Source organism: Malania oleifera, chromosome 9, assembly GCF_029873635.1.
Source record: "Malania oleifera isolate guangnan ecotype guangnan chromosome 9, ASM2987363v1, whole genome shotgun sequence".
Classification (NCBI taxonomy): domain Eukaryota; kingdom Viridiplantae; phylum Streptophyta; class Magnoliopsida; order Santalales; family Ximeniaceae; genus Malania; species Malania oleifera.
Window position 1 is genome coordinate 42,146,630 of NC_080425.1, and position 144,179 is coordinate 42,290,808.

The window sequence follows — 144,179 nt, forward strand, 5'->3', positions numbered from 1 at the left end:
TTACTCGTATATTTGTTATCATAAAAAAAGGGGAGATTGTTGACTTTATGAGTTCAATCTTGTTTTAATAATGACAAATCACTTGGTATTTCACCTGTGCATTGAGATTTTGAACAGGATCATAACTTAGCATGCACAGAGGGTAAATATGCTATGGAAGCCACGAGGAACACAAAGTACATACCACTTGCCTCAATCCATGGAAGTAGAAAAACAAAAGGATAAAGACAATCCAGATTTTCAATTGTATTTTGCAAATTAGGTTCGATTGTATTTGCATAACTCATAAGATATGATGCGAAACTCAAAAATGACATATAACACCTTAGGATGCTTGTTTTTCATGACATATTAATATGCATTTGACCTAAGATGGATTTGGCTGGAAATTAGGGCACTCGTCGACTAGTCCTCTGACCTCGTCGATGAATGCATAAAGGCCACTCGTTGACTAATACTTAGTCTCGTCAATGAGAAAATACTGAGACTATATAAATCTCAGACAGCCCAATCGTTGACGAATCCCCTGGTCTCGATATTTTCTCGACGACAAGACTAAGCATTAGTTGACGAGTGGCCTTCATGCATTTGTTGACGAGGTTATGGGACTAGTTGATGAGTGGCCTTCATGCATTTGTTTGATGTAGAAAAATGCACATCAATACGGATATATAAAGAATAATAGCATTTGGAAAATCCTATTTTTGTGTTTTTCATTCCAAAAATAATTTTAACCTTTTTGAAATAATTTTTGACCTTATAAAAATATTTTTCAAGTATTTTAAAAGATATCTAGGTCCAAGTAATTAACCTAAGAGCTTCATGCATCCATATTGAAATTGTTTGAAGTACTTCCATAAACACTTCTTAAAACTTTGACATTCTAAGCACTAAGTCTTCATGCTTATCTTTCTTTGACTCCATCTTGTCTTCAAGCTTTCATATACTTTAAGCTTCATCAAATTTTTCTATCTTTGAATCCAAGCTTTTTTTTTTTTAAAATTTTCTTTGGTTTCATCATGGGTCAAGCATAATCTCCATGTGAGCTTCTTTACAAACACTTGAGCTTGATCTCTTTATGAAAGCTTTTGAGCTCTGAAACATATCTTAACAAAACATGTTAAGTTCCTTTAGTTTGTTATTATCAAAACAAGATTTGTAAGCCTTGTTAGGCCAACAATTTCAACTAACAATCAATGGATCGATCAACTACTAAGAATGATCATCTCTCTTCCTGGAATTTCCCTGGGCTTAGCGTGTGTAACAAAGCCTTATAAAATAGAGTTCTTTTTTTTTTTTCCTTTTTCGGTTTTTTTATATAAAAATATTTAATAAAGGTTTGGTGGAAACTTTATTTCCCACTTTAATGCGAAATAAAAATCGTTGGATGGTCCAATGATTTTTAAGCAAAAGACACTGGACTATCAAATGAGTTTTAAATAAGGAGGGCTGCTCATTGGTTGATGCGTGGCAACCAAAACTCACTGGATGATCCAGCGTCTTTTGCTTAAAAATCGCTATACCATCCAGCAAGTTTTGTCTGGGAAAGTTAGGCCCCATTTGACGCGTGGCAACAAAAATCGCTGGATCATCTAGCTCGTTTTGCTCTAGTTTTTGAAGTCTTCCTCCTCCATTTTTCTTGTGAAATTCTAGAGCAACGGGCCAAAGATAAAGGACGACTAATCGGCCAGACGATTGGGCGCTATAGCAGGTAACCATTGCAACCTATTGAAGAGGGGAACCATTATGAGACAAGGGAGGAACCAAACATTGGGAAGGAAGGTATTATATAAAGGGGAGATGAGGTATGTTTCGTTTTGCTTAAGCTTAAACTCTGATATTATTTCGTTAAGATTCATTAGTTTGATTCAAAAATTGTGTTAGTTTGTGGTATAAACTAGTATTTGATACATTTAATTTGGTTGTATTAAACCAAATTTTGTTATTGGAAGCATCATTTGGAAACCCCCAATTTGAGGTTAGGGTTTATTTTTTTTTCCTATTTAATTTATTTGGATTTGTTATTATTTTCATGTGCAATTTCTTTTGTTGAATTTGATTTTTTTTTTTTTTTTTTTGTTACTGTTAGTTAGATTTTTCATGACCAATTTGTACTTGTTCTTGCTGGTTTTTTATTTTCCTTTTGATGCTTATTTTTGGAATTGGTTATAACAAAATTGATTATAACCATGTAAAATATTTGTGTTTGATTCTTTAAAATTGTGGAGAATGTAGCATGCAATCTAATAAAATTGTGGAAGTTCTGTTTGATTCTTATTTTTGGAAAATATAGCATGTAAAATATTTGTGTTTGATGCACACAGCTTCAGCGTGACACATATAACTGTGTAGTTATGTGTGGAGATCATTCCTCAAATTGGTGCCGCCAAGGATAGGCAGATAGAGACGCCTACCTAATGTGTGGTTAAAGTGGAAAAAGACACCCAACAAACACATCATTATGAAATGACTGCGTGTGGTATGGATGAGCAGTATAGGAGTGAGGAGTTTGAAGGTCTGGGATTGTCGTTCGAGCTGCTGACATGTAAAATCCCTATTTATCACATAGATGAATAAGGAGGGCATGCTAAAGTCCCCGCTGATTTGATCGCCATTGTGAACATTGCGTTAGACGAGGGGATGAACATTACAAACGATGTTAATTTAGAAGACGAAGAAACTTACGAGCAAAAAATTGTTAAAGGGTTAAATGAGTTCACCGATGATATGAATCCACCCCCCCTCCCCCAATGAAAAGAATGATGTCATCTACAATGCACAGTTTATGGACGAACCTCCACTATATGCTTAAATTGATGTAGATGTCGCAGAAGTGTCATGCCAAGAGGAGCTTCCTATATAAGTGACTCGTTCGGATAAGTCGACCGAGCTGGGTAAGGGGATGCTCTTCGGGTCCAAGGATCAGTTGATAACTGTGGTGTGGATATATCATGGATTTTTTTTTTTTTTATGTGCAGTTCATACGGAGGTCGTACACCAATGAGGTTATAGCTAACTTATCTGCCAATTATCACGTTGGGAGTGACTTGTGGGTAGTCCGAGTGCCACTCATATGCTTTCATATTGTCGAGTGGTATCTCCCTAACCGAATTATGTGATAATTTGGCTATCGCTAGGGCATTCCAGACCCCTTCTCGACATCAGAGGTACATCTACATACGGACGAACTCCATACAGTTGATAGATGCAGTCGGGGGGTGACCGACTGGATGACTTTCCATAAGATGTATGTGGATGCATGGCGGGATGAGAGAGAGCATATCATCCCAATGGAGCTGGAGGTCAATCTTTTGCATCCGGATGACCCATACTTGAGGTGGTATAGGCCCATCACACGACGCTTTGTGGATAGGACCGCCGATGTATATATGAGCCTCATAAGTAGACATTAACCCACACATTGTACTTTTGTTATGTGGATTTTATGATGTGAATGTACTAACTAAATTTTGTTCTATACTTCAGGCTAACATATTGTATGAGGTAGATCTAATCTCTTAAGATCCTATAGTATAGGGATTGATAAGAGCTGGACTAACGATTATCCATGAGGACGGACGATGGACCCATGTACCTTGACCTGACCTGCCTACACGAGGAGGTCAAGGAGCTTTAGTACAAGGAGGACATGCTCTGCGTGCATCTAGTGGTTCACAGATTCGCTCAAGTGAGTCGCCTATTGTACTTACTAGGTACATGTTTAGCTCGTCAGCACCCTATGCATGTTCGATGGGAGCTGATATTGCAAGGTCGTCTAGTAGCAAGCCGTATGTTGCAAATGTTCCCTCATCTTCCAAGCCTTTAGGTTTGAGTACCCCGTCTGATTCTACTACCACCCCATCCATGTCATTCTTGTTGGACGACAGTCTAGATGTGGAGGACTTGGATGCATTAGTCATGCCACCTCGTTACTGTCCACCATCACTATATGAATCATCTTCTCATCTGCTTCATATGGATGATGATGATGATGCAGTACCTCAGGGCGAAGATGATAGACATACAAGATGACAACGGGGCAAGATACCGGATAGAGATGACCAGCAAGGAGAGGGCAAACACAGATGGTAGCCACCCTGACATCTGAAACGATCTGCGTGTGGCACTTGAGTAGGCATTTGTTGTATACTTTACCCCTATATTGTGTTGTACAATAGTCTGATTCTTTTGATTTCATTTGTATACCATTAATTCTTTTGATTTCATTTGTATAGCTTTATTGCATTATTTCTATATAATTGGGGATGTTTATTTGTTATTCCCTAATATGTATATGTAATTGAAAACTACTGCTTGCATAGTCTCAATGTATGTTGTTGGCTTTTTGAGTTCGATCTCTGTTTTGATGCTGACAAACCACCAGTATTTTATGTGTGCATTTAGTGTTTGATCGGGTTGTCATTTCAATACGAATATAAGATACTACAAAATGGAAGCCAGCAGGGACATAAAGCTCACACACTCCTCACGAATTCCACTGAAAATGAAGAGCAAGAGAAGAAGACATTTTTATTTTAAATTTGTATTGCATTTAATTTTTCTATCTTTGGTCTGTAATAATACATGCATCTGCATGATATGTTTTGAATGCTCAGAAATGTCGTAAATTGACCATAGGGACTAAATGACCTTAGGGCACTTAAAAAAAAAAGTCCCTAATATCACTTAAAAAAAAAAAAAGGTTTTTTGGCGTACTTAAAAAAAAAAAGGCCTTAGGAAGACCCTAGGTCTCAACACTTAGTGCCCAAAGTCCCTAATATCACTTTTCATATTAGGAGAATCAAATCAAGGCTAAAATGAACTAAATGGAAAATACTGAGAGGGTTCAGGCGACCGAACCCAGGTCGTATAAGATGGCTCTGGCGACCGAACTAGTCAACATGTTGACTTTGTGTTCAAGCACCCGAATTCGTTTTGAGCGTATCGTCCTCAGGCACCCGAATTATGTCAGGGCACTTTTCAACTACTTGGGCGACCGAACGACACGTTCAAATTGGGCTCAGGCAACCGAATTGGTCAGTTCAGTTAACCGAACTTTGAGCCGGGCACCCAAACTACGCGTCAAATGTTTCTAACTTTTATTCAGCCTACCGAACCTAGACTCAGGCGACCGAACTCTTTAAAATGACTTTTTTAGTTGAATCTATTCAAGCGACCGAACTCAAGTTCAGCCACCCGAAACTTCTCGGGTTGGAAATTTTTTAAGGGCTTAAAGGTCATTAATTTTTAATTAATCTTTTTCGAAATACCCAGCGTGTCCCCAACAGTCAAATTTTTCTTTGAGTCTATATATACCCCTTTATAAGCCAAGTTAGTAACTTTGATTAGCCTAATTTTTCTCTCAAATATTTTTACTAATCAAAGTTCCCCCACATACTCTTTTACTAGAAAAATCATTTTGGGGTCAAATCTTTTACTCTCCAAATCTCTCTTTATTATTCTTTAGAAAATTTTTTCAAAGAGAGCATACATTTTATTTGGGCATTTACTTTTTGCATTCATGCTTTCATAGAAAATGTTTATCTTGCAAGAATCATTTGAAAAATCAAAACCATGAGTTCTCTAATCATTTGTTGAAAAATATTTTTGAGAGAATATTTTATTAGGATCTAAATCTTTGTCGTGCGTATAACATACACTACTTTTCAAAGATTGAAAATATCATGTTTAGAAAAGCACCCTTACTCTACTGAACATTATTGCATATCATAAAAGAGTGCATATTTTATAAGCTTAACTGTGTACATCTCTGCTTGTATTTCAGAAGCATGTTTCATGTACAAAATGGTTTAATGGTAACGGTTGGATTCAGTTCGTTAGTTGAACTGGGGAGTCTTAGCCCCGTAAGTGAGACCGATTCGGTTCAGCTCTGAATTGAACTGGGGAGTCTCAATCCCGTAAGTGAGACTAGTTTGGCTCAGCCTAACAATTGAGGTGGGGTTTTCCTCGCCCCGTAAGGAGATGATGTAAAAGGATTCTGCTCCGCCTAGTTAAGTGAGCAAGTTTAGTGGAATCCTTGGGGGTTATGTCCAAGGCAGTGACGTAGGCCTCATTAACAAATCTGTGTGTCATTCTCTCTTTATCTTATTTAAATTCCTACACTTTAATTTCAACATGTGTATGAATGTTTATTTAATGTCAAAGTTATTCTCATGCACAAGTCTGATTTAAATAAGATAGTGCACACATGTATGTTTGATTTTATTGTTAAACTCGCTTTACATACACGTATGTATGTTGAATGAGATATGAACTGTGGTGAATCGGCAAAATGTTTTAAATGAACGAAAAATGTTTTAAAACCCAATTCACCCCCCTTTTTGGGATCATACCAATTCCAACATATGCAGTTGTGTATGAAAGTTGTAAAATTTTGTTATTAATTGCCGAATTTTTTACATTAATTCAACGTAGTGTCAATGTCAACGTTGGTGTATTAAAGTTGTGAAAATATTGGTATCAATTGCCGATGAAAATTATTTTCTTGGAACTGGTGCAAGCATTGATGGATATACTCGATTTTAAGAGGAAACTCTACCAAAATTTTTATAGTAATTCGATGTATTGTGAATGTGTACTCTGTCAACATTTTTAGATCTCTTTCCTTTTTATCCTTGTTGCAATTATTATAGATTATATAGACCGCTTTGTATTTGTATAAATGTTGCCTAAGCACCTTATCTTCAACTGCGCATATATTGCGTTGGGTTAAACTAAAAAAAAGACTACTTTAAAAACCAAAACGAGTTAATAATGACCCTCCATAAATTTGTATGTAAGCCGCAAGTAAAGTTGCAAAAATAAGAGCTTGAATACCGTTTCTAAATAATCAAAGGAACATAATGGGTATATGAATCACTAAAGGTATTAAAGAAACAAGAATAATAACTAATTTATCGACTCATATATTTTTGAAAAGTTGAAAACTAAGTGATAAAGGTTTTTATTCAAATTTTATTTTGATCATTTGTTGAATTTAATGAAATTAATTGAAATCGAAATCTATAGATCCAAATAATTGTAATAAAAAAAATACATTTTTCAAGCAGTGCAAAACTCATTAGATGGTCCAACAAATTTTAAGCAAAAGACGTTGGACCATCCAATGAGTTTTGGTTGCATGAACTCATTGGATGGTCCAATATCTTTTGATTAAAAATTATTAGATCATCTAAAGAGTTTTAGAATGCATCAAAGCAAGAAATAAAGTTACCAATGAACCTTTATTAAATATTTGTATATTAAAAAGAAAATCAAAAAAGGAAAGAACTCCTATAAAACGCCTTTCCTCTTTGCAAGATTTGAAAACCAGAGCTAGCGCGGCCGACCGCGGTGTTGATGAGTAGACTTCCTTCCCACAGTCGCTCCTACTTCAACCAACTGCTGCAACTCACCCACCATAGAGACCTCTGCAAAGGCCGAGCCTTGCATGCGCAGATCCTTAAAACTGGTTCTTCCTCTTGCATTTTCATCGCCAACAGCCTCGTCAACCTCTATGCTAAGTGCGGACGCTTGCTCGAAGCATTCCTCCAATTTGAAGACATACCCGGCAAGGACGTCGTCTCATGGAATTGCATCATCAATGGCTACTCCCAACAGGGTCTCGCGGGATCTTCTGTTGTCATGAAACTTTTCAGGCGCATGCGCGCCGAGAATGGCTTCCCCAACGCACACACGTTCGCGGGTGTGTTTACAGCCACGTCGAATTTGTCGGATGTTTTTGGCGGGCAGCAAGTGCACGCTTTGGCGATCAAAACAGATGGATTTGTGGATGTGTTTGTGGGTAGTTCTGTAGTGAATATGTATTGCAAAGTGGGTTTTGTTTCAGATGCTCGTCACGTGTTCGATAGAATGCCTCAGAGGAATTCAGTTTCATGGGCTACAATGATTTCTGGATATGCAGTGCAGCGGCTTGCTGCAGAAGCTCTGGACCTCTTTGTGTTGATGCGCCGGGAAGAAGAGGAAAAGGAGAATGAATTTGTGTTCACTAGTGTTCTTAGTGCCTTGACGGCTCATGAACTTGTTGAACATGGTAAGCAAATTCATGGTCTTGCGACAAAAAATGGGTTATTGGCTTTTGTCTCGGTTGGAAATGCTCTTGTTACTATGTATGCTAAATGTGGGATTCTTGATGACGCTCTTCAAACATTTAAGATGTCAAGTGATAAGAACTCTATTACGTGGTCAGCAATGATCACTGGCTATGCACAAAGTGGGAATTCTCACGAGGCATTGATATTGTTTTCAAATATGCATTTTTCGGGGATGATGCCCAGTGAGTTCACCCTTGTCGGGGTCCTCAATGCTTGTAGTGATATTGGTTCTGTTGAAGAAGGAAAGCAAGTGCATGACTATTTGCTGAAGTTGGGGTTTGAATCCCAAATATTTATAATGACGGCACTGGTTGATATGTATGCGAAATGTGGCAGCATTGCTGATGCTCGGAAGGGTTTTGATTATCTACAAGAGCCTGATATTGTTTTGTGGACTTCCATGATTGGAGGGTATGCACAAAATGGAGAGAATGAAGATGCATTGAGTTTGTATGGTAGAATGGAGGCAGAGGGGATCTTGCCTAATGAACTAACCATGGCCAGTGTCCTTAAAGCCTGTTCGAGCCTTGCTGCTTTAGAGCAAGGAAAGCAAGTTCATGCCCGCTCCATTAAATATGGATTTGGTTTAGAAGCTCCAATTGGAAGTGCTCTTTCAATTATGTATGCAAAATGTGGAAACCTTGAAGATGGAAACCTTGCTTTTAGGAGGACACCCTCGAGGGATGTTGTATCATGGAACTCAATGATATCTGGGCTTTCTCAAAATGGACGTGGCAAAGAAGCTCTGGAACTCTTTGAGGAAATGCGATTAGAGGGTACAAAGCCAGATAGTGTTACTTTTGTGAATATTCTTTCCGCTTGTAGCCACATGGGATTGGTGAAAAGAGGATGGATATATTTCAAGATGATGTCTAATGTATTTGGCATAGTCCCACAAGTGGAGCATTATGCTTGTATGGTTGATATTTTAAGCCGTTCCGGAAAGCTTAATGATGCTAAAGAGTTTATTGAATCGGCAACTATTGATCATGGTATGTGTTTATGGCGTATATTATTGGGTGCTTGTCGGAACTACCGTAATTATGATTTGGGAGCATATGCAGGGGAGAAACTAATGGACTTGGGCTCCCCAGAATCATCTGCTTATGTGTTGTTGTCAAGTATCTATTCTGCCTTGGGCAGGTGGGATGATGTTGAGCGAGTCTGGAGGATGATGAAAGCTCGAGGCATAACTAAGGAGCCTGGGTGTAGCTGGGTTGAACTGAAGAGTCAAGTTCATGTGTTTGTTGTTGGAGACCAGATGCATCCGCAGATTGGACAAATACGTGAAGAGTTACGGTGGTTAAGCAAACAAATGAAGGATGAAGGTTACAAGCCTGAATTTGATTCATTTTCTGTGGCTTCTGGAAGTTGAGATGACAAGGTGAATATACTTGGGTCCTGGATTATGAGTTTATTTATTTTATTCCTTTGCCCATGATTTTTTGAAATTATTTTCATCCAAAGATGTAAGGAAAACATGAAGGAGAGCCTATGCTTTTGTATTTGGTAAAGAATTCAGAGATAACACAAGTTTAATTACAGTACGCCAAATTTCTCAATTAATAGTACGAATCAGTCTGGTTTGATTTCTTAGCTTTTATGTTATTTTTGTGCATTTTCGTTTATATGGCTTACTGAATCTTGGTCTGAAAAGTGGAGCATATATTAATGTAAGATGCATCTGGCCCTAGCAGGCATTAACCTCTTTACCGAATGGACAGAATTCACCTGGTCCTACTTTCTACATGATGAAAATATCAAAATGGATGTATGCTTTTTATGCATGAACTGGCCAATTTGTTTGACCTTTGGGTTTCTCTTTTTCTTACATTTGAGTTGTTTATTTTACATCTTACATCAGCCATATTTTATCTGGCATGTCTTGTTTAGATGTTTTCTGCATGTTGTCTTGCCACATTTTTGCTTAGATGTGTCTCTTGTCAGGTGAAAACAGCATAATATTCCTGATCATCACAGGATTTTTTTTTCCTTCTATGTGGTTTTACTGCTCCGTGATTGGTTTCAATTTGAATGCAATTTCTATATGCCATGGATCCTTAGTACGCATTCCCTTCGGCAAAATGTATGTTGGTTTTTATCATCAGGCTTGCCTTCTCCCTGTAAGAACTTCATGATACAACAAGAGTAAACTGAAGCACTGGAGCAGCCAATCTGTGTTGTGTAACTTGTAAGAACAGTCCTCATCCAACCCATGAGAAGAAATGGCAACTCAAATTATCCAAGTTTCAACTATGGAAGGAATGCCACCTTTTTTTCTGTATTTTCATGGAGACATACGCCATTTTCACATTCTTCTATGATTGACAGGTTTTCACCACTGCACAGTTTCAGTGTCTTGATGAGAGGATCAGGGAGCCATACATAATGACTGAGTTGCATTAAAATTGCTATCTGAAAAGGAACATTGGCTTGTGGCCTAGTGACTTATTTCCTGATTGGCCATAAGGAGGCCAGGATTTGACTTACCTCTAGGGGATGACATGTTCGTGGTTTCATTTATCTATCTAAGTAAAATTCCATGTGACAATTTTAGAACTTATAATCACAATGTGTCATGCATGTTGGTGCCTTAGATGTGTCTGATGCACAAATTGGCTAGTCTTACAGGGGAAAAGAAAAGTACAAAAAAAAAATAATTAGAAGGTGCAGTTGCTTACATAGAATTGTATTTTAACTGTTATAACTATGATGACAATCATACATGTGGACTAAACATAATTCAAAATCTATGAAAAGTAAAAGGGGTTTGCTTCAAATGTGATTTGCAATAGACCTCTTTCATATCCATGGGAATCCCTTCTCCTATCTTGAGATGCTTGTGTTATTTTTTATGTTAATTCAGGTTATTTTTGGAGGTTAATTGTTGAACTACTTTAAATTAATTTCTATCAAAATATTTTGTTATGGAATTATTATCTGCTAAGGTTTTTCTATTTGAGTTGTTGAGTAAAATTCCTCAAGATATTTCATCTGTAGTAACTAAAGAAAGAGATTAGAGTTGTGGAAGAAATATTTAGCATGCATGGTACTAATCAAGATTATTTCAGTTCTAAATATTTTGCTCTCCATGCTCAACTAGGTTACCATGTCTATGGTTTTGTGTAGCTGCTTTTTCTGATTGTCATTGTGTTCATTGTGTGTATTACATTTGTAGGCTCACGTATATCACTAACTGATGGCAATCTCACTAACAAAGAAATTTAATCTTTTCTGCTGCATTGGTGTCTTTTTTGTGTATTTGTATTAAATTTATAACATGAATTTTGAATAGCTTCTACCCTCAGCTTGACATGTGTATCCTGTGCATTTCTTCTGTGCATGGTAAGGGCAAAGAGGTGGTGCATCTGGGTTTTGCTTTTTGGGGAGGGCAGTTTTCTCCTGAGCTCTTCCTGGTAGGTGGATTTCAGGCTTCCCACTAAAATTTAGTGCCCGTGGGGAGAGTTTTCTGCATCTTTTCATGTTGGATGAAGGGAGGGACGGCGCATGGCTGGGTCAGTGATTTCTACCATGCTAGGGTCAAGCACTGGAATGGAGTGAGCTGTGTTGTGTTATGGCATCCTACCAGTTTTGGTACTTGCAGATTCGATTTCATGGCATGTTCTGGTCCTGGGCTTGTCAGCGTTGTGTTCATTCTGGCCTTTGTCAGTTGCATTGAGTTGGGGGACTTCCTTCTTTTGCCGTTCTTTGTCACTTTGTCAGATTGTGGTTGATATCGGTCTCTGAAGGAGGTTAGCTTCTGCTCTAATTTCTTATCAATTTCCCTTACGCATATTGTGCATTTTTATTTTTTTTTTCCTCCCTGTTCTATTATTGTTGAGCCTCATTTAATTTTCCTATTTGTTGTTCTGCTTCCTGTGGCTCTGCATTTTACGTTGTTGCCTTGTTGGTATGTTGGCTCTTTATGTTTGTTATAATGATGGTTCATATTCCCACGTAAACCTGCAGAATGTTTGGGTTCATTATTTGTCTGGGGTTTTAATTAGTTCGGGGGAAAAATGAGATGTTTATTACCAGATGTATTAGCATTTTTGTGCATATATTGGGTGCCTAGAGTTTAGTTAGGTCTAGAAGTCTGTTCTTTTAATATTTCTTCCTTTTTGTAGATTTCCTTCTTTGATCCTGCAGTTTCTTCTTTTTTGAGTTGATTTCAGGCAATTGTTGATAATTAGGATGGGACAAATATTGGGGTGTGTGTGTGTCCTCGAAACATTCTGATGTATCATTGCAAAACAAGAAGGATAGGACATATATCAGGTGTGTGCGTGGGTGAGGCTTGCAAATCTGATATTGAGGTGTGTGATCTTTGAAGTGGAATTGTTGCTGCTGCTCATGCAGGGCTAATTCTCTGGTTAGATTCATCTTATCTATAAGAAAGCTAAACTTAAAGTACAACAGCTGCCAGCTGTTAGCTACTATTATTATTGTTTTTTTGGCATTGTTTAGTGCAACTCTTTTTTTGAGTTCATTGCATGTGTTATTTTTGCTGGTGTTTTATTTTTTTTTTCTTTTTTCTTTTTTTATTTTTTTAATTTTCCCAAAGAACATTTAGGAATTGATTGATATGGGGTCTTTGCCCCCTGTCCCTGGGCCCAACTTTGACATGGTGGATTTTGTTGATGTTCCTTTAGTAAAAGAAGGGGGGGGGGGGGGGGCGGAGGATATTGATGAGGCAGCTATTCCTATGGTTGGTCCAAATTTGTTCAAATCTAGAAAAGGTATTCTTTCCCTTCCTATTTAATCTGTTTTTTTTTCTTATGACTTGATGCCATGGCGAGGGTTCATCTAGGGGTAGGGTATTGGCCTAGGGGATAGTGAGATAGACATTCTAGATCCAAATAAACTCCTTGAGGATTTGGGTTTTAATTCAGTTAGTCTAGTAGGGGTGGAGGTGAAATTGCTAGTGAGCCCTAGAACTTATGAGCGGGCGGGAAAAATAAAAGGAAGGTTCCAAACGAACTAAAGAACCTAGTTTCTTCTATCAATAATGGGAGAGGGGAGGGAGTTGAGAAGGGAGGGAAATGAGTGAAATTATGAAAATTGTCAGTTGGAATGTTAAAGGGATGGGGGATCTTTAAAAAGGGGATTAATTAAAGAGGTCTTACTTAGATATTCTTCTAATATTGTTTTGATTCAAGGGACTAAAGTTGAGAATGTTGATTTTTTTTTTTTGTGGGGGGGGGGGGGGGGGGTTGTTAGGAGGGATTTGGGAAGGATGTAATAAAGAATGGGCCTTTGTACCTTATCGAGGGGCAACAGGTGGTATTTTGGTGTTGTGGGACACTCGTTCTATTGTTAAAGTGGATAGTCTAGTAAGCTTTTTCTCTCTTTCCATTTTAGCATAAGTGAAAGGCCAGGGCCAATGGTAAGTATCATCTCTGTATGATCCTTTAAGGCCAACCCTTAGGAGCTCTTTTTGGCATGAACTCTATTATGTGTTTGGCTTTTGTGCTCCTGATTGGATTGTGGGAGGTGATTTTAATGTTGTGAGGTTTCCCTAAGGGAAGAAAGGGGGTGATAGACTTACTACTAATATGCTGAGTTTTGACTCCTTTTATTAGGGATTCTAGTTTGAGAGATCTTCCCTTTGATAATGCTAATTTTACATGGTCGGTGAGAGGTGCTAGAGCAGTGGCAAGTAAGTTTGATAGATTCCTTATCTTTATGGAGTGAGACCGTGGGAGGATGAGTTCCTTTATCTCTCTTAATCTATTTTACCTAGGCCCACTTCTGACCACTTTGCCATCATGTTCGAATGGAGGAAGGTTGCTTAAGGTCTTACTCCATTCAGGTTTGAAAATATATGATTGGATCATGATTCCTTTCAACCCTTAGTCGGGAATTCTTTGAATGAGGATGTGGAGAGGGAGTGGGAAACTGAAGTGGTTAAAAGAGAAGTTAAAAGAATGGAAGAGGGATATGTTTGGAGATTTAAGGTTTAGGAAGGCTAGTATTTTAGGAGAGTTGGTTGAGTTAGATAGGAAGGAAGAAGATAGTATCTTGGGGGGCAAAGAGATGAGAAGAGCGTCTTGGAAGAATGAATTGGAGGTGATTTTCAAGGAAATGAGAAGTTGGAAGCATAAGACGAAGTTTTTAATGGATCAAAGATGATTGTAGTTCTAGATTTTTTCATAGAATAGCTAATGAGACAATGAAGAAGAATTTGATTTGGGAGTTAGAGGTTGATAGGGGAGGTCATTATCTCTTATCAAAGTCAAATTGCTTCTAAAATCACTGACTTTTTATTCTAATTTGTACTCCGAGGAGGATGATAGTAGACCAATGGTTGAAGGATTAGATTGGGACCCTTTGTTTGGTGAGGAGGTGGTTTGGTTAGAGAGACCGTTTAAGGAAGAAGTGAGGGCCATGATTTTTGAGATGGAAAGGGATAAAGCTCCAAGACCTGATGGTTTTAAATATGACTTTCTTCCAAGATTGTTGGAGGTGGTTAAGGTTGACTTGCGTAAGGTTTTTAATGAATTTTATGGGAAGCAAAAGTATCAATTCCACTTTCATAACTCTAGATTTGAAGAAGAATAAATCCACCAAGATATTGGACTATAGACATATTAACTTAATTTTATGTGTCAATAAAATCATCATTAAAGTTTTAACTAATAGGTTGAGTGTGTTGCTTGATAGGACTATCTCTAAGGCTCAAAATGCATGGGGTGGGCAAATTGTGGATGCCATTTTGATTGCCAATGATGATGTTGAAAATGTTTGGAGGAGGAAGAAGGGAATCATCTTTAAGTTAGATTTGAGAAAGCTTATGATAGAGTGAATTGGAACTTCTTAGATATAATTTTTTGAGGAAGGGGTTTGGTGAGAGATGGCAGCATTGGATTAGAGGCTGTTTGCATAATATGAGCTACTCAGTTTTAGTGACTGGTAAGTTTAAATCTTATTTTAAGGCTACGGGAGAGATTAGGCACGGTGACCCTCTTTCCCCCTTTTTGTTTGTTTTAGTGGCTGACAGTTTGAGTAGGATGGTGGGTAGGGCACTGGTTAGAGGTTTAGTGAAAGGTTTGGAGGTGGGGGAGAGAGGGGTCAAGGATGTCACATCTTCAGTTTGCCGATGATACTATCTTCTTTTTAGAGGATCCTATACCCTCCTTTATGAATATTTTGGATGCTCTTCACGTTTTCAAGAAGGTTTCTAGGCTTAAGATTAATATAGGGTAAAACAACATTGTGGCTATCAATATGCAAAAGTAGGGTGTAATATTTTGGATTTGCCCCCATCCTATCTTGGGGTTTCTTTAAGGGGCAACCCTATATCTGTTAGCTTTTTGGATCCTATTGTGGAAAGGGTTTCAAAGAGACTAGATGGGTGGAAAGGTGCTATTTTTTTCTCTTGGTGGTAGAATTACGCTTATCCAGGCTTGTTTTTTAAGTATCCCTTTATATTTTCTTTCAATTTTCAAGATTCCAATGAGGGTTGCTAGTAAAATTGAGAAGATAATGAGGGACTTCTTGTGGTCAAGAGTAGTGGTTTTAGGGGATCATTTAGTAAGTTGGGGAGTGGTGGGTCGGTCTAAACAGAAGGTGGTTTGGGTATTGGAAATTTGGTGTCTAAAAACATAGAATTTTTTTTTTTTTTTTTGGCAAAATTGGCTTTGGTGGTTTCCGCTAGAGAATTCCTCTCTATGGCATTAGTTGTTAAAAGTATGGATTAGAAAAGAATGAGTGGGACTAATTTGATAGATGTTCTTCAAAGAGTCCGTGGAAAGCTATCTCTCAAAGTTATTCCCTTTTCATTCCCTATATTAAACTCCTGATGGGAAGAGGTAGTAATATCCGTTTTTGGAAAGATCCTTGAGTAGGGAATGCAGTTTTGTCCACGTCTTTCCACGCCCTTTTTAGTTAAGCCCAGGGCAAGATGGTTCCATTTCTTATTTTGTTGTTGATCTACGTGGTCCTTTACTTTCTTGGGATTTCCACTTTCGTAGATTGGTCTTTGGATCCTTCAAGGGTTTACTCTTGCAAATCTTTTTTTGATTTTCTAAATAGGTCTGATTTACATTATCCTCTCTATAGATCCATTTGGAAGGCCAAAGTCCCCTTTTAAATCAAGGCTTTTATCTGGTTGGTTGTGCTTGATAGAATTAATACCTATAACTTGCTGAAGGTTAGGAGACCTTTGAAAGCTCTATTTCCAGACATCTGTGTTCTTTGTTTTAATTTTTCAGAATCTGCATCACATTTGTTCATTCATTGTGTTTATGCTTGGAGGGTATGGAATAAGTTACTTGGTATTTTAGCAAATGTTGGGCGAGTAAAGAGGCAGTGGAGGACTTTTTGGTAGTTTCTTTTTGTTGGTTATGGCAGGAAAAAGAAAGGGCCACCGCTCTGGAAATGTGGTTTTTTTTTTTTTTTTGCTGTCTTTTGGGTTTTGTGGATGGATGGGCAGGGGAAGTTTAAGGGGGTAAGCTTTTCTGATATACAACGTGATTGGCATTGTGTTGAAGTGTTGGTTTTTTCTCTCTTGTATTTTAGTTTTCAGGTTGTTTCATTGTGTTAAGAAGTCCTGGCTATATATTCTTATTCTATTAATGAAATTCTTCTTTTACTATTAAAAAAAAAAGTAAAATAGAACAAGAACATTAACTACTTCAATTTCAAAGCTACCTTCAATTTTTACTGTTTTGTTTCTCCCCTTTGCTGCCCGTTTTCTTTTGTTGTAGTTCTCACTGTGGCTGAGAAAAGTATGTCAACACCTATAAATTCATATTTTTTGTGGTTAATTTCATGACACATCACATGTCATCTCTGTATGTGTGTGTGTGTGTGTGTATTCCCTTTTATGGCTTCTTTAAAATTTTTTAGAGGAATTTTATTGTGTTGTCTGAAAATTTCTCCCATGTCTTTGTTTTATCTTTGCTTTTGGTTAAATGTTTTAAGATCAGTTGATTTTGTCATATGTTGTATATATGTGCTTAGTATGCATTCTTGTAACTCAGTGAATATGTGACTCTGTCTATGTGTGCGTAGTTTGGTCTTTGTGTTAAAGCTTGGTATACATTTTTGGCCCACAACCTAATAGTTTAAACTTTTAGATAAAGTGGTAATCTAACATGGTATCAGAGTTGATTTACCAAGAGGTTCTAGGTTCTAGTCTTGTTGCCTGCGTTTATTGTGTGTTATTTAAAAAATTATTGTATCCCTATTGTCCCACTACTAGTGGGACTTAAGACTTGGTTTTTTTGTTGTTTTATTCTTATTATGGGTGATCTTGTCGTGTTTCTATCTCTCCACGTGCTGTCGGGCTGCACATGCAGGGGAGTGTTTAAAGCTTGATATACATTGTTGGCCTACAACCTAATAGTTTAAGCTTTTAGGTAAAATGGTAATCTAACACTTTGCATATGGTTGAAAGCTCTTTTAATGAAAATAAAGATATAAGGAACTATCTTCAAGGTTTGGCCTAGCCTGTGTAATTTTTTTACCTATGGAAATCTTGCTGTTGTGTTTTTCTTTTCCCCGTTTGTTTGCAGCATTATTTTATCATTCAATTTTTTTCTTGAATTTGGTCATGTGCTCCATTGATTAGTTCTCCAGCAAACTATTCATCCATGTTAAAGAAAAAGTGTTTGTTGGCAAATAGGGTATTTTCCAGTTATGCCAGCATCTGACATTCCTTTAACTTAATTGCTTTATTAATCAAAATGCTGCAAGATCCTTCCTGCCTCCTTTAGATTCTATTGAATGTATCTTCAATTTGAGAAATTGAGAATTAGTTTTTTGCATTTAATTAATTTGTTTTTTCGTTTTTTGTTTTCTTTGTTTACTTACACAGATTTGTACAGTCATGGCTGCACAATGATGCTGCAAACGGGCTGATTTTCCCCATTGCAGCCGTAATGGAAGTTAAAAAAAACGGCTACATTGGGCTCAACGGTCACCAAAATATACAAGGAGTGAATGGATTTTGCCATTTAATATAGCAACATTTATTGGAACTTGTCAATGATTTCTTGAAGAAAGCTGTGATATAAATTACGGATCGTTGCAGTGTATAAGCTTAATTTTGTAGTTGTTATGATGCAGATAAAAAGTTATAAGTTGTGTGAAATGCATTTTTACCCCACAGCATAGTGCAGGCATGTTGTCTAGCATATTACTGCACAACCTGAGGAATAAGCTATCAGATTATTCAATATCAGTAGCTTCTACATTGGACGAACAATAATAACTTCTCTTGGTTTGGAATCCCCTGCTGAGTTCTTATAGTGCTTTAAATATCTGCATTAATAATTATATGTCTTGCAACTCTATCTACCTGTTTCATATGTGGCAAATTTTTTCACTTGGGTGAAGTTTTTCTTCACATGTTTCTGTGCTACATTGTTGATTGCTTTCAAGATATAAAGAACAATTTCGTTTTCAGTTCCTTTATCTGCTTGAAATTAAGTGAAAAATTCTGAATTTTCAAATATATATTCCGTATTTCTTCAAAATATTGGAAGATTAAAACTGGTTTAACTTGCCAAGATTGTGTACTGGCTTACAATAATCATTAGGGTTTGAAATGTAACACTAATGAAATTTAGAATGTTTGTTTTGCCCTGGATCTTGTGTTGAAATTTCAACCCTTAATTTTACTCTTGTCCTGTTGAAATTGAAACCCTTTGTTCCTGTTGGTTCTACTGATATTTTTTTGAATGCTGCTCGCTGAAATGCCCTGTGGTATTGGCCATTCTAAGATCTACCAAGAGTCGACTCCCTTGAATGCAGGATTGGAATGGTTTTCTTAAATATTTTGGTCATGGGCATATGGTCATAGATTTTGTAGCAAAGTATGGTTGATTACCTTTGCTGCTACACAATGCTGGCAGCAATGCCCTCCTACTTATTAGCCCACATCCCTCCAGCTTACCAACGCAAAGGAAAAAGTTATAACGAACCATTTTACAAACTAATTTTTTTGCGTGCGCTTTTGGTACTGGCTTGATGACGCTCCTGTATGTGTAAGAACCGCTGGCTACCAGGGCCTCACTTCGTATAGTAATGCAGGGATGTTCCCTAATCTTAGGAGCCAGCTTAAAAATCAGAATCACCTGCCACTGAACCACATCCCTCCTTTTACCTCAGCCAGCAAATTAGATAAACGACTTGCCTTATTTTGTTCACCTCCTTTCTTCCTCATGCTAAGCCTTTAAACATTGCTGGGAGGAGGAAATTATTTAAGTGAAGGGCCTGATCATGATGGAAATCGTCCGCATGTTCTTAGCTCTCTGTACCTTCTTCCATGTAGAATGCCCCAGCATGGGCACGATGTACCATAACTTAGCTAATCATACACCACTGTGGTTATGGTACATAAGCTGAGATAATCGGAAGGGGTGCTTGCTCTGCCGCTAACTGTTGTGTGGTGTAAGTCCACTAAGAGTGGCTTCTATTGAAGACAGCTGGTTGGTTGATATTTCACATGGATCATGTTTTTCCCCTATGTATTTTATTTTAGTTTTGTTTATGAGGTCATCATAGAAACTGCAACGACTCATTCTGCTCCCTCCTGTCGAAGGCAGGATTTCAAATTAGAGGAACATGTGGCAACCACAATCACCGATGAAGTTAACTGGTGAACGTCCCAATGGTAACAAAGAGATAACAGAACCACAAAATGCTGCCACGTGGCAGATAGGGTTCCATGCCACTTCATCTCTCCACCCTTCCTGACACACTATTTCCACAAGCCTTCTCCGCAATTAACACCAGCATACTGCTTGGAGTACGAGCCACATCCTCTGGTTCTCTCTCAAACTCTAGCCTCTCGTTGCTTTACACTAAGGGGAAAATAAATGGCAACGTCAGCCACGCTCTCCGGTGCCGTCATGAGCACCTCCTTTGCCCGTAGGCAGCCGGTGGCAACGAGCCTCCGGTCACTTCCCAATGTGGGTCAGGCTCTGTTCGGTGTGAAGGTGGGTCGGGGCCGCGTAACGGCAATGGCTGTTCACAAGGTCAAGCTACTCACGCCAGAGGGACCAAAAGAGTTCGATTGCTCAGATGACGTTTACATCCTCGACCAGGCGGAGGAGGAAGGCCTCGACCTCCCTTACTCGTGCCGTGCGGGTTCTTGCTCTTCCTGTGCTGGGAAAATCGTGGGAGGCAGTGTTGATCAATCAGATGGGAGCTTCCTGGACGATGAGCAGATGGCTGAAGGATGGGTTCTCACTTGCGTTGCTTATCCAACTTCCGGTGTTGTTATTGAGACCCACAAGGAGGAGGAGCTCACTGCCTGATTTCACCGCATGCAGCGCCTGCTTCTTGAACGTTTTCAGTGATGAGTAATATTGCACGTTTGAATGAATGATTAGTACAATGTTTTTTGTTTCTTGTAATCAGAAATGATATTATTGTACTTATCTAATTTATTTATGGATATTCATGCTTGCAAGATCTTTTTTTATTTTTTCCTCTTTTCCATGCTCTTCGCTCTTCCAGTCTTCCATGCTCTCTCTCTCTCTCTCTAAGAGAGAAAAGGAATAGAAAAGTATCAATTGAATTAAAAAAAATTGAAGAGCACCTACAAAAATGCCCTAGCAAGGCACAAAATCCTTGAACCGCGTGCAAGCAAGCTTCTTGTTCTTGGCTACTAGTGTGCTAGCAAGGCCCAAAATCCTATTTCCTATTTCCTAAATTGTGGACAAAAATTGCCAATTGAGCGACAAGCCGAATGCTCAGGAGTGCTTTATGACATACTTGTAACTAACGTACAAAATTGATTTCATATTAATAATGATGCTTTAATTGATCCCAGATTGCAAAGGCTGTCCGAGTGGAACTGAACTCCATAGAGATTAAATATCTCATGTCTTCTGAAACAACTGGCGAAGAGTTTCAACTTTGCCTTCCTCTTCCTCTTCCTCTTCGGCATTATTTGCTGCACCATTTTCAGGGGTTTGTGAAGTACGCCCTGTTAATTGAGATGAATATTCTGAAATGCAGAGTGAATATTCATGCTGGGGTGGGTTGGAAATATTGAACATGGCTTCTGCCTGCTCGGTTGATGTCACGGTTACATTCAGTGAGCCTGCAGAAGAGCACCTGGACAGTGTACCGGACACAACCGTGAGAATTTCATCCCTCTCATCTATTGTTGATTCAAGTGAGCAGGTTGATGTCGTTGTTCCAGTACGAGAGAGAAATGAATCACGTTTAGACTTCTCCTTCACTCTCTTACACCAATTGTGAAGGGATTCTCTGATATTCTCAGCAATCAAGGCTTTCTTACTCCGAGATCCCATCTGCAGCCACCACAGATCCAAGTATTATCAGCATAGCTACAAAACAAGTGCATAAAGTTTTCCTCTGCAGAATCTATTTATGTGAATGCCCCGCTAGTATGTTGAATGTGAAGAAAATACTTCTCAGGGACTTGCAGCTAACCATAAAAGAAAAACAGTGATAGCGATAAAATCTTAACTCCATTCAAATAAAATTATGTTCTGTAAAAATTTTGAGCTTATTTAAAATTCCAAGTGTTAAGTGAAGATTAAAAAAGAGGCTAGCTATTTTATTGGTAAATTTCTTTAGTGCTATTTTATTGGTAAATTTCTTTAGTGCCACTTAAAATGTAGAACGCATTCCTCCTAATCTGCAAAGCATAGTGAAAACCATAATAGCATGTATTCTCCATTTACTATACACAATTCAGCTGTCAGACCTGATTTGGGTGAAACACTTTTAATCTCTACAATCACTCTAAACAAATACTTCTCCCCAATTCAATTTAATCAAGGGCCATATCCTCCTTTCAATCAAAGTTGATTATCAGTTTTTAGTCACTCCTAAATCCAATTTCTTTTAGCCTTTTCGTTTGAAATTCTCAAAAAAAAAAACAAAACCATTCCTGTTACTGCAGCTAAATGCTTTGATGTTCATAACCACTCTCCTATGTTTAAAGACTTTTCATCAACTGAAGCTACATTCTTTTCCGCATTCTGTTTCAGCTTCTGTCTATTGACATTTACACGTATATTTCTGCTATGGCTGCCAATTTCCACCATTTCCTGACTTCTAATCCACATAATCTTATAGTTAAATCCTAAATGTTGTCTTCTCATGCCCAACTAAACCTTCAGATTCTGAAGATCTTTTCATTATTTTGGTTTGGCAACCAAAGATATGCTTTCTTCAAACAAGATATGGAAGTGACAATTAATGTGCCTAGTGTTGAGGCGATTAGAACCAGGGCTTAGGATCAACAGCCCAGAATGCTTCCAATAGCCCAGCCATGCACTGCCATGGCTTCAATCAAGTTACCTAGCGACTGACGTGGTGCAGGGCTGTGCTTGAGCAGCAGTGCCTAGCAAGTAATCCATCACAAATACAGAGTATTAGGACTAAGAAGTCAGCTTGAAGAATGCCCAATGCAATTGGATTTACTTGTTGCTGTTCTTCAACCGTTCTCTATATTTTCTGACCCTTCATCAGGAAGCCTAGAAAATGGATCATGTTTCTGCTGATTCTTGTCGTAGTTTCTAGGTTACTAATTACACCTGAAGATGGAAATCCTGTTGCTAAGGTATTATCCCTCTTTTACCCTAGTATTTTGTGACAGTGAACTTTCATGGCTCTTGTATGCTTTGTATGGCCAATATTTCAACACTCAACGAAATAAAGTACAACAATTTGATACATCTATTCCTGCTAATGTGCATATACACGTTTTACTCATTCTAGTTCATCTCTAAGGATGGCCAAATGCATGGTTGCTGATTCAGAAAAACATTCACCACCATTATGTAGAAGTGGAGCATTTCGGTACAGGGGAATGAGATGCAGTATGGCATGTGTTCTAAAATGCAGTACATTTGGGGTGTGCTTCTAGACATAAGGCGAAAATGTATATGGCCCTCGTATATTTAAGAGAACATCTCAGGTTTTTTCTCAATTTTGATAGAGATTTTCTTAGTGAAGTAGATTGACAATGACTAAAAAGAAAATTGTAATGTTAAAAGCTCAACTTTTACTAGCAAAAATGTCACCAGAAAAATATTGAATTAACACTTTGGATCAGGTTTTGTAAAGTTTGTACTGATTCAAACTTCATTAGGCATTATTTTTTACTCATAACAATGGCATTCACTTGTTTTCCGACCTCGTCTAGCCCTTCCCAATAAGGGATGATACTTACTAGTTGGGCTAAAGGAATTGGGTATCTAAAACATTCTCAAACTCATAATGATCTGCAGTATACAATAGATTGAAGGTTTGCTCATACTGAGATGGACCGAAATATACCCGTTCTGCACATATATGACAAAGCAACATTTCCTTTCTCCAATGCAAAGAGGAAATTTTCCAACATGAAGCAAATAGATGGGGTTTATATCCTCATTTAATTAGTGTACATAACTGCAGAGCATTAATAAGAGAGATATACAAGTAATTTGAAAACTAACCCCCGTCAGAAGATTCAGAACATGGAATATGACAAACTAAGGTGAAAGAATACATATATGGCTACTATTAGACCAACATAAGATGTATATGACCATTTAATAAAATCCAGACTATGATGGAAATTTTAAAAATTTATTTTCACGGCAATAACCATAGCTGGATTTAATAACCAAAAAATTAAAAAAAATACTAAATATGTGATGTCTATCCCAAACCGATGTGCTAGGGTTTGTCAAAGTGAGTTGAGGATGCCACTAGAGGAGGCAAATTTGAAATACCCTGATTACTGTGCGTGTACGTTATTTCTACATAGAATAAACTACTGGTTTGATGCGAGAAAACTACACATTTTGGGCCATCAAAATGTCAGAATTAAATTAACCACACATCCTAGAAGCAAACCTGTGTGACAATTACATTCAGAGGCACTGTGCTATAGCTACACCAGAATTGAACAAGGAGCCTGCACATACAAAAGAAAAAAAAATGTAAGATGCTTACTACCTACAAAACTTTCATGTTTTATCCCTGTGAATACTTAATAATAATAAATTTGCAGCACAAAGAATTAAGGACTTAACAAACTCATTTGGCTGGCTGACTTGATTTTTCAACCTCAAGGCTTAGCACTTTTAAATGAGAATGCTTGCTTGCATTTTGCTCAAACTGAAGAACTATGCAGCACATGATTAGCCATAGTAGTATATATACAAAAGCAATTAATGATCCAAAGCTCAATAGATACTTCATAGCAAATTCAGTAAGTTTTGGTCCAATAAACAATAAAAGTAAACCAATTTACAACTCCCACACCATATCGAGGTGTTTGGGGAGGTGACAACTACATAGCTTTACCTCCACATTTGTAGAGGCTATTTCCATGACAAAAGCCTCTTACCTTTAGGTTTGAGTGTGCATATGCTTGAAAGTGCTGTTTACCCTAGATCATGAACTTGACCCACATTGAAGTTGCATGCACACAATTTCTTTTTCTTTTTTTCAAATAGAAAACTTGTCCTCTGACAATTATGAACTAATTGTAATTCCTATGGAGGTAAGAAGAAGAGAAGAAAAGCAGAAGAAAAAAGAGGCAGCAGTTTCCTGGAGCACACATACAGCTCCAGGTCTGCCCCTTACATATTAATAAAAGAAAAGACATAAAAGACAAAAATGCCCCCACTCAAACCACATAATTAAAATAGTACATTCTACTCTAATGCTCCCCTCTAGTTGGAGGTGTATACATATCACCTAACCCAAGTTGTCACAACCATTAGACAAGGTATGCTTAAATAAAGCTTTCATGAGAACAATGCCTAATTGATTTGTTCACAAATGGAGTCCTCACAAACTTTTTCAAAACAATATGCCCTACAAAATGACAGTTAACTTCAATGTGTTTCATCCTCCAATGAAACACTAGGTTGCTAGCAATATAACAGCAACTTGATTCTCATAAAAAAATATCTGGGTTTTGAAACCAAGAATCCAACATTTGACATAAGAGACTTCTACCACATAAGCTCATGCATAGCATGAGCCATAGCTCAATATTCTACTTTAAATCTTGCTACAGTAGTTGTTTCTTGCTATGCCAAGTAATGAGATTACAAATGTGAAGTATCCAGCAGTACATCAAAGCTAGCCCGATCTGCATTAGAGTAGCCCATGATCTCACAGTTTCTATTACATTTATACACCAAACGTCAACCAAGAGAGCATTTGAGATACCACAAAATCTTACAAACAGAATCCTAGTGTGGTTGTTTGGGATTTTCTATAAACTGACTCACCACCCCCCACAAAAAGAATATGTTAGGTCAAGTGATCGTCAAATAGATCAACTTGCCAACCAATTATCTATATCAATGTTTGTCTTTGAAGTCTAGTCCAACATCCCTAGACAACTTCATGTTGGGATCCTTAGGACTATCAGTTGGTTTAGTCCCAACATTCCAGCCTCATTTAGCAACCCAAGTATATTTTTTTCTATGACAAATTCAACCCTTTTTACGTCGTACAATCTCAATACCAATAAAGTAATGAAAAGTACCCAAGTCCTTGATTTGAAGAGTTTCTTGAAGCCATCACGGCATCACTATCAATGATGATTATATCATCGACATTAACTACTAGAAGTACCACACCAGCCTCCTTTTTGTGGGCAAAGATAAATGATCAATGTAGCATTAGATAAACCATATGTAGTCCAAGTACATTTTTGCTATGACAAATTCAACCCTTTTTATATTGTACAATCTCAACGCCCATAAGCAATGAAAAGTACCCAAGCCCTTGATTTGATGTGTAACTTTAAGCCACTACTTCACATCTGCAATCATGCTCTTATCACTGCCAATGGTGATCATATCATCAACATATCCTAGGAGTACCACAACTGTCTCCTTTTTAAGGACAAAGATTAAATGATTAGTGTAGCGTTAGATAAAACCAAATGTAGAGACCATCATACTGAATTTGTCAAACCAAGCTCAGGTAGATCGTCTAAGACCATAGATGACCTTACGCAACCTATATACCTTATCGTCCTCCTCTTGAACAACATAACCACAAGGTTGGTCCATGTGGACCTCTTCTTGAAAATCTTCATAAGGAAAGCTATTTTCACATCCAACTCGTAACGGCCAATCAAAGTTAACTACCGACGAGATCAATACAAAATTGTTGGGGATGTGGCTCATATTCAGAGCGGATCACATGTACCGGAGAGAGCTACTGAAGCAAGGGACAATTGCATGAGAAGAGGTTTCGGCAGTATGCAGGAGGACCTTTGCTCAGCACAAAACTGTCGACGGTTTTCGTCAGCACAGATCATGTAAATTCAAATCGGGGACTTGTAGATTAGGCTTATCTAGAGGATTTTACTCTGGGGGATTGCTACAAATGTAATTTAGTTATACTAAAACACTTTTGTACGCATTAGATGTTATATAAACATCATTACATAACCCTATTGGGGTGAGAGACATTGATTATAGTGAAAACCCAAATGTTGCTCTCGTGGACGTAGGCTATTGCCGAACTACGTAAATCTTGTGTGTTCTAGAAGTGGTTTTGATTCTTCTTATCATTGTTTGATTGCTTCTTGAGTATATTTCATCGTCGAGTGCTTGCATTAGGTTGTTGATTGATTTGTGTGATTGTGTGCTTCCACAGCACGTGTTCAAGTTGAACGAACATCAACAAGTGGTATCAGAGCTATTGGTTCTATGATGGCTGGGGTCTCTTCGATTAAGTTCGATGTGAAAAATTTTGATGGAACTAGTAATTTCAGGCTTTGACAACGAAGGGTGAAGGACTTGCTAGTGCAGCAAGGGATGGTGAAGGTGTTATACGAAAAGAAGTCAGACGACATGAACAACGCAAGTTGGAAGGAACTTGAAGAAAAGGTGGTTTCCACGATCAGGTTATGTCTGGCCAATGACATGCTGTATCACATCATGGATGAGGACTTGCCGGCAGCGGTTTGGCTGAAACTAGATCGCCGATACATGTCCAAGTCTATTTCGAACAAGTTGTATCTTAAACAAAAACTTTATTTGCTTGAGATGGAGGTGGGTTCGGACTTGACTCAGCACATCAACACATTTAATCAGATCATTAGTAATCTAAGGCGAGCTAATGTGAAGTTTGAAAAGGAGGACAAAGCACTGATGTTGCTGAATTCCCTACCTACGTTTCCTATATACGAGAATCTAGTTACAATGCTGACTTGGGGGAAAGAAACCCTTATTGGAGGACATCACGAATGCATTGCTGGGGTTCCATCAAAGGAAGAAGGGCAGCGATGAGGGTTCACATGGTGAAGGGCTCGTGGCAAAGTCTAATCAAGATCGTGGGAGAGGCAAGTCCTGGAACGGATCGAGTGATAATAAAACTCAGTTTAGGAGGAAGAAGGATGTTCGTTGTTTTAAGTGCGGGAAATAAGGGCACATAAAACTGGAATGTTCGGAGTGGGAGAAGGGAAAGGCAAAGCCTTAAGAGGTTTCATCAAAATCCTTGAATGTAGTTGAAGAAGGGGACTCAGAGAGCAATGATGGTGATATGTTTACTGTTTCATCAGGTTCAGAACGCCTCACGGGTTCTTGGATCCTAGACTCGGGATGTTCTTTTCACATGGTGAAACAGTGCAATTTGCAAAGTTATCGGAATGGGGGATATCAGGATCAAGATGTATGATGGTGTGTTAAGGACGTTCTGTGGGGTAAGGCATGTACCCAATCTACGGAAGAACGTGATATCATTGGGTGCTTTGGATTGTGATGGGTATAGCTACAAGTCCAAAGGAGAGACAATGATGGTGTATTGATGGTGATCAAGGGACAGAGGATAGTAGGGAATCTCTATGCACTGCAAGGTAACACTGTTGTAGGTGGAGCTACAACTAAGAGTTCTGAGTCAGAAAATACTATTTTGTGTAATGTAACCACACACAAAACGGTGGGTATTATTAACTACATAGTTGTGGATGTTTGGGGACAGGTGAGGGCAGCATCACTGGTTGGACATGGGTATTTCGTGAGGTTATCATGAAAGGTCTGGGGATATCTCATGCAGCATAAGTTGGAGATGTTTGCCAAGTGTAACTTGTGGGTGAGGTGGAGTACCAGACCAGGAGAGAGTTCCTCGGGTCAGATATTGTTGCTAAGTACGCTGGCGTTCAAGGAGTTTTGTGAGTAGGGCATGGTGTATGAAGGGCTTGTAAGGGACTTCTTGGTGAAGTTAGTGAGTATGGCGTGTTTCGCAGTTGATCGATCGCCAAAGGTATCACTAGATGGGAGAGTTGCAGGAGAGGCTTGGACTGGTTATGCGGTAGACTTTGGAGGTCCACCTCTGCACGTTTCTAGTGAGATGGGATCTAGGCTTTGTGTTATGTACGGACAATGCATCTTCCTGGTATATCATAAAGATGGGTTCAAGCAGGGTGGCGATTGGTGGAGACATGGTTTTAGGTGTTGAAGCCATGGGACAACGTACTCAAGTAGATGAAGAGAAAAGGGTGCCAGAAAGCTACAGTGGCAACAATGAGCATGTTGTGCACGTGGAGTTGGAGACTCAGGATAGGACTGCAGGGAGTTCTAACTTAGGAGACTTACAGTATTAGAGGATAAACTGGAACAAAAAAGAGATTGTGATGCAGGTGGAGTTTCAGACTCAGTGCGGAAATACGTTCAAACTCAGGAGACCAACAGGTTCACAATTGGCTCAGAGGCGCTATCGGGCCACTGCCAGGTGTGATATGATGTCTTATGCAACCATTACTACCAGGAAGGATCTTACTACCTTTCAGGAAGCAGTACACGACCAAGAGAAGAGTAGGTGGATAGGTGTCATGGTGGAGGAAATGGAGGTATTGTATGAGAATCAAACAAGGGGGTTGGTGGTGCTCCCAGAGGGGGAAAGGGAGATAGGTTGCAAATGGGCAATAATTCTATTGTTTTGTGTGAGTGACATGCATATTGCTAGAAAGGTTCCAATTGAGGTAAATCAATCGAGAACTCTATTGAGAAAGGAAGTTGACATAAAGGTGTTGAGTGCTACCAAGAGTGTTCTTAGGTTGGAGATTCGCAAGGTTAAAGTTACAGAGAAATTGGAATTATCTCAGGGTGACTTTGTAGCAACGTGGAGACTGGTGTTATCTTAGGGTGACTGTGTGGACAAAACTACATGAAGATTGTGGTTATCTCAGGGTGGTTTTGGGGACCAGGTGTTGGTGAGGTTTAGCATGGTTAGTGTTAAACCGATCACCAGTACACCGTTAGCGAATCTAAGTAAATAGTCTACCGCTCAGTACTTGAGGACGAATGGGGATGTTCAGGTTGTGTTAGGGTTCCTACGCCAGTGCAATTGGGTACTTTGGCGGGCCACAGAGGGTTCTGTCAGTTGTGAGGTTCGTAGATGGAGACTACACAAGGGGCTTGGATGATAGGAGGCTTGCAACGGGGTACGTTGTGGGAATGCGTAATTGTTGGAAGTCTAGGGTACAGTCTCAGGGTGCATTGGTTACAACTGGATCGGAGTTCTTGGCAAAGGCTGAGGCTACCAAGGTAGCATTGTGGTTCAAAAGATCATTCAAGGAGCTGGGTGTTCAGTTAGGTGAAGTTCCTGTTACCATGGTCAAGTTCAAGCGTGGCTCGGACTTAGTTTATGTCTCCAGGTGTTAGAGGGGAGGCGAGTCCCAATCTACAAGGCCTGGGTGAAGCAGCGGTTATGCTTTCAGATTTCCAAGGTGGTAAATTTTCACTAAGGTGGAGATTATTAGAGACGTGGCTCATATTCAGAGCGGATCACATGTACCGGAGAGAGCTACGTGAAGCGAGGGACAATTGCATGTGAAGAGGTTTCAGGCAGCATGCAGGAGGACCTTTGCTCAGCACAAACCGTCGACGGTTTCCGTCGGCGTAGATCACGTAAAGTCAAATAGGGGACTTGTAGATTAGGCTTATCTAAAGGATTTTCCTCTAGGGGATTGCTACAGATGTAGTTTAGCTATACTAGAACACTTTTGTATGCATTAGATGTTATATAAACATCATCATGTAACCTTATTGGGATGAGAGACATTGATCATAGTGAAAACCCAAGTGCTGCTCCCGTGGACATAGGCTATTGCCGAACTACGTAAATCTTGTGTGTTCTAGTTGTGGTTTTGATTCTTCTTATCATTGTTTGATTGCTTATTGAGTATATTTCATCGTCGAGTGCTTGCATTAGGTTGTTGATTGATTCGTATGTGATTGTGTGCTTCTGCTACACGTGTTCAAGTTGAACGAACGTCAACAAAAATTTAGTCAAGCAATGAGAGAGAAAATCTGAAAATAATCAATACCACATGTTTGGGTGCACCCTTTAGTACCAATCCAGACTTACGCCACTTGATAGAGCCGTCAGGAAGATATATGATGGTGGTGTAGACCAACAATATCTGACCAAGTACTTAACAAGAGCAAGATCCAAGTCCCACGTCCCTTGAGTGGTCAAGCCATCCATTTCCACATCCATTGCATGCTTCCAACCAGGCATAGCAAGCACTTCAACATGTGAAGAAGGAAACATAATGAGCACTAGGATAAGCGACTAAAGACCATTAAGTACATGTTCTAGTGCCTTTCAAGTGAGCAATTGGCAAATCTAAGTCATTCTAGGATCGATCTCTAGAATGAGAAGGTGAAATAGTTAATGGTAAAGAGGTGTTGCATGGTCATAGTGATGTCTATGTCGGCTTTCCGTCGTTTATAAACGCTTAATTGTTTCTCTTGGTTGTTAATTAATGGGTTTAGAAGACAAGTGGAAGCTTTAGAGGGTTAAGGCAAGGAACAAGAAGATCAATGCAGGGGAACTAGAAACCATTGATGTTCTCAAAATAGATGAGGGTCTAACACAAAAGAAATAAGATTTCCCCTAAAAATAAGATAATGTATGCACTAACAAATTTCCTATGAGTGGAGATCATTACATCTATATCCTTTCTAACTTCTCAAATACCCAACAACGACTCATTTAACAACATGAGAGAACTTGTCAAGACCAATATATGGATAATGAATAAAACATTTACACCCACACAAGGCATCAGAGAACATGGATATTTCTGCAAACATTATAGAAAAGGGAATTTGTCCCCTTAGAACACTTAGAGGGTATCCTATTAAAAACAATGGATTTAGTCCAAACAGTTTTAGGAACAAAGCATATGAAAAAGTAAAGACTATGCAATGTCATGTAAATGTCTATTTTTTTGTACAACTACTCGATTAGGGTATGTACACATGATGCTTGACAAATAATATATTTGGTCCAACAAAAAATAATGAATCTTATTTTAAACAAATTCAAGTGCAATTTTTTTTCCCCCCGAGTAGAATTGAGTAAGTACATTAAAAAAGCCAAATTAACTCTTTTAATAGATAGACTCAGGTCATACATGAAAAATCATCCACAAAAGTCACATAATATTGATGACCAATCAATTGACTCTACATGGATCCTAAATGTTTGAATGAATAAGAGAAATGCTTTACTACAAGACTCAACTCTATACAGAAAAGATGTCTTAACATGCTTCCTAGTTGACATATTGTAGAACACTCAAAATGAGAAATAGATTTTAACATATGAAAAACTAGTTTCAGTTTTTGAAGGGATGGGTGACTTAAGCATGTTGCTGATGCAAAGAAACACCATGATTTGAAATTAAAGAAAAAATATAACAAGAAATTGATCTACCACCACCACCATCGAAATAGTACAAGCCATCCTTCTAGCCCTCCAATCCTCTTCTTCAAAATCTTGAATAACATAATGAGAAGGAAAGAAAGTGACAATATAGTTATGAGATTTAGTTAATTGACTAATTGATAAGATGTTTAAAGAAAATTTAGGCGCATATAACACAAAATTTGAAAGCAATGAAAGAATATTGGCACAACCAGAAACTGGAATAACCAAATCATCAACAAAAGTAACCTTTGTGAAAAGCAGTGGGTTCAATGGCCAATATAATAGGACTACTTGTCATATTGGAGGAGGCACCCAAATCAATAACTCAAGGTGATGGGGATGAATAGGCAAGAAGCTCAATTGTATTTGAATGGGCCATAGTTGCACTAAATGCAGAAGAGTTTAAAGTTGTTGAACCATGTGGAATAGTTTGTTATACTCCTCTTTGGACACGATAGATGATGTGCGCAACTCCTTAGTGGATTGGCTAGGTGCACTTAGTGGTGAAGGAAGATGTAGGCCAAGAGTTGGTGCCTACAACCATTCAAATTGTGTTGAATGAGTACAAGGAGGTGATGTTAATAAGCTGCCTCACAACTGTTGGAAAGTTTCAAATTTCTGTTATAATGTAAATCTATTCTCCTTGATTATATGAGAAATTTCTGTAGTTATGTAAATAATGCTGCAGCATGCTGGCAGTGAACATGTGCCTGAAATTCTGGCAGCATGTTCCTGAATTTCTGACAGCATTTAGGTGCTGGGAACCTGCCTGAAAATATGGCAGCCACTATGTAAATCACTTGTATATAATGATAGTAAACCCTATGGAAGGTGTATTCAGACCATAAACTGACATGGTATCAGAGCCAGCTGCTGCTTCTTTGCTGTTTCACTCTGGTTTTTAGTTCAACAACAGAGTATTTTTTCCATCTTTCTGTTCAGCCTTCATTGCTGAAAATTCTTAGAAGCAGTTTCAGTTCTTTTCTTTCAGCAGTCATAACCCCTAAAACCTCGGCCTCACTGCTTTAACTCTGTTCAGCCTCCAGTATGTCTGAAATGTCCAAAACTTCCACCATGGCCAGACCTGAAGCTGTGATCAACACCAAAACTGAAACCAAGTTAGCCCATACCAAACCCCATTCAGTCCAAATCACAAATATCCATCTCAATGAAGCCAACTTCTTGAGATGGTCTCAGTCAGTTCGAATGTATATCCATGGGAGAGGTAAGATTGGCTACCTTACTGGTGAAACCAAGGCCCCTGACAGAGCAGACCCATCATATGCTATATGGGATGCTGAAAATTCCATGATTATGGCTTGGCTTGTGAATGCAATGGATGAAGATATTAGTGCTAATTACATGTGTTATCTTATTGCAAAAGAACTCTGGGATAATGTTAGTCAGATGTATTCTGACCTTGGAAATTATTCCCAGATTTATGAATTGCAGCAAAAAATTGGCAAGGCCCAACAAGGGGAAGATAGTGTGACTAAGTGTTTCAATGTCCTTAAGGGACTGAGGCAGGACTTGGATCTATTCAATGATTATGAATGGAAGAGCCCTGATGATTGCAACAACAACAAGAAGATGGTGGAGAATGCAAGAATTTTTAAATTCTTGGCAGGACTCAATGATAAGTTTGATGAGGTCAGGGGGAGGATTCTTGGTAGACAGCCTTAGCCTCCAATCGGAGAGGTATTTTCTGAAGTGAGACGTGAAGATTGTCGCCGGAATGTTATGCTAAAGAAAAAAGGAGCTGATGGAACAGTTTAGAACTCGGCTTTGGCTGCTGCGAATTCCTCTGTACAGCAGTCATATTCCAAGCAAAAATCTCGAGTATGGTGCGACTATTGTAATAAGCCACGCCATACCCGAGAAACGTGCTGGAAACTACATGGAAAACCAGAAAATTGGAAAAGCAGCAAACCTGGACCTGGAAACAATCAAGTGATTCCTAGAGCAAATGAAGCCCAGACCAATGTTCTAAGTTCAGAGCAGATGGATCAGCTTCTTCAACAGCTGAAATCCAATCTAATATCCGGTACTTCTTTTGGTTCCTTGGCCCAAACAGGTAATATGTCAAGTGCTTATTCCAGCTCTTTATCCTCTGCACCATGGATTATTAATTTAGGTGCATCCGCCCATATGACTATCTCAATTGTTTCAACCTTATTATCCTTGTCCGGGTAATAAAAAGGTTGATTGCAGATGGGAGTCTTTCATCCATTGCAGGAACAGGTTCAATTAGAATTTCTGGGAAAATTGAATTAAAATCTGTCCTTCATATTCCTAAACATACTTGCTATCTTCTGTCTGTCAGTAGATTATCCCTTGATTCTAACTGTCGTAACATATTCTTTGATTCTCACTGTGAATTTCAGGACCAGAACTCGGGGGCGATGATTGGCAGTGCTAGGATGATCGATGACCTTTATTATTTTGATGATACCCTATTCAGCAATAAACAAGCTCAGGGCTTGAGCGGTAGTACTAGTTCAATCCTTGTGCATGATCAAATAATGCTTTGGCATCTTAGATTAGGGCATCCTAGTTTTTCTTATTTAAAATACTTGCTGCCTAATCTGTTTAGAAATTTGAATTGTTCTTCTCTTCATTGTGACGTGTCATTTATCAAAAAATCATTGAGTTCCTTATATTTCAAAAGGCTACTGTGCATCAAAACCTTTTTATTTGATTCATTGTGATGTTTGGGGTCCCTCTAAGGTTACTACCTGATCTGGAAAAAAGTAATTTGTGACTTTTATAGATGATCATACTTGGATTTGTTGGGTATATTTGATGAATGAAAAATTTGAAGTTGAAATATTATTCAAGAATTTTTATAGTATGATCGAAAACCAATTTCACACAAAAATAGGCATACTTCGTAGATAATGGTACAAAATATTTCAACCAAGTTTTGGGAAATTTTTGAAAGAAAGAGGGATTCAACATCAATCCACTTGTTGTGACACCCCACAATAAAATGGTATCGCTGAAAGAAAAAATCGTCATTTACTTGAGGTTGCACGAGCTATAATGTTTTCAATGCATATTCCAAAATATTTGTGGGGGCATGTGATTCTAACTACTTGTTACCTTATTAATAGAATGCCTACCCATGTGCTGCAGTATACCACTCCTCTGGCATGCCTAAAAAAATCCTTTCCTGATAATAGGATAATTTCTGATTTGCCTCTAAAAAGTATTTGGATGCCCTGTTTTTGTTCATATTCCAGCTCACCTTAGATCTAAACTTGATCCTAGGGCTGAAAAATGTGTGTTTCTAGGGTATGCTCCCAATAAGAAAGGGTATAAATGTTTTAATCCAAAAGCAAAAAAAATTCACATCAGTATGGATGTCGTTTTTATTGAAAATCAGTCATACTTTAACCAAACTAATCTTTAGGGGGAGAAAGAGAGTAGTGAAGATCAGTTTTGGCAAACTTCTATACCAATGCCTAATGTTTTCCTTGACATTGACATCCCTATAAAAAACATTCAAGGAACTGAAATTTTAAATAGTGAAAAAACTGGAATTACCAATCTGCCTGTACAAAGCATAAGGGAATCACAAACAAGGGGAGAATTGCTACAGAATAATCCCTCTTCTAAGCTTCGTGTTTATACAAGAGGCAGGTATCGTTCTAATACTAAGGATCATCCCACAATTTCAGAGCAGAATCAATCATCACCTCCAAAAACTGGTCATTTGGAAATCCCAAGTAATCCCTCTACTACAGTTCCAGTTGATCAATCTACTGACCTTGATGTACCTATAGCCATTAGGAAAGGAGTTAGAACCAGTACCACACACCCTATTGCCAAATATTTATCATACAATAGACTCTCTCATAATCATAAGGCCTTTACATCCAAAATTTCTCACCTATTTGTTCCAAAGACCATTCAGGAAGCTATGGATCATCCAGACTGGAAGTTAGCAGTTCTTGAAGAGATGAATGCACTACGAAACAATAGTACTTGGGAAATTGTTGATTTGCCGAAGGAAAAGAAAATTGTAGGTTGCAAGTGGGTGTTTACAATTAAATGCAAGGCCGACGGCAATATAGAGAGAAATAAGGAAAGACTCATTGCAAAAGGGTTTACACAAACGTATGGAATCGACTATCAAGAAACTTTTGCTCCAGCAGCCAAGATAAACTCAATCCGAGTGCTACTCTCCTTAGTTGTACATTCTAACTAGCCCTTACACCAGTTGGATGTAAAGAATGTCCTTCTAAATGGAGATCTAGAGGATGAAGTATTTATGGAATTACCACCAGGTTTTGAAGGTAATCATGGCAGAGATAAGGTATGTAAATTGAAAAAATCATTGTATGGGCTCAAGCAATCTCCAAGAGCTTGGTTTGAATGCTTTGGGAAGGCTGTAAAGGGTCCTGGTTACAGCCAAGGTCAAGCTGATCACACCATGTTCTATAAGCACTCAAGTGAAGGGAAGGTTGCTATTGTAATTGTCTATGTTAACGATATTATTTTGACAGGTAATGACAGCAAGGAACTTGAGAAATTAAAAAAGATACTTGCTAATGAATTTGAGATTAAAGACTTGGGTGACTTGAAGTATTTTCTTGGTATGGAATATGCAAGGTCAAGAAAAGGTATTTTTGTTTCACAAAGAAAATATGTGCTCGACTTGCTTGGAGAAACATGTTTACTAGGGTGTAAAGCAGCTGAGACACCTATAGAGCCTAATCTTAAACTACAACCTGCCAATACCAAAGATTGGTTGGAAGGCTTCTTTATCTATCACATACACGTCCTAACATAGCCTTTGCTGTCAGTATGGTATGCCAATTCATGCACTCACCAGGGCCTAACCACTTTGATGTAGCTTATAGAATCCTGAGATATTTAAAAGGAACTCCAGGAAAAGGTCTATTGTTTGAAGACCATAGACATCTACAAGTTGAGGTATACACTGATGCAGATTGGGCTAGGAGTATAACTGATTGAAGATCAGCTCCTGGTTATTGTGCCTTTTTTGGTGGAAATTTGGTTACATGGCGAAGTAAAAAACAAAATGTGGTAGCTAGGAGTAGTGCAGAGACAGAATTTAGAGCAGTTGGTCATGGAGTTAGTGAAGTGTTGTGGATTAAAATATTATTGGAAGAATTGAAAGTCACTAATCTACTTCCTATGAGACTGTCTTGCTATAACAAATCTGCCATAATCATTGCTCACAATCCAGTGCTACATGATAGAACATAACATGTTGAGGTCGACAAGCATTTTATAGAGGAGAAGCTGGACAGTGGACTAATTTGTTTACCCTATATCTCTACTACTGAACGAGTAGCAAATATACTAACAAAAGGATTACCAAAGAAGCAATTTGAAAATTTGATCGGCAAGCTAGGTATGGAAGACATCTTCAAACCAGCTTAAGGGGGAGCATTGGAAAGTTTCAAATTTCTGTTATTATGTAAATTTACTCTCCTTGATTATAGGAGAAATGTTGGCCTCACAAGGCTTAAAATCTTATTTTGATGATAACAAATCAAAGGGACTTAACATATTTGGTTAAGTGAAGTTTCTGGGCTCAAGTGTGTTGGTAAAATATCAAGATCAAATGCTTGAAAAGTCTATTGAAAGCTTGTACTTAAAGCTAGAAGAACTTGGTGAAGTATGTACTTAAGTCAATGAGCTATGAAGGAAGTCAAAGCAAATACATTAAGACATTAAAAGCAAAGAAAATACATGAAGACATTGAGAGCAAAGCAAATACATGAAGACTTAGTGATTAGAAAGTCATAGTCCTTAAGAATGTAAGTACTTCAAATAATTCAATATTGATGCGTGAAGCTCTTAGGAGTTAATATTGACTTAGAGACCTATGTTTGAAAACCTCGGAAATTTTTTTCAAAAGTCTCAATTCAATATGACAAGTATAAAAGCTAGAAAGAGTTTTGGAAACAAAGTTTTTAAAAGCATATGTTTTGCACAATCAGGCGACTGATGCTTCACCATCAGGCGACTGACATTTTATGCTAATGAAAATTTAACAAACAGAATAGGGTCAGATGACTGACCTCTCAGAATTAGGCGACTGACCCCATTCTATGTTTGAAAATATACTGTACTTAAAAGGTACAGACGATTGACTTCGATATTTTAGTCGACTGACCTTCGTGATTTAAAATTTATAACAACGAGGGAAAGTTTCCAAATTTGATTGCTTGGCCCCCAAACTTTCAGAAAACTTGGAAAATACTCCAAGTAACTTGGGCAACACGAAAATTTACTTTATTACTCTATAAATACATGTTTTTCACATGAATTAATAACAACTAGCAAGCACATACGAATTGAAAATTTAGAATTCTACTACTAAAATTCTGCTAAAGCATTGCTGTGCTATTGCTGACAAAGCCACAGTTTTTCTGATTGTTTTCTACGGAGGAATTCAAAATTAAATCAAAATTGCGGTAACAATCATCTGAGCTTCATCTTTCTATATTGATTATTGATTGAAGTATATTGTTCTTAAATTGTGCTAATCTGATCTTGTTGAGAGTGTTACTTGTACACAAGTTTTTTCTTCTTATCATTTGACGATTCATGGTTATTGGATCGTTGCCTAACGAGAAGGGGTATTCTTGTTAGAGAAGGACTTGTTATTTGACGATCCAAGGTTATTGGATCGTTGGCTAACGAGAAGGGGTATTCTTGTTAGAGAAGGACTTGTTATTTGACGATCCAAGGTTATTGGATCGTTGGCTAACGAGAAGGGGTATTCTTGTTAGAGAGGGATCTCCACCTGCTAAGGAGAGGTTGTAACTTTGTCCAGTAAGAAAGTGGGAAAGGAAAATCCTTTGAGCGGTTGCTTGGGGCAAGGACGTAGGCCGCTGACCGAACCTTGTAAAAAATACGGTCTTCAGCTCTTCTCCCTACTCTCTTTAATTTACTGCAAGGATATAACCTACGTGTATGATTATTTAACACTTGCTGAACATTGGGAGTCACTAAATTTTTTGAACCATATTTGATATCAACAAAACTATTTTGTTTAGTTGTTGATTGGTTATTGAGAGCTTACCAAAATCCTAATCTTAATTGGTATTTGAATCAAGGAATTAATTGATTGGTAATATTCTAAATATTGAAGTTCTTGAAATATAACTAAGACATATCTTGAGAATCTGAATATCTCATTGAAGTTATATTACAGGGAAATTGAGATCAATCTTTGTTTAATACGCAGCTGATAGAAATCTTATGTGATTACTTCATCTATTTTACAAGACACTTCAAATTGGTTTATTGGGACTATTCATTGAAGTTATTATTGTTGAGAAGAAAAATTGATTCTGAAATTTGGTTATGTATTGAAGTATTGGATTTAAATACTAAATTGCTGAGTATCATAACTAAGTTTAATCTTGTGAAATAAACTATTCTGTTAAAGCAAAATTGCAGAGTTCTTGAGATAAAATTCTGAAACAAATAATGTCTTTGATATATATTAAAAGGAAAATCTGATCTAAAATTTTTATCCATTGAAGAACTAAAAGTTGTATAAGCAACATTATCTTTTGTTGGTTAATATAAATAAAGTGGTTGATAAGAATTCAGTTGTTGATTTGAAAGTGTGATTGCAATTAACTTAAGTTGAAAAAGGGCTATATTTAAAGAGTTCATAATTCCCCCCCCCCCCCCCCGCCCTTTTTCTTGGGAGTACACTGTACTTTTCAAGAAATTTCTGTAATTATGTAAATAATGCTGCAGCATGCCGGCAGTGAACATGTGCCTGAAATTCTGGTAGCATGTTCCTAAATTTCTGACAGCATTTAGGTGCTGGGAACCTGCCTGAAAATATGGTAGCCACTATGTAAACCCACTATGTAAATTACTTGTATATAATGATAGTAAACCCTATGGAAGGTGTATTCAGACCAAAAACTGACAACAACTTGCCTCCACGATAGGGGGTGAAGCATGAGATCGAGTTATACCTAGGAATGAAGCCACCTGCTAAAGGGCCATATCATATCAGATGGCGCCTCCAGAGCTAGAAGTGTTGAGCAAACAACTTGATGATTTATTGGAAGTGAGATATATTTGTCCTTCCAAGGCACCGTTCGGAGCACTAGTGTAATAACCTGAACCAAACAAAAAAAATCTTGGAGGAGATATTTTTAGATTACTTAAGGGCTAAGTTATGTTTATTATATAACTCTCTCTCTCTCTAAACCGCGAATTCACTCTCTCTCTCTCTAAGATCTCGGGCGGCTCGTTGCCCGAATTAATGATCCAACGTTACTACGTGGATCAGCGGGTGAATCTCTACAAGTCCTACAGAGTAGAATCTCGATTTGAGGATTTTCGGGCTTTTACCCCGAAGTTAAGGTAAGGGTCGAAACGAGCCTAGTGACTTGTAGATCTATACTAAATAGGGTGATGTTGACGTATGGTCTTTCGGTTTTAGGATTTGGGAATCCGTGTGGCTGTTTCGAGCCGTTTGGAGTCGTGTTTCGGTATTCGGGAATAGGTAAGGGGATTTGTTTATGTCAATTATTTTTAAAATCTGATCCGGTAGAACTGTAGGTTGTGTTTATACGGATGTTTTGGTTACTTGTTTGGAAAATTTTACTGGGGGAGATTTCTGATTTTTCAGGTGTACGATTTTCAGGAAAATTAGGGTTTCAGGTATTGTCTCCGTTTCTTTTGGAAAATCGTTTATTTGAATAAAACTAAAGTATAGAGATGACCGTACCTTTATTTTATGTAAAACTATATTTCCAGATCAATTATCATATAATTGTTTAATTATCAAAATAGGTGTGGCAGGAGAGGATATTTTGTGATGATTGAGTTATGATGTGTTTGAAATGAAATATAGGAACTGAAGTTACAAATTATTTTCAGGAATGTAAGGAATAGGTAGATTGAGATATGGGTAGAGTAGGTCGAGGGTTGTCTTGCAGCTAAACAAGGATTCATTGACGGTGTTCTGTATTTTTCTTGAAATGACGATTTCAGTAAAACAACGGCAAACCATTGATGGTTTCGTGTCGGTGCAGTGAGGCAGACCTGGACCCGAGAGTTTAGATGTTAACATGAATATTTTACTAGGATTGTGTTAATTGTGGTATGACATAGGAATACTAATCTATTCTTATCCTATTTTCGGAATGGAGCCCAAGGATAACAACTTGGACGGTAGCTTGGAGGAGACTTCGAGCGATGGGTCTCCTGCCGTGCCTCGAGGCTTGACTGTGCAGGTCTTGCGGGAGATTGGGCGGAGTGTTAGGGGACGCTAATGTCCACTTACTACTGCGGGTTGCTCTATCAAAAAATTTACCCACATGCATTCGTCGACGTTCACTAGAGGGTCTGACCCAATAGTGGCCGAGAACTGGGTGCAGAAGACACAGAAAATACTGAAAGTTCTGCATTGCACAAACGAACAGAGGGTTCTCTATGCTACATTTTAGCTAGCAGGTGAAGCTGAAAGATGGTGGACAGCTGTGAGTTTGCTGGGGGAGCAGAGGACCGGGCCATCAGAGATGACGTGGAGCCATTTCAAGGAGGTATTCTTCGAGCGATAATTCCCGGCTTCCATCCGAGACGCGCAAGGGGATGAGTTCTCAAGTCTAACCCAGGAAACCTTGATGGTGCAGAGATATGCGGCCAGGTACATTGAGCTATCTTGTTTTGCTCCGTGCCTGATATCGAACGAGTATGAGAAGACTCGAAGGTTCAAGAAGGATCTGAGGAAGGATATCCGTGAGCAGGTGGCAGTACTACAGATTCGGGAATTCGCTATACTGGTGGATAAAGCCACCATGGCTGAAGCTAGTCTTCAGGAGGAAGTGGTAGTCCAGGATCAGAAGAAGAGGCTAGCGCCTTCTGGTGCTCGTCAGGGGCAGTGGAAGAAGAATAACTACGGTGCTAGTAAACGACAAGAGGTGGAACCACGGGGTCCACGGGGGGATTCATCTCGTGCATGGTGTCTCAGGTGCCATAGGTGGCATAAGGGTGAGTGCCGACCGTTCACGGGTAATTGTCACTGTTGCGGCGAACAAGGCCACGTGGCACAAGTCTGTTGTGCGCCGATGAGTGCTACGCCTGCACTGAATCAGTACGGGGGAGGTAACCAAGCGCCCTGGGAAAATTTGCAGAGAAACACGGCTCAATCGAGAGTTTACTCGCTTACCCCTGCCGATGCGGAGAACACGAGCGACGTGGTAACAGGTACCATGTTATTGCTTTCAAATAAAGCCGTTGTCTTATTTGATTAGGGAGCAACCCACTCCTTTATATCTGCAAATTTTGTGAAATTATGTGGGGTTGAAACCCAAATAATGGATGTGGAATTGTCCGTGGCGACACCATCGGGGAGTATGGTGATATGTAGGAAGAAGTTGGAGGATTATCCTATAGAAATTCAGGGAAGGACGCTACTGGTGAATCAAGTGGTATTCGACATGTACGGGTTTGATGTTATTCTGGGGATGGACTAGTTATCCTCCAGTTTTGCTATCATCGACTGTAACCTGAAAGAGGTAGTGTTCATACCTCCAGATGGACAGGAGTATAAGTTCATGGGATCGTGTGTGCGCTCAGCACCATAGATTCTATCGGCAATACAGGCAAAAAGGTTACTTTTGGACGGGTGTCAAGGGTACCTAGCATGTGTAAAGGAGCCACCGCAGGATGAGTTAAAGCTCGAGGATATCCAAGTGGTTAATGAATTCCCAGAAGTATTCCCGGAAGACTTACCCGGTTTACCTTCTAATCGTGATGTGGAGCTCACTATTGAATTGCTTCCAAGAAAGGTACTGATTTCTAAAGCTCCATACCGGATGGCTTCGGCAGAACTTAAAGAGTTGAAGGAGCAGTTACAGGAACTACTAGATAAAGGCTTTATCAGACTTGGTATTTCGCCTTGGGGAGCTCTAGTGTTGCTCATGAAAAAGAAAGATGAACCAATGAAGATGTGCATTGACTACCATGAGATTAACAAGGTAACAATTAAGAACAGATACTCGTTGCCTCGTATAGATGATCTGTTTGACCAGTTGCAGGGAACGCAGGTCTTCCCTAAGATCGATCGACGGTCAGGGTATCATTAGGTGAAGGTTAAGTCTAAGGATGTGGTAAAGACTGCTTTTCGAACTAGATATGGCTACTACGAGTTTCTAGTCATGCCATTCGGGTTGACTAACGCTCTGGCGGTATTTATGGACCTAATGAACAAGGCTTTCTATGAATACCTAGACCAATTCGTGGTGGTGTTTATTGACGATATTCTGGTATGCTCAAGGAGTCCAGAAGAGCATGAAAACCATATGAAATTGGTGCTTCAGGTACTACAGGAAAGGAAGTTGTATGCTAAGCTGAAGAAATGCGAGTTCTGGTTGGAACAGGTTGCATTTCTGGGTCATGTCATGTTGAGGGGTAGTATCTCAGTTGATCTAGGTAAGATTGAAGCAGTGGTTGACTAGGTGAAACCGAAGAGCGTGCAGGAGGTTTGGAATTTTCTAGGACTAGCAAGGTATTATCGTCGGTTCGTGGAGGGATTCTCTAAGTTATCTGACCCTCTGACACGATTAACGAGGAAGTATGAGAAATTTGACTAGACCAATGAGTGCGAGCAAAGCTTCCAGGAGTTTAAACACCGACTGGTCACTGCTCTAGTTTTGACCATCCCATTTGGGGATGGTGGTTTTGTATTTATATAGCAACGCATCTTTGAACGGTTTGGGATGTGTGCTGATGCAACAGGGGAAAGTGATTGCTAATGCTTCTCGCCAACTCAAGAAGTACGAGAAGACTTACCCTACAAATAATCTGGAGTTGGCGGTAGTGGTGTATGCGCTGAAGATTTTGAAGACACTACCTATATAACGAAAAGTGTGAGATCTTCACGGACCATAAGGGCCTCAAATATTTTTTCACGCAGAAGGAGTTGAATATAAGGCAGAGGAGCTGGCTTGAGCTGATCAAGGACTACAATTGCACCATCAGTTATCACCCAGGAAGGGCTAATGTGGTAGCTGATGCGTTGAGTCAGAAGTCAGAACATGCGTCAATATCTGCGGTGGTAGATCAAACATCATATCAGAATGGATCTAGAAAGTCTCGGTATAGAATTGGTGGGTGGTAATCACCAGGCATTCATTGCTAGCTTGGTGATTCAACCGACATTAGTTGAGAGAATTAAAGCCGCGCAGGCCAATGATGAGGAGTTAGTGAAGGTTGTAAAGAAAGTACAGAAGGGGTTGGCTGCAGATTTTAACATCTCTAATGATGGTGTATTGAGGTTTGGTACCAGGTTGTGTGTTCCAAACAACGAGGAGATAAAGAGGACAATTCTAGAGAGAGTCAGTCCGGTGGCGTACAAGATAGCATTACCCCCAGCACTATCTAGGATTCACGACGTGTTCCACGTGTCCATGCTTAGGAGTTATGTTCCTGATCCTTTGCATGTGATCAACTACGAGTCCTTGGAGCTCGGGGACACTTTAGCATATGAAGAAATACCAATTTAGATTCTAGACTGTAAGGAACGGAAGCTACGTACTAAGAAGATTCCGCTTGTGAAGGTACTTTGACGTAATCATGCAGTCAAGGAAGCTTCATGAGAGTTAGAGTTAGAGATAAGTCAGAAGTATCCTCAATTATTCAGAGATGCTCAGAGTTAGACAGGTAAGCAGAGTGGTACGTAAGTGGTTTGTTTGGTCTCCAAAAGAGCTTGTATTTGTAATCTCCCGAGACGTTATGTGTAACCACGGTATTCCTCCGCATTACGTGAGAGCAGGTAATAAATTTGGGACGGGGCTGCTATTTGGGTGGCCACCAGCTCTTCCTAAAGGCAGAGCAGTTAGAGTACGATGTGATAGAAACAGCTAGCAAATTTCACGGACGAAATTTTATAAGAAAGGGAGATTGTAGTAACCCGAACAAAAAAAATCTTGGAGGAGATATTTTTAGATATATATATATATATAAATATCTTAAAGGAGATATTTTAGATTACTTAAGGGCTAAGTTATGTTTATTATATAACTCTCTCTCTCTCTAAACTGTGAATTCACTCTCTCTCTCTCTCTCTCTCTCTCTAAGATCTCGGGCGGCTCGTTGTCCAAATAAACGATCCAACGTTACTACATGGATCAGCGGGTGAATCTCTACAATTCCTATGGAGAAGAATCTTGATTTGAGGATTTTCGGGCTTTTACCCCAAAGTTGAGGTAAGGGTCGAAACGAGCCTAGTGACTTGTAGATCTGTACTAAATAGGGAGATGTTGACGCATGGTCTTTCGGTTTTAGGATTTGGGAATCCGTGTGGTTGTTTCGAGCCGTTTGGAGTGGTATTCGGGAACAGGTAAAGGGATTTGTTAATATCAGTTATTTTTAAAATCTGATCCGATAGAATTGTAGGTTATGTTTATCGGATGTTTTGGTTACTTGTTTGGAAAATTTTATCAGGTGAGATTGCTGGCTTTTCGGGTGTATGGATTTCGAGAAAATTAGGATTTCGGGTATCGTCTCTATTTCTTTTTGAAAATTGTTTATTTGAATAAAACTAAAGTATAGAGATGACCGTACCTTTATTTTTTGTTAAACTGTATTTTCGGATCAATTATCATATGATTGTTTAATTATCCAAATAGGTATGGCAAGAGAGGATATTTTGTAATGATTGAGTTGTGATGTGTTTGAAATGAAATATAGGAACTGAAGTTCCAAACTGTTTTTAGGAATGGTGGTTACTGACATGCCAGTTTCATTACCACAGGGTCAATAATGACATGCTGATTTGATTCCGTGGGGTCAAGACATTCCGCATTAATACCATAGGGTCGTAAGACATGCCGGGTTAATATCGATGGTCGTAAATTTCCGGTTTATGCCGAAGTGTGTGAAAACACTAGATTTGTGACGGTTCAATACCGTGGGTCAATAATGACATGCTGATTTTCCGGATTATGGTTACTAAAACGCTAGTTCAATACTGTGGGGTCAATAATGACATGCCAGTTTGTCGGATTATCGTTACAAAAACGTCGGTTTAATACGGTGGGGTCAACAATGACATGCCGGTTTGCCGAATAATATCGAGAGTTGTGCAATGCCGGTTCAATACCGTGGGTCAATAATGACACTCCGGTTTTCTGAATTATGGTTACTAAAATGACAGTCCAATACCGTGGGGTCAATAATGACATGCCGGTTTGCTGGATAAGGGTTGTGGAATGCATGTTCAATATCGTGGGTCAACAATGACATGTCAGTTTGCCGGATTATACCGATGATTGTGAAATATACTGGAACTATTTGTGAAAATACTGAAAATGCGAAATGCTTTGTTTCTTATTGGAATAAAACTCATGTACCCACACACTGATATAACCTGATTCTCTCTTACTAAGAGGGATCTCACCCCAATCATATAAATCTGTTTCAGGTCCTTCAGGTAGCTGGACCTAGCGTTCTAGAGGGTTCTGGAGGGTATCCGCAAGCCCTATCAGGTAGGACCCTTATATTTATTGGTATCATGGATGTTTGTATGATACAGATACAGGTTAGGTTCTCAGATCATAGCCTGGGGCCCACTTTCGGGGTTCAGGCCATGACAACTTGTGTTGTTTCAAACATGATAGAAGCATGTAGACGTGTGTAGACTACCGTGCACTCAACAAGGTGACAATGCACAACAAGTACCTTATTCTGTTGATTGCTGATCTGCTTGATTAGCTGAGTGATGCCAAGTACTTCACTAAATTTGATTTGAGGTCAGGCTACTATCAAGTGAGAATTGCTGATGGGGATAAGCCGAAGACAACTTGGGCAACGCAGTATGGAGCATATGAGTTCTTGGTGATGTCATTCGGGTTAACATATGAGCCAGTGACGTTTTGTACCTTGATGAACCAGGTATTTCATGAGTACCTCAACAAGTTTGTCATGGTGTATCTGGATGATATTGTTGTCTATAGTTCTACTCTAGAGGAATATAAAGAGCATCTACAGAAGGTGTTCGATAGGCTGAAGGAGAACAGATATATGTGAAGAAATAGAAGTGCTATTTTGCTCAGCAAAACATCAAATTCCTTGCTCATGTGATTCATACTAGGATGGATATGGAGAAGGTGAGAGCTATTCAAGAATGGAAGATCCTAATGACAGTAAAGGAGCTGCATTCCTTTTTTGGTTTTTCCAACTATTATAAGAAGTTCGTAGAGGGGTACTTGAGGAGAACTACTCCTTGGACAGAACTACTGAATAAGGGTCAAGGGTGGAACTGGATAGAGAAGTGTCAAGGAGCCTTTGATGACTAGAAGGATGCCATGATGAGAGATCCGGTATTTCTCTTCAAAACATCATGAAACCCTTCGAGGTACACACAAATGCATCGGACTACGCTCTTGCAGGAGTCTTATTACAAGAGGGGCATCCTAGTAAGTACGAGAGTCGTAAGCTTAGTGAAGCAGAACAGGAGTACTCAGCTCACGAGAAGGAGATGCTAGCACTGATCCATTATCTTCACATGTGGAGGCATTATCTACTTGGGTCAAGGTTCGTAGTGAAAACAAATAACTCGGGTGTTAGCCACTTCTTCACATAGCCGAAGTTGTCACCCAAAGCAAGGCCAATGGCAATAATTCTTGGCAAAATTTGATTTCTCATTTAAGCACAAGGTGGGAAGGATGAACCAAGTTGCTAATACACTGAGCAGGAAGGCCGAGCTGGCAACCATATCGATGGTAAGACACTTAACGCTGAGTACAGTAACAATGACGATGCAGGAGCGCATTAAGGAGAATTTAGCCAAAGATCCAGCTGTGCAAGACCTTATGAAGCTGACAAAAGCGGGGAAAGCACGTCAATTTTGGATGGAAGATGGATTATTGATGATCCATAGCAGCTGGCTCTTTGTTCCATGAGTTGGAGATCAGAGGAAAACACTACTGATAGAGGGTCATGATACCATGTGGACCAGACATCCACGATGGTAGCGCACTTTGGCATTACTGAAGCAAAGGTATTATTAGCCACACATGCGTTAGGATGTGGTTGATTATATCCGAACTTGTCTCACCTACCAACAAGACAAGGTGGAGCAGTAGAAGATTGTAGGGCTGTTAGAGTCCCTACCAGTACCATCCAAACCGTGGGAAAGTGTCTCACTGAACTTTATCACCAACCTGCCCAGAGTGGGAGATGCAGGGTCTACATTTGTGGTTATAGACGGGTTTTCAAAGTACGATACATTTGAACGCACACCAAAGTACTATTCGACAGAGGAGACGACACAACTATTCTTTAAGAATATTATGAAGTATTGGGGAACTCCCTAAGATATCATCAGTGACCAAGACTCAAGATTCACCAAAAATTTCTAGACAGAACTTTTCAAAATCCTCGGTTCACAACTTGACATCTCTTTGAGCTACCATCCACAAACAGACGGATAGACAGAGAGATTCAACGGGCTACTAGAAGAGTACTTGAGCTATTTTGTCAACCCCAACTAGAAAAATTGGGTGCAACTACTTGATGTGGTTTGATTCTATTTCAATGCCCAAAAGAGCTCAACAACCAACATAGGTCATTTTGAGTTGGTTATAGGCCAACAGCCGTTGTTGCCTCACATAGTGGACAAGCCGTACGTAGGAAAGAGTCCCAAAGCATTCATCATCGCCAAAGAATGGAGACAGAATGCAGAGATTGCCCAAGCCTACCTAGAGAAAGCTTCTAAATGGATGAAGAAGTGGGCAGATCATGGGAGAAGACCGCAACACTTCAACTCAAGTGACTTGGTGCTTGTTAAGCTCAATCTTGAATAGATTAGGTCACTACAAGGATGAGATAGGAGACTATTTCATAAATATGAAAGACCAGTCCCCATCTTGGCCAAAGTTAGGAAGGCCTCTTATAGAATTTACTCTCCGGCTTGGATGAAAGTGCATCCCATGTTTCATGTCAACCGCCTTAAGTCGTTCAATGTCAACACCAAAGATCCAAGCAGAAGACAATTAACCAAAGTAGAATTAAAGATAGTGCCGCCCGACAAACGAGAAGTTGAAGATAGCCTTGCAGACAGAGAGTTCACATCCTCAAGAGAGAAGCGACAGCAGTTCTTAGTAAAGTAGAAAGGCCTTGGCGACGAAGAAATTAGTTGGGTTTCTGCGGAAGATATGCAACCATTCATGGAAAAAGTTTAAGTGTACCTAGTGTCAAAGTCTACGAGGACATGGAGAGATAAAGAAATGGTAAGTGACTCCCATTACATTTAATTCAATAATTTTTAAACACTAAAAATAAACGTAGACAACAAGACTAGAACCTAGGACCTCTTGGTAACTTGGCTCTGATAGCATGCTAGTTTACTACTTCACGTAAAAGCTTAGGTTGTTATGTTGTGGGCCAACAATGTATAAAGCTTTAGAAGTTAGCAGCTAATTTTGATTAGCCCTTATACCAATTAGATCTAAACAATTCCTTCTTATATAGGGATTAGCATGACGAGGTATACATGGAGCAACCCCACAGGTATGTTGCTCAAGAGGAGAGTGGCAAGGTATGTTGCTCATTTATGGCCTTAATTCAGTTTCATAGAATACTTCAACAAATTAATGTGGAGGTTTTCATTTTTGGCTTTGCATATTGCTACTTTGATCACTCGTATCTTTGTTAGCAAAAAGGAGACAAGTGGGGGTACTTCTAGTGGTTTATGTGGATGATATAGTTAGGACTGCAAACAAGTTGAGCTTTAACATGTTCAAGCTCAGCTTGGTAAACTAACGGCTCAGCTTGGGCTTGGGCTCAAATTGGAATGAGCTAAAAAATTTTGAGCTTGACCTCGGCTTAAATATTAACCTCTAAGCTCGGGCTCAAGCTCGCTTTTTTTATTTGGTTACAAAATATTTAATTTTTATTAACAAAAATATAATTGGTCCATTAGTAACAGTACAAGGTGCCGTTTTATAGGAAGGAATAGGCTCTCACACATTTAGTGTAGTTGATTTGGGATGATAGAACCATAGAGAGGAAGAATCTGCTTTCTCTGAGTAGAAATATAACTTGTAGAATTGGCCTTCACATGAGTTTTCGAGGGAGTAGAAAATATAACTTGCAGAATTGGCCTTGGAATGAGTTTTCAAAGGAGCAGACTCAAGAATGGTAGACTTCAAGAAGTGAGTCATGAAGCATTTTCCATGTTGGGGAGCTTTTCTGCATTTGATTTCTTTCCATCCACTGGCTTGGATTATTGACATGTTGTTTAGGTCACCATTGGAGGCTTGAGAAAAGTCTCAATGATTTTGATGCTTTCTATCAACAGGTGCTTGATTACCACCTTGATACCTGGAGGGCCAAACAAGAAGACGAAGACACAAGAGATTGCAAATCCATCCCCGTCGCCCTCAATCTGAGCATCCATACCGATGGCAGAATCTTCACAGAACTTGGATAAAATTTGCCAATGTTCAGATGAGAAATTAAACCGTCAATGGCATGGTTTGCTCACAGGCTTTCCTTAAAACGCTACAATCAATCCTGGATAATGAGAATCCAAATCCATCGTAACTATTTATCGAAATGATAATGAAGAAGAAACGTGAATTAATGTCTAGAGCTTAATTCCAAAAAGAAAAACAGAGTTGAAGTAACTATTTTTGCTCTTTTTTTCTATTAATAATTTAAGCTAATTAGAAAAGTCCACGAACAAGCTTAATCCAAGCTAATTACCAACCCTCCAACCGAGCTGCTTATGAGCCAAAATGAGTCAAGCCTGTTTGTGTTCAAGCTGAAAACTGGACTTGGTAATTGCTCATTTTTATAATAAACGAGCTCTTACCGAGCTGAGCACTCAAAAGTGGCTTGGTTTGTTTGCAGCCCTAGATAAAATTATCATATGACCTTAGTGGGGTTGCATATGTAAAGTGTTGTCTTTGAAAGGATTTTAAAATTAAGGACCTCAACACACTTTTTTTGAACCCCATATTGAGGTTGTATGGAGCAAGAAAGGTTTGAAACCATCTTAATGAAACTATGCCAGGGCTTTCTAAATGAGGTTGGTATTTTGGGAGCTAAACCATCTAATACTCCTAGTGATCCCAATGTGAAGCTGTATTGAGATGTTGGACCTAACTTTGAAGACAAGCATCGGTATGAAAAATTGGTTGGCGAGCTGATTGTTTGACTACCACTAGACCTATATCCAATGTTGTGGGTTGGTGAGTTAACTTATGCAGAATCCCAAGCAGACAGGGATGCTGTTTGTGGGATTCTTTGGTATCTCAAGAGTTCTCCCAGCCATGGTTTTATATTTCAACAAAATTGTCGAAATTTCCGATTTCCGTCACCCTCAAAATTGAAATGGCAGTCAATTTCCTTCTTGCATAATTTCCGTCGAAATCTCAATGAATCATCCAAAATTTATCGAAATCTTGATATTTTAGTGAAACTTGTCGAAAATTTAGCTATACAATGAAATTTCCTCGGAATTCAAATGAAGGATTTAGAAGTGAAGTGAAATTTCTCTCTTAATTTATTTATCAAAACAAAAGATTATTACAAGTACTTTTGAAATTATATGAAAAAATAAATTTACAGCAACATTTTATTTAACCATTCATGTCTAAATTATTATCATTCGTATAATAAATAATATTTAAATGATTTATGAATTTCATTTGTATTAACAAAATATGTTTAATGTACATTATCTTACAAATATCTTTGATGCACATACTACTATATTACAACTTTTCCACCTCGCACACAACATAGATGTATTTAATTTGTAATATATTAGTCCTAAAACTTATATTGTTATGTTTGTTAACCATTTCTAAAGTTTCACAAAATATTCCATGCTTTACTACTGATTTCTGTTATTTTTTCAAATCAAAATCAAAATTTCTGTCGAAATTTCTGCACTTTAAGTTCAAAATTTGAGTCAAAATCAAAACTTAAGACCTTGCTCGCAGCAAAGATTTGGTAGTTAAATGTAACAAAAATGTGACTAGATATTGTACATTTGAGAGTAGTAATCTTGCTATCTAGTGGGAACAAAAGACACGCTAGCAAAGAAAGATCCAGTGCTCAAGCAGGTATAATGCTATTTGAGTTAGTGCAGTCTCTTATGTCAGAGATGAATTTCTTGGTAACAAAGCATATGGATAAGTTTTGTGATAATCAGGTTTCATTGCTTGCAATCTTGCACTTCACTAGAGGGCAAAGCAGTGTCATTTTGTGAGGTATATTGTGATGAAAAAAGGTTTAGACAGTTCTATTTGTGAAGTATATAGAATATAGATATGCTAAGAGATGTGTTAGAAAAAAGCTTTGTTTAATTCTACCTTGTCTTATTGTTGTGACAAGCAGTGTTAGGCCATATCTCACCTCCGAGGGGCACTTTTGAGAGGCATGGGTTAATTTGTGCCTATTGTGCAAGTGTGGGGTATTTTTTAATATGGATTTAATTAATCATATAGGGTTGAGTCTAGAAAGAAAACAAAACATACAGTTCTCTCTACTCCTTTCTCTTTTCTCTTGCCTTAAAACCCCAAGTTCGTTATTTCTTCTTTAATATATTTAGATTCTTTTAGATTTAGAACTTCGTGTCAGAGCTTGGGTTCCCAAAGGTCTATGGTTCAAGCCCTATTATTTGCATATTCACCTATCTGCACCTGTTATGCATGTTAATATGTTAAGAGTACCCTGTTATGTTTATATTTGTGCGCCTGTTCAAGTTCATCTGTTTGCCTCCTCGCTTGCAAGTTAGGGTCACATGCAGGGGGGGGAGGGGGGGTATAGTGGAGTGTTGAATAGCTTGATTTAGATTATTGACCCTCAACCTAAAAACTTAAGTTTTTAGGCAAAAGGGTTGTCTAACAAATTCATTTCATTTTTATTATATTTTACAAAAGTCCTCCTCATTGAGACACTGTTAAACCCCTTCTTTCAGTTGACATTAATTAATATCTACAGCATTCAAGCCATCAATTTCTTCAAGGGTGCTTGAGTGAGCAGTAAAAAATTAATCAACAAAGAGAAGGAACAAGCCACTCTTTATGAATGATGGAAATATAAATACAACCATCTATGAATAAGAGAGTGCAAGATGATAGAGAGTCATATTTTGTTGATGAGCACAAATCCTACACTTTATATTAGGTGACCATATGTGGTTTTGGTTCAATAGAGGGTAATCGAAGATTGGTCCAAAAATCATGAAGTACAATGCAGAAATTTATCCGCTTGAAATTGTATGTGTTTTTACTAAACATAATTATGTGTTGATGCTTCAAAAAGACCATGCCATGACATTATGAACTTTGTGGGCTACTAGCTAGATACAGAATTAAAATGCATTTTCAAGAGCAGTTGCTGAGCTAGAAATTGATTTATTTGGAAATTTGAATGAAAGATTGTATGCAAGAGAAGAACATACCCACAAGCCAACCGAATGATTATCATAACATGATTCTTCATGAAACATGATTGTTGCTTTAATCCCCACTAAACAAATAAAAAATAAAAACATTATCAAGTGTGCCATAATTGAAAATAAATGCATTTAAAACAAGAACAGCTAATCAAAAATTTATTTAATGCATATTTCGTCATAACTATCAATAGGAAAAAGAAATTTTTTCTGTTTAAGTTCTTCAAAGGGCTCAAACAGTCCTATCTAACTTCCCTGGATGGGTTTAGATTGAATCAGAACATATACTCCATATAACATTAAATAGAAATGGAATTTTTTCCTATTTTGTTGTCTTTCCCGGAAAATTGTAATAACAAGAAAATATTTAACTAAGGTACCATCGCTTGTAGCAAATGGACTATGACATGACTCATAATCTTAATTCCACTATAGTTATTACAAATTATTAATATTGTCTTTGCTTTTGTGTAAAGGTATTAACGCGTTTTTACTCCATTCCTTTGGCATTTTCTTAGTTTTCATAATAGTGTTACATAGATTATTTAACCATGTACTTTCTTTTAACCCCTAAGCATTTCCAAACTTCTATTGGTATGTTATCTAGTCCTATAGATTTCCCACTTTTCATTATTTTTAAAGTCATCTTTACTTCAAGGACTCCAATTTTGCGAATAAATCCCTTATTTATAGTATTTTCCTCATTTGTCACTTCCAAGTTCAAGCGTTTAGTTTGGTTTTCATTAACCAACCTAGCAAAGTATCTACGCCATCTCTCTTTTAACTCTTCATCTTTAGTTATGGAAGTGTCATTCTCATCCTTTAAACATTTTACATTATCTGACTCTCTGTATTTTCTTTCTCTAGTTCTAGCAAATTTATAAATGTCTCTTTCTCCATTTTTATCTAGTATAGCATATAAAGTATCATAAGCTTTATGTTTTGCTTCACCAATGACCTTTTTTGCATTTTTTGCCTCTTTATAAGGTTTTATACATTTCGACATCTTTGCCATGTTTTATACTAGTTTCTTTTGGTCCTAATATCTTTTTGTACTTCTTGATCCCACCACCAACTTTCTTTACTAACCAAGTATCTTCCTTTGGACTAACCTAAAATCTCTTTTACTATCTCTGTAATAGAGTTAGCCATTCTCTTACAAACAATATTTGCATCCACCTTATCCCCTATTGTCCAATCACGCTCTTTGATCATTTTATCTTTAAATTCTACTATATTTTCTCCCTTCAAGCTCTAGCACCTAGTCCTCTCGTGTTGATTTATGTTACTCTTTCTCTTCCATTTTTTAGTATATATATCTAATACTATGACTCTATATTGTGTAGCCACACTTTCACCTAAGATAGCCCCACTCAGGTAATTATAATTTTAATAGTAATTATAAAAAAAATTAAGGACAAAAATAACTCCACTCACACAACCTAAGTACTAAAATAACATAGTCTTTTTTTTTAATAATAAAATAAGGTATATTAGATCAAGAAAGAGAAGTTACAAACTGAGGGGACAAGAAGTCCACCTGAAAAAATAAGAAAACATAAAAAGAAAAAAAGAAAGGATAGAAAAAATAAAGCAAAACATAGAATGTCAATAATCAGAAAGGACAATTAACCAAGGAAACCCCTTTTCAAACCCTTCCCTTCATAATTCACCCAGCACTTTAGATTTGCTAGCTCTGACGCTTCTTTGCTTCGAATTTACCCCAATAAATCACAATTCTGTTCCTCCAACATCACTCATTTTCAAATCCAATTAATCCAATATCTCTTGGCCTTCTAAATCCTTTCTAGAAATCACCACGTCTGGTGTAGGTAAAATACCATCATTGCACTGCATTTTGTTCTCCAATCCCTTATTAAAACAGAAATCCCCTCCATCCTTCCAACGGTACTGGATGAACATATGAAATTGCCCAAGTTCATCACATGATTCAAACACATAACTATTGTTCCCAAATTTCATCCAACAGCAAACCCGCATCACACAGGAACTCACTAAATTCATTACTGTCATCACCTGAAAAATCTCCCCATTTCTTTACCTCATTTTCTTTGCTAGTTCCATTGCTTCCAATTTCCTTCATCTTAACAAGTGCATCTTCCACAATACTCAAATTTCCTGCAGGATCTCTTAAAATATTTGGCCTTATCTCACCAGAATACTCTTCCTTCGCATCATATACTTTCCTCATTTCTGAACCCAAAAGAGCAGCCTTCCGAAGAGCATATACCTTTGGGCCATTGGATTTTTCAGATTTAAAACTTAAAGAAAGATGTTGTACCCAAACCAGCTTCTTTTTTTTTCATTGCTCTAGGATATACCAGCCACCCTTCTGCAAAACTAAAATCACTAACCAATCAGACACTTTTATAAATATCATCATTTTCTTCCTAAATGGTTTTCGAAACCAAGCTAAAGTCTTCTTGATAACACACTGAATGTTCATCAACTCTAAAGATGTAATTATTCACATCTTGAGATATCTCAAAGGTGCAATCAGGAGAGGTCTTTTATATTAGGATTGAGGTCACATTTACATTCAGGGATATATAAATGCAGATTGAGATGGATCACCTTTCGGCAGAAGATCCATGACTAGGTATTGTATCTTTATTGGGGATAATTTGGTTTCTTGGAAGAGTAAGAAAAAAGTTGTAGTGGCTAGGTCAAGTGTTGAGGCAGGGTATACGGCCATGGCTCACACTATAGGTGAACTTGTTTGGTTAAAGAACATGTTGGAGGCACATTCTTGATCTATGGAGTTGGTGTGTGATAACCAAGCTGCCATTCATGTTGATTTGAAACCATCTTCCATGAGCAACCAAACACATTTAAGTTGACTGTCACTTTGTTTAGAAGAAACTTGTGCAAAAGCTCATTACAACCATTCATATGAAGTCTGAGATGCAACTTGCTGATTTACTCACTAAAGCCTTGGGACGTGCTTGTGTTAAATTCATTTGTAACAAGCCTGGAGCATATGATATCTATCCAGCTTGAGGGTGAGTGTTAATGATTATTTTGGTCATTTATCATCATTAATATGTGATACAGTTCTCTTAGTTAGCGTGAGTTAGTAAGGGTATTATAGTCATCGGTATGTTTGATAAATATTATAAATAGAGGGAGAGACCAATCATTGAGATCAGGTCTCCATTTTTACCCAATTATTAACACTCTTCTAACAATTTTATTGAACAGAACCAATTAACAGACCAACAGCCTTAACCTAAGGGCACTCATTAAAAATAAAGAATATTTCTTCGAAGAGGTGCAGTTTGACAACTTCTATGATATTTGAATGGAAGTGTGAGAACTATTATCTTATATTAAGACTCAAACATTCTAGAGAGAGAGAGAGAGAGAGAGAGAGAGAGAGAGAGTTGTTCTCACCAAATACCAAATAAATGTTGCCATCTCAAAGGCATTCTGCTTCACACCCCCCCAACACACACCAAAAAAAAGAAGTCAAACATGGATTCATGGATTTGCATTAAGCTCATAAACGAGATATCAGATATGAATCCAAACTCATCACCTGGAATGAGATAAATTGAAGCAACCGCAGCAATATATCTGGTTTTCCAAACCAAAATAGATCATCACGTGGCTTCACTTGAGTTCCAATTGATGGAATTTTTGGTTCCACAATTTCGAGCGCTAACGAGGAGACAACATGTTGGAGTTTTGTTCCAACCATCATTACAAGCTTGGGCAAGTGCAAAAATTAAACAAGAATATATTAATCAAGAACAATAATTTATTTTTAACATATAGCACCAGATTCAGAATACTTACAATAGCTGGGATAAAAGAAAGCCAGAAGTAAATGTTCAGACCTGCAGCATTGTGAGAACTTGGAACTCTTCAAAAACTATATTTAGTAAATAAAGAAATAGTATGAGCTTAGTTTTATTCCAGAAAATTACCATGAATATTTATGAAGATGCATAATATGGCATAGCCCCACAGTGGCCAACTGCATATCAGAATGGTAATTGTAAGAATACATAAAATGCAAAAATATGAAGTGAATAAAATTTAAAATATGCATTAAGCCCACACTCAAGTCTTGATTCTAAACAAAACAAGTACATCCATGTGGATGGCCAACCAAATGAGGGCCACATGTGAGGGCGGTGTGAGAATGCATAAAATATTAAAATAAGAATTATGAAATTACTTACTATACATAATTATAGGCATATGAGATTGGCAGTGATTTTCAGTAATTTAGTCCAATTTACTTCCATTTTCTGGTGAGCCCAAGCTCAGGAAATTGTTTATGTGAGAAACATATTTTTGTCAGAAATTGAGCTAATTCATGGGAAGGCTAAGAGCCTTATTGTAATCGAAATGGAAAAAACTTCCATTTTTGAATTCATTGATAGGATCCAAATTCAATGGCTTCATTGTTCAGTAATTTTTATTTTTTATTTTAATTATTATTTTTTTGGTTTTGTAACTTCTCTTTCTCAATCTAATATACCTTCTTTTATTATCTGGAAAAAAAAAAAAATCAATGGCTAACAAACCAGACTATCCTTTCCAAGAAAGATCAGATAAATGATTGTAAGTTGCTCAGCAACGACTTTTGTTTCGCTGCTCAAAGCCATTGCTATCATAAAACAAGCTGCCCCCTAGACTAGGTTTTCTCTATGAGGTGCATTGATGATGGCAGTACCCCTTTCACAAAGACACATAGCTACTAAAGTACCATTGACAGAGTAGAAGATTACACTTGCTTTTGTAGTATAGCGGGTAGTAATTTTCTCACATGACCAAAACAAATGCCAATAATAGAGAAAGAATTTTTACTTTGTCTGCATTTGAAGCCCTGGGATAAGTTAAATGTGAACTCTGAAAACAGAAAAAATATTGTGAATCTCAGGGTTATTGAAACTTGTTAGATTAGCGCTTTACCTAAAAGCTTAAGCTGTTAGGTTGTAGGCCAACAATGTATATCAAGCCTTAAAACTCCCTGCATGTGCAGCCCTACAGCACATGGGAAGATAAACACACCACAAATAAAACCCACACTACAGGGAATTTGATAATTTTTTTAAACACCACGAAATAAATGCAGGCAACTAGACTACAACCCAAGACCTCCTGTTACCCTGGCTCTAATGCCATGTTAGATTACCACTTTACCTAAAAGCATAAACTGTTAGGTTGTGGACCAACAATGTATATCAAGTCTTAACAAAACCAATTCCATTGTGCTTAATAGGAGGGTCAAACCATTTATAATAGCTTGAGAACGTACAAACTAGTTAGGCCTTCCATTCTATTTATAATATGCATCAAGTGCATCAAATGACAATAATAAACTTGGTAACACGGTAACTTGTTACTCTCCCACTCAAGCTAGGGCATACATGCCATGTTCTCCTAGCTCATTATGAGTGAACTGAACCCAGACAGCACCCCCCCCCCCCCTTCTCCAAGGGCTTTGTTAAAAAAAACAAAAAAGAATTGGGACCAAAGGAGTACATTCATAGAGCAACAAATTGAAATCAACTGCCCAACACAATACACTTTCTTCCTAATGTAAGATCAGAGATGTTAAAAATAGCAAAGACAAATTCCACCTTAAATATTAGCAATCATAATTTCAATAATAAGTGGCCTGGAAATGAATCCATTATGCAATGCTAGTCAATGGCATGTGTTGCCTGTGCTAATGAAATGTAGATGGGTTACTCATGAGAAGTCAATGATAGTTAAAAAGAAAAAAAGAAAGAGATAGAGGAGAGAGAGAGAAAGAGAGAAGGGAATGGTGCTCAAGATGGAATACAGTGAGCTGTTGTTGGAAGCATAAGATTTATTCCATATTATACTTGAATTACCTTTTTGTTCTTTTATGCCCTTTTTTTTAATTGCATACAATTTTAAGTTGATGTTGAATTGGACTTCTTTTTTTTGTGTGAGAAAATTTTTTTACAAAATATGAACATTGAAACTACATGAAAGTCCTAATTAGTTGTATAGATTTCAAGGATCATACCTCAAGCAATTTAAAAAAGGCATTGCATAAAGTTTTTAAATTATTGAACATCTTAATTGACCTGGCAGCCCATGCTATAAGTTAAAAATTTCCCCCCTTAACCTAGCTATTAGGAAAGAGTTTGACAAAATCTTTCACAGACAGATCAAAGCTCCCTGTAAGTTTCAGCCAATGTGCAATTGACTTGGACTAGCAAAAAAATTTAAACCATTTGTGTGTGTCATCTTAAATATACATGCTCCAAGTTTGCTCCTTCTTGTTAAATTTCCAATATGGGACTGGTAGGAACCAACAGTCACATGTATCATTTTAGAATTTTTATTAAAGAAAATTAAGTCATGGCCAATAGATTCGAAATGTTTGCATTTCCAGCATTGGAAAATTCAGAAACAACTTAAAAATTTAGGAGTTTTGGAAGCCAGAGAAGGAATAAGCTTTTGGTTTATGAACATTTAAATATTTCAATCTTTGTTCCTATACCTCTAAACCAATGTTTTTGTTAGAAGAAAATATGTTATTTAAAAATTAGGTTCGGTGCTTGGGGATATTTTTGTCTTTAATCTTTTTTGTTCTTATCAAATATTATATATCATTTTGGAAGCTCAAGATACCATGTGTAACATGCCAGATTTTTCTCTTTTTTCATATTTTAACATTAATTTCATATTTTCTAAACTAAATTAAAGATTATAAACTTGAAGTAACATACTATCCTATAAATTGTAATAACTTTTCTCTATTCCCGATTCTCGTAGGCATGACTTTTCGATTTTCATCAGTCATTAAATTTTTATGGAAATTACATCTAATAAATATTTTGTATTATTATAATTATTAGGTATTTTTATGATTTATTATTAATTTTTATTATATATATATTTATATATATACATATTTAAAAATTTTAAAATAATGATGTACTTTTTTGCATTATGATGATATCAAATTGGTTGATTTAAAGCAATTGGATTGGATAGACTAGTTAATTTAAGAATCAATTAAATTTTTGAGTCACTTAGTTTTCAAGGCATTATGTTGACCAATTTTTCCAGTTTAATTTATTAAATACGTGTCATTTTAAAGATATCATTTTATTATGACTAAATTATTATTATTTTTTTTCATATACACAACGGTTGACTAACGGTCAACTAATGGAAGGTTTCAATTTGTCAATAATATTAAACCTCAAGGGTTCATTGGTAGTTTATGAAATCACAGGGAGTGGAGTGTCATTTTTAGGAAACTCAAGGGGTGTTGCTGAATTTTACCCCTTCAAAAATTGTTTTGCTCATACATATAGCATTATTGCATTTCAAATGGAAATTTTATGTTTTCGAAAAATAGTGTTTATGTTTTCATAAGATACTTAAATGCATAATTTTAGAAATATTTTCACGCATTCCAAATGGATATTTTACGTCTTCCAAAAGAGACTTTGTGGTCATTGATATATTTACATAAAGTTATATACAAATATGTATACTTATGGAATGATAGAATTTATTGCTATCATAAATTATATATATGTGTGTGTGTGTGTGTGTGTGTGTGTGCATGTGTTATTAATGAGATTTCTTTGATGGGAAGAAATCTATTAAGTTTCTCATGCATAATTAATAGGATGCCTAATCCTACAATTACATGGAGGCCAGTGTAAGGGTCATAAGGAACCTTAAGAATTAGTTGATATCAATTTTCATCACTTCTCAATCCGGTAGCTATTTGTTTGAACAGCAAATGGCTGGAGGTAATTATGATAATTCCGTCATATATATATATATATTAGGGTATACAACATGTGATAATTTGTTGGTTTAATATTTGTCTGCTTTCATTTCACCTTTCATATAGTGGTTTATTAACTTTGTGTATTAAGTGTTTTACTAAGAGAAATTGATATTTTAGAAATATGAATATGTGTATCATGTGTCTGAAAAACCTGCGTGCTGCGCAGATCATTACGCTAGTTAATATATAAAAGGGTAGACCTGAAGCTGTATGTAAGGCTCAAGAAAAACTGCCAACTGGTTTTTTGTTGGTTTAATATTTGTTTGCTTTCATTTCACCTTTTATATAGTGATTTATTAATTTTGTGTATTAAGTGTTTGATTAAGAGAAATTGATATTTTAGAAATATGAATATGTGTATCATGTGTCTGAAAAACCTGCGCACTGCACAGATCATTACACTACTCGAATCCCCATGAAAGAAACAGCTCTATTTTGCTCAGAGCTCAACCAAAAAAGACAAGGGAAAATGCATTATCAGCCAAGGGCCCTTCCAAAAATGGATCCAAGAGCCCCTCCCCACCTCAAATTTAGTGCGATGGATGAAAGAAGGATAAATCTAAGAAATGGACCTTTACAGACTACCCAGAGAACATCTTAAACTAACATTGGTATCCCACCCATTCTCTATGCCAAAGGGACAATTCTTCTAGAGGGAAACGCCATAGCCATTTAGCTAAAAGAGCCATGTTTTTAGACACCAACTTCCCTAGGTCTAACCCTCCCCCCTTTTTCGACCTACAAATCTCACCCCAGCAAACTATGTGGTGCCTGTGATCCCCCTACCAGACCGCAAAAAGTCTCTCATGATTCTCTCTAGTTTGCTACGCATTCCCTGTCGGAATCTTAAATACAAACACTAAATATAACGGAATTCGAGAAAGACAAGCCTGGATCAAGGTTATTCTACCCCCTAAAGAGAAAAGAGCCCCCTTCCAGCCATTTAACTTGTCATTCACCCTTTCTACTACTGGATTTCAAAATTCCACTACTCTAGGATTACCCCCCAAGGGTGACAGGTCAATCCAAAATGCCACACCCCACTTTTATGGCCCTTTTCATCACTCGCTTGAAACATTCAAAGCTGCTAATCCATCTTTCCCCATATTAATTTGAAGGCCCAACACCCTCTCAAAAATTTAAAGAATACCCAAAATTCTGCTAAAGGAAGGGTTATGATCAGCAAGGAAGAAAATGGTGTCTTCATCAAACTAAAGATGAGAAACCACCACTCTCTCTCTCTCTCCCTACTTCTAGACCTTTAACCTACCCCCACCATCCTACTCATAAAAAGGGGGATAAAGGATCACCTTGTCTAATGCCCCTAGAAGCTCTAAACCAAAAGTATAGCATCCACTATTTGCCTCCCTCCCCCCCCACCCCCCCTACCCCAAAAACATTATTCGGGCAGTAGAAATGGTATCAACAAGCACCTTACTCATCCTATTAGCTAAGACTTTAGTGATAATTTTATATACACTAGAAACAAGGCTAATAGGTCTAAAATCACCAACCTTAATAGATCTAGACTTCTTAGGCACTTGAGCAATAAAAGAGCAGTTGATGCTTTTGCTCAAAATTTCATTCCCAAAGAATTCAGTAAAAACTTTCAGCGAATCGCCACAACCTCTCAACAATCTTGGAAAAAAGCTACGGCAGCACCTCCTTCCTATCTCTGTGATCTCCCTCTTGAAGACCCCATGAGCATAAGCAGCAAGCCAGAAATGAGCAAAAGGGGGGAAATAAGAAAGCTAGTTATGTATTTACTTAAAATATCCCTTCCCCTCATCTATTTTTGAGATTGCCCCTCCTTAAATCCCAAATCCCTATTAACTTCTCCCGTTTACCACATTCTTTAATCCAAGTAATTTGTAAGTTTAGTAACTAAATAAAATTAAAGAAATTTACTACTTATTAGCTAATTATAAATAATTTCATTTATTTGAATAATTTAGTTTCTATAATTTATTAGTAATTTTTTAAATTATCATTAATTTCATAAATTTAATTTAATGTTTGTCTTATTCATTAATTTTATTTTAATTTAGTGTCTACACAATTTTCCTTTAAAATTGTTGGTAAATTTAACACCTAAACATGCCTTCAAGAAAGTAAAATTATCTACAAAAATGTACGAAGGAAGAAAACAAGATCCAACATGGGAACATGAGTACCCAATGCCCAATGTAAAAGAATGGATTTATATGCAAATATTGCGGAATACAAATGAAGAGTGGTGGAGCAACTTGATTAAAGATGCACTTCGCAAACTATGATCCGCAGCATAATATAAAATTTTGTGATAAAGATGCACTTAGCAAATTATGATCCTCAGCATCTGGAACAGGGCTTTACTTACTAAAGCTTTGTGGAATATCCATGCCAAAAAGGATTCCCTCTGGTCTAGGTGGGTTAACCAAGTGTACTTAAAGGGAAGAAGCATGTGGGAAGCTTATGCCAAACATGAGGACTCTCCTCTCCTCAAGAAAATTTTCGAGATTAAAGATCATATCCTGCAAGCTGTTAGTTCCAGCAGGGAAGCTGAAGAATTACTTAGAGGCTGGTTGGTTGGTGATCAGTTCTGCTGTGCATTGGCTTACCAGTTCTGGAGATTTAAAAGTCAAAAAGTGGCCTGGCACTCTGTGATCTGGAAAAGTGGTAATACCCTGAAACATGCCTTTGTTCTGTGGCTTTGCACTAGAAATAAAATTCTTACAGCAGATAAGCTGCCTGTTGAAGGTGCAGACAAGCTTTGTTGCCTGTGTTCTGCTGAATCTGAATCCATGAGCCACTTGTTTTTCAATTGTTGTGTCTCATTGACAGTTTGGAAACATCTTCAAGCCTGGCTGGGCCTCACTAGAAGAATGTCAACGATTAATGCTGCCCTCAAATGGCTTCACGAAGAAGCAAAGGGTACTGGTATACAAGCCATTGCCAAAAGAGTCTGCTTTACCTCAATGGTCTATTTTATTTGGCATTTCAGAAACAAAAGGAGGTTAGTGTTACCTCATCGGCCACAATGATTAGAGTAATTCAAAGTCACACCTACATAATTTTATTTGGCAAATTTCCTCAGTTCATGAAGTCCTGGGTGGAAATTACTTAGTTGTACTTCTTTTTTTGTGATAGGAGTGTTTTGCCCTCGTGGCCCTGGGAATGCCCAGGATTGTTTTGTGGCTTTTTAGAGTTGCTTTCTGTTTCTCTTGGCCGGCTGGCCCTAGGTATGCCCAGTTCTGTCTTTGATTGATTGGTGTTTGCTTGGGAGCTTTTGCTTCCTTTCTCAGGGTAAGCCCACATATTGTACATATCCTTTTTGATCCATACAATTTACTTTAACTGATTAAAAAAAAATGAGAATCATTTTAGAAAGAAAAACAGCAAGTAAAGCAAAGTAGAATCGAAGAAAAAAAAAAATGAATTGCGAGGAAATTTGATGCAGCCACAAGAAATTGATGAATAGGATGATGCTGATGATATTGTATACCCATCTAACATTTCTCCCTATGAGAGGTATGCATACCATTGAGCACTTTAAAACTAGGGCTGCAAACAAGCCGAACTTTTATGCGTTCAGGCTCAACTTGATAGACTACAGGCTCATCTCAGGCTCGGGCTTGAATCAAAGAGAGCTCAAAAATCTGGGCTTGATCTCGATTCGAAAACAAAACTCTAAGCTCGGGCTCCCAGCTCGGGCTCCCAGCTCAGGCTTGGCTCACTTCACCTTCCCATGAGCCCAATTTTCAGGAATTCATTTTTTATGAGTTTAAAAAAAATCTTCTTTAAAAACTAAAATATATTTAGTACAAAATGAACTTTAAAAGCAAGCCCATTCTACCATTTGAGATAAAGCCCCGACCCGCTGTCCATAAACTTGTCTGTTTAGTAGAACAAGGTCACATTTTATAAGGAAAAAGGTGGGCGCTTAAACTTTTGAGGTAGGTAATGTGGGACAAGCCTCTCATATCCCCTCCATCTCAGCGATCAATGACGGATGAGCCTAGGTAGCCCCTTCAGCAGCATTTGCAGAATCATGGCGGCATGCTGCCCATATCCATCACCATTCCTGATCAGTGACGCCATGTTCCATGCTTGAATTATTATTAATCATGTCGCTGGAATATTCCATTTCGCACAACATAACACAACAGTAGCTAGAAACAATTGTCATCCGGCGATAGGAGATGCTAGGTTCAGCACTGGTTTCCACCACCCCTGAGAAACCCATTATCAAAGATTCTAGCACTCTGACTGGGAAGGCAGGCCCAAGACTATCACCAAGAAGAGAGCTGCCGCTGCCACTACCACTGTGATAACTAGATGATGGGCAATCTTGAGTTGTATGGCCTGAAGCTTTTAATTTGATTTTGTGCTTGAGAGTTTGAACAAGAAAAGTGATTAACATTATGCGGATTAGAGGATTTTTTTTGGGGGGGGGGGGGTGTATAGAGGAAAAGTAGAGAAGATAAAAATGAGAGGGAAGGAAGGAAGGAAGCAATGCCTCAGCATCTTCAAGCTTCCCACATGAACAAAGAGACTTAACAACTAAAGTTGTCGCAGCCTGCAACTTTCTCTTGATTAAGCCCTGCGTTTTATGCTGAATGAAGGAAATTTATTATCTTTTCTGCTGAATGAAGCAAATGTATTTTTGTTTTGTCAATTTGCAGCTAAATTATTTAATCTTGCTCTACTAAATTAAGCTCATTTATTATTATGGACTCAAAATATAAAGCTAGGGTTGAGCATGAACAAGCCCAATCCAAGCTTATTATCGAGTCTAACCGAGCCTTTACTCAGTTGCTCACGAGCTAAAACAAGCCAAGCCCATCTGTGCTTAGGCTAAAACTAGGCTCGATAATTGCACATTTATATAATAAACAAGCCTTAACGAGCTCTTACCGAGCCAAGATCTCGAGCTGCTCACAAGCGGCTTGGTTAGTCTGCAGCCCTACTGAAAACAGACGGAATGGGAAAGAGACCAATCTCGTAGGTTTGCAGATTGCTAACAAGTAGGCAAATCTGGGGCTGGTAGCAATGGAGAGCGACCAGCCATGAGTTGATCACGAAGCGTGAGAGAACCAAAAGCAAAGCCATATATTTCAAAGCCTCCTTAGTATACAAGCAAAAAAACTTTCAAAATTTATTCAAAGGAGGTAAAATAAAAGAAGAAATTATAGGTTGATTTTAAAAGTTCTTCATATATAATAATGTTCCACCTAAGGAGGCATAATCACCTCACTTTAAAAACATAGTGTTGGGTTGTTATGCAGCTGGAATGGGAGTCAATTCACTAACACCCTATCAGAGTAGAACAAAATACCTTGACTTAGGTAAAAGAAATGGAAGGCCACGTAAAAGAAGTGAAGAACAAGTGAGCCACATATGACTGCACTGTAATGTCTAATGAATGGATAGGCCTTACAAAATTATCTATCATAAATTTCATGGTTTACTCCAAAGGGAGTAAATTTTTTCTTAAGTCGATAGATGCGACAAAATAAAAGACCATGAATACATATACAGCTTATTAAAACATGTTGTGCAAGAGGTAAGAAAGAAACTCGTTGTTTAGGTGGTGATAGATAATGGCAATGCATATAAGAAAGCAAGTCTAAAATTAAAGAAAAAATTCAACTTGTACTAGACTCCATACACTGCTCATTGCATTTGTCTCATTTTTTAGGAGATCAAAATAAGAGAGGCAATAAGCACAGTGATCTCGCAAGGGAGACAAATCACTAATTTTATTTATAACCATGGATGGTTGCTTGCTAAAATGAGGGAGCACTATCGAGGGGATATTGTGTGTATAGGGGCTACACAACATGCTACAAACTATATTGCCTTTGATAGCCTACAAAAGAAAAAAGTAGGCCTATAATCTCTATTCAAATTTGATGAATGGGCTAAGCATTCTCTTAGACAAAATTTGGTAGAGAAATTGAAAGCACAATTTAGAGTGGCTTTACGAGCCCACATATCAAGTATTGCACATAGTTGACAGTGAAGTGTGACCGACATTAGGAGTTGTGTTTGAAGCAATAAGGGTGATGAAGGAGGCCATTAAGTAGGGGTAAGAACTGCAAGATGGGTTCTCAAAGAAATCAGTGAATGGTGGGAGAGAACCTTGATCATCCTCTTCATGCAGAAGGTACTAAAATTTAATATTTATAAATTTCAAAATTCTTGTATCAAATTACTTATTAAATTTTTCTTTAATTGATTGACAACTTATTTTCTAAATTCAAAATTTCAATACAAAGAAGTTGTCAAGGAAGATCCTTATCTACTAGAAGCAGTTCATAATGTTTTTATGACCCTTGAGCCACATTCCTCTAGGCTGAATCAAACTAAAAATGAGGTATATTTTCAAAATAAAATTTGAACAAAATAAGTCTTAATCCATGTTTATTCATTTAATAACAAAATTTTTTTTCTAAATTATTTTATTTAAAGATGCAAAAACAAGCTTTGTAGAAGCAGCTACTCAGGCAGCTAGGGCAACGATGGCACCTAGTAAGTGTTTATGCATAAATGCATAATACAAAGTTACAAACTTCAATTACAATTCTACTAAATAATAACTTATGCTCTTAAAATATCTTGCATGGTTGATTTGTGGATGATGTACGGATTAAGTGCTCCAACCCTAAAGAAGCTAGCATTGTGCATTTTGTCACAAACTACACCTTCATGAACTTGTGAATAGAATTGGAGCACATCTGCACTCATTCATAAGGAGCAAAGAAATAGGCTAACCTACATTAGAATTCAACAACTTGGTTTTTGTTATTACAACATGAAGTTTCGAATAGGAGATATGGAGGTTGAAATGAACAAAGTTTCTAAACAAGATCTCCCGGACCTTCTTGACATATCAGTTGAATTGGGTGATGATGATGAGTATCCATTTTTCCAGTGGATTAGACCATCTCATCTTTATGAACGAGATAGAAGTCTCCGCCCACAAATAGCCAAAGGATGAGTATCCACTTTTTTTAGTGGATTAGACCATCTCATCTTTATGAACGAAAAAAGAAGTCCCCACCCAAAAAAGGCCAAGCACACACAACATGAGTTTGGCATTGATATTAATCAAATAATGGTAGAAGAAGAGATATCTAGCAGTGATGATTCACTAATGAATCTTGGGTCTAGATATGGAACTTCATTCACTATGCCCTCTGGTGATAATGATGACGACAATGCTGGTGGTGATGAATCTAACACCAGTGGTAGTAGTGGGCAAGGTGGTGATGGTGGGGACTGGGGACTATGGAGGAAATGAGGGATGGAAAGACTATAGACCAATAGTGGACTATACATGTTCTCCCCAACTAGAAGATGAGGATCTACAAAGAGAAACATATCTAGTTGACAGGCAATATAGTCGTAGAAAGGGAAAGGGGAGGATGCATCAATTAGAAGAGGAGACCTTTCCCTTAGTTTAGAATCTTTGAATATAGGTAAATAGCATCACTCCAGTAGTTATAGTGGTTATCAGTCTACCCAAGAAAGTTTCTCATAGTCAACATATGGCCAACCATTTCCATATGCATATGAGTAGGCACGACAATATGGAAACTGGCAACCACATACCTATGGTATGGACAAACAAGCCAAGAATATGGGTATGCAAATGCAGGGCAATCCTATAGACATACACAACAAGTAGAACATGCAAGAAAAGATCATGGTAAAAGACGATCTTCTAGCCAAGCATCATAAACTACCATCAATCAAATGACTATGGAGGAGAATGAACAACACATGTACACCTATACTTAATATTTGGGAAATTATATGACATGGAATGATTATTGAAAGCAATATATGTCATATCAAGATCCCAATGATAGGGATAGGAGAGATGACTTTGAGCCACCACGAAACTACATGTGGCATTAGATCATTAAATGTATAATATTTATTGACAATGTATTTATTTAAAATAATAAATTTTTTGGCTTAAATCATCAAATGAATAACTCGAGAACTTTATAATCATCTAAATGTTCTTCACTTCATAGCTTACTTCACGATGTGCAGTTTATTGCCCTAAACACTAAAAACTTGTCATATATGCATTTTATAAATGTATTTTGATGCCATATTAAGTACAATAATCTATTTTAATATTTTCTAAAGTTTGATTGCAAATTTCCATCATTTACTATAAATTCTCGTAATTTCTTTAAACAAAAATTCAAATCGAAATTGAAACTTCTGTTGAAATTTCCATAAATTGAGAGCATCAAATTTCCATCGAAATTGAAATTTTTGTCTTTGATGACCCACACTAACTTTGATATCTTATTCCCCTATGTTTTGGGTTTTGGACCTTATAGTGTCTGACCCAACCTTATCACATCTTTTCTTCCTCCCAAAGGACCTCCCAATAAATTTAGAAGCTTCCCTTGCAACCTGACCAATTTATCGCATGGTGTTGGGATACCTACTAGGACAAAACCCCCTCCCCTCCTTTATCCCTTTAGTTGCAAATGAAAGCCATTTTTGGATCAGAACTAGCCACCAAAACTCCTTTGGTAACATTGGCAAAGGAAAGTCTCTGGAACATGCTCTTACTTTTGTCCTCTAGTCTAACATTTGAAGAGCCACATTCTAAGCATCTCTAGTTGCCCTTGTTGGCTCTGGAGGACTTGTCCAAGGATGACGAGAATTCCAACAGCCCAATAAGACCCTCCACCATTTTTTTTATCATCCTCGGGATTACGAACATCAAGGAGGCACTTGCTACTGTCCTTTTCCATGCAAACAAACTTGCCTCTTCCATTTTCAAGAACCTTCAAACTCACATGTTCCCATCCATTGTGAATTTGGCACCAAGACAACTAGCAATAGTCCAATCATTGGCCTCACAGAGCACATGTAGAATCTTAGGACCCACACGAGTTCCTCCTTGTCCAACGCGATGTATAAGACACGTCTTCCTGCATAGTCCATGATAGTACATTGCTAAGACCAAACGTATGACTGAGATCACTTTTCTTTTAGTTTGGAATGCAGTGAGCTCTCCCATCCCTGTGTCAAGTACGGGCAAGACGAAGAAGATAGGCCAAAAAGTCAAAAGAACACTGGGTTAAGAGATTGAGGCACAGCGAAGCAATGGAGGAATCAGCAAACTTTTTGGTTCAGAAAGATCGGAATCGAGTCTAAGGGTCTCGAAGCTGAAGAACCTAAGAATCGAATGACTTCTCTCGAGTGACTATTGTAGCAAAAGCCTCAATGAACGACTTAAGAATCCTTATGGTATCACCAAAGAGGAGAGCATTGCACGCCTTTTAACTAGCATATTCAAAATTGCACTTTTTCTTCTTTTTCTTCCTCTTCTCTTCTTCTTTTCATCTGTAACCCTAAGTGTTATATTTTCTTCAAATTTATATTAGTTTTAAAAGGCAAGAGCGTAAGGTGAGGCATTTTAACCTCTAAGAGGCAAGCCGTAATTCTTTTGAGAATTTTATTTTTAGATAAAAATACGTAAACATATAATATATCTTTAAAAAAATATAGAAAAATTAAGAAAATTACAATAAAATATGTATACATGCATACACACACACACATGTACATATATAATTTGTAAACTACTTGTTGGGCATTCAAAAAATACTATCTTGAATTCATTAAGTAAACCATTCCAAGAGATAGCCTATGCCTTAGTGTGAAGTGTTGGCCGTTTTGGGATTTGGTAGTTTAAATTGAGCCTCAGGTCATTTTAGGCATGTCTCATCTTAAGGCAAGTCTCAATTAAGTCTTCTAAAACATTACTCTTGACCAAAAAAAGTTGCTTAAAATAAAATTTATATGCTTAAAGTAAGATTAGTTTAATTGTTTAAAATCATACGAATTCAGTTTCTTCAAAATAGTTTCATGAATAATTTGGGTGTCAATGCCTTTTAATATTAAAATAGATATCCTTCAACAAATCTATCAAGGGAAAGAGAGATGTATCTTAAATTTATTTCATTGATGCATGATTTAAATTGAATCATGAGTTTTCCTGAATGTCCTTCACATATCTCCTTTTTCCAAGTATATTTCATATTAGTTGAGTTCATGAAGAGGGTCTTGTGGGCCTATAGATAAACCCATTAGCATTGTCACTCCATAAAATTCTTATTTCATTCCAAACCTAAAGAGTTTTTTTCTCTAAGAAAGTAAAATTTCTAGTGGGGATTTGGACTCTTCCATTCGTTCAAAATTGGTGTGTCATGATTCAATTGGACTGCTGTATCCTAAGAGAGTCAAGAGGTGATATACCCAAGCCACAAAGAGCTTGAATCACATTAAAGCGAGCGAGATTCCACATCTCAGCCTAGTGGATTAGTGCTTCTAATCAACTATCTGTGTCACTTTTTTTCATAAATTTGTATATATTTCATACCAATGTGCAATTTCCAATTTGTTAAGGCAAATAGTCCTGCAAATTTATCTCCATGAAGATGCTGATTCTAGTGCACTTTTCAAATGACTATGTGAAGCCATCGGCAACACCAACCACCAAACATTAATGTCATTCACTTTAAAGATAATGGGAATCAAAGGGGAAAAAAAAAAAACAAACAAATGGAAACTCTAGAATAATAAAAAAAAATATTCAGAGTGCATACCTGATCCCCACAATTCCATGAAATTCATCTTCCATGCTTCGAACCATGTACTGATGAAAATTATAAGAAAGTGGGAGCTTGTGGTTCTGGTAATCATGACACCAACTTAAAATGCAATAATACAATAAAAGTATATACTACAACTAATCAATCAAACAGTGTAGATAACAAATCAATTTACATAGTAAAGAAAAACTGTAACAGTTAATAGCCTTAAAACAATTTAGCTATTCCACGTTAATATTAAATATTAATAATTAATTACCATCTACTGCATGTGACCGTCAAGAGTTACAAATGCTACCAAGAGAAAAAATTAGCAAATATAAGGAGGTTTGATGGTTGATATCCGAACTCCTTGATGTGTAGTTCCTAACATGTGGCACAGAAGCATCTGCAAGAGGTAATGGTTATTTGCTATGGAACCTGACATTGCACTGACACAACAGCAACATCTAAGTCATCTCAAATATGGCAAAAATTAGCAAATATAAGGAGGTTTGATGGTTGATATCGAACTCCTTGATGTGTAGTTCCTAACATGTGGCACAGAGGCATCTGCAAGGGGTAAAGATTATTTGCTATGGTACCAGACATTACAGGCATCACTGACACAACAGCAACATCTAAGTCATCTCAAATATGGCAGCAGTGCCTAATGTATCTGAAATGTCAGTCACTGGTGTATCAAATATATGTCACATATCAGCAGCATCTGACACGAGTCATGTGTATTTGTCATGCTAAGAAACCTGACACACAAAACAAGCTAAGGGCTCTCCAACATGTGGACAGCACAGGGAATGCAATTGCAATAAATCACACCAACAATTCCAGTCAAACACCAATAGGCTTTGAGTAAACATGGCCAGATCCAGTCTAATACGAGTTGGCAATGTGCCAAAAATGGCATCAACAAGCAATCTGAGATGCGCCACAGACTGCTGCAAGTTGAAAGTGGACCCCAACTGTGCTATACAGTGGAGGGGAGTGGTTTGGAGCCATGAAACAACACTGAATACCTGAAGCAGCAAGTTGCAATACTACTCCCCACTAGCTGAACTAGTAAGAGAGGAATTTGTGTTGGCTACATTGGCGATATGTGGCAGGTTTACCATGAAGATTCCAACACTTTCCAACAATGACTACACTTGTGTAAGGGGCCTTTACCATGTTCATACCTTGCTCCATAATAACTCAAACAAACCCAAGAAGTTCCCCTACTACACAACTCATAGCTAGAACTACCTTGTTTAACAAATGCAGTCATCTCAGAACTAGAGGTCATTGGAACTAGGAGTTGAGGAATGGGTGCTAGAGGAGGCATGAAGTGGCTATGGTGTTGGTTTTGCAAAATCTCAAGGGGATTTTATGTTTCTGAAGATCTAGCATTCTCTAGGAATTTCTTGGCAATTGTAGTGTTTTCCAAATGCTACTGGGTTGGTTTTAACCCTGCAGTGGGCCTGACAACTCTCCTATGGTGGTAAACATGCAGAGAAGTGTGGACCAACAATTTATATCAAGCCTTAACACACCCCAACATGTGCAGCCCAATTGCAAGCAGAGATATAAGCAAACAATAAATAACACCCACTACATGGAATAAGACAATTTTTAACAACAAATGCGAGCAACAGGAGCATAACAGAAGACCTTCTGGCAACCATGGCTCTATTATTATGTTAACATGGTCTAGTAAATTGGAAAACCTAATCACAGCGGAAGGTCTTCTCTATTTACAATAAATGTTAAGTACATCATAATGACCATAATATCCTCACTGACTCATGCTTACTAACATAATTACATAAGTAATAATACTAAACCAATAACGTCCTTGTTGCACACAATTCAGCAATACCCAATTATTTTGTTCTCTCTTTCTTATTTTTCCATTTAGAGTGACAGTTTTTGCCGGAAATCAAAGGTAATAAGTCACATTATTCTAGCCAGGCACTGCCAAAATTTGCAGGGTTTTTCCAGAGGGGCACATATTAGCAAAATTGATTGTCTTTGATAAAGTACACAGTGAATCATGTACAACAACAACAATAGCAAGCGTTAAGTCCCATGGGGTCAGCTACACAAATCCCTTTTTTCCAATTCACTCGATCTAGAGCATTTTTCTCTATTAGAATAAGGGCTATTAAATCCTTCCTACTACCTCATTCCAAGTAATTTTAGGCCTACCCCTACCCCTACCACTTTTTTATGCCAAAAACCATAACTAACTCACTCCTCCTCATAGGTGCTCTATTAGGCCTGCGTTTTAAATGCCCAAACCATCTAAGTCGCCCCTCCCTTATCTTGTTTTCAACTGGTGCTATGCCTAAATTTTTATCGATATGTTCATTTCTTACTTTATCTTGTAATGTTAAATCATCCACCTTAGCATACATATCTTAGCAACTTTCATTCTTTGTATATGTTGTTTCTTAGTTGTCAGCATTATGAACCATAAAAAATAGCTGGCCTTATAGCCTTCTTATTAAACTTTCCTTTGTAATTTTAAGGGTATTTTACAATCACACAACACATCTTACGCACTCCTCCATTTTACCCAACCAGTCTTAATTCTATGTACTACATCTTCTTCAATGTCCCCTTCACCTTGCATAATAGATCCGAGATATCTAAATCTATCAATGCTATTAATATCTTGATTATCCCGTTTAATCTTCTCTATGTTGTTACTCCTTACATTACTGAAATTGCATTTCATATATTCAGTCTTATTCCTACTTATCCTAAACCCTTTAGACTTTAATGTGGCTCTCCAAAGTTCTAGCATAGATTTCACTCTGCTCCAACAATCATCAATCAACACGATATCATTTGCAAACAACATACACCAAGGGATGATTATGCATCAAAAATGCGTAATTAGGCATTTAAATTCATGCATTAAAGATCATAATCTTAATTAAATGCCCGATTTTGTCTAATATTTTAATCATTAAGCTCGCCCAATAATTTTAAGATAATTACCCTATTTGTTGCCAAACATTTATGGACACTTGTGTTTTATTATTACAAGATAATTTTTGAACATTAAATCCGAGATTAGAATGTTCGCGGGTCGTGAGCATTAAGAGGTGTCGTGTACGTGAGGTAGAGTCCAAATCAAGACCATGAGCATCCGGATTTTTCATGAACATTTAAAGGATAATTTTCGGAAGCTGAGCCCTGCACACAAAGAGAGGCCATTTTTGACACTGCTTAGTAATCTATGTGTAACTCTCTCATTCGACCTCCGATTCAAATCATTCAAAATAATATAAAAAGCTAAGAGAACCCTCTACAACTTTCATGTTTTGCGTTTTGAGAAATACTGACTACATCAAGGTCGAAATCGGACATGAAGTTATCATACGCTGTTTTATGGACTATTTTGACATTACTTTGTAATCTGGGCGTAACTTTCTCGTCCGAGCTCCGATCGAGATAATTCAAAATACTGTGGAAAGTTGAGGAATTTCTCTACAATTTTTGTGTTTTGAGCTTTGAGAGTTACAAACTGTAGAAAGGTCAAAATTGGGCTCGTGCGCTGAAAAAAAAAAAAGAAGAAACAAGAAAAGAAAAAATAAATAAAAAATAAAAGATGATTTGACCCGGCCATGCAGCCAGGTCCTCTTGGTGGGCATGCGCTGGAGACATACAGAGGAAACACAAAGAAAAAGAAAGAAAAGAAAAAAGAAAGGAAAGAAAGGAAAGGATTTGGAAAAGTCAAAGAAATGAGAATTATCCTAGGGCTTCTTGGGGAGGCCGCACCACACACGGAGAGGATTATAATAATTTTTTTTTTGGGAGACACAAGGAGGCCGAACTGGGGAGCAGCTGCAGCTCTAGGGAGGCATTATTTTTGGGACACACGCATAGGAGGCCGAGAGGAGCAGCTGGGAGGTTTTCTTTTGGGGTGCTGCGCAGACACAACACACAACCACAAAGCGTGGTTGGCGGTACGCTGAAAAGTTTAGATCTTTTCGGGAATCGGAAAGCAGCGAACAACGGCCGTGCTCGGGGTGTTTGCGGCACGCAACGGCGGTGCTGTGGGTGCTGTTTTGTCTTCTACTCTCCAAATAAAAGAAAGCATGGTGAAGTCGTTTATGTTTGATTTAATTTTCGGCATGAACTAATTTTTTGTATTCTAGAAAAATGATGTAGCCCAGTTTTAAACTGTACTTGCTCTTCGATGCTAATCTAAAGTAGCTTTCTTTAATGTTTGTCTAAGTTATTCTGCGCTTAATGCTTTTAATTAACTGGCCATTAATTAGATGATATTGGTCTTGTGATTTGCTACCGAAAGGGGGAATTATAGGCTAGATCTTGGATAATTCAACGTAGGTGAATATAGAGATGGAAAGATTTGTATGAACTTACATATTATTAAAAAATCGAGGGTCTTATTGCGTTCTTGCGTTATTAATTTTCATATTTTTATGTTAAATAAACAAAAATAGGTTCTAATTGACTATCAAAAGAGACTTTTGGAAAAATTGAAGATTTGCTAACAAACAGAGAAAACAAAGTCGAATTAGCTAGATGAGTAAAGCATAGTGAAAAACTAAGTGAAATCGGTTTCCTAGAAGTTTTCACCTTAAATAATAAACAAGAATAGGTTCTAATAGACTATCGAAAGAGACTTTTGGAAAAATTGGAGATTTGCTAACAAAGAAAGAAAACGAAGTTGAATTAGCTAGATGAGTACAGCATAGTGAAAAACTAGGTGAAATCGGTTTCCTAGAAGTTTTCATCCTCATTAATTTGATACGTGGCAACCAATTTTATTTTCCCTTGAATAGTTTATTTAAAGTAGCCTTATTTCAATTTCGCATTCTAAAATTATTAATCTTTCTAAATAAAATCAAGATTAGTACAATTTCGGTACTTAGTAAAATTAAGACATCAATCCCTGAGGACGATACTCTTCACATCACTATATTATAAAACTACAACACTGTGCACTTGCAGTTTTGCACCGATCAAGTTTTTGGCGCCATAGCCAGGGATTGAGTTTTTCTTATTTTTGCCAATATCGATACAAAGTAATTTTTGTTTTAATTTAGAATTTTATTTTTTATATTTTTATATTTTATTTTTTTTCTCTTTTATTTTATTTTATTTTCTTTTCTTTTCTTTTTATTCTTCTTTATTTCAGGTGTGTTTTTGATGTTGGATGCGCCGTGCTAGAACCCGTGCCATTATTCCTTTTGATCCAGAGATTGAAAGAACACTCGGAGCACTAAGGAAAAAGAGAGTACCAGCTATGGATAACGGGCAACAAAATGTGCAACCACGCGCCTTAAAGGATTATGTACGGCCAGTTGTGAATGACAACTATTCAGGTATCAGACGTTAGCCCATTAATGCCAACAATTTTGAGCTCAAACTTGCATTAATCAACATGGTGCAGTAGGCCCAATTCAGTGGATCACCACTTGATGATCCCAATATCCATCTGGCGATGTTTCTGGAGATTTGTGACACTATAAAGATCAATGGTGTTACTGAAGACACCATTAGACTGAGACCGTTCCCTTTTTCTTTGAGGGACAAGGCAAGAGGCCGGCTACAATCTTTACAACCGAGAAGTATCACTAGTTGGCAGGATATGGTAGAAAAATTCCTAGCTAAATTCTTTCCACCTGCAAAAACAGTTCAACTCAAGAGTGAGATTGGTGAATTCAAGCAACATGATTTTGAGTCACTCTATGAAGCATGGGAAAGGTATAAGGATTTGAGTGGACGCTACCCTCAACATGGATTACCGGATTAGTTGCAAATTCAGATGTTTTTTAATGGGTTAAACGGACAAACTCGGACTTTAGTTGATGCTGCGTCTGGGGGAACTTTGATGTCAAAGACACCTAAGGGTGCTACTGCTTTTTTGGAAGAACTGGCCTCAAATAACTATCAATGGCCAACCGAAAGAACTATGGCTAAGAAAGTTGCTAGGATTCATGAATTGGAGCCGCTTGCTGCACTTTCAGCTCGAGTTGCTTTTCTGTCTCATCAGATTTCAGCTTTGACAACCCAAAGGATACCACAAAGTGCAGAATATGTGGCAGCTACAAGTAGGACAAATCCGAGCAATGAAGCGAGTCAAGAACAAGTTCAATACATCAACAATCGGAACAACAATTATCGTGGTGATCCTTTGCCACAATATTACCATCCAGGACTTCGAAATCATGAGAATTTGTCTTATGGAAATACAAGGAATGTGCTGCAACCTCCTCCAGAACTTGAAAGTCAACAAAGCGAGAAGAAGATGTCACTTGAGGAAGCCATGGTATCATTTGTTGAGGAGACAAAAGCAAGGTTTAAAAAGACTGATTCACGATTGGATAACATTGAGACTCATTGCAGCAATATGGTAGCCACTAAAGAATCTTGAAAAGCAAATCGGGCAACTGGCCACGACCATAAATTCCCAACAAAGAGGAACTTTTCCTAGCAACACAAAGGAGAACCCAAAGGAACAATGCAAGACCATCACACTTAGGAGTGGAAGAGAAATTGAGAAGTTACCAGCAAAGGAACCCATGTCCACTCCTACAACTGAAAATGATGGCCGAAGCAAAAATAAAGGGGAAGAAGAGGAGATTGTGGATGATACACCAAGAGAAACTGACACGCCACTAGAAATTTCATTTCCTAACAATCCTCCTATTCTCTCTACTCCACTTCCTTATCATCAATGTTTTCAAAAACAAAAATTAGATAAGCAATTTTCTAAGTTCTTGGAAATTTTTAAGAAAATTCACATAAACATTCCTTTTGCAGATGCCTTGGAACAAATGGCAAACTATGTCAAATTCCTTAAGGACATCATTTCAAAGAAAAGAAAATTGGAGGAGTTTGAAACAGTGAAGCCGTAAGAACCCAACCCGAGATAGGTGTGTTAAATAAATAAGAAAGAGAAAGAAAATTTAAAAAGGGGTAAAATCAATAGAGCTTGTCGACGAGGCTTGTTTTCTCGTCGACAAAGTCTCTTGTACAGCTTGAAAGTCTCTTGTACAACTTGGCGACGAGTCTCAGTGGTTCATCGACGAGGAGATACTGAGGGATTTTGGGAAATCCTGAAATCTTAGGCTCGTCGACAAGTCCACCTTGGCGTAGACGAACTCCCTTATGCGGCCCATCGACGAGGACGCCGTCTCATCGACGAGTTTGGCCGGGTCAAAGGTCTACAAGTTGAATTTTCCATTACTTCATGGTTAAGAAATCAAAAACCTCTCTCTCTAGAACTCGAACACATACTCTCTCTCTCTAGGATTTCAGGCTGTCTATTTCCGGAATCAACGATCCGACGTTGCTACGTGGATCAGGAGGAGAATCTCTACGTTTATAGCGAATCGGAATTTCGTTTCAAGGATTTTCGGGTTTTGACCCAAAATCGTCCGATTTCGCTTCCGTTTCGGTAAATCTGTAGAAAATAGTATTGTAAGGAAGTATTGTTCTTCGTTGTTTAGTTTTTGGTACCTCGGTTCGCAGTTTTGGAGCCGTAGAGTTCGTGTTTTGGTTTTCGGGTTATGGTAAGGGGATTCTGTTTATATCAGTTATTTTTAAAATCAGAATCGGTAAACATGTAGTTTACGATTGTATGTATGATTTGGCTACTTATTTGGGAAAATCTATCAGGTGAAAATAAGGGATTTTCGGGTTACTATTTTGGGAAAATTTGAGGGTTTTGGGTATCATCTCTATTTTTGTTGAAAAATTGTATGTTGTATAAAACTGTAGTATTGAGATGTTCGTACCTATATTTGTATTAAACTGTATTCTCGAATTGAAAACGATATGATTTGTTGTATATCAAATAAGTGTGGAATGAACTGTTGTATGTAAAATGTTCCAGATTTGTAAAATAGCTATGACAGCTAACTACCGTAAGTTGAGAGGTATAGGAACATGAGTTCCAAAATTGTTCCAGGTTTTGTGAAATTTGCCATGTCTCGGCTAATTACCGTGGGCAAACGCCATGTCTCGGCTAAATACCGTGTGTGAGAGTGTCCGGCTCTATATCCAAGGGTCTGAAATATCACCTGTTTGTTACGGTTGGTCACCGATGGGTGTGAGTTGACACCGTATTAGCAATGATATCGCTATGGGGCTTCAGTTATTGCAGGATATTCGGTACTCTGTGTAATGCAACCGATTTCGGCCGAAGAGTGTGACGACACCGTATGTTTCGTATCATATGTACTGGAACTGGATTGTGAAAATACTAGAACTGTATTGTGTTATGTTTTATGTCGAAATAACACTTGTATGTCACACACTGATATAACCTGTTTTCTTCCTTACTGAGAGTTGTCTCACCCCGAATATACAACTGTATTTTAGGTCCTTCGAATAGCCGAAACTAGCGTCCTAGCGTTCGGGAGCGTGGTTGTCGATTAGCTGCGTATAGTACTTGTGTAAGTACGGATTTTGTAACCGGGTTGTCATTGTTGGGTTTTGTAGACACCTGGGGTATGTACTGTATTTTGGAGCGTAGACTCTAGTTATGTGTAGACTCTGGTATGGTATGTTGTATATATTAGAAAGAACATTTTTGCTGCGTATTTAATGTGTATATATGTGTATGTGATTGTGTATAGGGTACGTGTACCCCACGGGGATGAACCCTTATTCAATGTATGTTTTAAATGATAAAGAAACAGGTTAGGTTACTAAAATCACACCTAGGGCCCATTCGCGGGTTCGGGGCATGACAGAAGTTTACCGAGGAATGCAATGCTATTCTTCAAAAGAAATTACGTCAAAAATTAAAAGATCTAGGGAGTTTCACTTTGCCTTGCACTATTGGAAATTCATTTTTTGATGAAGTTTTATATGATCTTGGTGCTAGCATTAATCTTATGCCACTTTCTATTTACAGGAAATTGAGACTTGGAGAGATGAAACAAACCACCATTTCTTTGCAACTGGCAGACCGATCCATCAAGTATCCACGTGGAATCATAGAAGACGTATTTATAAAGGTGGACAAATTCATTTTTCCTGCTGATTTTGTGGTGTTAGATATGGAGGAAGACCAAGAAGTTCTACTAATTCTTAGCCAACCATTCTTGGCCACTGGAAGGGCTTTAATTGATGTTCAAAAGGGTGAGTTAACATTGAGAGTGGACAAGGAAGAGGTTATGTTCAACATCTACCAAGACATGAGATTTCCAGAAGATCCAAGAACTTGCTTTCAAGTAGATATCATTCAGCAAGGTGTAGAAAAAGCCTTCCAAAAAGATGTACCAGCCGATCACCTAAAATGATCCTTGCAGCAAGTTACAACACAGCAGCGCGTGGGGAGGCTAGAAGTTACGGTAGCAAAGACGGATTCTGTAATCTCTAAAGAAAAGATGCAGCAACCTATATCTCCAGAGTTGAAGCAATTCCTGAGCATCTTCGTTATGCGTTCTCAGGTGATGCGTATGAAAATGCAAAAATCTACAAAGAGCGGACAAAGAAGTGGCATAACAAACAGATTCTTAGGCGTGAGTTTGCTCCAGGACAACAGGTCCTACTCTTCAACTCAAGATTAAAACTCTTCCCGGGTAAGTTAAGGTAAAGGTGGACAAGTCCTTATCAATTGACAAAGTTTTCCCTTTTGGAGCAATAGACTTGAAGGACAAGATAGGGAATATATTCAGAGTTAATGGTCAGAGACTGAAGCACTACTATGGAGAACAAATGGAGAGGAACTGTGCATTTATTCCTCTTGGAGATCCTAGTTGATGAAGATTGAAAAGTCTAGCCGGAGACGTTAAAACAAGCGCTTATAGGAGGCAACCCAAAGAGTTTTTTTTTTGTTTATTTCTTTTCTCTTTATTACTTTATTTATTTATCTATTCACTTTTGAATAATTTAGATTTTTGATGTAGGTTTATTTGGCATGAGTACAAAGCTGAAAATTTAATTCCTCGATGGATTCACCAAGAAGCCAGGGAAGTTTCATTCTTTTCTTTGATCTTTCTCATCTTTGAATAACATTGAAAAAAAAAATGTGAATATGGAGGATTAGGCCATGAGTGCCACTACTTATGCCCTTCACATACTTGCATATACCTAGGAGTACACACTTGAGTCATTTATGTGTAGTTTCTCTTTATAAAACTAAACTAGGAATTGTAACTCATTGAAGGTTGATTGGTAGTTCAATTGAGTTAATCTGGCTATCTAAACTCTTGTATTTACATGGTATCTTTTAAGGCTAAAATAATACATGTTCACGTTACTTGTAGCACTTAGGGTTCCTTGTGAACACAGAGAGCGTCCGTGATGACTTTGACACCTTGTGAGATACTATTGAGCCATTTATCGTTTTTTTTGAGTTTTTGAAGTCAACTCAAAGTTCATGAAACTCTACTTTCCCTATTTTTCTGGATACTCTTTGTACATTAGTCTTGGTTTTTGACTTGCTAGCCTAGGGGTGACATCTAGTAGGGAGATAGAAACCTAGGTCTTGTAGTGTACTCAAGATGTGAAGGCTGAGCCACTCCTAGAAGTAAACTTATTTCATGGAATCCTGTTCGAGCTTAATGCACATGAGTGGTATGAAAACAATAAAAGAAGTGTTATGATTGTCCTAACTGACCATGAAAAGAAAGAAATTGAAAAATGAGCAGAAGAAAGAAAAAGAGAAATAGAAATACCCCAGAAGAGGTGAAAGATTAATACGTGCTCCACACAACTACAACAAAAGTCAGGGACATGACACATGTTCTCCACTTATAAAGACTCTTTCACCTACCTAATGCCTTAGATGTATTCACTCCCGATTTGTGAATAAGTTGATCTAGGATGGCCTTGATTGGATATGGCGAGTAGGTGAAAAGATGCTAGGGTGAAGGACCCGACACCTCGTAAATAGGCTGAATCCTTTTCAGACTAGTCCACTCCATACATTGAGCGTTTGTTCCTTGCAGTATGTGGGATGTTTGATCATGACACTCCTCCTCACATACGACAAGTGAAACCATCCTTTTTGAGTGTTTTTGAGGGTATACCAGTTAGGCCGAATCAAAACGACCGTTCTGTAGGTGTCCATAGATGTTCTGGGTGTAACAAGTCATACACATTACACATTTCTTGAGAGTTTGCCTATTTATACTCGAATTTATATGGCTACATTAACTCTGAATTGTGATTGCTGGTTAATTTTATGTGAGTATATTGTTCTTAATGGCTATACAATGACGAAACTTGTATGAGTAACTTGTTTCAAAATTGATGGTTAATTTTGGTGTATTAATGAGCTTGTGTGTAATTTGGTGATATTGCTATATGTGAAAAGATATGCTTGTGTTGCATGTGCATTCATTCACTGAAATTCACACGGCACCACCTTGGATTGCATTCACTAGTTGGGGGGTGTGATTACACATCAAAATTGCGTAATTAGGCATTTAAATTCATGCATTGAAGATCATAATCTTAATTAAATGCCCGATTTTGTCTAATATTTTAATCATTGAGCTCGTTCGATAATTTTAAGATAATTACCCTATTTGTTGCCGAACATTTATGGACAATCATGTTTTATTATTATAGAATAATTTTTTCACATTAAATCTAAGATTAGAATGTTCGCGGGTCGTGAGCATGAAGAGGTGTCGTGTACGTGAGGCAGAGTCCAAATCAAGACCGTGAACATCCAGGATTTTCATGAACATTTAAACGATAATTTTCGGAAGCTGAGCCATGCACGCAAAGGGAGGCCATTTTCGACACTACTTCGTAATCTATGTGCAACTCTCTCATCTGACCTCTGACTCGGATGATTCAAAATGATATAAAAAGCTAAGAGAACCCTCTATAACTTTCATGTTTTGCGTTTTGATAAATACTGACTGCATCAAGGTCGAAATCGGATGTGAAGTTATCATACGCTGTTTTATGGACTATTTGGACATTACTTTGTAATCTGGGCATAACTTTCAAATCCGAGCTCCGATCGAGATAATTCAAAATGCTGTGGAAAGACAAGGAATTTCTCTACAATTTTCGTGTTTTGAGTTTTGAGAGTTATGGGTTGTAGGAAGGTCAAAATCAGGCTTGTGCGCTGAAAAAAAAAAAAAAGAAACAAGAAAAGAAAAAATAAATAAAAAATAAAAGATGATTTGACACGGCCATGCAGCCGCATCCTCTTGGTGAGCATGCGCTGGAGACATACAGAGGAAACACAAAGAAAAAGAAAGAAAAGAGAAAAGAAAGGAAAGAAAGGAAAGGATTTGGAAAAGTCAAAGAAAGGAAGATTATTCTAGGGCTTTTTGGGGAGGCCGCACCACACACGGAGAGGATTATAATAATTTTTTTTTTGGGAGACACAAGGAGGCCAAACTGGGGAGCAGCTACAGCTCTAGGGAGGAATTATTTTTGGGACACACGAATAGGAGGCCGAGAGGAGCAGCTGGGAGGTTTTCTTTTGGGGTGCTGCGCAGACACAACACACAAACAGCAAGGATTGGTTGGCGATACACTGAAAAGTTAAGATCTTTTCGGGAACCGACAAGCGGTGAACAACGGCGGTGCACAAGTGTTCGCAGCGCGTGACGGCAGTGTTGTGGGTGTTGTTTTGTCTTCTACTCTCCAAATAAAAGAAAGCATGGTGAAATCATTTATGTTTGATTTAATTTTCCGCATGAACTAATTTTTTGTATTCTAGGAAAACGATGTAGCCTAGTTTTAAACTATGTTTGCTCTTCGATGCTAATATGAAATAGTTTTCTTTAATGTTTGTTTGAGTTATTTTGCGCTTAATGCTTTTAATTAACTGGTCATTAATTAGATGATGTTGGTGTTGTGATTTGCTACCGAAAGGGGGAATTATAGGATAGATCTTGGATGATTCAACGGAGGTGAATATTGAGATCGAAAAATTTGTATGAACTTACATAATATTAAAAAATCGAGGCTCTTATTGCGTTTTTGCGTTATTAATTTGCATATTCTTATGTTAAATAATAAGCAAGAATAGGTTCTGATTGACTATCGAAAAAGGCTTTTGGAAAAATTGGAGATTTGCTAACAAACAGAGAAAACAAAGTCGAATTAGCTAAATGAGTAAAGTATAGTGAGAAACTAGGTGAAATTGGTTTCCTTGAAGTTTTCACCCTCATTAATTTGATACGTGGCAACCAGTTTTATTTTCCCTTGAATAGTTTATTTAAAGTAGCCTTATTTTAATTTCGCATTCTAAAATTATTAATCTTTCTAAACAAAATCAAGATTAGTACAATTTCGGTACTTGGTAAAATTAAGACATCAATCCTTGAGGACGATACTCTTCACATCACTATATTATAAAACTATGACACTGTGCACTTGCAGTTTTGCACCGATCAATCTCATCTTGGATATTCCTAACAATTTTATCAATTACTAAAGCAAAAAGATAAGGACTCAAAGTAGAACCTTGATGAACACCTATTGAGATTGGGAACTCTCTAGACTCTCCTCTTACTATCCTGACACTAGTCACTACTCTATCATACATATTCTTAATGACTTCCGTATATCTATTACAAACTCCCTTTTTTTTATAATACCCACCAAAGCACTTCCCTAAGTAGTCTATCATAAGTTTTCTCTAGATCAATAAAAACCATATGCAAGTCCTTCTTTTCCCTAAACTTTTCCATTAAACTTCTTCAAAGATAAATAGCTTCTATTGTTGATCTCCTAAGTATAAAACCAAATTGATTTTCTGGAATCTTTGCTTCTAATCTTGTTCTATGTTCAGTTATCCTTTACTATAATTTCATCGTATGCCTCATAATCTTAATTCCACGATAGTTATTACAGTTTTGAATGTCGTCTTTGTTTTCATACAGAGGTACTAATGGACTTTTCCTCCATTCTTCTGGCATTTTCTTGGTTTCTATAATATTATTGAATCGTTAGTTAACCAAATAATTCCTTTATCCCCTAAACATTTCCAAAATTCAATTGGTATTTTATCTGGTCCTATAGATTTACCACTTTTCATCATTTTTAATGTCATCTTAACTTCAAGGACTCTAATTTTACGAATAAATCTCATATTTCTAATTTTCTCTTCATTTGTCACTTCCAAGTTCAACCTTTCATTTTGGTTTTCATTGAACAACTTATCAAGCATCTCCGCCCCCTTTATTTTATGTCTTTTTTCTCTAATTAAGACATTATCATTCTTGTCCTTTATACATTTTACAAAATCTAAATCTTTGAATTCTCTTTCTCTAGCTCTAGCAAGTCTATAAATGTCTTTTTGTCTTTTTGTATCTAGCTTAGTATATAAAGTATCATAATTCATAAGCTCTATGAGGGATTTTTAGAAGAAGAATAACCATTCTTATTAAATTTGAAAAGACATGATTACAAGATAAATACTAGAGGAAGGCCACCAAATTAGGAAGGCCACAAAATCAGCAAATCAAATCGGCAGATCTCTAGGCAAGAAAATAGGAAACTGAAACTACTACAATCTAAAATAGTAATTTCAAATTTTATTCAAAAAATAGAATTTCCTAATCTAGAAATCCGACACCCCTCCTCAAGTTGGAGTGTAGATATCTATCATGTCCAACTTGCGTACAAAGAGCTCAAAACTAGGTCTGAAAAGTCCTTTGGTGAAGATATCAACTATTTGTTGAGTAGTAGGAACAAAAAGAATGCAAACAACTCCACTATCAATCTTCTCTTTTGTGAAGTGTCTGTCAATCTCTATATGCTTCGTGCGATCATGTTGTACTGGATTTTGAGCAATATTGGCATGTTCACGGGCATCCGCAGCTCTTCAAGAATTTTCTTCAACCATAGCATCTCACAAACTCTGTTAGCCATAGCCCTATATTCTGCCTTGGCACAGATCCTTGCAACCACATTTTGTTTCTTGCTTCACCATGTGACCATATTTCCCCAAACATAAGTACAATATCCTAACGTAGATCTCCAGTTAATAACTGAGCCTGCCCAATCTGCATCAATGTATGCCTCTATGTTCTACTGTGTGATCTTCTGGAAGAGTAAACCCTTGATGTTGTACTTTTCAAGTATCTAAGAATCTGATAAATTGTTTCAAGATGTTTCTCGTAGGGTGAATGCATAAACTGGCTTACCAAACTCACGGCGAAAGCAATATTGGGCTGTGTATGTGATTAGTAAATTAACTTTCCCACCAACTTTTGATACCAAGTTGTATTCACTAGATCACCTTCCTTGTCATCTCCAAGTTTCTGATTGGGATCTATTGGAGTGTCTACTGGCCTACAACGCCTCATCCCAGTCTCCTTGAGGTCAAGGACATACTTCTGTTGGGAGACAACAATCCCTTTCTTCGACCGAGCAACCTCCATTCCAAGGAAATACCTCAGAGATCCTAAGTCCTTGATCTCAAATGTTGATGAGAGGGAAGTTTTCAATCGGTTCATCTCAAGTACGTCATCTTCAGTGAGAATAATATCATCTACATACAAAATCAGTATCGCTATCTTCTCATCCTGTGAATGTCTTATAAACATCGTAATGATCACCTTGCCCTTGAGTATACCCCTGACTTTTAACAAAATGAGTGAATTTCTCAAACCAGGCTCTTGGTGGCTGCTTTATCCCATATAAGGACTTCTTCAGTTTACACAACTTTGTGCCAAACTTTTCACCAAATCTTGGAGGTGCGCATCCATGTACACTTCTTCCTCCAAGTCTCCATTAAGAAATGCTTTTTTTACGTCCAACTGTTGCAGAGGCTAGTCACAATTAGCTACAAATGACAAAAGAACTCTTATAGAGTTTAGCTTTGCGACTAGGGTGAATGTCTCCAAGTAATCAATGCCATAGGTTTGAGTGAATCCCTTGGCAACCAATTGAGCTTTAAACCGTTCTAGAGAACCATCAAATTTATACTTGACTGTAAACACCCATTCGCACCCTACAATTGTCTTTCCTCTAGGTAGATAAACTAACTCCCACGAGCCATTTTTTTCAAAAGCTTTCATCTCCTCAAAGACAGCCTCCTTCAACTCAAGAACTTTCAGAGCATCCTGCACAGTATTAGGAATCTCCATACAAGACAATTATGAGGTAAAAGCACAAAAAACAGATGAGAGATTTTCATATGACACATAATTGGACAATGGATGTTGGGTGCAAGACCTCACACCCTTCCGGACAGCAATGGAAAGTTCAGAATCATCGAACTCAGGATTGGAACCAGACTCGGGTTCAGAACTAGAGGACTTAGAACTCAAAGATGAAATAGACTAAACATGAGGTAAAGGCTCAGTGAGGACATTACCTAGAGGGTTTACGGATTCTTGACAATGTAAAGGATTGGAAGACCCTTTCTTTCGAGTTGTCCTCTGTCGCGAGTAGACAATGTCAAATGGTACCAACGTTGTGGTGTTTTTTTTTCTGTTTCTCCATTGTTGGTCATTATAGGACCATGAACATCATAAGAAGGCACTATAGAAAGACCTGCCTTTCTAGTATCTAAAAAACTCGACTCACTTTCTCCTAGTATAATAAAGCTTGGGTTTTCAGGTTGAATAATCAAAGTTGGAGAAGGACCATTTTGCGAGTCTTCAGTTAGGAAAATATCATGAAACACAGCCAAATCTTTGTTTTGGTCCCCCCCCTTGAGGAGGAAGATGAGGCGTAAAATAGGGATGTAATTAAAAGAATGTAACATCCATGGTAACAAACATTTTTTTGGAAATGGGTTCAAAACATTTATACCCCTTTTGAGTGGGAGTGTAACCAACAAACACACATTTTGTGGCTCAGGGTTCAAGTTTTCCTCAATTATGACTATGAATATAAACAAAAGCAATACAACCAAATATCTTTAGTGGTAAAGAAGATAGCCGAATTGTTGGATAAAACTTATGAAAAACATCAAAAGGTGTTTCAAAGCATAAAACCTTATTAGGCGTTCTATTTATGAGATATGTAGCAGTAAGAATGACTTCACCCCAAAGATATTTAGGTGCTTGATTGGTAAAAAGAAATGCTCGAGCTACTTCCAATAAGTGTTTGTTTTTTCTTTCAGCCAAACCATTTTGTTGCAAAGTGTCGACATGAGAGCTTTAATGAATAATTCCTTTTTCAAGAAAAAATAGGCCCAAAATTTTTTTGAAATATTCTCAACCATTATCACTCTGCAATATTTGAATTTTTTTTTGAAATTGTGTTTGTACCATGGTGTAAAAAAAAATTTTAATTGTTTGCACTTCAAATTTTTCCTTTATCAAAGAAACCCAACTTAATCTCGTGTGATCATCAATAAAGGTCAAACCATTTTTTGCCAAAATACGTAGATGTTCTATATGGGCCCCAGATATCACTATGAATCACGATAAATGGTGTGGTTGGGTTGTAGGGTTCGGTGGAAAATGATACACAATGATGTTTAGCAAACTGACAAACTTCACATTGAAAAGATGGACTTTTATTCCGAAATAAATTGGGAAACAAGTATTTTAAATATTGAAAACTAGGATGGCCTAACCTATAATGCCATAACATGATATCATTATCTTTGAAAACATAAATAGAATTTAAACAAGTACTTTGACATTGTCTACTCGAGTTAGGTCCATCCTCAAAATAATAGAGTCCGTCTTTTTCCTTAGCACTACCAATCATCCTACCTGTCATCAATTCATGAAACTCACAATAAGAAGAGTAGAAATTAGCTTGACATTGATGATCAGAGGTAATTTTACTAATGGACAACAAATTGCAAGACAAATTTAGAACATGGAGCACATCATGGAGAGTTAACAACGAAGTGAGTTTGATAGTTCCTATCCCGGCAATTACTGAGAGTGAACCATCTGCAATTTTGACCTTTTTATTGCTTGCACACGAACTATAGGTTGCGAACAATTTGGAGCAACCGAAAATGATCAATTGTGCTAGAATCAATTATCCAAGAATAAATAGAATTAGGAATAACACCTAAAAACGCAGTAGCAAAAGAGTTACCCTTCTGTACCAGAGAACAAGACGGAGTTAAGGACAGTTTTGGAGATTGAAACAATTTGCATAGGTGCTCTAATTGCTCCTTGGTAAAAGGGACTGCATCCGAGTTGGTAGAAGGCTCTTGAGTCTCTTCAGCAGTGGCTTGGTAGGCGTGAATGTCATGTTTGGATTTTGGCTTCCAATTTGCTGGTTTACCATGAAGCTTCCAACACGTCTCCTTCGTATGCCATGGGTTTTTGCAATGTTCGCACCATGGTTTCTTACGCCCATTGAGTTTTGTAACCATGAGATAAAGGGCTGAATTCTAGGAATAGTAATCAGCAGATACAGACTTTGGAGGAATAATGGGATTGGGCGGAATAGTTTCAGAAGTACCGGAAGAGCCGGTAGGATTTCTTTGGGCGCCAATCATCAACGACTTATACGACATCATCAAAAGAAAGAACAAAATCGAAAAAGAGCATGAGGCTCCGATACCATGAAGGATTTTTTAGAAGAAGAATAACCATTCTTATTAAAGTTCAAGAGACACGATTACAAGATAAATAGTAGAGGAAGGCCACCAAATTAGGAAGGCCACAAAATCAGCAAATCAAATCTCCACAAAATCAGCAAATCAAATCACCAAAAAAATCAGCAAATAAAATCAGCAGATCTCTAGGCTAGAAAACAGGAAACTGAAACTACTAGAATATGAAATAGTAATTTCAGATTTTATTTAAAAAATAGAATTTCCTAATCTAGAAATCCAACACTTTATGTTTAGCTTCATTGAAAGTCTTCTTTGCATTTTTTCTCGCTTCTTTATATTTTTCAAGATTTCTATATTTCTACAATTTTGCCACATCTTATATCAATTTCTTTTTGCCTTAATGACTTTTTGGATTTCTTGATCCCACCACCAACTTTCTTTACTACCCAAGTATCTTCCTATGGACTCACCTAAAACCACTTTTGCTATCCTTATGATAGAATTCGCTATTGTATTCCAAACAATATTTGCATCAACCTTATCCCCTATTGTCCAATCACACTCTTTGTTCATTTTATCTTTGAATTTTACTACATTAACTCCCTCCAAGTTCCACCATCTAGTCCTCTTGTGTTGATTTGTGCTACTCCTTCTCTTCCATTCTTTAATATGTATATCTAATACTAAGAATCTATGTTGTGTAGCCAAACTTTCACCTGAAATAACTTTACAATCCTTACAAGATAGACGATCTCTGTTCTTAGTTAAATAGAAATCTATTTGGCTTTTATTGTACCCACTCTTGAAAGTTATTAAGTGTTCTTCTCTTTTTATAAAGCAATTATTCAATATAACCAAATCGTAAGACATGGTAAAATCTAAGATTGTATCACCAGACTCATTTTTATCTCCATATCCATGGTCTCCATGTAACCTCTCATACCCTATATTATCCTTCCCAATGTGACCATTCAAATCAGCTCCTATGAATGTATTTTCAGACATCGGGATCCCTTGTAAAATACTATCCATATCTTCCCAAAATTGTTTTTTCAGATTTTCCGCTAAGCCTATTTGGGGAGCATATGCACTAATGATGTTCACTATCTCTAGGCCTAAAACTAACTTGATTGTAATGAACCTATCCCCTACTCTTTTAACATCTACTAAATTATCTTTAGGTCTATATCTACAATAATACCCACCCCATTTTTACGTTTCTCTTTGCCAGTGTACCAAAGTTTAAATCCCAATTTCTCAATTTCCTTGGCTTTCTCTCCTACCCATTTCGTCTCTTGAAGGCAGACTAAATTAATTTTCCTTCTAAACATTATTTCCACTATTTCCATACCTTTTTTCCATAAGAGTCCCTATATTCCACGTTGCTAATCCTATCTTAGTTTCTTCCACTAACTTATTAACTCTCTCCCTTTTATACTAAATTGGTCTATTCCCTTGATTTAGATGATTTTGGTAAGAATTCATGATAAAAATATCTGACAAAGTTATACGTTGGTTGTCAGATACCTAACATAACCCTACTCCTTTATCCGGGCTTGGAACCGGCTGTGGGTACAAAGACTTTGTGTTACACAGGCAAAGTACATGTTTGCCTTTTTTTCTTTTTAGCAAACTTATTTGACAAAGACAATTTTCTAGGTTACACCCTACAACTAGTAGAAACTACTCACACAATACAATGCATTAAAAAAAAAAAAAATTTAATCATACAACACAGTGAATTTCAAAAATCAAATTAATAATAAATTTGAGGGATGTGGAAAATAAACATAGCAAGGAAATAGGAATAGAAATTATGGCATCAAGAACAATTAGGTACCCACAGTGATGAATCCCAGACGCAGAGCTAAGTAATCTGACTTCTGCATAGAACTTTTGAATTGTCTTAGAAAGCAAAGCTGCAACATTTAACCACAAAACAATTTATCTTTGTAAACACACTAAATAAGGCAATGAAAAGAAAAAAAATTGATTTCTCAGGCAGCTGAAGAACACAAACAAAAAATATTCTGTTCCTCATTTAGGACGATTTTTGGCCCGATCACTTAGGATTTCTCTTGTTTTGTCCTCAATCAGATTGAGAAATGGAAAAAGGCATCCAGCACAGACTACAATAAATCCATAATGCATATTAAAAAAGCCTGAGCAGTTTCTCTCATGCAAAACGCAATGAATAAACTCACTAGGAAGACACTAGAAAAGTACCATGCCCTAGTCTCTGCCAGTTGGCTAATATAATTTTATTTATCTGGATACATACCAGAACAACTCAAGGAAAAAAAGAATAAAGAAATGAACATAACAAAGTAGGCTACTTTAGGTATGAATAATATCAAAAGCACATGAAAATCACCATCCAAATGAGAACCCGATTCCTGCTCCAAGGATGAGAAGTGTAATGAAAGATAAAGGTAGTTTGTCGCTGCATTACCTTCTTCTTTGCTGCTATAAAGAAATAAATCAAGATCACCAATCAAGAAATAAAACTATTCACAACCTACATATATTCGGATTAAAATCTTATCAACAGAAACATCTAATCAATAAAACCAATAATATATAAACAAAAAAAAAATATGTGTTTATTTATTTAGCTTAAATTACAAATAGAGAGGACCAGCTGCAGGGCACAAGCTGGAGCCTTTATAGCAGGAAATGGCACCAGCCTCAATAGGGCTAGCCAGCTTACACTCCCAAAAATTGTTTGTACTTGCCCACGACCTTTTTCTTTCTAGTTTTAAAAACCAAGGACTATTCAGTATATTGCTTTAAAAACCAAGGACTATTTCATATATTCTTTGTTTTTTGGTTTTTGAATTCTTAAAAACCTGCAGCTTGAAAATTAACCAAAAAAGTTTTAAGATCACTATTATAAAGCAACCTTGATGCATTTTTTTTTTTACTCGATCCATCTTTCTCCAGTCAAATACCTTCATGGTAATAAGACTGCCTTTTAAACTTTTTAAGAATCGTTGATGCCATCCTGATTTCAAGACTATGCTCTTTGGAAATCATCAATTGACAAAACCTAACAGCCCTCCCACCCACAACGACAAGGGTTTAAGATGAATCTAACCTCAGTTCATGCCAATTAGGCAAAAATATCGAACTCATGGACCACTCACTACTGTGATGTAGCACTATGAAGCTCAAGAAGCAAACATGTTGACAATAAAAGATGAAATTGGAGTATTTAAGAAAATCTTAACATTGTAATGATGATATAACCCGCATGAAAGAGTAGATTCATCCAAGTCTGTTGAATGTGTCTTGAATTCTAGCATGGGGCTTTTTCTTGAGCTGAGTGTAGCAGCAAGAGACACAGCCCAGCATAACTCACTTGTCATGTTTACAACAAAGACTTTTCTGGTGGTGCAGGGGTGGAGCTCCACAGTAGGGACCTGGCTACCCATTTTGTCATGTGAATCATAAATATTAGGTTACCTTCACAGGGTTTAGAGAGCCATTTTCTATCATCCATTCAGATGAGATTGGGTTTGTTATAATAGGCCCATATGTATTAGTTTTAGGGGATTGGAACTGAGAATTAAATAGTTCCATGTTGGTATCTTATTTGACCCAGTTTGTGATTTCAACTCTAATCACCACAGCAATCAATTTTTGATAAGCTTGTCTACGAGTTTCCAGTTAAACTCATAGGATTCGTAATTTCAACTTAAATAGCCTTGCATCCACTGCTATCTCCTCCGCTATCACCATTCAACATCGACTTCTACTGTCCCCTCCCCCAATTCAACCAGCTACAGGAATAAAAACAAAATTTCGGCGCACCAGTTTCCCTCCACCTCTAAAGTGAACCAACCCCATCAAAGCTTTGATCCTTTGACACAATAGAAGCCTTTGTCATTGCCTAACAGAAGCTCATCTTCGTCTACTTCCATTGTAAGCCTTACCAGTGTTTGTAAAGGCTGTAAATCGCCTTCATTTCCTTTGACAGCGACTCACAGCAGCTCATTGCCGTTGGCTCACAGCATCTTGCTGAGCCACACTCATTTGATCAGAGCTTTGCTTGCTGGGAGTCCAGCTTCGCCCAATTTTTCTCTCACCATCATGTCATGCCATCACCACCAAAGCTAGATCAAAGGTCTTTGCTTTTCCTCCAATGATAAACCTTTGATCGCCATCACCTGCCACTGATGATCTCGATTTAGACTTGCATTGCTGGCCTACATGGCTACACCAGAGCTTCAACAGTTGTCATCAACTTGCAGCTGTTGCAGTTTTGCAGAAGCCATGCCTGTGCTCGTAGGTGGATCCACAGACGCCCAAATTTGGGATTTTCACCTACTCAACTTGCTGCTACACGGGGTCTAAGTCCGAATAAACAAATTTGTGGTTGTTTCAAAATTAGGGAGAGAGAGAGAGAGAGAGAGAGAGGAAATCCAATTGAGAAGGGTCTTTTCTTTTCTTGGCTTATCAGGCTCACATGAAGCAACTAGGATTATCAAGCAGTCAAATACCATTGCACATCCTCAGGCTGTTCCTATCCTAGATATCCAGGAATTGTTGGTGAGACAATGGGAGAGTAATATTTTTCATTTTTTTTTTCTTGGAAAGGAAATGCTTCCATAGATAAACTAGCAAAAACGGGTGCTATGTCTTAATGAGCCCCTCATAGCTTGTATTATCCCTTGGAGTGCTTGCGGCTTCAATTACTTCCCAATTTTCATATGTTATTACAATTCCTAAATTGATTTAGTTCCTTTTATTTTCATTTGACTTTGTCTTCTTCATCACCCAAAAAAAAAATTTTTGACTTTTTTAATTAGAAATTTAGTGATATGCCTTACTTGATATTATAATAATTTATGATTATAAATGAATAACTAGAAAAAATAATATTATAAAATAAAATTTAAAATGCATGCATGAGAGCCTTAGCCCCTACTCAACATAGGTCTTGGATTTGCCACTGCCTGTGCTGATGCCACGAGCAGAAAGGGAGCTACAATCCTACCCCAATCAATTCAGCCTTAATTTCATTCAAACTAGTTGTGGGAAGTAATCTTATTACATGGCATAGCAAGAAACAAACTAAAGTAGAAAAATCTAATTCGAGTTGTGGCTCATACTGCAAGTGAGCTTTTGTGATTGAAGTCTCTTATGTCTGAAATGGGATTCTTGATCACAAAACCCATAGACATGTTTTGTGACAATCAAGTTGCCATTTACATTAGTAGCAGCTCAGTGCTTTATGAGAGGACAAAGCACATTAAAGTTGACTATCATTTGGTGAAGGATGATGTATTGAAAGTACGTAGAAGATTATCAAGACTCCATTAATGAAATCTGTGGATCAGTTAGGCGATGTCTTCACAAAGGCTTTATTTAACCTGACCTTTTTTAATGTTTTGTCACAAGCTGGGGCTAGGTGATATTCATACACCTTCAACTTGAGTGGGGGATGTTTGAAGAGAATATACTATTTTAGTAATTATGTGGTTTGAATGGAGGCATTCTTGTCTTTTTTGCCTTATAGCCTTATATAAGAGGACAGACCTGGTGCTGTGTGTAATCTCCATATGAACTGCTGCTTGAACTGTCCTATTATTTTCTTCTTCTCTTCTTTTATTCTTGTCACCTCCATCTCTAACTTCACAGCAAGACTTAATGTTTCAATGTCACACTACAAATCTTAGTTAAATTTACGGGTTTAAAGAAGTCTATGTAATGTTAGAGCCAAGATGCAGGGTAGGTGTTAGTATACTATTTAGTATAGATTAGTTTGTTTTATGTTTAGATTCTCAGGTTGGTATGTGGGTTTTTATTTCTTGTTTCTTGTCTATGTGAAATTTGAAAAAAAAAAACAAACAGACAAACAAAAAAAACAAAACAAAACAAAACAAAACGAAAAAAAAAAAAAACTCGAACTTGCACTTTGCTTGTGTAACATAAATTACCTTTGTACACACAGCCGGTCTCAAGACCGGATAAAGGAGTAAGATCTCGTTAGGTAACTGACAGCCAACATAAAATTTGTCAGATCTATATATAATGAATACTTACCAAAATGCGGCAACTAAGAAACAACATGTACAAAAGTAAAAGTTGCCGAAATGCGAATGTTAAGGTGGATGAGTTGTATAACATTAAAAGATAAATTAAGGAACAAGCATATAGCAATAATCTAGGCATAGCACTGGTTGAAGACAAGAAAGGGAGGGACAGCTGAGATGGTCTGGGCATTTGAAACGCAAGCCTAGTAGCGTACCTGTAAGGAGTGAGATAGCTATTGTTTCTGGCATGAAAATAGGTAAGGGTAGGCCTAAAACAACTTGGAATAAGGTAATGAGGAAGGATTTAATAGTTCTTAATCTAGTAGAGGAAAATGCTCGTGATTGGATGAATTGGCAAAATAGGATTCATTTAGCCCCACCTAGTGGAACCTAAGGCTTGTTGTTGTTGTTGATAACATAAGGACCATTCTAACCAATTTATTAAAAGCTCAAGCAAACAAGAAACTTTTAAAGCAAAAAAAATGTAAACTACTGTTGTCAAGTTAGAGATGGAGGAGAGAAGAAGAGAAGGAGAGAAGGGAAGAGGAGAAGAAGAGAAAAAGAGAGGAAAGAACCGAGCGGTAGTTTCCTGGAGTCTACATATAGCTCCAGGTCTGGCCTCTTATATATTATTAATAACAATAAAGTCTTAAGGGCAAAAATACCCCCATTAACACAACCTAAGTATTAAAATAACATATTCTCTTCTAAGACTCCCCCTCAAGCTGGAGGTGTATAAATATCACCAAACTCCAGCTTATAACAAACATTAGACAAGGCAGGCTTAAATAAAGGCTTCATAAAAAGATTGCCCAACTGATCAAAGGATTTCACAAAGGCTTCTATGTGCTTTGTCCTCTCATGTAACACTGGATTTCTAGCTATATAAAAGACAGCTTGATTATCACAAAATACATCTATTGGCTTCGTTACCAAGAATCCCGTCTCTAACATTAGAGAATTCAGCCACATAAGTTCACTTACAGTATGATCCATAGCTCAAAATTCCGCTTCAGCACTAGATCTTGCTACTGTAATTTGTTTCTTGCTATGCCAAGTAACAAGATTACCTCCCACAAATGTACAATATCCAGTAGTAGATCTTCAATCATCAACAGATCCAGCCCAATATGCAATCTCACAATTTCTATTACATTTATATACCAAACCTTTGCCAGGAGAGCCTTTGAGATACAGCAAAATCCTAAAAACAGCATTCCAATGTGGTTGTTTGGGATTTTCCATAAACTAACTCACCACCCCCACTACAAAAAATAGGTCAGATCTAGTGATAGACACTTGCCAACCAACTACCTATATGATCATTTATCTTCAAAGCCAAGTCCAACATATATGTTAGCTGAGATAGATTCAACCCTTTCCTACACCATACAATCTCAATACCAAGAAAGTAACTCAGAATACCCAAGTCCTTGATGTGAAATTTTTCTTGAAGCCACTGCTTAACATCTGCAATCCCACTATTGTGCCTGCCAGTGATGATGATGTCATCAACATAAACTGCTAGACGTACCATATCTATGTTTTGTGAACAAAAACTGAATGATAGTAACATTGGATACTGCCAAATGCAGAAACTACAACACGAAATTTGTCAAACCAGGCTCGAGGAGATGGTTTAAGACCATAAATGGCCTTATGCAACCTGCACACTTTACCATCCTCCCCTTGAGGAACATACCCAAGAGGTTGCTCCATGTATACCTCCTATTGCAAATCTCAGTACAAGAAGGCATTCTTCACATCCAATTGATATAAGGACCAATTCAATACAGGAATAGAATTTAAAAGAGCAACCAGAGAGAATGGTCTCAAAATAACTAATATCATATCTTTGGGTGTACCTCTTGGCAACCAATTGAACCTTAAGCCATTTGATAGAGCTGTTAGGAAGATATTTTGATGGTGTAGAGTGTAGACCCAACGACACCTAACCAACTCTTTATCGGGGAAGATCCACCAAATCCCATGTCCCTTGAGTGGTCAAGGCATCCATTTCTACATCCATTGTATGCTTCCACCCAAGGTTAGCAAGTACTTCAACATGCAAGTATGGGATAGAAACTTAGTAAATAGACAAAGCAGAAGAGCCTATCGGACTAGGAAGGTGAACAATTGAAACATAATGAGTGATTGGATAAGCAACTTAGGATTGCTAAGCACATGTTCAATAACTTTCAGGTGAGCAAAGGGCAAATTCAAGTCGCATTGGGAAGGATCTCCATAACCAAAAATTGAAATAGTGATGGCAGAGAAGCTGCATGCATGGTGGTAGTGATCTTTTTGCTTGCCTTTTGTCATTCATAAACCTTCAATTGTTTCTTTGGATCAATAACGAATGGATTTGGAAGTGGGGTAGAAGATTTCTCAAGAGGGATAAGAATAGGAATAGAAGGATCAACACAAGAGGGGAGGTCTATAAATCGTTGATGGAATCAAAATAGATTCATCCAAGGAGGGCCCATCACTGGAAAAATAGGGTGTTTCCTCAAAAAAGGTGACATCAGCACTAACATATTTCCTACAAATGTGGGGATCATAACATCTATATCCTTTCTAAGTTCTTGAGTACCCAACAAAGACATATTTAACAACATGAGGAGAGAACTTGTCTTAACCAATATGTGGAAAACGAACAAACATGTGCACCCAAAGACATGAGGCACAATTGAGAACATGGATGTTTCTAGGTACATGACGGAGAAGGGAATTTGACACCCTAGAACACTTGAGAGCATCCTAGACAAACAAACAAACAAACAACAACAAGCCTTAGGTCCCACTATCCTTCTCCAACAATCACCCAATTGAGAGCATTTTCTTCTACTAGATTAAGGACTATTAAATCCATCCTCACTACCTCATTCCAAGTATTCTCGGTCTACCCCCACCCCTTTTTATGCCAAAAACAATAACTAACTCACTCCTCCTCACAAGTGCTCTACTAGGTCAGCGGTTCAAATGCCCGAACCATTTAAGCCACCCGTCTCTTATCTTGTCTTCAACCGGAGCTATGCTTAAATTATTGCGTACTTGAGGGCATCCTATTGAGCAAAAAATAGGTTGTAAGAAGAGCATCGGTCCAAAAGGTTTTAGGAGTGTGCAAATGAAGACATAAAGACCATGCTATGTCAAGTAAATGTCTATTTTTCCATTCAACTACTCCATTCTGCTAAGGGGTATGTATACATGATGTTTGATGAATAATCCCTTTGGCCAAGCAAAAAGGTTGAGGCTTATTTGAACAACTTCAAGTGCATTATTAGATCAAATTGAATATTAACTGAGTTTTTATTTCCTAGTAGAATTGAGTAAATACATTCAAAAATTCATACCTATCTTTTAACAAATAGATCCAAGTCATACACGAAAAATCATCCATGAAGGACACAAAATATATTAATGACCAATCAAATCTTGACTCTACATGGACTCCAGATTTATGAATGAATAAGAGAAAACAATGATTTACTATGAGACTCAACTCTAGAAGGAAAATATTTTCCTAATATGCTTTCCCAACTAACAGGCAAAACACTCAAAACAAGAAATAGACTTGAATATAGGAAAAAACTTGTAGTTTTTTAACGTATGGATGACCTAAATGTGCATGCCACTAATCCAAGGAAACAACATGAGTAAAAATTGAGGAAATCGAATGAAAAGAATTAGACCCACTATGACCACCATCAAAATGTAGAAGCCATCCTTCTCAAGCCCTCCACCAATCCTCTTCTTTGTTCGGAGATCCTAAATAGCACAATGAGAAGGAAAGAAGGTAACAGAACAGTTATGGGACTTAGTTAATTAAACTAACTGATAGCAGGTTCAAGGGAAATTTAGGCACATGCAAACACAAGAGAAATAAAAGGAATTGAGAGAATATTGTCAAAACCAAAAACCGGTGTAACCGAACCATTAGCAAGAATAACCTTAAGAGTGTAAAGTAGTGGGGTTCAAGGACTCAAACAAATTAGGACTACTTGTCATATGAGAGGAGGCACCAAAATCTATAACCCAAGGTGAGGAGGAAGAAGAGACAAGAAGCCCAGTTGTACCTGAATGGGCCACGGTAGCACTAGATGTAAAAGACTAAGTTTGGAGTTGTTGAATCATGCAAAAAAGATTGTTAAACTCCTCTCAGGACACGGTGGTTGACGTACTTAACTCCCCAGTGGAGTGGCTAGGTGCGCTTTGAAGTGTCAATAGTAGAATCGCCTTTCACAAAAGACTTATTGGCCCAATCTGGTTACTCGAGGAGATCCCAAGTCCCAACAGCAATTAATGGTATGATGATTTTCCTCACCACAATGTTTGCAAATGCGAGAATTGACATGATGAACTCCTCATTGCATAACACAACTGCTGCCACAACCACAATCCAAACCTCGTTCTCGTCCTCCAAATTTTCCCTTCTACAATTAGAGGTAGTATCCATGGATGACTTATCGCAGGAAGGAGCTTGAGTAGTCAGGCAGCATACGCTAACACAAACAGCACTTTCAGGACTTAAAAAAACAAAAAAACAAAAAAACAAAAAAAAAAACGACAAAACGAAAAAAAAACAAAAAACAAAAAACAAAACAAAAACAAAAACAAAAAAAAAAAACAGAACTTACAACACTTCAAACCCTCCAAAATCCAGAACTTCAATATGCAGCTATGGCTACATAATTGAGCTTACAATATCCTAGGAGAATTACTTAACCACCAAGAACAGGGTAGACCACAGAAAAGTACTGCAAGCATTTGATAAACACCTGCAGCAGCTCCAGACATTATGGCTGCAACAACTGAAAATGAATGCAGAGAAAAGCAGGAAATAAATGTTGGAATGCCAATTAAAACCAACCAGCAATTGGTACAAGGTTGCAAGCAATCAATCACGAATACAGGTCGTCAAAACAGCATCATCAGCAAACCACAAACAGAGCAGCAGCATATAAGAAACAGAGTATAACTGAGTTCACATCAGCAAATCACCATGAAAACACACAGCTTCCTGCCAAGGATGTTGCAGAACCTAACCCATTGGGAGGGTGTCCTTAAATGACTCTCAAACCAACCAAAAATCAGATTTGAGGACTGATCAGGGGAAGCTAAGGACAAAAAACGAAAAACAGAGTATGAAAATCAATCAAATAAATCAGATTTGAAGGAGATCAATGCTTTGATGCCATGTTCAACTACCACTTTACCTAAAAGCTTATGCTATTAGGTTGTGGGCCAACAATGTATATCAAGCTTTAACACTCGCAGCACAACACCTCATGGTGAGAGACACAATAAGTAAAACCTATAATAGGGAACATAATAATTTTTTAACACCACACAATAAACGTGGGCAACAAAACTAGAACCCAAGACCTCCTAGAAACCAGCTCTGATACCATGTTGTAAAGTTAGAGATAGAGGAGAGAAAAAGAGGAGAGAAGAGATGAGGAAAAGAAGAGAAAAAGAGAGGAAAGAACTGAGCGGCAGTTTCCTGAAGTCTACGTACAGCTTCAGGTACACCCTTTAACACAACCGAATTATTCAAATAACATATTTTCTAACAACTATAAACTTATATATGGCATTTGTAAATAGCCTACTTGAGCGTAAAATTTCGGAAAATAGAATTCTATTTTGTTGGGGGGGTATATTGTCTGGAGAATATTAGGGTTAGACCAAAGTTCTTCTCTTGTTCAAAATCTCTTTAATTCATTCCATTCTTATGTCAATCAACTTCCTTCAATGAAACAACGGTTAGTCTCAAGGCTTTAAATGATGTTCCTGCAACACCAACACTCTAATCACAGCCACGCAGCCCTTGAATTATATCTCGCTAAACCATATCAAGTTTCACCTTTGTCATGCTAAAGACCACTCGAAATAGGTGACTGACCAACCATGTATGTCCAGTGCTCTTAATTAATTAGAACTGCAGCTTCCAAGTTGATGTCCTACAGACCATGGCATCATTAAAAAATTGAGGCCACAAAGATTTAAAGGTTAGAACATAGTATTGAAAAGTGTGCTACAAATCATCAATTATGAAACATAGTAATTATTACCTCTTCATGTTGACACCATTTCAATATTCAGCTCTACTTGTAAGTATGTCCAGTTAATTACAAACTACTTTGCATTCATCTAGGAAAGAGACCCTCAAACAGTAAAATGCATGCCACCAGCAATGCATCAAAGAATTTGGAACATGTAACATAATCAGTTGTAAAAACTCAAATATTATGTAAATATCCGTACAATCATTTTACATTTCATTTTTATCGCGTACCTTGCAAATTACCATTGACCGCTATGATTCCTTGGCTTTCCCATTTTCTCCAACTATATATCTGTGGAGACAAACAATGCCAAAAAGATGCCTCAAATAAATCTCTGCATTTCATTAGGAGTTATTGGATAAAGCCAGTCTAGAGGAGAGAAATTTTATCATTTTATTGAACATAAAATTTGACATGAATCCATTTCTTTGATGCATAAAAAGCATTTTTAATGTTTAAGGGGAAAAAAAAAAAAACTGGAGGTGCAACTTATTGATCATGTTTCAAATTTTTAATTCTTCATTCTGAAGTGTGGATTTGCTCCCTAAAATCATCTAGAAAAAGGCATAATTGAACATTTGTTCAATTAACTATGAAGACAAATCGAAAAACAAGAAATCTAAACCCAAAGAAAGCAATGAAGACTGCACCTTGATCATAGCCAGGCCAACTGCAACACAACTATATAGAACATGAGTGATGCCGAGAACAAACAGGAAGCGGTGAAGCTGCTCAAGACCTTCATACGAAACAAATGGTTCACGGCCCTGCAATTAAGCATTAGTGTCAATGTAACCAATATCACTTACCATATATTACTCGCAAATTGCAAAAGTGAAGCAATTCACCTCACCACATTGATGAGATTGAGCCATAATTCCTCTTGGAGGAATATCAGTCCCATTCAAGAAAGAGCCAGGATTTGAATTCTCTCTGATGCCATAATCCTCCTCAGAACAAAGATAGAATCGACTATTAAAAAGGGATGAATTTACACAGATCTCAGAAATCCACCTTCCACATTGGACCAACATCAAAGATATAAGCCCAAGCAGCATCAGCTCTACCAAACACAAAAACAAAACAAACAAAGAAATTGAAGCAAATCATAACACCAAATAAGGCATATCAGTAATAATATCAGAATGGCTCAACTTTTGCTCTATACTGCATTCAGAGAGAGAGAGAGAGAGAGAGAGAGAACAAATCAGAAATTAATAAATGTCTCTACTTTCATTCCACACTGCATCAGGAGGAGCAAAGACATCAAAAATTATCCTGGTTTGTCCCAACTCTCACTCGAAAGCACTTAAGAAAATACATAAATCAAACGGGAAACCATGAAAATAACAAATCGCATTATCAATCCCCAGGAACAAAATACTCACAGAACTCCTAAATGCCCACTTTTCACCCCAAAAACGGAAGTAGCAACTAATTAATGAAGAAGCAGCCACTCACCTTCCTTACTCTTCTCTAAAGAAGCTAACAGAGCCTTCCTCCGCGTGCTCTTCAACCACTGTAAATGAGAAAAAAAAAAAAAAAAAAAACCAAGCAACCAAAAGGGCATAGCAAATTAGTCGAAAGAACAAATTAGAAGCAAAACAAAACAAAGAACCCACTGCTCATCCATACTCACCTTTCCAAACCTGTAAATGGATCTCTCCACAAGAAAGCCGACGAAAACCATGACTGTGGTGACTGATGCCACTGACCAGGTCGGTGTCTCGGCCAGAGACCTTCCTTCCATTATCACTCCCTCCATTTCTCTCGTCAGAGGCAACAACCCATGAAATTTTTTACTGGGTAACTTCACCTTCACCCCTTTCTTGAGAAAATACAAAAAGAGAAGAGCAGGGTCCAGGAAGCCGGGGAGGTGGGATACAGCCAGGGGGGAAACATTTCCCGTATTATTTTCTTTCCGGTACTTCTGGAGCAGGTGTCATGCATGGAATCTTCAACACAAGATCTTATCAAATTGTTTTCTTTTCTAATGCATAGGGATTGCTGCATTTCCCCATATGCATCTCTAATCGAATTCAGCCTGCTTCTTGGCATCTCCCTGAGTACACCTACTACCACTGTACTACGTGGAAGCCGCCCCTCTCTCTCTCTCTCTCTCTCTCTCTGGGAAAATTTTTGAAAGAAATTCGGTGAACGCGAGACTAACGGTCTTGTCGCTCGAATATTAGATTTTTATAAATTTACTTTCTACACTATCGTCACGTAGTTAATATGCCACCCACCCATCTTTGATGTGATTGCGTATTGTGCAAATATTTTTAGTACTATATTAATAAATATTAAATTAAGAATATTTAAGGTTATTCATAAAAAACTTATATTTTGTTTAAAATTGTAGAATACGTAAACATAAAAATCTATTATGATGTTGTGTAGATATAAGGATACAAAAAAATCTTTTAAATATAAAATATGATAAGATAAAAATAAAGGGAACTTTGGCGTGAAAATAGTCTTTTAAAAAATAGAAAGTAAATCAAAATTCTGTAAAATATTACATTTTCATATTTTTGTATAAGATTATAGATAAATAATTAATAAATATTTTTTTATTAAATTTATTTGTAAAAAATCTTAATGTATGACTTCTTATAATGCAAAATAAACTTATTGCAATCTTTAAATTGTGATTTTCTATCTAAAATTTGTATCATTGTTATTTTTTGTTTATGTAATGGTCAATTAATAAATTTTAAAAAGATTCAAATGAATATAAAATTCATTATTTGGAGCTACTTGTAGGTATATAATTTATTTTTCAAACTCATCTTCTAAAATTTGTATTATTATTTTTTAAAATGATAGCATACACTTCAAAACAATTTTATGTTGTATTTGAGAGTATGTGTTCGCCTAACAAAGTTTAATCTCGTTTTGATGATAACAAATTAAGGATACTAATTGTACTTTTTAAGATTAAATTTAAGAAATTATGTGTTTCGCAAAGTATAATGGTTATACTTGGCAAAGATTAAATGAAGCCTAACCTAAAGTTACAAGTCATGAAGAATACAAGTTTACTAATGCATTCATCAAGTTTGCAAGATGTTAAAGCGATACAACATGAAAACTTAGGATTTAAATGTATTTAATTTTTCTTAGAGTCTCGTGTAAGTACTTTTAAAACTTCAATTTTGTAATTGAAACTCTTAGGAAATAATACTGGATTTAGAGACCTTCTTTAAATTTTGGAAGATATTTTCATAAATTCCAAAATACTCTTGAAAATAAATATAAACAAGTTTTGGAATCAAAATATTAAAAAACACTAAGTTGCATAGTGTTCAGGCAACTGAGGCTTAGTGCTCAGATAACTGAATTGCTACTACTAGTGTAGAAGAAATCAGAACCTTAGTTCAGGCAACTGACATCACAAGTTCAGGCGACTGAAATGCTACTGTCAGTTCTGGAGCGCTTATTTTAAATGGTTTAGGCAACTGAATGTATAGTTCAGACGACTGAACTATGTATTTTAAACTTTCTAATGACTTTGATTTCTTTCCAAAACTGAAAGATATGGTTTCCAAACTTGGGGAAAACAGTAAGAATTTTTCCAACTCTATATAAAGATGATTATTTATGAATTAGGGCATCCAATACATTTGAATACTCATTGTTATACTCTTTGATTTATACTCAAAAAGTTGTTGTGCTTATACTTTTGAGCCCTAAGTGAATTCTGATTCAATTCTCTGAAGTTCTTATACCACAAACATAATACCTTGGAAATCTTTGTGAGCTTCAATTGCATATTGTTGTTTTGAGTACATAGTGTTTATTATTGTACAAAATATGCTCTGCTGTGAGAGTATTCAACTTGTACGAACGAATTGATTTTCTATTTTTGCAATCTGACGACTCATTGCCTAGCGAGAGGGTGTTCTTGTTAGAGAGGGGTCTCCACCTTCCAATGGAGAGAGGCTGGTCCACCTGTTTGTTGACCTTATAGGTCATATCCCGTTTTGATTATGATAAATACTCTGATATTCAATTGTTGATGAGTTTGTATGCATAACCGATCAGAAGTATCATATGGTGCACGCACATTGACCTAAGGAAGACAAAGACCCTAAAGATCTTTTTGTATTGTAATTTATTATTATTCAAGACCATAGATGGACCTTAGGGAACACCAAGTCAACCGACACCGAATTTTTTCGGTGTCCTCAAACTAAAAAGGACCTAAAAATGACCCTAGGACACTCACACATGCATATATATGAATGGTCATTTGAATAGGATGTTTGCATGCTTAAAAAGAACTGAAATGCACTTAAGTTGCATGTTCGATCGACCGAACTTATATAGTTCATTTATACTCGGTCAACCGAACCCCTAAGGGAGTAAACTTTTTGACCACCTGGTCGACCAAGCCCAAAATGAATTCCAATGCTCTGGTCAACCGAGGGTCCTCGGGAGATGTCCCAACACCATGGTCGACCGAACTATCCAGTTCAAATCTTCCCGGTTGACCGAACTACGCTAATTGAGAAAATTGCCCTTGGACCTCCGAGTTCGGTCAACCGAACTCATAGTTCATTTCTTGCCCGGTCAACCAAACCTCAAGAACTTCAGTCGACCGAACTTGTCCTGGTCAACCGATGCTCAGGTTGCCCCATATTTTTTACCGCATTTAACTTTTTTAAACGGGGTTAATTAGGGTTAAATTGGTTTAAAATAATATTAATAATACCCTACATGTCCTAACGACTATAATTTTTCCTATCTCTATATATAGGCCTTCATTTGCAAAAATTAGCAAGAGATTAAAAAAAATATTTAGTAAATATCACTTAAATCTCAAAAGGCCTATTTTTGCACATTCAAGTCATATACTACTCCCCTTTGCTTGTTCATATTGAAAATACTTGTTTGTAAGAGTATTTTTGTGCTTATCTCACCAAGCTTAAACTCTCTCTTGGTTGTTATGATTAAAATTTATTTTTCATAGAGAGTAAGCTTCAAGTTCTCCTAGGGGGCTTCGTAAATAAGCCTTCCGTAGGAAAACTTCTTAGAGCTTCTGAGTTTTGCATTTTTCATTGCAACACTCAAGAGTTTATATTGGGTTTTGGTTATAAAAAATATTTTACAAATCATTTTTCAAATATCTTTTGTGCTTATATTTAAGAAATATATATTTTAAAATATTTTCTTGAGTGCTTAAAATCTTTGTTGTTATACCTATTGATTGAGATTATCATTTTATTATAAAGATCAAATAGATATTTTACAAACCATTTTTGAATATCTTTTGTGGTTTATATTGAGAAATATTATTTGTTGAGATATTTGAAGTGTGCTTGTGATCTTTGTTTGTGCATTGTGATTGAAACATTATTTTGACACAAAGATCATATCATTCACACTCTCACACACTGATTGCTATATTTGCATAATTATTTGAGAGTAGACACTTAAACTACACTAAGCTGATCAAATCTTATCTTTTGGCAGTGTACTAATTATACTGTGCGTGTTGGGTACATATCTGCTTTACATGAAAACATAATCACTATACCATTTGATTTTATTGAGAAATCTGTTGCATTCCAGGCGTGGCCTGAGGGGGCTGTAATCCAGCCCAGAAGGATTGTGTAGATTGAGGTCTGCCCTGTGTTAATTAACTTGGTTATAAAGGTTGAGGTCAGCCTTGTGCTAATTGACCTGATTGTTTAGGTGCCGCTCCATCCGTTAAGTGAGCCTATAGTGGTAATCCTTGTGCTTGTTAGCCAAGGCGGGGACGTAGGCAATTTAGCCGAACCTCGATAACATTTCTGGGTGTTGTCTCCTTTACTGATTTATTGCGCATGCTTGGTTAAATTTCTACTACAATTTAAATTTCGTTGTATATTTATATTGTTTTATTTTACATGCACTAGATTGACCTTAGGCTCGTGTAATACTGTTGTAAATGGATTAACCTAGGGGACAAAATTTTTAAATACCAATTCACCCCTCTCTTGGGATTGCACCAAAGCTAACACTATTGAACGAAGTGGGTAAAGGAAAATTTTCATAGCAAGTTGCTTGGGGTAAGGACGTAGGCAGTAAGCTGAACCATGTAAAAAATCGTGTGTTCAATCTTCTTTCCCTATCTCTTTAAATTATGCACTTATAAACTGCTGTGTACGTTTTGAATTTATTGGGAAATTCTATTGAACACTAAGTTTGGATTTGGATCACTTTGAATAAGTTTATTGGCTTGTTAATGATTTGTATGGTTTAAGTTTCTGGTTAAAATTTAGACAAATGCTGAAACTCTTAATTCAGTTTTGGTTAGCCAAGGTAAAGCTATTGTGGTTGACTGATTATTCAAGCATAAGAAATTAACTTGCTTGAGTTATATTATTGAATTTTTTCTTAAATACATACTTGATCATTATTGAATTCATGGTCGATTGTTGAACTTGCTAAGAGCAAAATTCAGCTTATGTTTTTCAATTTTATATATATCTAGGGTTGTCTATTGGTATAGTACCGTTCGCTGCTTAATTGATTGAGATTGTGATTGATATATTTTAAAAGGTTTATAATAAATCAAGTTTCCGCGTAATAATTTTTAAAATACCCAATTCACCCCCTCTTGGGATTATACCATTACTTTCAATTGGTATCAGAGCCTAGGTTGTAGTAAATCCTAATAGGTAGTTACAAAAAGATCGAAATGGCAAAAACATAGGTGTATCCCCATTTTGTGAAGGGCAATCCTCATCTTGACCCCCAATTTTCTGTGGTATGAATTACACCTTATGAAAACAACTAATGAGAATATTTTTGCAAACCATGGATTTGAAAGTAGTAACCCAAGGTGACTATGTTTATTCTAAGACTATAGAGAACAAGGAAGTTCCTAAGGAAGAAAATGAAATAACTGAGACCGATATGAAACAATTGCAAATAAACTCTAGTGCTATGAATGTCCTGCATTGTGCGTTAGATGCAAATGAGTTTAACAGAATAATGGGATATAAGACTGCAAAGGAAATTTGGGACAAACTAGAAGTAAACTATGAGAGAACAGTAGATGTTAAGGATAGTAGAATTGACATGCTCACCAGTGAATATGAGGCCTTTAGCATGAACCCAGAGGAGTCTATATCTAGTATGTACACTAGGTTCACTCACATAATAAACTCCCTGGATGCACTTAGGAAGAACTACTTGACTTATAAAATGATTAGGAAAATCCTTAGAGGACCTCTACCGATCTGGGAATCCAAGGCCACTGCCATAACTGAAGGCAAGAAGATAAAGAACACTACTCTCGATGAACTCATAGGGTCGCTTCTCACATATGAGATGACAATAAATGAAAGATCAACTGAAGTTGGAAAACATAAGAAATCAATAGAACTCAAAGCTCTCAAAGAAAGCTCAAGTGACAAAGAAGATGATGAAATAGATGATGATGACCTATCATTATTTATTAGACGACTAGGCAGATTCTTTAAAAAGAAGAAGAAATTTGATAGAAAGTTTAAAATATCAAAACTGGACAAAAGGTGAATCAAGTAAAAAAGAAACAAAGGTTGAACCCCCAACTTGTTATACTTGTAAAAAGGTAGGACACATAAAACCTTATTGTCCACGGCTCAAAAAAAAATGTTAAGAAGAAAAAGAAGAAAGCTATGAAAGCCATTACTTGGGACGACTCCAACTTAAACAACTCGAAAAGTGACTCATTTGATCAAGAAGCAGCAAACTTCTACTTCATGGCGATAGATGAAGAGGTAAATTCTTATTCAAACTCACTTATATATCTATTGATGAATTTAGTATTGATTCATGTGAAAGCATGTCTTCTTATACTAAAATACAAACACAATGGTTTTCACTACATAAAAGGTTCATTAAGGTGTCCAAAAAGGCTAATGAACAAACTAGAGTCATCTCATTCAGCTGAAAAAGAGAAAGATTTGCTTATTGCTTAACTAGAAAATAAAATCAACAAGATGGCCAATGAACTAGTGAGGTTACAAGCAAATCGTAAGGATATAAAATATTTAGAAATAACTAGTCTTGAAAGTAAAATAAAGGACCAATCTAAAATCATTTACAATTTCACAAGAGGAAAGGAAAACTTTGATAAACTGGTTGGATCGCAAAGAATCTCTTTAGACAAGGAAAACATAGAATTCAATGGAGTTGAAAACAAGAAGAAAAAGAACCTTTATATGGAGTGTTTTGTAAAAACTTCTAAATACTATGTTAGCACCTCCTCAACTAATGCATAGCAGTTATGGTGTAATCCCAAGGGGGGTGAATTGGGTATTTAAAAAATTTAGATCTCTTAATCTCTAATTTCATGCACAACCATTATTACGCAACCTAGAGTCTTTCTAAGTTATCAACCACAAATATTTAAGCATGTATGTAAAACAATAAAGACAATAAATAATCAAACATACATATGCGGAAATTAAAGTACATAAATTAAATAGAGTAGGGAAGAGAAAGTGTGGATACAATATTTTTATGAGGTTCGGCAAACCTTGCCTATGTCCTTGCCTCAAACCAACCCGCTTGAGGATTCTACTACCCTGCTCACTTAACTGGGTGGAGCAGAAATCATTTACAGCTCCTTACAGGGTGGAGTCTCCCTAACTCCCTTAACCGGGCGAAGCCAAACTGTTACACACCTTACATGATGGTGCCCTCTTAGCTTCCTTAACAGAGTAGAGCCAAACTGTTCCACACTTTACAGGATAGTGCCCTCATAACTCCCTTAACAGGAAGGAGCCAAACCGTTACACACCTTACAAGATGACACCCTCCTCTTTTGGCAATACCCCACACCAGGAACACAAAGATATGAAAATGAAATTTTTTGTACAATATGAATGCTTCTCAAAATAAGCGAAGGTGTACAAATTAAAGTTGTATATGCACTCTCAAATGATATGAAATAAGCTCAGTAGAGTATGGTAATTTTCTCAATAAAATTTTTGCAATCTTTGAATAAAATGTATATGATGAATACTTCAAAGATTCAACCCCAATAAATATTTCTACAAAAATATTTTTTAATAAAAAATAAGAGAACCTATGGTTTTTCTTTCAAATAATTTTCTCAATAAAAAAAATATGAGAAACCTTTCAAGCAAAGATATATAGTGAGATATATGCTCAAGGTTCTCTTGACTCCCCATAAGATTTTCTCCAAAAATATATTTCAAAGTAAATGTAGGAGAAGATTAGGGTTTTTCTTAAAATAATTTTTTGCAATGAAGACTATGTGACCTTTTCAATCTTGCAATGGATGTGCACAAAGATTCCCAAGCTAAAGAAGTTTCTATTGACTTTGGTGTATTCCCAAGAGGGGGGAGGGGTGAATTGGAATTTTAAACTTTTCTCCTAGGTTAAACCATATATCAGTATTACACAACCTAGGGTCTTTCTAAGCATATACGAAATCAATATATAAACAGTATAATTAGAGTAATGTAGAATATCACACAGGTGCTAAAAATAAATTGCAAATAAATAAAGCTGACACCAGATATGATATCGGGGTTCAGTCAATACCGCCTACGTCCCTACCTTGGCTCACAAGCACAAGGATTCCATTACGACTCACTTAACGGGTGAAGCGGGACCGATTACAATCATGTTAATTGACGGGGCTGACCTCAACCTACAATTACACCTTACCAGGATGGTGCACCTAACTTTCCTAATTGGGTCTAAGCTAATTCGGGACTATTCAACAGGGTTAGTCTCCCTATTTAGTCCCACGCTTGGAATATAACAAATATTCAATATAAATTTTGTGTACACGGAAATATGCTTCTCAACAAGCAGATATGTACTAGTAATAATCATAACACACTAACAATGTAAGAACAATAAGTTCAATGGTGTATATGTGCAATCAACACTCTATGTAATGACTATCTCAATTCAAACACAAGAGTGTATCAACAAGTTAATCTTTGAAACTATGTAAAGATTAAAATCTCAATCACAATTTAGGGTTTCAAAGATTTGTACCAAGAATAATCAGAATATCTCAAAAATATTTTCTCAATATCAAAGCACAAGGAGATATTCAAATTCAAGCTTGTAAAAATATTTTTCTACAAAAAAATATGAGCTAAGGTATCTTACAATATGAGTGCAAAGATCCACAAGCTCTAAGTTTTTCCACTCAGAAGATTTATTAGTTTAAATTAGGAGGGAAAACAAAACTCAACCCTCAATCCAAAAATCAACAAAGTAATGAACAAATGAGGGTTTCTAGCAATAGCACACAATGGATAACACACTCACAAAGCTAGATTTCTCAAAGGAATGATAGTGTATGAGTGTATATGGCTTGTATGAAGAAATAGGGCTTAGGAAATTTTTGAGGATTTTTTCCTAATTAATGTGCTAATTGCTTGCAAATCCAAGCAAATGAACCCCTATATATAGAGAATGTTAAAATTATAATAGTTGGGGATATGTAGGGTATTATTATATTTGTTTAAAAATCATTTAAGAAAATTAACTCTGTTTAACTTAAAATAATCATGGTAAAAATTAAAACAACCCAAGAGTTTCGGGCACCTGATCCATGTTCGGTCGCCCAAACAGACGCAATCAAAAAAGTTGATTTTTGAAGTTCAGTCGCCTGAGAGTGGGTTTGGTTTGCTGAACAAAGGCGATTTCCATTCTATCTAAGGTTCGGTTGCCCTGTCCTGAGTTCGATTTACCGAACTCATTTGTTCTGTAGCCCGAGACATTTTTGAATGTGAAGTTCGGGCTGACGAGTTGGTGGGAAAAGTCAAAATTATGATTCGATTGATCAAGGACGGTACGTCCCTTTTGGTTCGGTCGCCCAAGACCAAGTCAACATTCTGATTGGTTAATGGTTCGGTCGCCTGAAGTGTTTTGAACACAACGGTTTAGTCGCCCGAAGCCTCACTAATTTTACCCTATAGGTCTAGTTTTACTTCAATTAATTCCCTTGATAATATATGTGTTTTTGAGGACATCTTATGTGTATGTGCAAGGACCTAAGGTCTATCTAAGGTCTTTTGAGTTTATTGCATCTACATGCATGATATGCAGTGATTATTACAGACCTTTTCCTAAATTACTATTACAGACACAAATGAGCATAAATTAAATTACAATAAGAATAAGTCTTCTAGGTCTTTAGACTTTAAGTCTTCTCAACCATCAAATGATCTTGCAAATATGAACTTGCACACGAACTTAATAGACATTAAATACTTGAGTATTTGTCATAATCAAAATCGGATATGACCTATAAGGTCAACATTCTCCCCATTTTTGATGATGACAAATACACCATGTAAAAATGGGTTACAGCTTTGAAAGGCTCCCCCTATCAATATGCATAATGAGAAGTTTAAAGATATAAAGTTCAAACATTTCTAAAAAATATACCCAATTTTGCCTCTTCTCCACCTTTTGGAAACATTAAAAAGAGTTATCGTAAATATAAGACACGTAAGCAAGGCATTGAGTAAGAATCATTTATATGCAAGATATGATTGGGAAAATTTTTTGGAAATTTCGGCAGCATGCCGTTTGAAAAAAAAAAACATTTTTCCAAAAATACTTGTATAGAAATGACTTGATTGAGTTTTAGATTAATAATTTATCCACAGCTACCAACTCAAATAGTCCAGTATGGTTAAGACATAAAATAAAAGTATAACTTTCAATCATTCAAGAGATAGAATAGTCATACAATGCAAAATGAATAACAAAGATAACCTCATAAAGTACGAAATATAGCGATTAAGCACACAAACAATATAACTGATCATTCAAATGACTTAAATAACATTAAAACATGGTTAGACCATAAATATACACAAACCATTGCAATTGAAACATATCATAGGACCCGTGGAAGAATTGAGTTTAAAGCACACGACATATAATAGCAAATAGTTGGTTTGAGTACAAACACAGTCTAACAAGTTCGCATGCATTTACATGTGAAGTTATCGAACTAGTTATGCAATTTAGAAAACATATATATATATATATATATATATATATATATGTATGTATGTATGTATGTATAATAATAATAAGGCTAGAGACAAAGAGTTTAGGTTTGAAAATAGTTCTTGTCATAAATGAAAATATATAAGTAAATACATATCCCCCTTATGATATTTGCAAAATGGTACTGGGGGTTGCTTGCTGAAGGAGAAACTTTAATTTAAAGCACATGCAAGCAAAATTTTTCTGGTGAATATTTAAGCATAAAACATCTCATGACCAGAAAAATACAACCCTGTAAATCCTAAGAATATATCAAATTCAAAATAGGGATCATATGACAAAATAGATGACTATAGCAAAACTAAACATCATGCTTCAAATTTAGATTTTCAATAATGTCATTTCATTCAAGCACATGTCATACTTTATTCAAAACAGATCTAGGCTAAAAGATACTGGTGAGCATAATATTGTAGTATAGATGCTCCCCCTTTCGATTTAAGTGATAGTTTAGATGCTTCTAAGCTATTTATACTCATCAAGATTGATTTCACAAAGTATGTCAAGAGTATAAGTCATTCATTTTAAATCACTTAAAATAAATATACTGGTAAAGATTAATTTACTCTTCTATGCAACCGGTATAGCTATCCCTATGAAAAGATATATTAAGGCATGATTTTGTGTTCACAACCAAAAACAATCCATATCTAATTATATAGTTTTAAAAGTAGGTTATGATGTTCAGGATTCTTAGAAGAGCCTCAATATTCAAAAAGAAAAACATGATGCATATAAGTTCTTTATTCTCTTTCTCTAGGGATGGAGCTTAGCTCCCCTAAATGGTTGATGATTATGTAAGGATGAAATTTAATTTTCATTTAGTTTTCACTCATCATTTCAAAAATATTTTAATGTTTATTTTATCATAATCAATTTTGTACAAGGTTCTACTTGGGAAAATTCTAACGAAAATTTAGTAGCATGTCGTCTGTAAATCGGACATTTTCCCATAAAACTTGTACCTGATGGGTTGTTCTCAATAGATAGATTATATAAAGCACACAACAACCTATAATCCACTACTAGCATGCACTTCACATCATCTGCATCCACCATGTAGGAGGCATTCTAGACTAAGCATGCATTCCAATAGTATAATCAACTCAAGATATTCAATATAGCTCAATAGTAGTTCGTGCTAGGAAAAATAGATAAGCTATCCATCAAAGAAATTTTAACCATTTATTAAATCATGGATAGTGTTGCAATGCTATACACATATAGGCATAAAGACATAAACGATATAAGAATATGAGAGCATTTTAATTTATATAGATATGAAGGATAAATGCTCCCCCTCAATTATGCACTCTACTCATTTTATGCCATTTTCATTTTCTAATTGCTTAGCTGAGTGTTTTAGATTTTTTGTGATTTAATCTTGGTTTATCATGCTTAGGGGTAGAGGAACAAAAGGTCACAATGAATATGCGTTAAGGTGATAAGCCTATGTCTGTCTCTTTTCTTATGAATCTCAATACGTGTGAGAGGCTCAAGTTCAAATAGCATTAAACTTTAAGGTTCGTGCATAGGTTTCTTGAAACTTTATTTTTTCATATATGTTGAAACCTATACCAATCATATTAGCCATTTAACTTAATACATGAGGATGAAACTTTAAATGATTTTATATAAAGTTTGAGAGCAAGTGAAGATGATTTAAATATTCGCAAAAAATAAATTTATTATTTAGTTCAGGAGAGTATTTATTATGAGTGGGCATGATTCAAAATATAGTGAATATGTCCAAACCACTTAGGCAAAGAGCATTAAGGAGTTTGTGAATATATTGACCAGTTCTCTTTAGAGGATGGAAGGTATCCTTTAGATGTGATCATGATTTATAGCAAGGATACAAACCGATGGATAGGTATAATCTTTACCAGATATGATCGTGGTTTGGTAAAGAGTCCTATGGATGGGATGATGAACTAAAATAGAGGATTTCTATATTTTAAGCTCAAGGAATATTTTGATTTACTTTGATGAGGAGCTTGATTCTCCTAGTGGATGCCTCTAATTTTGATTACAAGGAGGATGCCTTTTAATTTGAACTTGTATAATAAACTTTTATGATCATTAGTGTTTAAACCTGGAGTGAAGACTAAATTTTGATCAAGGATTTTATGACAATCAAGTGTGTTTAGGATTAAATGATATATAGTGAAAGATGGATCCCCTAAACTGTAAACTTGTGTGATAGGAAAAATGTGCTTAACTTAAAATATCCCTATTTAGATATCGGTTAAGCATTAAGAATTATTCACCTAACAAAGATGTCGTGTCCATTTGGAAGTGGATGTGTATACTAAGTTTATACATTTTAAACCCAAACCACTTCCTAAGCCTTTTAATCACCACTAACCCTAACCCCAAGAACTAAGGAAGAATTTAAACACATTTATTTAATTCCTATAGAGATTTGATCTTCCTTTGGTTCTACGGGATTCGCCATCATGACAACCCACATCATTTCTTTATCTAAACCTCTGACACTTCTAGATAGATAAGTGAATTGAATGTGCCACATCAATTTACAAAATAAGCAAATGTTGTATATGAGTGAAGGGTTTTGCTTATTTGTTATATTTTTACATAAAAAAAGGCAGATGAATGACTATGAGATTTATGAATCAAGCCTGAACCCTTTTTGAAAGGAATTTTCTTTTTGATTCCAAAGGATTTATTATGATTATTCTTTTTATTTTTAGTTTTGAATATAGTTATAGAATAATCATCTATTTCCTCCTCTAAGCAAATTATTTTCCATGTCTTTTTAATCTTTCTCTTTTCCAGTGTGGCATGATGATCTTTTAGATTGCCTAATTGTGTTGCCACCCTTTTATTTTATTTCTTCATGACTGTTTTTTGCTTAGACATCTGAACTAGAAGCTTATGCATTTTAAATAAAGTACATTTTATTTCTTTGTTCAAGGGCATGCTTTCATTAAAAACTTCAACATATGATTCATCACAATATTTTTCACAATACACATCACATGAATCATTTACAGTATTATCACAAAGTTTGTTAGATGATTCAACACACAATGTATTGCAATATTTTTCACTAGAATCATTACATGCATCATTAGCAGTATTATCGACAGATGATTCAGCATACGACACATCACAACATTTAGCACAAGAATCATCAATAGAGGCAGAGATAGAATCATATACCTCAACGTCTGATAAAGAAATTATCCTATCATTTACCACTTCCTGAGTGGTGGTTTCATTCTCTCGAGATTCTCCATATTTTCTTTCAAGTTCATCCTAGATTTCCTGTGCACTTCTACATGCCATGATCTCAAGAAAGATGTTAGAATCTAAAAAGCAGTATAGCATATGCATGACATTAGAATTAATCAAGTTGAAATCATGTTAAAAAATGTTAGCACCACTTCCTTTAGCAATCACTTGTCAAGCCTTCCAATCCCATGCCTTTATAAATATGCTCATTCTAAATTTTTAGGCGGTGTAATCAACACCACAAAATACTAGAGGGCTGAAAAGTGATCGTCCCTCGATGAATAGGGATACACCAATGTGATCCATCTCAATCTTTAGTAAAAACGTTTAAGTCAATGCTACGAGGCTTTGATACTGATTGTTGACTTTGGTGTATTCCCAAGAGGAGGGTGAATGGAAATTTTAAACTTTTCTCCCAAGTTAAACCAGATATCAGTATTACACAACCTAGGGTCTTTCTAAGCATATACCAAATCAATATATAAATAGCATAATCAAAGTAATGTAAAATATCATTCAAGTGCTAAAAATAAATTGTTGATAAATAAAACTGACACCAGATATGATATCGGGGTTCGACCAATACTGTCTACGTCCCCGCCTTGGCTCACAAGCACAAGGATTCCACTATGACTCACTTAAAGGGCGGAGCAACACCGATTACAACCAGGTCAATTAACGGGGTTGACCTCAACCTACAACTACACCTTACCAAGATGGTACACCTAACTTTCCTAGCCAGGTCTAAGCCAATCCGAGACTATTTAGTAGGGCTAGTCTCCCTCTTCAGGCCCATGCCTGAAATATAAAAAATATTCAATATAAATTTTACGTACACAAAAATATGCTTCTCAACAAGCAGATATGTACCAGTAATAATTAGAACACACAAATAATGTAAGAACAATAAGCTCAATGGTGTATATGTGCAATCAACACTAAAAGTAATGACTATCTCAATACAAGCACAAGAGTGTATCAACAAGCTAATATTTGAAACTATATAAAGATTAAAATCTCAATCATAGTTTAGGATTTCAAATATTTGTACCAAGAATAATTAGAATATCTCAAAAATATTTTCTCAATATCAAAGCACAAGGAGATATTCAGATCTGAGCTTGTAAAAATATTTTTGCACGCAAAAATATGAGTTAAGTGTCTTACAATATGAGTGCAAAGACCCACAAGCTCTAAGTTTTCCCACTCAAAAGATTTATTAGATTAAATATCAAAGGAAAACAAAGCTCAGCCCTCAATCCAAAAATCAACAAAGTAATGAGCAAATGAGGGTTTCAAGCAATAGCACACAAAGGATAACACACTCACAAAGCTAGATTTCTTAAAGGAATGATAGTATGTGAGTGTATAGAGCTTGTATGAAGAAATAGGGTTTAGGAAATTTCAAAGAATTTTTTCCTAATTAATGTGTTAATTGCTTGCTAATCCAAGCAAATGATCACCTATATATAGAGAATGTTAAAATTATAACCGTTGGAAATATGTAGGGTATTATTAAATTTGTTTAAAAACCATTTAAGAAAATTAACCCTGTTTAACTTAAAATAACCACGAATAAAAATTAAAACAACCTGAGAGTTTCGGGCGCTTGATCCACGGTTCGGTCACCCAAACAGACATAATAAAAAAAGTTGATTTTTTAAGTTGGGTTGTTTGAGAGTGGGTTCGGTTTGCTGAACCAAGGCAATTTCCATTCTGTCCGAAGTTCGGTCGCCCGATCCTGAGTTCGATTTACCGAACTTATGTGTTTAGTAGCCCGACGCATTTTTGAATGTGAAGTTTGGGTTGCCGAGTTGGTGGGAAAAGTCAGAATTATGATTCGGTTGACCGAGGACGATACATCCCTTTTGGTTCGATCGCCTAAGACCAAGTCAATATTTTGACTGGTCAATGGTTCAGTCGCCCGAAGTGTTTTGAATACGACGGTTTGGTCGCCCAAAGACTCATTAATTTTCCCCTATATGTCCATTTTTACTTCAATTAATTCCCCTGATAATAAATGCGGTTTTGGGGACATCTTATGAGTATGTGCAAGGACCTAAGGTCTTTTTAAGGCCTTTTGAGCTTATTGTATCTACACGCATGATATGCAGTGATTATTACAGACCTTTTTGTAAATTACTATTACAAACCCAAATGAGCATAAAATAAATTACAACAAGAATAAGTCTTCCTGGTTTTTTGACTTTAAGTCTACTCAGCCATTATAACGACCCGACCTGCCACGTGGGCCCAGAGTGCTACTTTAGTGACGTCTGTGTACCTAATACCTTGTTCATCATAAATAAAACACACTTATGCAGCGAAAATAAAATATAAAATCTTCAAAGTACATTACTAGAGTTCTAACTATCTTTATACACAAATATATCCATTTTCACATAATTACATCTCATAAAACTAAACAAAAATAAAATCTATATCTACACACTACCTACATAAATTTACACCTCTAGCCCGGCTCCTCTAGCCTGCTAGACCCATTTGTCTAGGATTTTCTGAAAAGATAGTTTGTAAAGTAGGGGTGAGGTACAACTCTGTAAAGAAAAGACTAAGTTAATGTTAGTGTGTGTCCAGCATGCATTTAGTGTACATAAAATAACCACTTCACTAAGTAGATAAATACATTTATGAAAACATTCTTATTGTACACTCACACACACAATTAGTTGAGGATAGGGAAGATTACCCGCCCATACAAGTAGCTTCCCTTTGCTCTTGTACCATTACTGCTACTAGGGCACTCGCCTTTCTCAGTAAGGCCTCGAAGTCATCTTATTAATTAACTGTATTCACATAAATTAACAAATATGCATATAAGATACTCCCTGTGACAAACACACCATTTACTTCCCCATGGCATGGGTTGTGTGGCTCGAAGGCTGGACTATTGTCTTAAGGAATCCACCTAGATAATAGTCATATGTACTCTCTGCTAACATACTTTGCAGGTCTATACAGCTCCAACTACTGGTCCAATTGCTCTCACTTAGGGGGTGCATTCACCTCACGTAGGCAAATCGGACAAGATCACCCTATACCTCTTAGCATAGGCACCTGTGCGCACACAACCACATAACAAATCTCTAGCAATGGTACCGTGCTCATAATACACTAGTCCCCAAGGTTCCTAAAGCATATCATGCAATTTAGATAAAAGAAACTACAATTTAAAATATTAATTCACATATATTCCCTGTTATTCCAAAACCTGGCCCCCTCCCACAAAATACAACCTGGCTCAAAGTCGTTTAAAACAAAACCCTGGCTCTCAGCCATGAAATCAAAGTCCTGCATTTTTCACAAGTAGTTTTAGTATTTTTCACAACCATTCCAATATTTCTCAAATAATCCAATATTTCAAAATCCCAAATCCAAATGTACAATAATTCATACAAATTAAATCATCCGCCACACAATTTTCCACATTTTAACATATCCATATAAACAAACAAGCTTTCCACCGTTCATTTTATTCAAAAAGTACCATACCATATATCCTAGGCTTGTAAAACCCATTTCGAACGGTTGGTTTTCAAAATAGCCTTTAAATTCCCAAATAAATAAATAAATAAATTTATATAAGCATAACAATTAAATTGATTCAAATTTCATAAAATTACTGACTTAACTTAATCCCCTTACCCGATTCTTGAAAAAGTCCACTAACACCCCGGCCTACGCCCCACGACCTTTTAAATCCCTAAAACCCTAAAATTAAAATTTCACTACATTACTCATCACAATCGTTAGAGTAACTTTCCCTAAAATTCCCCTAGGCTCTAAATACCCTAAATAGCCTAGTAAAGCCTAAATTATTAAACTTATCCCCAATTTACGATTGGTACCCCGGAGCTCTAATTTGAAAACCCGCTCCGGCTATATTGTAGAGAATCTCCCCACAAGTCTCCTGAAAATTTCCGTTCGTTAATTGGGCTTATAGTTTAAGAGAAATTGAGATAAGTTTGAGAATTTGTCTTACCCTAAGAGATATGCCGCCGCTCCCATGACAATTCCGCTCCAGCAGAAGTGTTGATGGCGGCGAGCAGAGCCCAACGATATTTTCAAATTTTTGATTGGCCGAATATCGGAGACGAAATTGGGGAGAGTGGGAGAGAGGGGCAGAGGAGATGAGGGAGCGCTGCTCTCTCTGCGTCCTCTGCATTTTTTCCTTCTTCCTAAAGGATTCTCATCCTTTAGGATATACATAATATATATATATATATATATATATATATATATATTTATATCATTATAATATTATAATATTATTATATTATATTATTTAATTAATAATTATTATTTAATTCATTAATTTTATTATTTTTAAAATTTTAATTTTAATTTTAATTTTTTTTTAGGATCACTAAGTTCTCCCCTCCTTACAAATATTTCGTCCTCAAAATTTGTTAACTATTACCAATCACATTCTAAACTTATGATCCCTGTCTACAGAAAAGTCGGTAGCCACCCACATAGTGGCCCCGTCCCACATTTATTAACTGCCCTCACTTATGGTGAAGGAATGTCGTGGTTACAATACTGCCTTTGGGAAATAAAAATAACCATAACAAATTTTCCCAAAGGCTATCCATAATTAAAACCACCAACAACTAACTACACAACCTACTCTAATCCCTCCATATACAACCATACCCTTACTCGTCTGGCACTAGCCCTCGCTGAACAGTTGTGGGTACTTTTGGCGTATTTCCGTTTCTAACTCCCACGAAGCCTCCTCAACTGCATTATTTTGCCACAGCACCTTCACTAATGGTATATCCTTGGTATGCAATTCCTATATTTTTCGATCCAAAAACTGAACTGATACCTCCTCGTATACTAGAGTATCCCCAATCTCCAACGATTCATAACTGATCACATGCAAGAGGTCTGGAACGTGCCTTCTCAATATGGGAATATGAAACACATCATGTATCCTGGACAGCACTGGGGGTAATGCTATCCTATATGCCGCCGAACCAATCCTCTCTAGAATCTCAAATGGCCCAATGTATCTAGGGCTTAGCTTGCCCTTCTTTCCATACCTCATCACCCCCTTGATCAAAGCAATTTTCAAGAATATCATATCACCTACTTCGAATTCTAACTCTCGTCAGCGAGTATCCACATAACTCTTCTGCTGACTCTGGGCCGCCTTGATCCTTTCCCTCATAAGTTCAACCTTTGCAGAGGCCTTTTGAAAAAGTTCTGGTCCCAAAATCTGCCGCTCGCCTACTTCATCCCAATACAACGAAGATCGGCATCAGCGACCATACAAAGCCTCATATGGTGTCATTCCACTGCTGGCCTGGTGACTATTATTGTATGCAAACTCAACCAATGGCAGATATCATATCCAACTGCCCCCAAAATCTAACTCACATTCCCATAGCATATCCTCGAGAATCTGAATGGTTCGTTCGGACTGTCCATCCTTCTAAGGGTGAAATGCAGTACTGAAAGTGAGTTGAGAACCCAACGCCTCCTGCAAACTCTTCTAGAAATGGGAAGTGAACCGCGGATCGTAATCTGAAACGATGGACATAGGTACGCCATGTATTCTTACTATCTCCTGAACATAGAGTTCTGCCAGCTTATCCATGAAATAATTGGTTCTAACCAGAATGAAATGGGCAATCTTTGTCAATCTGTCAACCACTACCCACATGGCATTCTGCCCATGCAACACTGAAGGCAATCCCGATACAAAGTCCATCGTGATATGCTCCCACTTCCACGTAGGTATGTCCAGTGGTTGAAGTGGTCTCGCTGGCCTATGGTATTCTACCTTCACCTACTGACATATCAAGCATCGACCCACAAATTTAGCAATTTCCCTCTTCATGTTACTCCACCAGAATGATTCTCGCAAGTCTTTATACATCTTTGTGCTACCCAGGTGAACAGTATAGAGAGAGTGATGAGCTTCCCCCAAAATCGTCCTCTTTATCTCTGCGTCATCTAGCACACACAATCGAGTGTGAAATCTGAGAACTCCATCCTCAGTAACATTAAAGTTTGTGTGCTGCTCATCCTATATCTTCTTTACTATCTCCATCAACTCCGCATCTTTCAACTGAGTTGTTCTGATTTTCTCCCGTAAAGTTGGTTGAATTACTAGACTAGAAATGAACGCTTGATGATTCCCTTATACCAATTATACACCCAACCTCTTCAGGTTCATCACGATACACCCAATTATACTAAGGTTGATGTACCCCCCAAATTTTTGGCTCAATGCATCGACTACCACGTTCGCCTTTCCTGGATGATAGCTAATGGTGCAGTCGTAATACTTTATGAACTCGAGCCATCTACGCTGCCTCATATTCAACTCCTTCTGGGTGAAGAAATACTTGAGACTCTTATGGCCAGTAAAGATCTTGAACCTTACACCATAAAGGTAGTGTCTCCAGATCTTCAATGCAAAAACAACTACTGCCAGCTCCAAATCGTGCATATGATAGTTCTTTTCGTACTCTTTCAACTGGTGAGACACATACGCAATGACTTTCCCCTGCTGCATTAGAACACAACCAAGTCCCTTCTACGATGCGTCATTGCAAATAACAAATTCACCCTCACCTGATGGAAAGGATAACACTGGGGCAGTGACTAGACGTTGCTTCAACCCCTGGAAGCTCTGCTTATATTTTTCGGTCCAGTCAAACTTCACATTCTTCCTTGTGAGTCATGTCAAAGACCTTGATAATCTGGAGAACCCCTCGACAAATCGGCGGTAGTATCTGGCAAGATTTAGAAAACTTCTGACTTCCTACACGTTCTTCAGCCTTGCCCAATCAACCACAACCTCTACTTTGCTCGGATCCATTGAAATCCCTTCCTTAGATACCACATGACCCAAAAATGCAACATGCTCAAGCCAAAATTCACATTTCTTAAGTTTCGCAAATAACTTCTTTTCCTTGAACACCTGAAGTACTAGTCTCAGATGAACTTCATGCTCCTCAACGCTCCTCAAATAGACCAAAATATCATCTATGAACACAAAAATAAACTGGTCTAAGTACTCGTGGAATACCCTTTTCATCATATCCATAAATACTGCTGGAGCATTCGTCAACCCGAACGGCATAACCAAGAACTTGTAATGGTTTTACCGAGTCCGAAAAGCAATCTTTGATATAGCAACTGATCTAACCTTCACCTGATGATATCCAGATCGTAGATCAATTTTAGATAAAATCTGCGTACCCTGAAGCTGATCAAACATGTCATCAATTCCGGGTAATGGATACTTGTTCTACACCTTTACCTTATTAATCTCTCGGTAGTTGATGCACATCCTCATCAACCCATCCTTCTTCTTCATAAACAACACCGGTGCACCCCAGGGCGATACACTCGATTTGATAAACCCTTTGTCTAGAAGCTCTTGTAGTTGCTCCTTTAACTCCTTTAATTCAGCTGAAGCCATTCTGTATGGGGCTTTGGAGATTGGTGCTGTCCCTTGGATCAAATCAATTGCAAATTCCACCTCCCGATCAGGAGGAAACCCTGGTAAATCCTTTGGAAAAACATCACAGAACTCCCTTATCACTAGGATATCTTCCAACTTGAGTTCCTCCTTTGATGCTTCCTTCACCATTGCAAGGTACCTCTGGCATCCCCCCAAAAGTAACCTCTTTGCCTGGATAGCAGAAAGGATCCGTGGTGCCGAATGCACACACGAACCAATAAATACAAACTCCTGCTCCCTAAGAGGTCTAAATACCACCTCCTTCCTACGACAGTCAATGCTCGCGTAGCTGGATGCTAGTCAATCCATGCCTAAAATAATGTCAAAACCATACATATCAAGGACTATCAAACTAGTAGGCAGCACTCTCCCCTGAATCTTAACTGGATAATCCCTGATCACCTTGCTACATACTAGCACTGACCCTGTTGGTGTGCCCACTACTAACTCTATCTCTAACAGTTAAGCCTCTAACCCACATAGTTTAATAAATCCCCGAGACAGAAACGAGTGCTGGATGCTAGTCAATCCATGCCTAAAATAATGTCAAAACCATACATATCAAGGACTATCAAACTAGTAGGCAGCACTCTCCCCTGAATCTCAACTGGATAATCCCTGATCACCTTGCTACATACTAGCACTGACCCTGTTGGTGTGCCCACTACTAACTCTATCTCTAACAGTTAAGCCTCTAACCCACATAGTTTAACAAATCCTCGAGACAGAAACGAGTGGGTTAGAGATTTTACCCTTAACATAATTAATACAAATATGGAATAATGGAATTGATATAATATATGGTTCTAATTTAATAATTCATATTCCAATTCTATCACAAATCATTGAGGTAAAAATCTTCATCCTAACATTAACTTCACACACATACCCACTCATTCTAACATTCCAACCTAAATTTTATGAGTTCCAGTCCCTTAATCTAGAAACGAAACCATCGATGGATTTACCATGGTTTTCTGAAACTCACAACTGATTCATAAAATCATAGAAGTCCGTCAATAGATTTCTGCCTCCAAGATTTCAGACCAAACCCCATCTTAACATATCCACTCTTATCCCTATCTTATCTCAACCTATACTCTGATAATTATCAATTATCAAAGTCTATAGAACCTAGCAAACTTAGGCTCTGATACCACATGTAACGATCCTAACCCGCCACGTGGGCCCGGAGTACGACTTTAGTGATGTCTGTGTACCTAATACCTTGTTCATCATAAATAAAACACATATATGCAGCGGAAATAAAATATTAAATCCTCAAAGTACATTACTAGAGTTCTAACTATATTTATATACAAATATATCCATTTTCACATAATTACATCCCATAAAACTAAACAAAAATAAAATCTCTATCTACACACTAACTATATAAATTTACACTTCTAGCCGGCTCCTCTGGCCCGCTAGACCCATTCTCTAGGAATTCCTGAAAAGATAGTTTGTAAAGTAGGGGTGAGGCACAACTCAGTAAAGAAAAGACTAAGTTAATGTAAGTGTGTGGTTAGCATGCATTTAGTGTACAGAAAATAACCAGTTTACTAAGTAGATAAACACATTTATGATAACATTCTTATTTTACAATCACACACACAATTTACTGAGGACAGGGAAGATTACCCGCCCATACAAGTAGCTTCCCTCTGCTCTAGTATCATTACTACTACCAGGGCACTCACCTTTCTTAGTAAACCCTCGAAGTTATCTTATTAATTAACCGTATTCACATAAATTAACAAATATGCATATAAGACACTCCCTGTGACAAACACACCATTTACTTCCCCATGGCATGGGTTGTGTAGCTCGAAGACTGGACTATTGTTTTAGGGGATCCACCCAGATAATAGTCATTTGTACTCTCTGCTAACATACTTCGCGGGTCTATAGAGCCCCAACTGTTGGTCCAATTGCTCTTACCCAGGGGGTGCATTCACCTCACGTAGGCAAATCAGACAAGACCACCCTACACCTCTCAGCACAGGCAGTTGTGCGCACACAACCACATAACAAATCTCTAGCAATGGTACCGTGCTCACAATACACTAGTCCCTAAGGTTCCTAAAGCATATCATGCAATTTAGATAATAGAAAATAGCATTTAAAATATTAATTCACATATATTCCCTGTTATTTCAAAACTTGGCCCCCGGCCACAAAGTACAACTTGGCTCAAAGCCGTTTAAAACAAAACCCTGTACCTCGGCCGTCAAATCAAAGTCCTGCATTTTTCACAAGAAGTTCCAGTACTTTTCACATCCATTCCAGTATTTCTTAAACAGTCCCGTATTTCAAAATCCAAAATCCAGATATACAATAATCCATACAAATTAAATCATCTGTCACGCAATTTTCTACATTTTAACATATCCATATAGACAAACAAACTTTCCATCGTTCATACCATATATCCTAGGCTTGTAAAACCCATTTCGAACGGTTGGTTTTCAAAATAGCCTTTAAATTCTCAAATGAATAAATAAATAAATATATTTATATAAACATAACAATTAACTTGATTCAAATTTCATAAAATTACTGACTTAACTTAATCCTCTTACCTGATTCTTGAAAAAGCCCGCTAACACCCCGACCTACGCCCCACAACGTTCCAAATCCCTAAAACCCTAAAATTAAAATTTTACTACATTACTCATCACAATCCCTAGAGTAACTTTCCCTAAAATTTTCCTAAGCTCTGAATACCCTAAATAGCCTAATAAAGCCTACATTATTAAACTTACCCCCAATTAAGGATTGGTACCCCAGAACTCCAATTTGAAAACCCACTCTGGTTAGATTGTAGAGAATCTCCCCGCGATTCTTTTGGCAATTTTTTTTCGTTAATTGGGCTTTTAGTTTAAGAGAAATTGAGGGAAGTTTGAGAATTGGACTTACCCTAAGAGATATGCCTACGCCGCTCCCACGATAGATCCGCTCCAGTAGAAGTGTCAGTGGCGGTAAGCAGAGTCCAACGGTATTTCCAAATTTCTGATCGGCCAAATATCTAAAACGAAATTGAGGAGAGTGGGAAAGAGAGGCGGAGGAGACGAGGGAGCGCTGCTCTCTCTGCGTCCTTTGCATTTTTTCCTTCTTCCTGAAGGATTCTCATCCTTCAGGATATGCATAATATATATATATATATCATTATAATATAATATTAATTAATTAATTAATTATATTATTTTTTAAAAAATTTGAATTTGAATTTGAATTTAACTTTTTTTTTTTAATTTTTTAATTTTTTTGAATCACTATAGTCATCAAGTGATCTTGCAAATATGAACCTACACACAAACTTGATAGATATTGAGTATTTGTCATAATCAAAATCGGGTATGACCTATAAGGTCAACAGTTTCTCCAAAAGATATTTTTCTAGAAAAGTTGTGGGAGAAACACTAGATCAACTCTCTAAAAAGATTTTTGAAGTCAAGAGTATAAGAGAGTGGATGCTTGCTTTTGATGAAATAAAAGCCCAATAGAATATCTCTTCAAGAGTAATGAATTTGTAAATGAAGGGAGTGAAAGAAACTCAATACTCTCTTTAAAATATTTTTCAAAGAAATGAAAGAGAGAGAGTATAATGCTTGCTAATATGTAGGATGAGATAAATAAAGCACAAAATATTTTGAGAGAATATTTAAGATGATCAAAAGCTATTAAATGAGTTTATGAATGAGCTATATATAGAGTCTCTCAAAATACGACCATTAAGGACACATTGGGCATTTTTAAATTTGCTTAAAAAAAATTAATGACCTTTTACCGCTTAAAAATTGCCCAACTCGAGATGTCCAATCGACTTGGGAAGGTGTTGGCCGACTGGCCTTAAGCTATTTTCAAAAACCTGTGAGGTCCAATAGACTGGTCAAAGGGTTAGTTGGCTGGCCTTGGGCGATTTTCCAAATCACTGAGAAACGGTTTGCTAGCGTGATGATCCAATCGGCTGGGCTTTGAAGGCTAGTCGATTAGGGTTCATATGCATTAAAATAGGTCGGTCATCTAGGGCATACAAATTTGGTCGAAATGAACTGGCCTAATAAACTGGTCGGTCAACTGAGGCTGTAAATCATCAAGGGGTCGATGGACTGGGCCTTTTCTAACTAAGCATTTCAAGCCTTTTTTTTTCTTTACTGGCTGGTCTATTGGGGCTATAATGCTTGTAATGGGCCGGTCAATTGGGCTTAATGAAAAGTTGATTTTTTTTAGCCCACTTTTTGACCTTAAAAATGATTTAAACTTTTAGTATGCTTTTAGTTTTTATGAAAAATATTTTTTGATGAAAGGTTAGGTCCCCTAAGGTCTGTCTATGGTCATGTTTGAGCTTAGCATCATACCATACAAGATATGCAATATTACAGACAAATCTAAATGCATTACATATAAAAACATGTCTTCATTTCTTTTGCTCTTCAATTTTGCATGGAGTACGCTGGATGATATGTTCTTTAAGTCCCTTAGGCTTCCATTTTTCTTTTCCCCTTGTGTGCGTGCTTTTTTATAAACCTTCTTAAGTACTAAACGCACACATGAGATACAAGTGCTTTGTTAGCATCAAAACAAGGATCAAACTCAAAAAGTCAACAGACCAATCTAAAATCATTTACAATTTCATAAGAGAAAAGGAAAACTTTGATAAATTGGTTCGATCGCAAAAAATTTCTTTAGACAAGGAGGACATAGGATTCAATGGAGTTGAAAACAAGAAGAAAAAAAACCTCTATATGGGGTATTTTTTTAAAAAAACTTCTAAATACTACCCTAGCATGTTGACCGTATAGGTCGCACCCAATTTTGATAATGACAATGTTGATATTTGATGTTTGTAAAGTACTTGTGCAGGTTCAAATCAAACTTCCTTGATGGCACTTGAAGAAACAAGAAGACCATGAAGTTTTGAAATTTACATTGTAATATATTAGTCATTTATGTAATAAGGTCTGTAATAGTAATCTAGGATGTGATTGTATGCTTATCACATGCACATCATGCACACAGGATATAGCATAAGCTCAATGAGACCATAGCAAAGACACTAAACTCTAACACTCACACACATAGCATAAAATATATGAGTGTGTTATAATTGTGCTTAAAATTGTCAAATCTAAGCAAGTTAAGAGGAGTCGGGCGACCGAACCTTTGGGGTATAAAACTCCTTGGGCACCCAAACTTTGAAAGTCAAGAATGTTGACCGGCCCTTGGGTGACCGAACCTCAAATACACACACCTTCTTCGGGCGACCAAACCCTTCAAAAGGGACTGTTCACCAACTTGGGCACCCTACGATTTTAGTTCATATGTATCCCGAGGCGACCGAATTCCTAACTTCGGGCCACCGAAAGTATAACCGGGCACCCGAAGTCACGAAGCTTGGCTACTGATTTTGTTTCGGGCTGCCGAACATTTATCCGTGCGACCGAACTTGATTGAAGAACCTTTTAACTGTCTTATCGAGTGACCGAACCAAGGTTCAGCCACTCGAACCTCGCCCGGTTAAAATTATTTTACCCACGGTAAAACAGGGTTATTTCAAGCTAATTGAATTTTAATCCTTTGAGACTTTTTTAATAATACCCATCCTGTCCCAAACGGTTATATTTTTTCACCTGGTTATAAATATGTTCTCATTTGCATGATTAGGAGGTGATTAAGAAAAAGTGATTAGCAAAATACTCTCTCTATCTTGAAAAACCTTTCTTTGTCCAAAAACTCTCAAACTTGCCTCCTTTGATAAAGTTTGAGATTGTGAGAGTTTTTCGTGTGTTATTGTGATTGTTATACAGTTCTAGATTCTCCCATTTGTATGATTGTTATATATATATATATATATTTTCTTGGGGAGTTTTAGCCTAGGTTTAACCCACAGATTTCTTATTTATAAATCGAGTGTGGGATTAAACCAAGGAAGCTTAGGATATTTGCATTTCATTGCAAGTGTCCAATAGCTTTGCTTTTGGTGTGCAAAGATTTTCTAACAAGCAAGCATCTTTTTCAAACTAGCTCTGTGCTCATTTCAATGAAGAAAATAATTTAGAAACTAGTTTGATTATCTGTATAATATACTTGGAATTTTAATGTATTTTTTGAAATATCTTATTTAGATTCCAAGTCATTGCTTATGTCGATTATTCTAGAGCATCATACTGATTGTATTGTGTTGAATACTCTTGAGCTTCATATTGACTACACTGTGTTGAGTATTGATAGAACAAACCTTGCATCACTGAGCTTACACTATATTCTTGCTTTTGATGCATATGTGATTAAGCGTATTATTTGGGTACAAATCTGCTTTACGTGAAAGCACTACTTCATTATACCATTTGATTGTAAATCTGAGTTATTCCAGGCGGGGCTTGAGGGGGCGGTAATCCAGCCCGGTAAGGATTGGTGTAAAGGTTGAGGTCAGCCCTGTGCTAATTGACCTGGTTTGTATAGGTGCCGCTCCACCTGGTTAAGTGAGCAAATGATAGTGATAATCCTTGTACTTGTTAGCCAAGGCGGGGACGTAGGCAATTGGCCGAGCCTCGATAACATTTCTGTGTCACTCTTACTTTATTGTTCTTCTGGTGCATGTGCTATTAATTAAGTTGCTTCATTTAATTCCTGTTATGTTTATATTGCTTACCCTAGATTGACCATAGAGTTGTGAACATACTATTAGGAGGAATACCTAGGTTAAATTTATAAAAATACCAATTCACACCCCCCCTCTTGGGATCACGGTAAAACTAACATAGCACCTCCTCAACTAATGCATATTCACTCCACATGTTTCCTGTGTAATGAGAAGGGACACATAAAATTTGAATGTCCGTTTAAAAGGAAAAATGTTAAAACCAAAAAGGTGTGGAGAGTCAAAAATACCTCTAAAACAAACCTAAAAGGACCTAAAAAGATTTGGGTACCTAAAGTAACTTCTTAAATCCTTTTATAGATATGTTTTAGGTCCACTCCATCAAAAGACAAGTGGTACTTGGATAGTGGATGCTCAAGACATATGATTGGAGACAAGTCCAAATTCACATCATTGACACTAAAGTAAGGTGGACATGTCACTTTCAGAGATAATGTTAAAGGTAGAATTATCGACATCGGCAAAGTCAGTAAGGAACCCTCCTTAATAATTGATAATGTACTATTGGTTGAAGGGTTAAAGCATAATCTGCTAAGCATTAGCCAATTGAGTGATAAAGACTTTGACATAACATTTAAAAAAGACAAATGCATAGTTGAACATACTAAAAAGCATGAAATATTGTTTATTGCAAACCGAGTTGAGAACATATACTATATAAAATCTGAAAACCTAGTATCTCAAGAAGTTAAATGTTTCATAGTCTTAAATGAATCTAGTTGGCTATGGCATAGGAGACTAGGACACGCTAGCATGGATTTCTTATCCAAGTTAGCTAGAAAGAACTTAGTTAAGGGTTTACCCAACACAAAGTTTGTAAAATACAAAGTTTGTGATGCTTGCCAACTTAGTAAGCAAACCAAGACAAGCTTTAAGATGAAGCAACAAATCTCCACTGGAAGGCCACTATAACTAATCCACTTAGACTTATTTGGCCCCACTTAAACACAAAGCCTAGGAGGAAAGAGGTACACGTTCGTCATAGTTGATGACTACTCCAGATTTACCTGGGTATTTTTCTTATCCTCCAAGGATGAAGTGCGTAAAATGCTAACCAACCTGTGTAAGAGGCTTCAAAATGAGAAAGGGAATGGTGTTTTACATATTAGAAGTGATAAAGGTGAAGAGTTCAAAAATAAAGATGTTGAAAATTTTTGTGACGAAAATGGAATTTCTCACAACTTTTCAGCACCATGTACACCTCAACAAAATGGAGTTGTTTAACGGAAGAATAAATCACTACAGGAAATGGCTAGGACTATGCTAAATGAGCATAACTTGCCTAAATACTTTTGGGCTAAAGCGGTGAACACCGCTTGTTATGTGATGAATAGAGTGTCCATTAAGGCTAGACTAGATAAAACCCCTTATGAATTTTGGAAAGGTAAAAGACCCAACATCTCACACTTTCATGTATTTGGATGTACGTGTTTTGTCTTAAATGATAAAGGGAACCTAGGAAAATTTGATGTTAAGTCAGATAAAGGAATCTTCCTAGGATATGCAGTAAATAGTGAAGCTTTTAGAGTCTACAATAAGAGAACCATATTCGTTTTAGAATCCATACATCTAGCATTTGATGAAGCTAATCCATTCTCTTCTAAACCGACTGATGTTGATGATTTATACGTAAAGAAAAGTTTAGAAGATCTAGCAATTCATGAAATCAAGGACGAGAGCAATGAAACCCAAGCACCATCTAATGATGACTCTCTAGAATAGTTTGAATTTCCTAAAGAAATGAAATTCTCGAAGAATCACCCTAAGGCCCAAATCATAGGTAAACCATCACGAGGGGTGTCCACTAGATCGTCATTAAAGAACCTATGTAATCATTATGCATTCCTATCTCAAGAGGAACCTAAGAATATTAATGAAGTAATGAATGATGATTCATGGGTAGTAGCTATGCAAGAAGAATTGAATCAGTTTGAAAGGAATAAAGTTTGGAAGTTAGTTCCTAAACCCTTTGATTATTTGGTAATTGGAACTAAGTGGGTCTATAGGAATAAAAAGGATGAACACGTAATTGTAGTCAGTAATAGGGCTAGATTAGTAGCTCAAGGTTACAATCAAGAAGAATGTATTGATTATGATGAAACCTTTGCTCTCATAGCTAGAATGGAAGAAATTTGTATGCTACTAGCCTATACATTGCATAAAAACTTCAAACTCTATTAAATGGATGTGAAAAGTATATTCTTAAATGGGTATATCAATGAAGAAGTGTATGTAGCACAATCCCCTAGATTTGAAGACTTCCATTTTATAAATCACGTGTTTAGACTAACAAAAGCCCTATATGGATTAAAACAAGCTTCTAGAGCTTGGTATGAAGGGTTAAGCGGCTTCTTGTTAGAAAATGGTTTCACGAGAGGTAAAATGGATAGTACCTTGTTTATAAAATCTAAGACTGATGATATGCTTATCATCCAAATCTATGTTTATGATATCATATTTGGTGCTACTAAAGAGGACTTATGAAAATAATTTGCTACATGCATGCATGATGAGTTCGAAATGAGCATGATGGGTGAATTAACATATTTCCTTGGTCTTCAAATCAAACAAGCCAATAATGGAACATTCATAAATCAATCAATATACATAAAGGACTTGCTCAAGAAATTTGATATTAAAGGTGGCAAGTCATTGGGTACCCCGATGAGCACTTCTATCAGCTTAGATAAAGGTGAGTAAGGAAAACTAGTAGATGTCTAGTACTACCAAGGCATGATTGGTAGTTTACTCTACTCGACAGCCAGTAGACCTGACATTATGTTCATTTTCTGCATGTGTGCTAGATTTCAAGCAACACTTAAAGAACCTCATCAAATAGCTATGAATATAATTTTAAGTTATTTGATATGTACTATAGACTTAGGTTTATGGTATCCTAAAGATACATCATTTGAAATGATCAGCTATTCAGATGCGGATTATGTTGGATGTAAAATAGACCGAAAGAGTACAAGTGGTACATGCCACTTCTTAGGACGATATCTGGTATCTAGGTTTTCTAAGAAACAGAATTTTGTGGCATTATCCACTACTGAGGCTGAGAACGTTACAGTAGGTAGTTGTTGTGCACAAGCGTTGTTTATGAAACAACAACTAAAGGATTTTAATTTAGAATATGTGGTTGTGCCCATTAAGTGTGATAACACCAGTGCCATAAACATATCCTAAAATACTATATCCCATTTAAGGACTAAACATATTGACGTAAGACATCATTTCCTTAGAGATCACGTGCAAAAGGAGGATAACATTCTTGAATTCGTAAACACAGATGAACAATGGGAAAATATTTTCAGAAAACCTCTTCAAGAGGACCGTTTCATCTCAATACAACGAGAATTAGGTTTATTGCATAATAGAGAAGTGATTTGAGAGGAAGTCATTAAATTAAGTGTTTGGGTTAAAAGTTCAATTTTGTCAAAATTTCAAGACTTCAGGCAACTAACCCTCACTCTCAGTCGACTAAACAACTACTAACTTGTGAGTTTTTAAAACCCAAACAGTTTAGGCGACTGAACGCTTAAGGTTAGGCGCTTGAACCGCTCAGGTATATAAACTTCCTTTTCACGAGAAACCTATTTTTTAGCAACCTCAGACACCTGAATCGTATTCTCCTCTCCCCTAAAGCTTTGTCTTCACTCTTTGGAGTTCTCCCACTCATATTCAGCCATTAAATCTCCATTAAAACTTTAAATCTAGTTTCCTTCACTTTGTTTAATAGATTTAACCGAACCATTTTCTCCTAAATCGTGCCTAGAACGAAGTCTAGGGCAAACCAAAGCTCAACCTCAGGGAAGGATGATTGTGATACTATTCAGAGGTGGCTCGTCTCTCTTGCGATAAGGAGGATGTACAACGAGTGTATAAGATCTATGGAACCAATCCTTGGTAAGATCTTAGATATATCATTTATGTAAAAGTGTTTTCCCAACATACTTTATATGTTTAATGAATTTGGTTAAATTTTTTTATGCAAACTTGGAAAGGGGAGAAAACATGTATACCACCATTGTCATGGACAAAGTGTTTGCACTCACCCAACAGACCATTGCAACCAGATTTAGGATTCGAGTTGGTGAGTTTGAATATCATAATTTAGGACAATCCTGGATTATGGAATAGGACTTTACCCCACATGAATTTTTACCTTTAATCATGACTGAGCAACCTATCCATTTTGACCACCCTCCTTTGTATAGGCAACTTAACCTTAAGGCTAAAATAATCCATCTCTTTATTACATATAACATTCTACCTAGGGTTGGGTCTCATGACCATCTCTCCTATTTAGATTGTTTTGTCATGTGGTGTTTATACAAAGAAAAAATGCCTAGATCTTCCTACCTTAATCTTAAAATGGATGATCTCAAAAGAGGAAACGAGGTGGGTTATTCTTCCCTATGGAGGAATTCAGAACCTCATATTTGATCATCTTAGGGTTGCAAACTCGTCTACCCTATTCATCAGAAGCACATCATATGAAAAATTTTCATCTACTACTATAAAACTCATGGGATACTCATTTGAGGGAGTATTGGGTTGGATAACGATGCCAAATAGAGCTCCTCAAGGCAATGTAGGATTACAGGGAGATCGAGATCTTGGTCAAGATTCACATCAAGATGCACCACCTGCTCTAGTAGTTCTAGATACTGATGCTCCTTTATGGTTCATGGATTATCGTCGACATATGGACTCATAGCTGAGTGTGTTTCTTGGCGATATGGATACAAAGTATAATGCACTCCAGTCCAATTTGGCTTCGTTCGATCATAGGCTCACACGTATTGAGAGCCATATGGACAGTTCTTCCTTTTTGAAAGGAAAGGTTTATGTGGAGGCAAGCTCACACAAGGATGACGATGATGATGATGAGGAGGAGGATACATCTCCTGGTGGTGATGATCTTGATGAGGATTAGTTGTTTGGTTGAATTTATTTGATGCAAACAATTTGGGTTGTAATATTGTGATACTTGATCTTTTCTTTGTTTCTTTAAACTCTTAGTAATTTTCTTATCCTTATGCTATTTTCTCTTGCTTACTATGTTAAGAACTTTGAGCAATGCTTGCTAGAAAAGGATTATATTGATTGACAATTGCATGCTGACTATTGGACCTATTGCTTGTGAACTGCATTCTAAATTTTCTATTGTATTCCTTTTTGTTGATGTCAAAAGTGGGAGAAGTTATAGCAAAATGAGAATGAGAAGGTAATGTTATGCTGATTGAATGATGATATGATTAAGTATAATGATAGCAGAATAATATGATTCAATGTGCTGAATGTTAAATTTGCTGAATATCTAAATTTGCTTGATGTTAAAGTTGCTTACATATTTCTTGTGCTGAATATTGATTAAATATTGCTTAAGGGAATATGATATTAAAGGTGAGAGATGCATAGGGTGAGATACATATTATTTGATGAGAATTATAGAGAGATACATGAGATCCATGTGGATAGATATATACTATTTGCAGAAGTTATATTGAAAGTTTTGTTGAAATTTTTAAACTAGCTTTGTTGATAAACCATTAAGAGTAAACTATGTTATGCTGCTTTGATATATATTGAAAGTAAGCTATGATTATGCTTATAAGCTAACTTGATGAATCTACTTGCAAGATGAGCTTATTATTTATGTAATGACTTGTTAAGGAAATTTTTTTTTTCTAAAAAGGAGAAACACAAAATCACGGTTAAGCTTGAACACGTATGTGTATATTGATCATGTTTTTGTGTTTCATACTTATTGTGAGGGAGAGCCTTATCAAGGCTACCTAATTTTAATTCTTATTTGTCATCATAAAAAGGGAGAGATTGCTAGCCTAACAAGGCTTAATCTCATTTTGATAATAACAAATTAAGGATACTAATTGTGCTTTCAAGATTAAATTTCAGGAATTATGTGTTTCACAAGGTACAATGGTTACACTTGGCAAAGATTGAATGAAGCCTAACTTAAAGTTACTAGTTATGAAGAATACAAGTTTACTAAAGCATTGATCAAGCTTGCAAGATGTTAATGCGATACAACATGAAGACTTAGGATTTAAATGTATTTAATTTTTCTTAGAGTCTCATGTAAATACTTTTAAAACTTCAATTTTGTGACTGAAACTCTTAGGAAGTAATATTGGACTTTGAGACCTTCTTTAGAATATGGAAGATATTTTCATAAAGTCCAAAATACTTTTCAAAGTAAATACAAACAAGTTTTAGATTCAAAATATAAAAACACTAAGTTGCATAGTGTTTGGGCCACTGAGGCTTAGTGCTCAGGCAACTGAATTGCCACCACCAGTGTAGACAAAATTATGACTTTAGTTTAGGCAACTGACCTCATGAGTTCAGGCGACTGAAATGCTACTGCCAGTTCTAGAGCGCTTATTTTAAATGGTTCAGGCGACTGAATGTATGGTCCTAACGACTGAAGTCTATGTTTTAAACTTTCTAACGATGCTGATTTCTTTCCAAAATTGAAAGACATGGTTTCCAAACTTGGGGAAAATGGTAAGAATTTTTCCAACTCTATATAAAGATGATCATTTACGCATTAAGGCATCCAATACATTCGAATACTCATTGTTATACTCTTTGATTTATACTCGAAAAGTTGTTGTGCTTATACTTTTGAGCCCTAATTGAATTCTAATTCAATTCTCTGAAATTCTCATACTACAATCAGAATACCTTCCAAATCTTTCTGAGCTTCGATTGTATATTGTTGTTTTGAGTATATAGTGTTTATTATTGTACAAAATTTGCTCTGCTGTGAGAGTATTCAACTTGTACGAACGAATTGATTTGTTGTTTTTGCAATTTGACGACTCAAGGATGGAGTTGTTGCCTAGCGAGAGGATGTTCTCGTTAGAGAGGGGTCTCCACCTTCCAAAGGAGAGAGACTTCTCCACCTATTGAACGATGTGGGTAAAGTAAAATCCTCACAACAAGTTGCTTGGGGTAAGGACGTAGGCGGTAAGCTGAACCTTGTAAAAAATCATGTGTTCAATCTTCCTTCCCTATCTCTTTAAATTTTGCACTTATAAACTGTTGTATATGTTTTTAATTTATTGGGAAATTATATTGAACATTGAGTGTGGATTTGGATCACATTGAATAAGTTTATTGGTTTGTTAACGATTTGTGTGGTTTAAGTTTCTAGTTGAAATTTAGACAAGTGGTGAAACTCTGAATTCATTTTTGGTTGTTTGAGGTAAAGCTATCGTGGTTGGTTGATTATTCAAGCATAAGAAATTAACTAGCCTAAGTTGTATTATTGAATTTTGTCTTAATTACATACTTGATCATTGTTGAATTCATGGTTGATTTTTGAACTTGTTGGGAGCAAAATTCAGATTATTTTTTTTAATTTTCTATATATATCTAGGGTTGTCTATTGGTATAGTACCGTTCGTTCCTTAGTTAATTGAGATTGTGATTGATATTGGTGGCTCGGGTGTAGAGTCAAGGGGGGGGTGAATGGAATCTTTTGCAGATTATCGGCTTTCTCTACAAAATAAAATTCTGGACAAGATTCAAGCAATTATATCATAATATATCGAATGTAAGTCAAGCACAAGACATAAAATAAAGATTATAAGGTAAAGAAGCTTAGCACCGGAGTTTTTATGTGATTCGGCACCAAGCCTACGTCCATGCCTTAAGACCAACTCAAGGATTTCATTATAAACTCTTTCACCAGCGAAGAAGCCTTACACTTGGGAACAAATCCCTACACTCGGGAATAAAATCCCTACCGCGCTCACCAAGAGCTGCAAGGTTTACCAAGAAGCCTTGCAAAGTGGTTCACCAAGAACCTTCACCAATTGGTTCAGAAAGAACCTTTACAACAAGAAGATAATTTACAAAATGATGATCATCAAATGAGCTGATTGCAAATACAAAACAAACCTCACACTATTCTCTCAAGGAATGATTCACACAAGATTAGAGAGCAAGAAAGAATGAGCACTTATGAATATGAACTAAGATGCAAAGTGTTTAGGATTGATGTTCAAGATATGTTTTTCACTAAAAATGTGTAAACCCTCAAAAACTTGTTTAATCAAGTCTATGGACTTGTATTTATAGCAAAAAATGGGCTACTAGTCGTTTTATGACCATTGGGATGATATATTATATGTTTAAATTGAAAACTAGCCATTTATAGCTATTGGAGATCGAATCCCAAAGCCAATCATCGACTATTTGACCTCATTCGTCAACTATTAACACCCATTCGTTGACTAATTGCTCCCATTCGTCGACTATTAGCATTCTGTTTGAATTCATCGAGAAATTACCTCAAATCATTGACGAATACCCCAAATTAGAAGAAGTCATCAACATGAAAGTTGTGAGAATTTTTCTTAACTTTTCATAAATACCAAGGTCGTCCTTTTTGAACTTTTCTAGGAAAAGTTATGCCCCAAATACCATAGGGTATTCAAGAAATTTGATAGATGCATAACTAAGGTTTTAAACCTAACCAGGACCAAGTTTGTAAAAGATTATAACACTAATATGATTTAAAACTTGTCCTTATGAAAATATACTTGATTTAATTGAATCTTTAGGTACATAAAAATAGTTTTGACTCAACCGGGACCAAGTATATTAAAGTTCACAATACTAAGACCACTTAGCACTTGTCCCATGTTAATCAAAGTTGAGTATAAGATATGATAGGAATGGTATATTCCCAAGAGGGGGGGTGAATTGGGTATTTAAAAATTCTAGGTCAATTTACCCCTATTTTAAAATCCACAAGTAGTATTACACAACCTATGAACTTTCTATACAATCTCAAATCCCACAAATATTTAAATCATGCATGTAAAGCAATCAATGCAATAAATGATCAAATATACATGTACATAAATTAAAGTGGTGGAAATTAAATAGAGTATGGAAGAGAAGGCAGACACAACATTTTTATCGAGATTTGGTCAATCCTGCCTACGCCCCTGCCTTGGGCAAACCACCCAAGGATTCCACTACCTTGCTCACTTAACCCAGTGGAGCGACCCCGTTTACAATTCTCCTTACAGGACGGAGTCTCCCTAGCTCACTTACCGGGTGAAGTCAAACTGTTTCTACTTACAGAGCGGCGTCTCCCTAGCTCACTTACCAGATGAAGCCAAACTATTTCTCCTTATAGGACGGAGTCTCCCCAGCTCACTTACCGGGTGAAACCAAACCGTTTCTCCTTACATGGCGGTGTCTCCCTAGCTCACTTACCGAGTGGAGCCAAACTGTTACACCTTACAGGATGGTGCCCTCCTAGCTCCCTTAACTGGACGGAGCCAAACCAGTTCTAGATATGAAAATTTTTGTACGAATAAGATGCTTCTGAAATAAGCAAAGATGTATAATATGAAGACCAATGCACTTTTATATGATATGAAATAATGCTTAATAGAATATGGTAATTTTCTCAATGAAACTTTTGGAATCTTTGAATAAAATGTATACGATGAATATTTCAAAGATTCAACCCCAAATGATTTCTTCCAAAAAGATATTCAAAAACTTTTTCAAAGGAAGCTAGGGTTTTTGCTCAAAATTATTTTTGCAATAAAGACTAGTGAGCTTTTGAATTTTGCAGTGGATGTGCACAAAGATTCACAAGTTAGATAAAGTTTCTCCAAAAAATATTTATTAAGAAAAATATGTGGAAAAACTCAAGCCTTACTCTCTAGAAATGATTTTCAAAGTGAAGGATTAAAATGAGAGTAAATGCTTTGGATGAAGAAATAAATACCCCAAAATAAATGCTCCTTTCAACAATCCCTAAAAAACAATTGATTTGCAAATAAGAGAGTGAAAGAAAATCAAATGCTCTCTTTAAAATTTTTTTTTCAAAGGAATGAGTATAAGAGAGTATAAATTATTGCTTGCTTTTAAAAAATAAAGCTTAAAATATTTTGGAGGATTTTCAAGATAATCAATAAATTAGAAATTAATTATAAGAGGGGTATTTATAGACTTCTTTCAAAATATGACCGTTAGGGACCTATTGGGCATTAATTAATTTGTTTATTTCAAAATTAATGACCTTTTTGCACTGAAAAATTTGGCATGCCGAGGATTCGACTGCCTACGTCCCCACCTCAAGCTCACAAGCAAGAGGATTCCGCTAATGCTCGCTTACCGGGTGGAGCGACACCGAATACAACACCTTTTCCTTACAAGGCAAGGGAAACTCCAGGTCATATTAATAGGGCTGACCCCAACCTTTACAAGCAATCCTTATGGACTAGATCAACACCCCCTTAGGAGCAATCCTTATGGGTTAGATCAACACCCCCTCAGGCCACGCCTGAATACAATAGATAAGAAATACAATTTTTTTGTACAATATCAATGCTTCTCCAATAAGCAAGTATATACCAATATAATCAATGCACTTCAATATGATAGGATTTATAAGCTCAATGAAGTTTAATATAACTACTCTAAAGATAATGTCAATATATCTAGTAATATGTGAGAGTGTGTTGTGAATGAATCTTTGAGTCAAGATATGTATGAATGTATCAATCACAAGTTGCAAACTCAAAGATCTCAAGAGCACAAGCAAATATCTCAAAAATAATTTTTCAAATAAGTATGAGAGATATTCAGATTTAGCTTGTTAAAAGTGTTTTTCACAATATCACAGTACATGCCCTTGAATCTTGCAACAAGAATGCAAGACTTATAAGCCCTAGAGAATTTTCCCAAAGAAGACTTATGAATTAAATCACAAGGGAAAAATCAAGCTTACTCTCAATAAAAGTCAATCTCAATCAAAGAATGTGAGAGTGCAAGCTTATAGTAGCAATATGGATGATCTCAAGAGATTCTCACCAAAGGAATTTTTGCAAGAGGAATGTGTAAGAGTGGAGTTTTTAAGCTTGTAAGGGAAAAAAGTGAGTGTTTGGAAATTCAGAGGATATTTGCTAATTGTGTTTGCTAATCTGACGCTAGTCAGAACAAATGAAGGAATATATATAGACACTCCAAAAATTATAACCGTTTGGGACTCAATGGGTATTTTTGAAAATGTTATATTAGGTTTAATAAAAAATAACCCAGTTTAGCCCCGGTAAAAATCTCGCCAACCCTAAAGGTTCGGTCAACCATATTCAAGGTTTGTTTGACCATATTACTAAGTTCGGTCGACCGTGGTAATTTTGAACTAGGGTTTTGGTCGACCGTCTCAGGGCGATTTTGAACCCCTTCGTGGGTTCAATTGACTGAAGCTAAGGTTTGGTTGACCGCTCATGTGGTTCGGTCGACCGATGCCAAAATGAACTGCATATTTGGTCGGTCGAACAGTTGGGGGTCAGACACGTATAAGTTCGGTCGACTTAGGACAATACGTTCATTTTAGAACAGTTGACCGCACGAAGTCAAAATGTTGACTTTCGAATGGTTTGGTCGATCGTGGCATTTATACCGCCACAGGTTCGGTCGACCGTGGCTAAGTCTTTTCAGCCAACAAAGGTTCGGTCAACCCATCTGAGTATAACTAGGTGGGTTCGGTTGACTGAGGCCCTTTCAAAGATTATTTTAGGTCCTAATTTTTATTAGAATTCACCCCTGTTACTAGTGGTATAACTTTTAAGTTAAAGGGGATTTTTCATGAAGTGTTTATGAGAACCTAAAGTCAATCTATGGTCATTGAGCTTATTAACCCTATTTTTCATGCAATGCATTAATTATTACAGATCATATTACAGACCCAAATGAATTAAACAACAAATACAAATGAAAATATTTGGTCTTCACTTCCTTTACTTCTCCAAACTCCACCATATAATGTGAGCATTGAGTTCTTTATGACCTTGTTTGAATCTTTGTCATTTCGTGCTAAGAATGGTCCTGCACACAAACTTAGGGCACAAGTAAAATACAAAGATATTTGTCATTATCAAAACGGGATATGACCTATAAGGTCAACATAGAGGCTGATGCCGCCTGAAGACAGAACTACCGAGAGCCTCTACTAAATGCTCGACCAGAGAGACCATTATGGGTGATAGAGTCAAGTTCTTGAGATTTCCTAAAATTCGAGATCTTTCAAGTCTCAACCATCTACTCGACCAACATAACTCGACTGTGCAACTATGTCGAGAAGAGCTAAATTCAAAATCCTGCTTTCCCGGGAGCTCCGACCAGGGCGCAATCGAGTAAGAACATGGATGCAACTTGGTCGAAATTGAAGATCTACATCACAAGATACTTGTTGAAGTTGCCATTTTTGAATTCCAAATCTTGTAAACCTTAATGGGTATATATAGTAGCTTCAACAATGAGCTTAGGGTTCCTTTTTGGCCTCTCTTAGGTTAGTGACAGACCTAAGACGTCATTGAGAACCATTGTAGATTAGTTAGAGTAGATTTCAATACTTGTTCTAGTTTGTACAAGATGTGTTCAATGGCCCGTGACAACCGGCGAGGCTCTTGTGTTTTTT

The 144,179-nt window shown here is 36.9% G+C and overlaps 3 protein-coding genes and 1 non-coding gene across 5 annotated transcripts; 2 read left to right on the forward strand and 2 right to left on the reverse strand.

Annotated features, from left to right (window-relative positions):
* The first annotated feature begins 7,330 nt into the window (after positions 1-7,330).
* Positions 7,331-18,347, forward strand: LOC131164874 (pentatricopeptide repeat-containing protein At2g33680). Of its 2 annotated transcripts, XR_009139363.1 has the most exons (3): positions 7,331-9,498; positions 11,465-11,866; positions 17,935-18,347. XR_009139363.1 is itself a non-coding variant. In XM_058122396.1 (2 exons), exon 1 carries the CDS (start codon positions 7,360-7,362, stop codon positions 9,487-9,489), a length of 2,130 nt encoding a protein of 709 aa, XP_057978379.1. In that variant the 5' UTR covers positions 7,331-7,359; the 3' UTR covers positions 9,490-9,498; positions 17,935-18,347. The 2 variants fall into 2 exon arrangements, 1 of the variants encoding a protein (XP_057978379.1); XM_058122396.1 differs by lacking the exon at positions 11,465-11,866.
* A 387-nt stretch (positions 18,348-18,734) lies between these two features.
* On the forward strand, positions 18,735-20,537 carry LOC131163600 (ferredoxin-A). The gene has a single exon (XM_058120196.1). It carries the CDS (start codon positions 19,940-19,942, stop codon positions 20,378-20,380), a length of 441 nt encoding a protein of 146 aa, XP_057976179.1. The 5' UTR covers positions 18,735-19,939; the 3' UTR covers positions 20,381-20,537.
* Positions 20,538-20,621: 84 nt separating this feature from the next.
* On the reverse strand, positions 20,622-104,087 carry LOC131163599 (MLO-like protein 4). The gene is made up of 15 exons (XM_058120195.1): positions 103,852-104,087; positions 103,674-103,731; positions 103,061-103,275; positions 102,863-102,979; positions 102,443-102,503; positions 92,478-92,569; positions 91,948-92,022; positions 71,668-71,753; positions 57,168-57,217; positions 57,037-57,077; positions 56,777-56,947; positions 56,632-56,667; positions 53,224-53,291; positions 23,949-24,009; positions 20,622-21,385 (listed from the first exon to the last, which is right to left on the reverse strand). The coding sequence occupies exons 1-15, from the start codon at positions 103,975-103,977 to the stop codon at positions 20,948-20,950; spliced, it is 1,695 nt and encodes a 564-aa protein (XP_057976178.1). The 5' UTR covers positions 103,978-104,087; the 3' UTR covers positions 20,622-20,947.
* Positions 77,327-77,433, reverse strand: LOC131165193 (small nucleolar RNA R71). Its single transcript, XR_009139509.1, has one exon. It is a non-coding gene; the product is annotated as a small nucleolar RNA R71 (small nucleolar RNA).
* Positions 104,088-144,179: the final 40,092 nt, after the last annotated feature.

Bases quoted from the DNA above. Each gene is read 5' to 3' on its own strand.
- LOC131164874 (XM_058122396.1), top strand. From the start codon at position 7,360: ATGAGTAGACTTCCTTCCCACAGTCGCTCCTACTTCAACCAACTGCTG.
- LOC131163599 (XM_058120195.1), bottom strand. From the start codon at position 103,977: ATGGAGGGAGTGATAATGGAAGGAAGGTCTCTGGCCGAGACACCGACC. The intron at 102,980-103,060 runs GTGAATTGCTTC...GCTTAATTGCAG, and splicing joins AATCTCATCAATGTGGTGAG to GGCCGTGAACCATTTGTTTC. The intron at 92,023-92,477 runs GTGATTTTCATG...TAAATGTTGCAG, and splicing joins ATCGGGTTCTCATTTGGATG to CTTTGCTTTCTAAGACAATT.
- LOC131163600 (XM_058120196.1), top strand. From the start codon at position 19,940: ATGGCAACGTCAGCCACGCTCTCCGGTGCCGTCATGAGCACCTCCTTT.